The 110,084-nt window shown below is 48.6% G+C and overlaps 1 protein-coding gene across 2 annotated transcripts; it reads left to right on the forward strand.

The window, feature by feature from the left end:
* Positions 1-10,369: 10,369 nt before the first annotated feature.
* Positions 10,370-93,166, forward strand: KIF17 (kinesin family member 17). 2 transcript variants are annotated; one of them, XM_088462077.1, is made up of 15 exons: positions 10,370-10,455; positions 33,489-33,761; positions 43,471-43,617; positions 43,703-43,804; positions 46,622-46,811; positions 46,886-47,338; positions 47,522-47,610; positions 58,802-58,949; positions 60,387-60,448; positions 61,211-61,350; positions 62,854-63,085; positions 68,285-68,543; positions 73,317-73,381; positions 85,698-85,815; positions 92,582-93,166. In XM_088462077.1, exons 2-15 carry the CDS (start codon positions 33,531-33,533, stop codon positions 92,767-92,769), a joined length of 2,424 nt encoding a protein of 807 aa, XP_088318203.1. In that variant the 5' UTR covers positions 10,370-10,455; positions 33,489-33,530; the 3' UTR covers positions 92,770-93,166. The 2 variants fall into 2 exon arrangements, with proteins under 2 accessions (XP_088318203.1, XP_088318202.1); XM_088462076.1 differs by lacking the exon at positions 10,370-10,455 and adding an exon at positions 10,501-10,566.
* Positions 93,167-110,084: the final 16,918 nt, after the last annotated feature.

The raw sequence follows: 110,084 nt of genomic DNA on the forward strand, positions 1-110,084 counted from the left end.
GGTCCCTGGGGGACGGCAGCCTTCTGGGGTAGAACAGGTCCCTGGGGGAAGAGCACTAAAAATAGAACAGTTTGGAGGGTTAATTATAAAGAACTTTCCCAAGTGCAGCAAACAACTTGTCCGAGCACAATGTGATTAATGTTAATGATGCACCTAGTAGTTATATAACACAAAGTCAGGTGACTGCTAAGGGGCCCATTTATTAATGAACGCATTTGCAATGGGTGCGACTACCCGAATGTAACAAAATGCACCCGCAATGTGCTGGGAGTGAAGTGACAGCGTCAGTGGTTTCTTCACTCCTGTTCCGGGACTCCAGCGCATGCGCAGTCTATTGACCACACATTCGCCGCGGTCATTGCCTCTCCCGGGTAGTTATGTGATGTGTAGCCCAAGGGCACTACAATGTGGCATTATAAGATCTAATGGCCCATCGATGTGGCATAAATGAGATCTAAGGGCACTACAATGTTGCATAATAAAATGTAAGGGGCACTACAATGTGGCATAATGTGATCTAAGGGCACTACAATGTTGCATAATAAAATGTAAGGGGCACTACAATGTGGCATAATGTGATCTAAGGTGCACTACAATGTTGCATAATAAAATGTAAGAGGCACTACAATGTGGCATAATAAAATGTAAGGGGCACTACAATATGGCATAAGAAGAACTAAGGGGCCCTACAATGTGGTATAATGTGATCTAAGGGCACTACAATGTTGCATAATAAAATGTAAGAGGCACTACAATGTGGCAAAATAAAATGTAAGGGGCACTACAATATGGCATAAGAAGAACTAAGGGGCCCTACAATGTGGTATAATGTGATCTGAGGGCACTACAATGTGGTATAATAAAATCTAAGTGGCATAATGAAATCTAAGAGGCACATAAATGTGGCATAATGTTATCCAAGGAGCACTACAATGTGGCATAAGATCTAAGGGCACCACAATGTGGCATAATGAGATCTAAGTGCTTTACAATGTGGCATAATGTGATCTTAGGGCACTACAATGTGGCACTACAAATAGGCATAATGTGAAATAAGGAGCACTAAAATGTGGCATAATGTGATCTAAGGGGCACTACAGTGTGGCATAATGTGATCTAAGGGGCACTACAATGTGGCATAATGTGATCTAAGGGGCACTACAATGTGGCACAATGAGATCTAAGGGGCACTACAATGTTGCATGTGATCTAAGGGGCACTACAATGTGGCATAATGAGATCTAAAGGGCACTACAATGTTGCATAATGTGATCTAAGGGGCACTACAATGTGGCATAATATGATCTACAAAGGGGCACTAAAAAGTGGCAAGTGATACTTGCCCCCAGTACTGCCTCAACTGCCATATACCCTTACAGTCCCTGCCCCCAGTACTGCCTGCCCCTAACCCCTTCCTTGCTTCCAGTACTGCCCCAACTCAAATCTACCCTTACTACCTCCCCACCCCCAGCACTGCCAGACCCTAACCCCTTCCTTGCCTCCAGTACTGCCCCAAATGCAATCTCCTTCCCTAACCCAAGCACTGTCCCAGCTGCTATCTACCCTTACTTCATCCCTACCCCAACTGCTGCCTGCCCTTACCCCACTTACTGCCTCAACCCCCAGTTCTACTCCAACTGCTGCCTGCCTTCAGCACTGCCCAAGCTGCCACCTGTCCCCACCCCCGTCCCAACTGTTGCCTGCCCTTACCCCCTCTCTGCCCTCAACACTGAACCTGTTGGCTATGTGAGATCAAGGCATTATCAGTGCTGAAAATATGAGTGTGATTTCCCATAGTGTTACAGTATGTGAAGGACATATGAGAAGCTCAAAAGCATAAATTGTGACGGGACCCAGAAAAAGTGGAGTAGGACCCCAGTTTTCTAAAGTCAGAGGTTCCTTCGACCTACATATTTATTGGCTCAGCGCGATCACTGCTGACATTTACAATTTACCCCTTCATGTTCTCATAGAGTGGAGGCCAGGGTTTGAGGAGTGGTGAGCGTGGTGCCGGAAACTTCAGCCCGGCCCGTCAACGCGTGTTTTGTGCCTCTCCGCGGCAGGGACTGGGCCACGGTGACACAAATCATATCTAGTTCCTGAAATGCTCACTTCGCTGGAGGCTGGCCCACTGTTCTGGATGTCCAAGAGGGAATGGGTATGAAGTCCCAGTGGCTGAATAGCCGTCAATGCCGGCAGCCTGAAGGTAAAAGATCCCGACAAAGTAGGTCTAAGGGCACCCTATCACTCTCCCCCCTCTACCCCTCCCTTAGTGGTGTCTAACCCTAACCTCCCCCCATGGGTGCCTAACCCTTACCACACCCTCAACCTAACCCTCCCGGGTGGTGCCTGGCTCTGACCTACCCCCGGGGGGGTGCCTAATCCCCCTAGGGGTGCCTAACCCTAACCTCCCCCCTCTCATACCTAACCTTAACTCCTCTGCGCTCCCTAAACCTAACCCCCCCCCCACGGCTAATACTAAGGGTGCCCCGGGCTTACCTCGTTCGGGCTGGCGTCCTTCGGCATTCCGGCTTCAGGATTAAGATAGGCGACGGTATTTCGACACATGTCTTAAGTCCCTTGTCAGGATTCTGATGTCAGTATTGAGACCTCATAACTACATCCCGTCTGAGAGAGCTGCTGTAAGTTTGGGAGTCTCCTTGACATTTTGGGGGATAGGCGAGAATGCCGACCTTTCACTGTTAAGGACTCGCACATCATTAGGAACAACAAACGAAAATTGATAAAACATTTTGCACATTTCCAGACTGTCCCAATTTATGGGACACGGTATCTACCACACTTCACTGCTGATCCGCATATCTGAGCTGCCCCATACTGTGCTCCAAACACTGATTCATTGCAGCGCACACCAGAGGCAGGATAGAGCTTGAACCGTACGGGGCAGCCTAAGCATCACCCCATGGATGTAGATACGTATGCCTCCAACATGATAATTATACCCCTTCATGTGAGGCATTGTGACCTACGAGGTTGCAATGTGTCCCCCGGGGGTTGGGTACGGGATCCCGGTGGTCAGAATACTGACAGTGGCATCCCGACAGTCAGAATCCCCACCCAATTAGGTTAAGTGTCCTAACCCTCCTTTCCCACAGCCTAACCCTCCCTCCTGCAGCCTAATCCCATCCCTCGGAACTCAGCAGTGCAGAAATAAAGCTCCTCAGTATTTTCCCTGCATGCAAAAAATATAAATGCATTTGCCCCCTTACACTGCATCATGCTTTATGAATGAGAAAACTGCTGTACATTGTCAAGTATGTTTCACCCCGCCTGGGGTAACTATGTACAGGAAGGTAATGTATGTTACTGTCACAGTGCGCTGGAGCCTGGCTCTTTCTTACCAGACCAGTTTTGCAGGCCCTGCCTGGGCGGCTGCGGTGCTGTGGCTGGCGGGTCTATTTTCTGGCAGCCTCCTGCCTTGGGATGTAGTCAGCATCCCGCCATGCGGGATGCGAAGGGCGAAATACCGGCGCCGAAATCCCAACAGCCAGCATCCCGAAGGTAAGTATCGGGCGTTAGGGGGAGGGTTAGGGTCATACTTGCCGATATTCAGCTCCCTCCTTCCGGGAGGGAGCTGAATGCAAGCATAGAGGGGGAGGCGTGGCCGGCTATGACGACGTTTTGGGGGCGGGGCCAGGGGCGTGTCCGCACGACCGCGTCATCGTGGCCCCGCCTCCTCTTCACGATGCCAAACAATAAAGGCATTGTGAAGCGGGGGGCGGAGCCACGATGAATCGCGTCATCGGGCATCCCCGCTGCGGGGGTTTCAAGTAGTTGTGCGGGGGGCAGGCGGCAGCCGGGAGGCTTGCCTGCCTTTCCGGGGGGTCGGGAGCGGCACCCGATATTCGGGAGGCTCCCGACCAAATCGGGAGGGTAGGCAAGCCTGGGTTAGGGTGTGGGGTTAGTCACTAGGGGGAGGGTTAGATTTAGGGTGTGAGGGTTAGTTTTAGGCACTGGGGAGGGAGTGTTAGGTTTAGGGCGCGGGGAGGTTAGGTTTAGGCACTAGGGGGGAGTGTTAGGTTTAGGGTGCGGGGAAGTTAGGTTTAGGCACTAGGGGGGAGGTTAGGTTTAGGCACTAGGGGGGAGTGTTAGGTTTAGGCACTAGGGGGGAGGTTAGTTTTAGGCACTGGGGAGGGAGTGTTAGGTTTAGGGTGCGGGGAAGTTAGATTTAGGCACTAGGGGGAGGTTAGTTTTAGGCACTGGGGAGGGAGTGTTAGGTTTAGGGTGCGGGGAGGTTAGGTTTAGGCACTAGGGGGGAGTGTTAGGTTTAGGGTGCGGGGAAGTTAGGTTTAGGCACTAGGGGGGAGGTTAGTTTTAGGCACTGGGGAGGGAGTGTTAGGTTTAGGGTGTGGGGAAGTTAGGTTTAGGCACTAGGGGGGGAGGTTAGGGTTAGGCACTGGGGAGGGTTAGACTTACCTTGTTTCCTTATGGGTGTTGGGATTCTGACCAGCGGTATCCCATACCCAACCCTTCTGCCTCTCCGAGGCTTAGCGTCTGTGGGGCTAGCCAGCACTCCCTCTCCCCAGTCCCTGTGGAGGTGTCTCTATCCCCTTCCTCTGGCGGCAGCAGGCGTTCCCATAGGGACATGCCTGCCACTCTGTGTAAAACTTAAAGAGATAGGCGTGCCAAATTCAAATCCCCTCCCTATTTAAGGAAGGCACTATTTAGTGCCAGAGTAATAGTCTCATATCCTGCTATCTGCTAGAATTCCCAGCATACTTACCGATGTTCTGATCTGGTCTGTCTGATGATTCTCCTCACCTGTCTATTGTGACTTCCTGGTTCCAGCTTTGGTTCCTCCTGACCTGATTCTGCCAATCCCCTGGTACTGCATTGCCCGTCTGGTACTGACCCGTTTCTGACACTACGCTCTAGTACGCCTCACGGTGAGCAATCTTACTACCTGCCTTCAATTACTTCAGAGTACACCACGGAGCTGTACACTAAAAACCGAGTCAGAGGGCCGCAACCTGCGTATCAGGTGCAGCAAAGCCCAAACCCCCTTGCGGGGTCCCTGGTGAAGACCACCGATACGTTAGACTCTGCACCTCAGTTCTGGGTCTACACTAATCCAATAAGTGCGGTATGGGGTCACTGTGTAGGGGGCAGGTGATGTATGTATATTACACCCTGTCTGCTGGGTAGGGGTCACTGTGTAGGTGGCAGGTGATGTATGTATATTACACCCTGTCTGCTGGGTAGGGATCACTGTGTAGGGGGCAGGTGATGTATGTATATTACACCCTGTCTGCTGGGTAGGGGTCACTGTGTAGGGGGCAGGTGATGTATGTATATTACACCCTGTCTGCTGGGTAGGGGTCACTGTGTAGGGGGCAGGTGATGTATGTATATTACACCCTGTCTGCTGGGTAGGGGTCACTGTGTAGGGGGCAGGTGATGTATGTATATTACACCCTGTCTGCTGGGTAGGGGTCACTGTGTAGGGGGCAGGTGATGTATGTATATTACACCCTGTCTGCTGGGTAGGGGTCACTGTGTAGGGGGCAGGTGATGTATGTATATTACACCCTGTCTGCTGGGTAGGGGTCACTGTGTAGGGGGCAGGTGATGTATGTATATTACACCCTGTCTGCTGGGTAGGGATCACTGTGTAGGGGGCAGGTGATGTATGTATATTACACCCTGTCTGCTGGGTAGGGGTCACTGTGTAGGGGGCAGGTGATGTATGTATATTACACCCTGTCTGCTGGGTAGGGGTCACTGTGTAGGGGGCAGGTGATGTATGTATATTACACCCTGTCTGCTGGGTAGGGGTCACTGTGTAGGGGGCAGGTGATGTATGTATATTACACCCTGTCTGCTGGGTAGGGGTCACTGTGTAGGGGGCAGGTGATGTATGTATATTACACCCTGTCTGCTGGGTAGGGGTCACTGTGTAGGGGGCAGGTGATGTATGTATATTACACCCTGTCTGCTGGGTAGGGGTCACTGTGTAGGGGGCAGGTGATGTATGTATATTACACCCTGTCTGCTGGGTAGGGGTCACTGTGTAGGGGGCAGGTGATGCATATTACACCCTGTCTGCTGGGTAGGGATCACTGTGTAGGGGGCAGGTGATGTATGTATATTACACCCTGTCTGCTGGGTAGGGGTCACTGTGTAGGGGGCAGGTGATGTATGTAAAATACACCGTCTGCTGGGTAGGGGGCAGGTTATGTATATTACACCCTGTCTGCTGGGTATGGATCACTGTGTAGGGGGCAGGTGAAGTATGTATGTTACACCCTGTCTGCTGGGTAGGGGTCACTGTGTAGGGGGCAGGTGATGTATGTATATTACACCCTGTCTGCTGGGTAGGGGTCACTGTGTAGGGGGCAGGTGATGTATGTAAAATACACCGTTTGCTGGGTAGGGGGCAGGTGATGTATGTATATTACACCCTGTCTGCTGGGTAGGGGTCACTGTGTAGGGGGCAGGTGATGTATGTATATTACACCCTGTCTGCTGGGTAGTGGTCACTGTGTAGGGGGCAGGTGATGTATTTATATTACACCCTGTCTGCTGGGTAGGGGGCAGGTGATGTATGTATATTACACCCTGTCTGCTGGGTATGGGTCACTGTGTAGGGGGCAGGTGATGTATGTTACACCCTGTCTGCTGGGTAGGGGTCACTGTGTAAGCGGCAGGTGATGTATGTATATTACACCCTGTCTGCTGGGTAGGGATCACTGTGTAGGAGGCAGGTGATGTATGTATATTACACCCTGTCTGCTGGGTAGGGATCACTGTGTAGGGGGCAGGTGATGTATGTATATTACACCCTGTCTGCTGGGTAGGGGTCACTGTGTAGGGGGCAGGTGATGTATGTATATTACACCCTGTCTGCTGGGTAGGGATCACTGTGTAGGGGGCAGGTGATGTATGTATATTACACCCTGTCTGCTGGGTAGGGATCACTGTGTAGGGGGCAGGTGATGTATGTATATTACACCCTGTCTGCTGGGTATGGATCACTGTGTAGGGGGCAGGTGATGTATGTATATTACACCCTGTCTGCTGGGTATGGATCACTGTGTAGGGGGCAGGTGATGTATGTATATTACACCCTGTCTGCTGGGTATGGGGTCACTGTGTAGGGGGCAGGTGATGTATGTATATTACACCCTGTCTGCTGGGTATGGGGTCACTGTGTAGGGGGCAGGTGATGTATGTATATTACACCCTGTCTGCTGGGTAGGGGTCACTGTGTAGGGGGCAGGTGATGTATGTAAAATACACCGTTTGCTGGGTAGGGGGCAGGTGATGTATATTACACCCTGTCTGAGGAGAAGGACACTGTGCAGGGGGCAGATGATGTATATGAGACTCTGGGCCTGATTCAGACCCGGACGCTATGCTGCGCACGCTCGCACATATTGAGCGATTTTTCGCAATCTGCGCATGCGTATGAGTCGCAATGCGCGTGCACGAACCAGTCATTGCGATCGGAAAGTGCTCGCCCATAGCCCGCAGTCGGGCCGCTATTTTGAGTGACAGATAGTGCCGTTTGTGGGTGGTAACAGGGGAAGGTGCTTAAAAACGGGGGTGTGGTTGTGCAAACGCAGGCGTGCCCGACCATCAGAATGGCGTTTAATGGGTGTGCATAATTAGCAAAGTAGAGTCATTACACACGTGACTGGGTTGTATTTTAGCCAGAACTGCTCGCAATGTTGTGGTGGGAAAAGGCTACGAGCAGCTCCGATGGCTCTCGAAGTTCCCGATTAATCCTACAACTGCCGGAGATGACGTGTGTTGCGAGTGGCAAAGGGGCGTCTTTATACAGGTGCAAGCGCATAGTGCGGCCGCTCGCTATTACTTAGTGGGCGGCTTTACGCGACGCAGTGCGAGCACATGATTTAAATAGCCGGCCCCTTTTAGCCAGTGAGCGGCCGCAAATAGCGTCCGGGTCTGAATCAGGACCTCTGTCTGGGATACCTGTGTAGGGGGCAGGTGATGTATGTTACACCCTGTCTGCTGGGTAGGGGTCACTGTGTAGGGGGCAGGTGATGTATGTTACACCCTGTCTGCTGGGTAGGGGTCACTGTGTAGGGGGCACGTGATGTATGTTACACCCTGTCTGCTGGGTAGGGGGCAGGTGATGTATATTACCACCTGTCTGAGGGGGAAGGACACTGTGCAGGGGGCAGATGATGTATATGAGACTCTGTCTGGGATCACTGTGTAGGGGGCAGGTGATGTATGTTACACCCTGTCTGCTGGGTAGGGATCACTGTGTAGGGGGCAGGTGATGTATGTTACACCCTGTCTGCTGGGTAGGGGGCAGGTGATGTATATTACACCCTGTCTGCTGGGTATGGATCACTGTGTAGGGGGCAGGTGAAGTATGTATGTTACACCCTGTCTGCTGGGTAGGGATCACTGTGTAGGGGGCAGGTGATGTATGTATATTACACCCTGTCTGCTGGGTAGGGATCACTGTGTAGGGGGCAGGTGATGTATGTATATTACACCCTGTCTGCTGGGTATGGATCACTGTGTAGGGGGCAGGTGATGTATGTATATTACACCCTGTCTGCTGGGTATGGATCACTGTGTAGGGGGCAGGTGATGTATGTATATTACACCCTGTCTGCTGGGTATGGGGTCACTGTGTAGGGGGCAGGTGATGTATGTATATTACACCCTGTCTGCTGGGTATGGGGTCACTGTGTAGGGGGCAGGTGATGTATGTATATTACACCCTGTCTGCTGGGTAGGGGTCACTGTGTAGGGGGCAGGTGATGTATGTAAAATACACCGTTTGCTGGGTAGGGGGCAGGTGATGTATATTACACCCTGTCTGAGGAGAAGGACACTGTGCAGGGGGCAGATGATGTATATGAGACTCTGGGCCTGATTCAGACCCGGACGCTATGCTGCGCACGCTCGCACGCATTGAGCGATTTTTCGCAATCTGCGCATGCGTATGAGTCGCAATGCGCGTGCACGAACCAGTCATTGCGATCGGAAAGGGCTCGCCCATAGCCCGCAGTCGGGCCGCTATTTTGAGTGACAGATAGTGCCGTTTGTGGGTGGTAACAGGGGAAGGTGCTTAAAAACGGGGGTGTGGTTGTGCAAACGCAGGCGTGCCTGACCATCAGAATGGCGTTTAATGGGTGTGCATAATTAGCAAAGTAGAGTCATTACACACGTGACTGGGTTGTATTTTAGCCAGAACTGCTCGCAATGTTGTGGTGGGAAAAGGCTACGAGCAGCTCCGATGGCTCTCGAAGTTCCCGATTAATCCTACAACTGCCGGAGATGACGTGTGTTGCGAGTGGCAAAGGGGCGTCTTTATACAGGTGCAAGCGCATAGTGCGGCCGCTCGCTATTACTTAGTGGGCGGCTTTACGCGACGCAGTGCGAGCACATGATTTAAATAGCCGGCCCCTTTTAGCCAGTGAGCGGCCGCAAATAGCGTCCGGGTCTGAATCAGGACCTCTGTCTGGGATACCTGTGTAGGGGGCAGGTGATGTATGTTACACCCTGTCTGCTGGGTAGGGGTCACTGTGTAGGGGGCACGTGATGTATGTTACACCCTGTCTGCTGGGTAGGGGGCAGGTGATGTATATTACCACCTGTCTGAGGGGGAAGGACACTGTGCAGGGGGCAGATGATGTATATGAGACTCTGTCTGGGATCACTGTGTAGGGGGCAGGTGATGTATGTTACACCATGTCTGCTGGGTAGGGGTCACTGTGTAGGGGGCAGGTGATGTATGTTACACCCTGTCTGCTGGGTAGGGATCACTGTGTAGGGGGCAGGTGATGTATGTTACACCCTGTCTGCTGCGTAGGGGGCAGGTGATGTATGTTACACCCTGTCTGCTGGGTAGGGGGCAGGTGATGTATGTTACACCCTGTCTGCTGGGTAGGGGGCAGGTGATGTATGTTACACCCTGTCTGCTGGGTAGGGGGCAGGTGATGTATGTTACACCCTGTCTGCTGGGTAGGGGGCAGGTGATGTATGTATATTACACCCTGACTGCTGGGTAGGGGGCAGGTGATGTATGTTACACCCTGTCTGCTGGGTAGGGGGCAGGTGATGTATGTTACACCCTGTCTGCTGGGTAGGGGGCAGGTGATGTATGTTACACCCTGTCTGCTGGGTAGGGGGCAGGTGATGTATGTATATTACACCCTGACTGCTGGGTAGGGGGCAGGTGATGTATGTTACACCCTGTCTGCTGGGTATGGATCACTGTGTAGGGGGCAGGTGATGTATGTATGTTACACCCTGTCTGCTGGGTAGGGGGCAGGTGATGCATATAACACCCTGTTTGGGGAGGGGACACTGAGTGCAGCCACCGGGTGGGCATAGCGAGCTGCTGCTGCTGCTGCGCTGAATGTGAAGCAGCACAGACAGGAGGAGGAGGGACGTTGTGATCAGGTGCTGCGGGGGGCGGGTAAGGCCGTTGACGTCGGCCGTTGCTAGGTAATGGGGAACGCTGTGTGTGGGAGGTATATCTGGGGGTGGCTGTGCAGGGACAGGAGCACAGGGGAGACCGGGACACACCGGCAGCAGGAGAGGCTGTTCCTAGGGGAGGTACAGTGATACTGGGGGGCCCACCACACGGACAGATAATGGGGAGTGTAATAATGCATGCTACAGGGACTACTGGCACAGTGTGTTATCACAGGGGACGAGGTATAGTGTGCTACAGGGGGGGGCACGGTGTAATAATGCATGCTACAGGGACTGCTGGCACAGTGTGTTATCACAGGGGACGAGGTATAGTGTGCTACAGGGGGGGCACGGTGTAATAATGCATGCTACAGGGACTACTGGCACAGTGTGTTATCACAGGGGACGAGGTATAGTGTGCTACAGGGGGGGGGCACGGTGTAATAATGCATGCTACAGGGACTACTGGCACAGTGTGTTATCACAGGGGACGAGGTATAGTGTGCTACAGGGGGGGCACGGTGTAATAATGCATGCTACAGGGACTACTGGCACAGTGTGTTATTACAGGGGACGAGGTACAGTGTGCTACAGGGGGGGGGGCACGGTGTAATAATGCATGCTACAGGGACTACTGGCACAGTGTGTTATCACAGGGGACGAGGTATAGTGTGCTACAGGGGGGGCACGGTGTAATAATGCATGCTACAGGGACTACTGGCACAGTGTGTTATTACAGGGGACGAGGTACAGTGTGCTACGGGGGGGGGGGGCACGGTGTAATAATGCATGCTACAGGGACTACTGGCACAGTGTGTTATTACAGGGGACGAGGTATAGTGTGCTACAGGGGGGGGGGGGCACGGTGTAATAATGCATGCTACAGGGACTACTGGCACAGTGTGTTATCACAGGGGACGAGGTATAGTGTGCTACAGGGGGGGCACGGTGTAATAATGCATGCTACAGGGACTACTGGCACAGTGTGTTATCACAGGGGACTAGGTATAGTGTGCTACAGGGGGGGCACGGTGTAATAATGCATGCTACAGGGACTACTGGCACAGTGTGTTATTACAGGGGACGAGGTACAGTGTGCTACAGGGGGGGGGGGCACGGTGTAATAATGCATGCTACAGGGACTACTGGCACAGTGTGTTATTACAGGGGACGAGGTATAGTGTGCTACAGGGGGGGCACGGTGTAATAATGCATGCTACAGGGACTACTGGCACAGTGTGTTATCACAGGGGACGAGGTATAGTGTGCTACAGGGGGGGGGCACGGTGTAATAATGAATGCTACAGGGACTACTGGCACAGTGTGTTATTACAGGGACGAGGTATAGTGTGCTACAGGGGGGGCACGGTGTAATAATGCATGCTACAGGGACTACTGGCACAGTGTGTTATTACAGGGGACGAGGTATAGTGTGCTAGGGGGGCACGGTGTAATAATGCATGCTACAGGGACTACTGGCAACAGTGTGTTATCACAGGGGACGAGGTATAGTGTGCTACAGGGGGGGCATGGTGTAATAATGCATGCTACAGGGACTACTGGCACAGTGTGTTATCACAGGGGACGAGGTTATAGTGTGCTACAGGGGGAGCTATGGGTGTAATAATGCATGCTACATGGACTACTGGCACAGTGTGTTATCACAGGGGACGAGGTATAGTGTGCTAGGGGGGGCACGGTGTAATAATGCATGCTACATGGGACTACTGGCACAGGTGTGGTTATCACAGGGGACGAGGTATGTGTGCTACAGGGGGGGCATGGTGTAATAATGCATGCTACAGGGACTACTGCACAGTGTGTTATCACAGGGGACGAGGTATAGTGTGCTACAGGGGGGGCATGGTGTAATAATGCATGCTACAGGGACTACTGGCACAGTGTGTTATCACAGGGGACGAGGTATAGTGTGCTACAGGGGGGGCACGGTGTAATAATGCATGCTACAGGGACTACTGGCACAGTGTGTTATTACAGGGGACGAGGTATAGTGTGCTAGGGGGGGCACGGTGTAATAATGCATGCTACAGGACTACTGGCACAGTGTGTTATCACGGGTGACGAGGTATAGTGTGCTACAGGGGGGGCACGGTGTAATAATGCATGCTACAGGGACTACTGGCACAGTGTGTTATTACAGGGGACGAGGTATAGTGTGCTACAGGGGGGGCATGGTGTAATAAATGCATGCTACAGGGACTACTGGCACAGTGTGTTATCACAGGGGACGAGGTATAGTGTGCTACAGGGGGGGCACGGTGTAATAATGCATGCTACAGGGACTACTGGCACAGTGTGTTATCACAGGGGACGAGGTATAGTGTGCTACAGGGGGGGGGCACAGTGTTATAATGCATGCTACAGGGACTACTGCACAGTGTGTTAATCACGGACGAGGTATAGTGTGCTAGGGGGGCACGGTGTAATAATGCATGCTACAGGACTACTGGCACAGTGTGTTATCACAGGGGAAGAGGTATAGTGTGCTACAGGGGGGGCACAGTGTTATAATGCATGCTACAGGGACTACTGGCACAGTGTGTTATCACGGGACGAGTATAGTGTGCTAGGGGGGCACGGTGTAATAATGCATGCTACAGGGACTACTGGCACAGTGTGTTATTACAGGGACGAGGTATAGTGTGCTACAGGGGGGGCACAGTGTAATAATGCATGCTACAGGGACTACTGGCACAGTGTGTTATCACAGGGGACGAGCTATAGTGTGCTACAGGGGGGGCACAGTGTAATAATGCATGCTACAGGGACTACTGGCACAGTGTGTTATCACAGGGGACGAGGTATAGTGTGCTACAGGGGGGGGGGGGCACGGTGTAATAATACATGCTACAGGGACTACTGGCACAGTGTGTTATCACAGGGGACGAGGTATAGTGTGCTACAGGGGGGGGGGGGGCACGGTGTAATAATGCATGCTACAGGGACTACTGGCACAGTGTGTTATCACAGGGGACGAGGGTATAGTGTGCTACAGGGGGGGCACAGTGTAATAATACTGCTACAGGGGACTACTGGCACAGTGTGTTATCACAGGGGACGAGGTATAGTGTGCTACAGGGGGGGCACAGTGTAATAATACATGCTACAGGGACTACTGCACAGTGTGTTATCACAGGGGACGAGGTATAGTGTGCTACAGGGGGGGGGGGGCACGGTGTAATAATGCATGCTACAGGGACTACTGGCACAGTGTGTTATCACAGGGGACGAGGTATAGTGTGCTACAGGGGGGGCACAGTGTAATAATACATGCTACAGGGACTACTGGCACAGTGTGTTATCATAGGGGACGAGGTATAGTGTGCTACAGGGGGGGGGGCACGGTGTAATAATGCATGCTACAGGGACTACTGGCACAGTGTGTTATTACAGGGACGAGGTATAGTGTGCTACAGGGGGGGGGCACGGTGTAATAATACATGCTACAGGGACTACTGGCACTGTGTGTTATCATAGGGGACGAGGTATAGTGTGCTACAGGGGGGGGGGGCACGGTGTAATAATGCATGCTACAGGGACTACTGGCACAGTGTTATCACAGGGGACGAGGTATAGTGTGCTACAGGGGGGGGGGCACGGTGTAATAATGCATGCTACAGGGACTACTGGCACAGTGTGTTATCACAGGGGACGAGGTATAGTGTGCTACAGGGGGGGGCACGGTGTAATAATGCATGCTACAGGGACTATGGCACAGTGTGTTATTACAGGGGACGAGGTATAGTGTGCTACAGGGGGGGCACAGTGTTATAATGCATGCTACAGGGACTACTGGCACAGTGTGTTATCACAGGGACGAGGTATAGTGTGCTACAGGGGGGGGGGCACGGTGTAATAATGCATGCTACAGGGACTACTGGCACAGTGTGTTATCACAGGGACGAGGTATAGTGTGCTACAGGGGGGGCACGGTGTAATAATGCATGCTACAGGACTACTGGCACAGTGTGTTATTACAGGGGACGAGGTATAGTGTGCTACAGGGGGGCACAGTGTTATAATGCATGCTACAGGGACTACTGGCACAGTGTGTTATCACAGGGACGAGGTATAGTGTGCTACAGGGGGGGCACAGTGTAATAATGCATGCTACAGGGACTACTGGCACAGTGTGTTATTACAGGGGACGAGGTATAGTGTGCTACAGGGGGGGGGGCACGGTGTAATAATGCATGCTACAGGGACTACTGGCACAGTGTGTTATCACAGGGGACGAGGTATAGTGTGCTACAGGGGGGCACGGTGTAATAATGCATGCTACCGGGACTACTGGCACAGTGTGTTATTACAGGGGACGAGGTATAGTGTGCTACAGGGGGGGCATGGTGTAATAATGCATGCTACAGGGACTACTGGCACAGTGTGTTATCACAGGGGACGAGGTACAGTGTGCTACAGGGGGGGCACGGTGTAATAATGCATGCTACAGGGACTACTGGCACAGTGTGTTATCACAGGGACGAGGTATAGTGTGCTAGGGGGGGCACGGTGTAGTAATGCATGCTACAGGGACTACTGGCACAGTGTGTTATCACAGGGGACGAGGTATAGTGTGCTACAGGGGGGGCACAGTGTAATAATGCATGCTACAGGGGACTACTGGCACAGTGTGTTATCACAGGGGACGAGGTATAGTGTGCTACAGGGGGGGCACAGTGTAATAATGCATGCTACAGGGACTACTGGCACAGTGTGTTATTACAGGGGACGAGGTATAGTGTGCTACAGGGGGGGGGCACGGTGTAATAATGCATGCTACAGGGACTACTGGCACAGTGTGTTATCACAGGGGACGAGGTATAGTGTGCTACAGGGGGGCACAGTGTAATAATGCATGCTACAGGGACTACTGCACAGTGTGTTATTACAGGGGACGAGGTATAGTGTGGCTACAGGGGGGGGACACGGTGTAATAATGCATGCTACAGGGACTACTGGCACAGTGTTATTACAGGGGACGAGGTATAGTGTGCTACAGGGGGGGCATGGTGTAATAATGCATGCTACAGGGACTACTGGCACAGTGTGTTATCACAGGGACGAGGTATAGTGTGCTACAGGGGGGCACGATGTAATAATGCATGCTACAGGGACTACTGGCACAGTGTGTTATCACAGGGGACGAGGTATAGTGTGCTAGGGGGGGCACGGTGTAGTAATGCATGCTACAGCGACTACTGCACAGTGTGTTATCACAGGGGACGAGGTATAGTGTGCTACAGGGGGGGGGGCACGGTGTAATAATTCATGCTACAGGGACTACTGGCACAGTGTGTTATTACAGGGGACGAGTATAGTGTGCTACAGGGGGGGGGGGCACGGTGTAATAATGCATGCTACAGGGACTACTGGCACAGTGTGTTATTACAGGGGACGAGGTATAGTGTGCTACAGGGGGGGCACGGTGTAATAATGCATGCTACAGGGACTACTGGCACAGTGTGTTATCACAGGGACGAGGTATAGTGTGCTACAGGGGGGGCACGGTGTAATAATGCATGCTACAGGGACTACTGGCAGTGTGTTATTACAGGGGACGAGGTATAGTGTGCTACAGGGGGGGCACGGTGTAATAATGCATGCTACAGGGACTACTGGCCACAGTGTGTTATCACAGGGACGAGGTATAGTGTGCTAGGGGGGCACAGTGTAGTAATGCATGCTACAGGGACTACTGGCACAGTGTGTTATTACAGGGGACGAGGTATAGTGTGCTACAGGGGGGGCACGGTGTAATAATGCATGCTACAGGGACTACTGCACAGTGTGTTATTACAGGGGACGAGGTATAGTGTGCTACAGGGGGGGCACGGTATAATAATGCATGCTACAGGGACTACTGGCACAGTGTGTTATTACAGGGGACGAGGTATAGTGTGCTACAGGGGGGGCACGGTGTAATAATGCATGCTACAGGGACTACTGGCACAGTGTGTTATTACAGGGGACGAGGTATAGTGTGCTACAAGGGGGGCACGGTATAATAATGCATGCTACAGGGACTACTGGCACAGTGTGTTATTACAGGGGACGAGGTATAGTGTGCTACAGGGGGGGCACGGTGTAATAATGCATGCTACAGGGACTACTGGCACAGTGTGTTATTACAGGGGACGAGGTATAGTGTGCTACAGGGGGGGCACGGTGTAATAATGCATGCTACAGGGACTACTGGCAGTGTGTTATTACAGGGGACGAGGTATAGTGTGCTACAGGGGGGGCACGGTGTAATAATGCATGCTACAGGGACTACTGGCACAGTGTGTTATCACAGGGGACGAGGTACAGTGTGCTACAGGGGGGCACGGTGTAATAATGCATGCTACAGGGACTACTGGCACAGTGTGTTATTACAGGGGACGAGTTATAGTGTGCTACAGGGGGGGCACGGTGTGTAATAATGCATGCTACAGGGACTACTGGCACAGTGTGTTACAGGGGACTAGGTATAGTGTGCTACAGGGGGGGCACAGTGTAATAATGCATCCTACAGGGACTACTGGCACAGTGTGTTACAGGGGACTAGGTATAGGTGTGCTACAGGGGGGGCACAGTGTAATAATGCATGCTACAGGGACTACTGGCACAGTGTGTTACAGGGACGAGGTATAGTGTGCTACAGGGGGGCACAGTGTTATAATGCATGCTACAGGGACTACTGGCACAGTGTGTTATCACAGGGGACGAGGTATAGTGTGCTACAGGGGGGGCACAGTGTAATAATGCATGCTACAGGGACTACTGGCACAGTGTGTTATCACAGGGACGAGGTACAGTGTGTGCTACAAGGGGGCACGGTGTAATAATGCATGCTACAGGGACTACTGGCACAGTGTGTTATCACAGGGGATGAGGTACAGTGTGCTACAAGGGGGGCACAGTGTAATAATGCATGCTACATGGACTACTGGCACAGTGTGTTATCACAGGGGACGAGGTATAGTGTGCTACAGGGGGGGCACGGTGTAATAATGCATGCTACAAGGACTACTGGCACAGTGTGTTATCACAGGGGACGAGGTACAGTGTGCTACAGGGAGGGCACAGTGTAATAATGCATGCTACAGGGACTACTGGCACAGTGTGTTATCACATGGGACGAGGTATAGTGTGCTACAGGGGGGGCACGGTGTAATAATGCATGCTACAGGGACTACTGGCACAGTGGGTCTGATTCAGAGCCGGACGCTATTTGCGCTCGCTCGTTCAGAAAAAGGGGGTGGCTATTTAAATTAACCGTTCGCTCTTTGCGGTCTGTTGACGCCTCTAGGTCTGAACGAGCGAACAAAACATGCGGACGTTTTTTTGTAAAAAACGCCCCTGGCCGCTCGCATCATACGTCATGTCCGCTATTTATTAGATTAATCGAGTACATCGAACGGCGTCTGAACTGCTCACTATTCTTGTGGCTGGATTTTCCTACCGCAATCATGCGAGCAGTTCTGGCAAAAAACACCCCACTGACGTGGTCGATGACGCTGCTTTGTTAATTATGCACACCCATTAAACGCCCGTTTTGACCGCTTGGCACGCCTGCGTTCGGATCTCCACTCCCCGTTTTTAAGCACCTTCCCGTTACCACCCACAAACGCCTCATTCTGTCACTCAAAATAGCAGGCATTCGCTATATAGCGAACAAACGATTTCTGACCGCACTGACTGGTTCGCGCATGCGTACTGAAACCCATATGCATGCGCAGATGTGCGAACATCGCTCGGAACGAATGAGCAGCTGCTTACGAGCGGCTCTGAGAGACCCAGTGTGTTATCACAGGGGACGAGGTATAGTGTGCTACAGGGGGGGGGCACGGTGTAATAATGCATGCTACAGGGACTACTGGCACAGTGTGTTATTACAGGGGACGAGGTATAGTGTGCTACAGGGGGGGGCACGGTGTGTTACTGGGGTAGAAGTGTTGTGTACTACTGGGGGGAGACTGTTTTGGTAGTGCTGTGGCAAAGTGTGCTATAGGGGGGGAGGGGGCAGGTGGCACAGTATGTTACTGAAACTCGTCCACATCCCCTCATATAACAAAAAGCTATGCTCTGAAAATAGGGACAGCACGGATCGCACGGCGGCGTTCGCACGCAGCTGGCTGTTGTTTGCATTCTGGGCATACGTATGCATCGCAGTGCGTGAAGCGATCGCGGTGAGCACGCAGAGTCCTCACAGAGTGATTGACATGAAGTGACCAATTGGGGGTGGAGAGGGTGGGGTGGGGTCGGCAGAACGCAGGAGTGCCTGTGCGTTTGAACACCGTGCATCATTAAGCCCCCGCGATTGCATACGCTAGCAGAGGTCTAGATGGTGACAGGAAGTTTAGCAGTGTGTAAGGTAGGGTCAGGTCAACCACAACTGTGCGAATGGTTCCGATGTTACCGATGTTTTCGCTGACTTGCGTATGCGTGCCATGGGAAGCGGGCGGCTTTATACAGTGATGGGCGTCTTGGTATAGTGCTGCGGTTGCCGTGCGATTACATTCATTAGCATATTTTCGCAGCTAGCGGGTGTGTGTGAATGCAGCCGTGCGATCCGTGTTGAATCCGGCCAAGTGTCCCCCTCAGCCGTTGACCAGGGCCCTTTCAACAAGCCACATTGTAGTGCCCCCATTTCACATTATGCCACACAGCGCCCACAGTTCTTCTAATGCCACACAAACACTAATTAAGTTTGCTCTGGTCCAGACAAGTGTATTATTGCTTACAGTTCAGTTGCTAATATTCAAAAGCATAGATAATATCTACTGTTCGGGACACTTCTTTAGTAAGTATTAGAACTAGAGATAATGACACTTCCCCCCCCCCCCACCCCCCCTTATATGGGGCTAGTACTATTGTCTCAGACAGTGTATGCGTTACCCGGCTCACCCCACTCCTCCCCTGCAGCCTGCATGGTCAGTGTGTGCTCGGTGAGAGGAGCAGCCTGCATGGTCAGTGTGAGCTCGGTGAGAGGAGCGGCCTGCATGGTCAGTGTGTGCTCGGTGAGAGGAGCGGCCTGCATGGTCAGTGTGTGCTCGGTGAGAGGAGCGGCCTGCATGGTCAGTGTGAGCTCGGTGAGAGGAGCGGCCTGCATGGTCAGTGTGTGCTCGGTGAGAGGAGCGGCCTGCATGGTCAGTGTGAGCTCGGTGAGAGGAGCGGCCTGCATGGTCAGTGTGTGCTCGGTGAGAGGAGCGGCCTGCATGGTCAGTGTGTGCTCGGTGAGAGGAGCGGCCTGCATGGTCAGTGTGTGCTCGGTGAGAGGAGCGGCCTGCATGGTCAGTGTGTGCTCGGTGAGAGGAGCGGCCTGCATGGTCAGTGTGTGCTCGGTGAGAGGAGCGGCCTGCATGGTCAGTGTGAGCTCGGTGAGAGGAGCGGCCTGCATGGTCAGTGTGTGCTCGGTGAGAGGAGCGGCCTGCATGGTCAGTGTGTGCTCGGTGAGAGGAGCGGCCTGCATGGTCAGTGTGTGCTCGGTGAGAGGAGCGGCCTGCATGGTCAGTGTGAGCTCGGTGAGAGGAGCGGCCTGCATGGTCAGTGTGTGCTCGGTGAGAGGAGCGGCCTGCATGGTCAGTGTGTGCTCGGTGAGAGGAGCGGCCTGCATGGTCAGTGTGAGCTCGGTGAGAGGAGCGGCCTGCATGGTCAGTGTGAGCTCGGTGAGAGGAGCGGCCTGCATGGTCAGTGTGTGCTCGGTGAGAGGAGCGGCCTGCATGGTCAGTGTGTGCTCGGTGAGAGGAGCGGCCTGCATGGTCAGTGTGTGCTCGGTGAGAGGAGCGGCCTGCATGGTCAGTGTGTGCTCGGTGAGAGGAGCGGCCTGCATGGTCAGTGTGAGCTCGGTGAGAGGAGCGGCCTGCATGGTCAGTGTGAGCTCGGTGAGAGGAGCGGCCTGCATGGTCAGTGTGTGCTCGGTGAGAGGAGCGGCCTGCATGGTCAGTGTGTGCTCGGTGAGAGGAGCGGCCTGCATGGTCAGTGTGTGCTCGGTGAGAGGAGCGGCCTGCATGGTCAGTGTGTGCTCGGTGAGAGGAGCGGCCTGCATGGTCAGTGTGTGCTCGGTGAGAGGAGCGGCCTGCATGGTCAGTGTGAGCTCGGTGAGAGGAGCGGCCTGCATGGTCAGTGTGTGCTCGGTGAGAGGAGCGGCCTGCATGGTCAGTGTGAGCTCGGTGAGAGGAGCGGCCTGCATGGTCAGTGTGTGCTCGGTGAGAGGAGCGGCCTGCATGGTCAGTGTGAGCTCGGTGAGAGGAGCGGCCTGCATGGTCAGTGTGAGCTCGGTGAGAGGAGCGGCCTGCATGGTCAGTGTGAGCTCGGTGAGAGGAGCGGCCTGCATGGTCAGTGTGAGCTCGGTGAGAGGAGCGGCCTGCATGGTCAGTGTGTGCTCGGTGAGAGGAGCGGCCTGCATGGTCAGTGTGAGCTCGGTGAGAGGAGCGGCCTGCATGGTCAGTGTGTGCTCGGTGAGAGGAGCGGCCTGCATGGTCAGTGTGAGCTCGGTGAGAGGAGCGGCCTGCATGGTCAGTGTGTGCTCGGTGAGAGGAGCGGCCTGCATGGTCAGTGTGTGCTCGGTGAGAGGAGCGGCCTGCATGGTCAGTGTGTGCTCGGTGAGAGGAGCGGCCTGCATGGTCAGTGTGAGCTCGGTGAGAGGAGCGGCCTGCATGGTCAGTGTGAGCTCGGTGAGAGGAGCGGCCTGCATGGTCAGTGTGAGCTCGGTGAGAGGAGCGGCCTGCATGGTCAGTGTGAGCTCGGTGAGAGGAGCGGCCTGCATGGTCAGTGTGAGCTCGGTGAGAGGAGCGGCCTGCATGGTCAGTGTGAGCTCGGTGAGAGGAGCGGCCTGCATGGTCAGTGTGTGCTCGGTGAGAGGAGCGGCCTGCATGGTCAGTGTGTGCTCGGTGAGAGGAGCGGCCTGCATGGTCAGTGTGTGCTCGGTGAGAGGAGCGGCCTGCATGGTCAGTGTGTGCTCGGTGAGAGGAGCGGCCTGCATGGTCAGTGTGTGCTCGGTGAGAGGAGCGGCCTGCATGGTCAGTGTGAGCTCGGTGAGAGGAGCGGCCTGCATGGTCAGTGTGTGCTCGGTGAGAGGAGCGGCCTGCATGGTCAGTGTGAGCTCGGTGAGAGGAGCGGCCTGCATGGTCAGTGTGTGCTCGGTGAGAGGAGCGGCCTGCATGGTCAGTGTGAGCTCGGTGAGAGGAGCGGCCTGCATGGTCAGTGTGAGCTCGGTGAGAGGAGCGGCCTGCATGGTCAGTGTGTGCTCGGTGAGAGGAGCGGCCTGCATGGTCAGTGTGTGCTCGGTGAGAGGAGCGGCCTGCATGGTCAGTGTGAGCTCGGTGAGAGGAGCGGCCTGCATGGTCAGTGTGTGCTCGGTGAGAGGAGCGGCCTGCATGGTCAGTGTGTGCTCGGTGAGAGGAGCGGCCTGCATGGTCAGTGTGAGCTCGGTGAGAGGAGCGGCCTGCATGGTCAGTGTGTGCTCGGTGAGAGGAGCGGCCTGCATGGTCAGTGTGTGCTCGGTGAGAGGAGCGGCCTGCATGGTCAGTGTGAGCTCGGTGAGAGGAGCGGCCTGCATGGTCAGTGTGTGCTCGGTGAGAGGAGCGGCCTGCATGGTCAGTGTGTGCTCGGTGAGAGGAGCGGCCTGCATGGTCAGTGTGTGCTCGGTGAGAGGAGCGGCCTGCATGGTCAGTGTGTGCTCGGTGAGAGGAGCGGCCTGCATGGTCAGTGTGTGCTCGGTGAGAGGAGCGGCCTGCATGGTCAGAGTGAGCTCGGTGAGAGGAGCGGCCTGCATGGTCAGTGTGAGCTCGGTGAGAGGAGCGGCCTGCATGGTCAGTGTGAGCTCGGTGAGAGGAGCGGCCTGCATGGTCAGTGTGAGCTCGGTGAGAGGAGCGGCCTGCATGGTCAGTGTGTGCTCGGTGAGAGGAGCGGCCTGCATGGTCAGTGTGTGCTCGGTGAGAGGAGCGGCCTGCATGGTCAGTGTGTGCTCGGTGAGAGGAGCGGCCTGCATGGTCAGTGTGTGCTCGGTGAGAGGAGCGGCCTGCATGGTCAGTGTGTGCTCGGTGAGAGGAGCGGCCTGCATGGTCAGTGTGTGCTCGGTGAGAGGAGCGGCCTGCATGGTCAGTGTGAGCTCGGTGAGAGGAGCGGCCTGCATGGTCAGTGTGTGCTCGGTGAGAGGAGGGCCTGCATGGTCAGTGTGTGCTCGGTGAGAGGAGCGGCCTGCATGGTCAGTGTGTGCTCGGTGAGAGGAACGGCCTGCATGGTCAGTGTGTGCTCGGTGAGAGGAGCGGCCTGCATGGTCAGTGTGAGCTCGGTGAGAGGAGCGGCCTGCATGGTCAGTGTGTGCTCGGTGAGAGGAGCGGCCTGCATGGTCAGTGTGAGCTCGGTGAGAGGAGCGGCCTGCATGGTCAGTGTGTGCTCGGTGAGAGGAGCGGCCTGCATGGTCAGTGTGAGCTCGGTGAGAGGAGCGGCCTGCATGGTCAGTGTGAGCTCGGTGAGAGGAGCGGCCTGCATGGTCAGTGTGTGCTCGGTGAGAGGAGCGGCCTGCATGGTCAGTGTGTGCTCGGTGAGAGGAGCGGCCTGCATGGTCAGTGTGTGCTCGGTGAGAGGAGCAGCGTGGAGAGTGAGGTCTCCATTAAACAACAATCCTACTTGACGGTGGCATATTTCATTTAGTGTCACAGTGATGCCAACAAATATTTACCATCACTTACCTGTCCGGCAAGCACCCGCGGTGTCCCACTCCTCTGCGGTGTCCTCCGCTGTATTGCTGGCAGCCTACCATTGCTAGCGATGAGCTGCTAAATGATGCGGGACGGCTGCCTGCGCGTTGTGCTTCATCCCGGCGAGGACTCAGAAACCCTTGAAGGATTTTGCAGGGTCCCCTTTGCCGGCATTGGGGTCAGTACTGCCAACGCCATCTAGGTGCTGTACTAAACTGTGATAACTGTGCTGTACTAGCTGCTGTACTAAACTGTGGTAACTGTGCTGTACTAGGTGCTGTACTAAACTGTGGTAACTGTGCTGTACTAAACTGTGGTAACTGTGCTGTACTAAACTGTGGTAACTGTGCTGTACTAGGTGCTGTACTAAACTGTGGTAACTGTGCTGTACTAAACTGTGGTAACTGTGCTGTACTAGGTGCTGTACTAAACTGTGGTAACTGTGCTGTACTAGGTGCTGTACTAAACTGTGGTAACTGTGCTGTACTAGGTGCTGTACTAAACTGTGGTAACTGTGCTGTACTAAACTGTGGTAACTGTGCTGTACTAGGTGCTGTACTAAACTGTGGTAACTGTGCTGTACTAAACTGTGGTAACTGTGCTGTACTATGTGCTGTACTAAACTGTGGTAACTGTGCTGTACTATGTGCTGTACTAAACTGTGGTAACTGTGCTGTACTAAACTGTGGTAACTGTGCTGTACTAAACTGTGGTAACTGTGCTGTACTAGGTGCTGTACTAAACTGTGGTAACTGTGCTGTACTATGTGCTGTACTAAACTGTGGTAACTGTGCTGTACTATGTGCTGTACTAAACTGTGGTAACTGTGCTGTACTATGTGCTGTACTAAACTGTGGTAACTGTGCTGTACTAAACTGTGGTAACTGTGCTGTACTAAACTGGTAACTGTGCTGTACTAGGTGCTGTACTAAACTGTGGTAACTGTGCTGTACTAGGTGCTGTACTAAACTGTGGTAACTGTGCTGTACTAGGTACTGTACTAAATGTGGTAACTGTGCTGTACTAGGTGCTGTACTAAATGTGGTAACTGTGCTGTACTATGTGCTGTACTAAACTGTGGTAACTGTGCTGTACTAAACTGTGGTAACTGTGCTGTACTAAACTGTAGTAACTGTGCTGTACTATGTGCTGTACTAAACTGTGGTAACTGTGCTGTACTAAACTGTGGTAACTGTGCTGTACTAAACTGGTAACTGTGCTGTACTAGGTGCTGTACTAAACTGTGGTAACTGTGCTGTACTAGGTGCTGTACTAAATGTGGTAACTGTGCTGTACTAGGTGCTGTACTAAATGTGGTAACTGTGCTGTACTAGGTGCTGTACTAAATGTGGTAACTGTGCTGTACTAGGTACTGTACTAAATGTGGTAACTGTGCTGTACTAGGTGCTGTACTAAATGTGGTAACTGTGCTGTACTATGTGCTGTACTAAACTGTGGTAACTGTGCTGTACTAGGTGCTGTACTAAACTGTGGTAACTGTGCTGTACTAGGTGCTGTACTAAACTGTGGTAACTGTGCTGTACTATGTGCTGTAGTAAACTGTGGTAACTGTGCTGTACTAGGTGCTGTACTAAACTGTGGTAACTGTGCTGTATTAAACTGTGGTAACTGTGCTGTACTAGGTGCTGTACTAAACTGTGGTAACTGTGCTGTACTAAACTGTGGTAACTGTGCTGTACTAGGTGCTGTACTAAACTGTGGTAACTGTGCTGTACTATGTGCTGTAGTAAACTGTGGTAACTGTGCTGTACTAGGTGCTGTACTAAACTGTGGTAACTGTGCTGTATTAAACTGTGGTAACTGTGCTGTACTAAACTGTGGTAACTGTGCTGTACTAAACTGTGGTAACTGTGCTGTACTAGGTGCTGTACTAAACTGTGGTAACTGTGCTGTACTATGTGCTGTACTAAACTGTGGTAACTGTGCTGTACTAGGTGCTGTACTAAACTGTGGTAACTGTGCTGTACTAGGTGCTGTACTAAACTGTGGTAACTGTGCTGTACTAGGTGCTGTACTAAACTGTGGTAACTGTGCTGTACTAAACTGTGGTAACTGTGCTGTACTAGGTGCTGTACTAAACTGTGGTAACTGTGCTGTACTATGTGCTGTACTAAACTGTGGTAACTGTGCTGTACTAGGTGCTGTACTAAACTGTGGTAACTGTGCTGTACTAGGTGCTGTACTAAACTGTGGTAACTGTGCTGTACTAAACTGTGGTAACTGTGCTGTACTAGGTGCTGTACTAAACTGTGGTAACTGTGCTGTACTATGTGCTGTACTAAACTGTGGTAACTGTGCTGTACTAGGTGCTGTACTAAACTGTGGTAACTGTGCTGTACTAGGTGCTGTACTAAACTGTGGTAACTGTGCTGTACTAAACTGTGGTAACGGTGCTGTACTATGTGCTGTACTAAACTGTGGTAACTGTGCTGTACTAGGTACTGTACTAAATGTGGTAACTGTGCTGTACTAAACTGTGGTAACTGTGCTGTACTAGGTGCTGTACTAAACTGTGCTGTACTATGTGCTGTACTAAACTGTGGTAACTGTGCTGTACTAGGTGCTGTACTAAACTGTGGTAACTGTGCTGTACTATGTGCTGTAGTAAACTGTGGTAACTGTGCTGTACTAGGTGCTGTACTAAACTGTGGTAACTGTGCTGTACTATGTGCTGTACTAAACTGTGGTAACTGTGCTGTACTATGTGCTGTACTAAACTGTGGTAACTGTGCTGTACTAGGTGCTGTACTAAACTGTGGTAACTGTGCTGTACTATGTGCTGTACTAAACTGTGGTAACTGTGCTGTACTAAACTGTGGTAACTGTGCTGTACTAAACTGTGGTAACTGTGCTGTACTAAACTGTGGTAACTGTGCTGTACTAGGTGCTGTACTAAACTGTGGTAACTGTGCTGTACTATGTGCTGTACTAAACTGTGGTAACTGTGCTGTACTAAACTGTGGTAACTGTGCTGTACTAAACTGTAGTAACTGTGCTGTACTAAACTGTGGTAACTGTGCTGTACTAAACTGTGGTAACTGTGCTGTACTAAACTGGTAACTGTGCTGTACTAGGTGCTGTACTAAACTGTGGTAACTGTGCTGTACTAGGTGCTGTACTAAACTGTGGTAACTGTGCTGTACTAAACTGTGGTAACTGTGCTGTACTATGTGCTGTACTAAACTGTGGTAACTGTGCTGTACTAGGTGCTGTACTAAACTGTGGTAACTGTGCTGTACTAGGTGCTGTACTAAACTGTGGTAACTGTGCTGTACTAGGTGCTGTACTAAACTGTGGTAACTGTGCTGTACTAGGTGCTGTACTAAACTGTGGTAACTGTGCTGTACTATGTGCTGTAGTAAACTGTTGTAACTGTGCTGTACTAGGTGCTGTACTAAACTGTGGTAACTGTGCTGTATTAAACTGTGGTAACTGTGCTGTACTAGGTGCTGTACTAAACTGTGGTAACTGTGCTGTACTAAACTGTGGTAACTGTGCTGTACTATGTGCTGTACTAAACTGTGGTAACGGTGCTGTACTAGGTGCTGTACTAAATGTGGTAACTGTGCTGTACTAGGTGCTGTACTAAATGTGGTAACTGTGCTGTACTAGGTGCTGTACTAAATGTGGTAACTGTGCTGTACTATGTGCTGTACTAAATGTGGTAACTGTGCTGTACTATGTGCTGTACTAAACTGTGGTAACTGTGCTGTACTAGGTGCTGTACTAAATGTGGTAACTGTGCTGTACTAGGTGCTGTACTAAATGTGGTAACGGTGCTGTACTAGGTGCTGTACTAAACTGTGGTAACTGCTGTACTATGTGCTGTACTAAATGTGGTAACTGTGCTGTACTAGGTGCTGTACTAAATGTGGTAACTGTGCTGTACTAGGTGCTGTACTAAATGTGGTAACTGTGCTGTACTAAATGTGGTAACGGTGCTGTACTAGGTGCTGTACTAAATGTGGTAACGGTGCTGTACTAGGTGCTGTACTAAATGTGGTAACTGTGCTGTACTAGGTGCTGTACTAAATGTGGTAACTGTGCTGTACTAGGTGCTGTACTAAATGTGGTAACGGTGCTGTACTAAATGTGGTAACGGTGCTGTACTATGTGCTGTACTAAACTGTGGTAACTGTGCTGTACTATGTGCTGTACTAAATGTGGTAACTGTGCTGTACTAGGTGCTGTACTAAATGTGGTAACGGTGCTGTACTAGGTGCTGTACTAAATGTGGTAACGGTGCTGTACTAGGTGCTGTACTAAACTGTGGTAACTGTGCTGTACTATGTGCTGTAGTAAACTGTGGTAACTGTGCTGTACTAGGTGCTGTACTAAACTGTGGTAACTGTGCTGTACTATGTGCTGTACTAAACTGTGGTAACTGTGCTGTACTATGTGCTGTACTAAACTGTGGTAACTGTGCTGTACTAGGTGCTGTACTAAACTGTGGTAACTGTGCTGTACTATGTGCTGTACTAAACTGTGGTAACTGTGCTGTACTAAACTGTGGTAACTGTGCTGTACTAAACTGTGGTAACTGTGCTGTACTAAACTGTGGTAACTGTGCTGTACTAGGTGCTGTACTAAACTGTGGTAACTGTGCTGTACTATGTGCTGTACTAAACTGTGGTAACTGTGCTGTACTAAACTGTGGTAACTGTGCTGTACTAAACTGTAGTAACTGTGCTGTACTAAACTGTGGTAACTGTGCTGTACTAAACTGTGGTAACTGTGCTGTACTAAACTGGTAACTGTGCTGTACTAGGTGCTGTACTAAACTGTGGTAACTGTGCTGTACTAGGTGCTGTACTAAACTGTGGTAACTGTGCTGTACTAAACTGTGGTAACTGTGCTGTACTATGTGCTGTACTAAACTGTGGTAACTGTGCTGTACTAGGTGCTGTACTAAACTGTGGTAACTGTGCTGTACTAGGTGCTGTACTAAACTGTGGTAACTGTGCTGTACTAGGTGCTGTACTAAACTGTGGTAACTGTGCTGTACTAGGTGCTGTACTAAACTGTGGTAACTGTGCTGTACTATGTGCTGTAGTAAACTGTTGTAACTGTGCTGTACTAGGTGCTGTACTAAACTGTGGTAACTGTGCTGTATTAAACTGTGGTAACTGTGCTGTACTAGGTGCTGTACTAAACTGTGGTAACTGTGCTGTACTAAACTGTGGTAACTGTGCTGTACTATGTGCTGTACTAAACTGTGGTAACGGTGCTGTACTAGGTGCTGTACTAAATGTGGTAACTGTGCTGTACTAGGTGCTGTACTAAATGTGGTAACTGTGCTGTACTAGGTGCTGTACTAAATGTGGTAACTGTGCTGTACTATGTGCTGTACTAAATGTGGTAACTGTGCTGTACTATGTGCTGTACTAAACTGTGGTAACTGTGCTGTACTAGGTGCTGTACTAAATGTGGTAACTGTGCTGTACTAGGTGCTGTACTAAATGTGGTAACGGTGCTGTACTAGGTGCTGTACTAAACTGTGGTAACTGCTGTACTATGTGCTGTACTAAATGTGGTAACTGTGCTGTACTAGGTGCTGTACTAAATGTGGTAACTGTGCTGTACTAGGTGCTGTACTAAATGTGGTAACTGTGCTGTACTAGGTGCTGTACTAAATGTGGTAACGGTGCTGTACTAGGTGCTGTACTAAATGTGGTAACGGTGCTGTACTAGGTGCTGTACTAAATGTGGTAACTGTGCTGTACTAGGTGCTGTACTAAATGTGGTAACTGTGCTGTACTAGGTGCTGTACTAAATGTGGTAACGGTGCTGTACTAAATGTGGTAACGGTGCTGTACTATGTGCTGTACTAAACTGTGGTAACTGTGCTGTACTATGTGCTGTACTAAATGTGGTAACTGTGCTGTACTAGGTGCTGTACTAAATGTGGTAACGGTGCTGTACTAGGTGCTGTACTAAATGTGGTAACGGTGCTGTACTAGGTGCTGTAATAAATGTGGTAACTGTGCTGTACTAGGTGCTGTACTAAATGTGGTAACTGTGCTGTACTAAATGTGGTAACTGTGCTGTACTATGTGCTGTACTAAACTGTGGTAACTGTGCTGTACTAAATGTGGTAACTGTGCTGTACTAGGTGCTGTACTAAATGTGGTAACGGTGCTGTACTAGGTGCTGTACTAAATGTGGTAACTGTGCTGTACTAGGTGCTGTACTAAATGTGGTAACTGTGCTGTACTAGGTGCTGTACTAAATGTGGTAACTGTGCTGTACTAGGTGCTGTACTAAATGTGGTAACGGTGCTGTACTAGGTGCTGTACTAAATGTGGTAACTGTGCTGTACTAGGTGCTGTACTAAATGTGGTAACGGTGCTGTACTAAATGTGGTAACTGTGCTGTACTAGGTGCTGTACTAAATGTGGTAACTGTGCTGTACTATGTGCTGTACTAAACTGTGGTAACTGTGCTGTACTAGGTGCTGTACTAAATGTGGTAACTGTGCTGTACTAGGTGCTGTACTAAATGTGGTAACGGTGCTGTACTAGGTGCTGTACTAAATGTGGTAACGGTGCTGTACTAGGTGCTGTACTAAATGTGGTAACGGTGCTGTACTAGGTGCTGTACTAAATGTGGTAACTGTGCTGTACTAGGTGCTGTACTAAATGTGGTAACGGTGCTGTACTAGGTGCTGTACTAAATGTGGTAACTGTGCTGTACTAGGTGCTGTACTAAATGTGGTAACTGTGCTGTACTAGGTGCTGTACTAAATGTGGTAACTGTGCTGTACTATGTGCTGTACTAAATGTGGTAACTGTGCTGTACTATGTGCTGTACTAAACTGTGGTAACTGTGCTGTACTAGGTGCTGTACTAAATGTGGTAACTGTGCTGTACTAGGTGCTGTACTAAATGTGGTAACGGTGCTGTACTAGGTGCTGTACTAAATGTGGTAACGGTGCTGTACTAGGTGCTGTACTATGTGCTGTACTAAATGTGGTAACGGTGCTGTACTATGTGCTGTACTAAATGTGGTAACGGTGCTGTACTAAATGTGGTAACTGTGCTGTACTAGGTGCTGTACTATGTGCTGTACTAAATATGGTAACGGTGCTGTACTAGGTGCTGTACTAAATGTGGTAACTGTGCTGTACTAGGTGCTGTACTAAATGTGGTAACGGTGCTGTACTAGGTGCTGTACTAAATGTGGTAACGGTGCTGTACTAGGTGCTGTACTAAATGTGGTAACGGTGCTGTACTAGGTGCTGTACTAAATGTGGTAACTGTGCTGTACTAGGTGCTGTACTAAATGTGGTAACGGTGCTGTACTAGGTGCTGTACTAAATGTGGTAACTGTGCTGTACTAGGTGCTGTACTAAATGTGGTAACTGTGCTGTACTAGGTGCTGTACTAAATGTGGTAACTGTGCTGTACTATGTGCTGTACTAAATGTGGTAACTGTGCTGTACTATGTGCTGTACTAAACTGTGGTAACTGTGCTGTACTAGGTGCTGTACTAAATGTGGTAACTGTGCTGTACTAGGTGCTGTACTAAATGTGGTAACGGTGCTGTACTAGGTGCTGTACTAAATGTGGTAACGGTGCTGTACTAGGTGCTGTACTATGTGCTGTACTAAATGTGGTAACGGTGCTGTACTATGTGCTGTACTAAATGTGGTAACGGTGCTGTACTAAATGTGGTAACTGTGCTGTACTAGGTGCTGTACTATGTGCTGTACTAAATATGGTAACGGTGCTGTACTAGGTGCTGTACTAAATGTGGTAACTGTGCTGTACTAGGTGCTGTACTAAATGTGGTAACTGTGCTGTACTAAATGTGGTAACTGTGCTGTAATATGTGCTGTACTAAACTGTGGTAACTGTGCTGTTCTAGGTGCTGTACTAAATGTGGTAACGGTGCTGTACTAGGTGCTGTACTAAATGTGGTAACTGTGCTGTACTAGGTGCTGTACTAAATGTGGTAACGGTGCTGTACTAGGTGCTGTACTAAATGTGGTAACTGTGCTGTACTAGGTGCTGTACTAAATGTGGTAACGGTGCTGTACTATGTGCTGTACTAAATGTGGTAACGGTGCTGTACTAGGTGCTGTACTAAATGTGGTAACGGTGCTGTACTAGGTGCTGTACTATGTGCTGTACTAAATGTGGTAACGGTGCTGTACTAAATGTGGTAACGGTGCTGTACTATGTGCTGTACTAGGTGCTGTACTAAATGTGGTAACGGTGCTGTACTAGGTGCTGTACTAAATGTGGTAACTGTGCTGTACTAGGTGCTGTACTAAATGTGGTAACTGTGCTGTACTATGTGCTGTACTAAATGTGGTAACTGTGCTGTACTAGGTGCTGTACTAAATGTGGTAACTGTGCTGTACTAAATGTGGTAACTGTGCTGTACTATGTGCTGTACTAAACTGTGGTAACTGTGCTGTACTAGGTGCTGTACTAAATGTGGTAACGGTGCTGTACTAGGTGCTGTACTAGGTGCTGTACTAAATGTGGTAACGGTGCTGTACTAGGTGCTGTACTAAATGTGGTAACTGTGCTGTACTAGGTGCTGTACTAAATGTGGTAACGGTGGTGTACTAGGTGCTGTACTAAATGTGGTAACTGTGCTGTACTAGGTGCTGTACTAAATGTGGTAACGGTGCTGTACTATGTGCTGTACTAAATGTGGTAACGGTGCTGTACTAGGTGCTGTACTAAATGTGGTAACGGTGCTGTACTAGGTGCTGTACTATGTGCTGTACTAAATGTGGTAACGGTGCTGTACTAGGTGCTGTACTAAATGTGGTAACGGTGCTGTACTATGTGCTGTACTAGGTGCTGTACTAAATGTGGTAACGGTGCTGTACTAGGTGCTGTACTAAATGTGGTAACTGTGCTGTACTAGGTGCTGTACTAAATGTGGTAACTGTGCTGTACTAGGTGCTGTACTAAATGTGGTAACTGTGCTGTACTAGGTGCTGTACTAAATGTGGTAACTGTGCTGTACTAAATGTGGTAACTGTGCTGTACTAGGTGCTGTACTAAACTGTGGTAACTGTGCTGTACTAGGTGCTGTACTAAATGTGGTAACTGTGCTGTACTAGGTGCTGTACTAAATGTGGTAACGGTGCTGTACTAGGTGCTGTACTAAATGTGGTAACGGTGCTGTACTAGGTGCTGTACTAAATGTGGTAACGGTGCTGTACTAGGTGCTGTACTATGTGCTGTACTATGTGCTGTACTAAATGTGGTAACGGTGCTGTACTAGGTGCTGTACTAAATGTGGTAACGGTGCTGTACTAGGTGCTGTACTATGTGCTGTACTAGGTGCTGTACTAAATGTGGTAACGGTGCTGTACTAGGTGCTGTACTAAATGTGGGAACTGTGCTGTACTAGGTGCTGTACTAAATGTGGTAAGCTAAGCTTGTCGCTGTTTGTTAATTACTGAAAGGATTTAATATTCCCTTTAGTGAGTGCTAAAGGGGTAATGGCTCATTCTTAAATGGATCCCGAGTGGTATAAAAGCGGCTGCTGTGGATCTAGAGTTGGTGAGGGTGGCATTCTGTGAGGGGGCCAGTGGCACATGTTCCTTCCCCTTTTTCTGGCTTTACGCAGAAGCTGGGCCCAAAGGCGGTTTGGGCACCATAGCTACAGCATACCCAGCACCTATGGTAACTATGCCCCTGAACCAAACGTGGTGCCGTCACATAGGTATGTCTAAGTCAGCGTGTTGGCTGATATCCGTATTTAGTACGCACAAGGCGAGTGCAATTACAGCTGATTTAGGAGTAACTATAAGTGGTACTTCCGTATCTTTGCGGCCCCCTGCTGGCTACGCTACTTGCGTATGAAGATACGTCATATGTGGGGGCGAGTGTCTTCGGCTGGTCATATGCGGCGAGTGTTCGGCGGCTAAAGAAATGCGGCGAACGCGGGGGGGTGATGAAATTGGGACAGAACAGTGGGGAACAAAACAGATATATCGGGCGTCGAAATAGATTAGCAAGAGTCAGTAGTGTAAGGAGTACAGTACCTTACATAGTGTCTAAGTAAGTTACGTAGCTGGGGCCGCAAAGATACAGAAGTCCCCTATAAATCAGCCCTGAGTGGTACAGAGCTTGGTAGTGGCAACCCCACACCCAGGAAGACCTTGGGGGAGGCACAGTCTGGATACCATGATGACGTAGATACTGGTTATTAGAAGCAATGTAATGGTTGGGGAAGGATGCCCATATCCTGGGATATGGGGCCACTGAGCATGGCCCCTTCCATATATAAAGCATGCCAGCCAGTAACCAGGCAGCAGTGCCCAGGGCAGAGTGAACAGATTATTAATCCTTTTACATCCCTTTGCAGGCAGCTAACTGACCTCACCACACCCACCTATACACCTGGAAAATGGCCTCTGAGTGCGTGAAAGTGGTCGTACGGTGCCGGCCAATGAACGACCGGGAGAGAGATCTGAGCTGCCAGACGGTGGTGACCATTGACAGCAGCCGGGGACAGTGCTTCATCCGGAAGCCTGAAGGAGGGGAGGAGACCCCAAAACAGTTCACCTTTGATGGGGCGTACTACGTGGACCACTGCACTGAGCAGATCTATAATGAAATAGCATTCCTTCTGGTTGAGGTAAGGGAGATGTAACAGAAGCATCCTGTCCCTATGCTGTTACCTAATGTGCGGGAACCCTGAGCTGCTTGGTGCCATCCTCTGACTGTGACAGGAATGCTGGGGCATGGGTCCTGCAGGACACCTGTGCGGGTGCCGGTCATAGGTCAGAGCAATACAAATGTGTATGATAGCACTATGAGTCTGTACAGGATGTGACTGGTCTGCATGCAGGAATCACATTTGGGAAGTTATTAGACAGGCCTGTATCTATGGGAGGGTGTAAGAGGTTCCTTTGCAGCAGCTCCACTGATAAGGCAAGTGATAAAACCAACATGGGTACTTCCGTAACAACGTGGGGCCTAGAATGGACAGTTCATATCCAGTAAACGTCCCAGTACCATACGACCTCAGCTAGGGTTAGAGCAAATGCACCTGGGCAAACATGCTGTAATAACGGTGGTGCAAATGCAATGTGTTTTCATGCGGGGAGTATACTGGCAGCTTCTGCGTATAGATCGCAGATATTGGGAAGATTTATTTTTACAGTGTGAATTAAAGATGGGCTAGAATGTGACCCCCTTCTCAACAGAATCCGCACTTTTAACTTTTACCCTTGGCAGCTCAATGTGGTTTTGCCAAGGTACCAGCTTGCTTATTGTCTCCGGATTTATACCTGACTGAGGCTCATAGTGAGTAAGGGTCTGATTCTGAGGTGGGAATAAAGCAAGAAAGGTCAAGTGACTGTGCACCTGGGTAAAACTATTCTGTACCACAGGTGGGGATGGGGGGGGGGGGGCGGGATGTAAAATGTGCAGAGATTAGATGTGAGAGGGGTTTGTCCTAACCTCAGTGTAAGACTAAAGCAGTCCAGCATTTGTAGGCTACATGCAATAGCGCCAGTATGTACCCTGCATGCGAAAAAAAATTGGATGTATTTGCCCCCCTTGCATTGCTAGATGGTTTGTCCAGGTGCACAGATACTTGCTCTTTCGTGCTTTGGGCCCGATTCAGACCCGCTCGCTAGGCTGCGTTCGCATGCAGCCAGACGATTTTGGCAATCTGCACATGCGTACGCGAACTAGTCCATGCGATCGGAAAGCGTTCGCTCGCTGCGCATAGACAGCTCTCTAGCTAGAGTGACAGGACGAGCCGTTTGTGGGTGGTGACAGGGGATGGTCCATGAAAACGGGGGAGTGGTGGTGTGAACGCAGGCGTGCCTGAGCGTCTCAACGCCGTTTCAGAGGCGTGCATAATTAAGACTCGGCGTTATAGTACACGTCACATGGTTAAAAATCGCACTGAATCACTCACAGTGCTTGCTGCAGGGTATAGTCAGCCACAAGTGCTGCGATCGCTTCCGATGTTACCGATAGTTGCATACACTTCCTGGACATGACGTGGGGAAGTGGGCGTCTTAAGACAGGCTGGTGGGCGTCTGCATACACAATGCGATTTCACGCTAAGACATAGTGGGCGTGCTATTGCCTTGCCGTGCGATTGCAGATTTGCATACTTTCGCTGCGTGTGCGAACGCATCTAGTGAGCGGGTCTGAATCAGGCCCTTTATTCCCAACTCAGAATCAGGCCCTTAGTCCTTAGTTTTCCAGTCCTGTACTTATTTCATGTGCGAGTGGCAGGAGGTTATTCACCGGAGAGAAGATAAGGAAAGATGTAGCTCATAGCCGGGCAGATCTTTCCCCTGGGTGAGGGGATCAGATGTAATAATTGAGGGGGGAGTGGGACTTATGGGGCATACACTTTAGACGATAAAAGCGAATGATAATGATATCGTTCATGTTGTTTAGTATGTATGGTCCGAATGACCAACGATGCGTGCTCCCGCGGGTCGTTAACGATATCCCTAGTCGGCTGTACATGCAGCCCAATCTGGGGATATCATGAGCAATGCCATGCTACTGAATGCAGCATGGCCCCGCTGACCAGCCGTCGTTCGTCGTCGATCGGTATCGGCACATGTGTATACACTTGCAGATGCCGGTACCTCCTCCACGTCCGTTGCTGACGATGACGCTGCATACACACATCGTCTAGTGTGTAATCTGCTTTAGAATATATTTGTAAGGTAAAGAGGAACTGACAGACCGATTTGCCACAAATGTTTACTTGCCAGCAATGGAGTAGGTGCGGCTACGCTACTAGTTATGCAGAGCAGCGCAGCGCAGTAACAAGGCTTCCTTGGGCGGAGCAGGATTACTGACATGGGATAACGTGGTGTCACATTTGTATGGATGCTCCTCACTCTGTGAACGAGTGCACAGCCTTTTGTACTCCACACAAGGACACGAACATGGGGTGTTTTCTGTATGGCCATCTGCCCAGCCTCCCCCCCCATCATGCACAAGGACATATCTAGATGCACTTTGCTCAGTGTTTGCGGTAAAGACCATTTGGCAGATGAAACGCAACTTAAGCAATACAACATCGGACCAAACACTGCATGCTTTACATGGACTCAAATACAAATGACGGATTTACTAAGAATTGTGTTGTCAAACGACGGAAATTGCTGAGCATCACCACCCAGTATCATAAATACGCCGATTAGTACATTCATGATTTTGCGCTCAAAACGATCCGGTGATCTCCAGCAATTTTGTTTGTAAGCCAAACACGATTCTTAGTAAATTTACCCCTAGGTGTGCTCCATTATGTGCGCTGGGCGCCAGGGTGTCCTGCCCCAAGTGTCACAAAAGAGGCCCAATGTGTGTACCCTAATGGGAGCTGTCACTCTGTAACTACATCCTAGGTGCAGTCTGATCACTGCAACAAAAACCACCACTGCTTGCACAGCCTGTGCTGACTCTCTGCACTCTCGCTGCTGATTGGATGGCAGTGCTGGTATTCGGAAGGTAGCAGGGGGTGAATGTCTTCCTCTTGGGGGGGTTACCTATAGGCTCTGCTTTCTATGGATAGGCCTACAGAAATATAGGGGTATATTTACTAAATTGTGGGGTTTTAGAAGTGGAGATGTTGCCCATAGCAACCCATGAGATTCTAAGTATTCTAGCTATTAGCTTCTAGAAGGTGTTAGATAAATCATAAGTAGAATCTGATTGGTTGCTATGGGCAACATCTCCACTTCTAAAAGCCTGTACTCTAGTAAATAGACCCCCCAGGGTCTATTTTAACATTTGACAATTTTAATTGGAAGTCACATGACTACCTAACCAACACCACCGTTATCATGATCCCCAAGCTGACCACAACAGCGTACTAAACCGGACCAAATGAAACATTTCCAGTCACCTCTCTGTGGGGCCCATTTATTAAGGATCGCATTTTGCAATGCAATCAGGGCATGCAGTACCGCCCATGATCACATTGCAAAATGCGATCATACCGGCCGAATGTATGACCCGGCACATGCAGGGAGACGGGCTCCGAAAAGAGCCCGTCCCTGCGATGTGGCCGGAGCGCACTCCAGGCTGCTGCGCATGCGCAGTCCCGCGGACTGCACATGAGCGGCGCCCATTGCCGGCGGAGGGATCTGGAAGATCCCTCCGCCGGCTGAAATGCGGTCAGTACCCATAGGACACAGCGGCTAACGCTATCTTCAGATGGCGTTAGCTGCTGGGGTCAATATCGGGAATGCTTCGCATTCCCAATATCGGTACATTTGGCAGCATCGCATCCCCCATAGAAACCTATGGGGGAGGCGGCTGCCGGCGGCAATGGAGGGATCGCAGCAGGTATCGGAGATATGCGGTCCCTCCTTCATACATTCGGGGGATACTGAGTATTTGAGGTAAACCCCCGAAAACAGGTGTTTTCGGGGAATTTACCTCGAATGCACTTTGATAAATGGGTCCCTCTATGTGAAAAGGTGAGACAGCGCTACTGTACTAGTTACATTTACAAAGGCTGATCCTGAATTGGGAGCAAAGCAATAAAATAAAAAGCAGTAACTTTACACCTCAACAAACCATGCTGCACTGGAAAGGGGGCAAATACACTTGTTTATTATTTGCATGCAGGGTAAATACTGGCTGCTTTAGCATGTAGCCCACAAATGCTGGACCGTTTTGTTCTTATGCTGGCCACACACATAGCGATATTTTACCCGATCTGGCCGATGCCGACACATTGGAACGACAGATCGTGTAAAATATGGCCAAATTGAGAGTAAGTCCCCACTCACGATCACGATGCGATGCGCGTCCCCGCTGGTCGCACATCGCATCGTCAGATCTGCCGTGCAGTAGGGCAGATCTGACAATCTAGGAGGCGATGCACTGAGACAGTCTGGATGCAGGAGAGATCGTATGAAGATTGGACACCAAATTGTGTGCAGATGGTGTGCTGAGCTGCCGGGGAGCGCTTCACGGGAAATCGTACACACCGGCTGATCGTATGCAGATCGCCATGTGTGTGGCCAGCTGTTGACTGCCCCTCTCAAATCTACATCTCACTGCACATTTTGCACCTGTCCCCCCCCTGCAGTACAACAAGGTGTTACAAAGTTACTTGCCTGTCATTTTATTTTGCCAAGAGCCGTGGATGCCTACATGGATGAAGAGGACCTTATTCCTGTATTTTGTGAGAATTAAATTGGTGAACTAGGGATGTGTATGTGTGTCTTGTCTTTATTTTAACGTTCTCTTTACAGGCGCAAGCAAACACTTAATGTCCAGGCATGCTGGGACTTGAAGGCCACCTTTAAAGATCTATATTATTAAATGATTTATTTATCCCCAGTAACAATAATAATTTTATTTATATAGCGCTTTTCTCCTAAAGGACTCAAAGTGCTTTACATTTGCCTTTACAGTACAAAATACACTTAAACAAGGGACATTAGTGAAATGCTTGGGTGAATAGGGGAGTCTTGATTCTATTTTTGAAGGATTCTAGAGTGGAGGCCTCTCGAACTGTACAGGGAAGTGAGTTCCATAAAGTTGGAGCCACAAAACTGAAAGCTCGATCCCCAGACGAATTCCGGGAGATTCTAGGTACTGTTAATATTCCTTCGTCAACGGATCGCAGTAATCTAGAGAGACGGTAAGGAATCAGAAGCTGCTTTAGGTACCTTGGGCCATGGTCATGTAGGGCTTTGTAAGTTAGTAGGCCAATCTTGAAAACAATTCGCCATCTGACAGGCAGCCAGTGAAGGGAGTAGAGAATGGGTGTTATGTGGTTGGAACGGGGCTGATTGGTTAATAGCCTGGCAGCTGCGTTTTGTACCATCTACAAGCGGTGCAATTCTTTTGCTGGGAGACCGAGGTAGAGGGCATTGCAGTAGTCTAGGCGTGATGATATAAATGCATGTATGACTTTAGGCAGATCTTAAGTGTCAAGCCACTATCCAGGACAACACCAAAATTCTGCACATGTTCAGTGTTTTGTAACCCAAAAGCCGAGGGGATGCTGGGCAGAGCCCTGGGCTGACAGTTGTTCCATGGGAGTGGGGGAAAAGTCCCAACTTTCCGAGAGGATTTAGTCCTGGGCTGACCAGTTTGGGGCTGGTTAGCATTATGGCAGGGGTACCCCAGGCTGTGTGTCCTCCTGCTATGGAATCGGTATGATTTACCGCCGGACGCATGGCGACAGCAGCATTGAAAATCCCGATCGTCCTAAGGTAAGTATTTGATAATCTATTCTACCCCCTAACCCTCCCTTAGGGGTGCCTAACCCTAACCTACCCCCCCCCCAGTGCCTAACCCTAATCCCCCCTCTAAGTGCCTAAACCTATCCCACCCTTCCCTGCTGCCTAAACCTAAGTCCCCTGTGGGGGGTGCCTTACCCTAACCTCCTCCCGGGGCTGCCTAACGCTAATCCCCCCCCTTCCCCTAGCCTAAACCTAACTCGGCGCCCGGCGTCCCTTCCATCGGGATGCCGGGCGTAAGGCGTATGCCTAATGACAGGTGTCGGGATTTCGACGCCTGTCTTTAGACCCTTGCCGAGATTACAAAAAGTAGTTCTGAGCAGTGAGCAACCGACCTATTCTTTGTTTCGGGAGCTGCTGTATACAAAAGGGTGTTCTCACCTTTCACTAGGATGCAATGTACAAAGAAATGAGTAACAGCGCTATCCCTTTTGAACTCTTATACAATCTGCTGGGTTAAGGCCAATGCCTAATTCACGTCTCTTGATACTGTAATTGGCTATACACAGTGGAATTAACAGTGCGGCATATTCAAAATAAATCCTGTTATTTATTGGGTAAAATAACGTGAAATAATACATATATAATCACAATCGTCTGCAATGCAAAGAAACTGCTGTGTGGTTGATTCTTAAATGTTATTAGGTGGCGATTGTGTACACTGTCTGTGAACACTTGATAGGAATTTGGGGGATGATATAGTCCTTGGGGTGGATGTGTATAGGGCTAGCGGCGTCCCGCTTTGTCACCCATAAAAGTCCAGATATAATAGTCCAAATGATGTGTTCCAATAGATGGTGGCCCGGGCTTTCTTCTTTGCAGAAGAGAGGAGAACCACCTGGGTGGCAGTGCAGGATCTCCGGACCTGGGTCATGCAGGGTACAGTGAAGTGAGTGATACGTCTAATTAAAGACTGTATCCTGCACTTCAACTGAGTAACCTGTCACTCCCGTCTGGGGAGGGGAATCGTCAGACGTGATCACTCCTGACCTGATCCGGCTTCCCCCTCCTGTATCAGAGACTTACCTGTCTGTCTGTCCTCCCGTGTGGCCGGATCCCTCCTCCTTCTGCTCGGGTGTCCTGTCTTCCGTTCGGCGATGGCGGAGGCGGGCACCCGTCTGCGTCGTCCTGGTCCGTCCTTCTTTCTCCGCTTCTGTTACTTCCTGGTCACGTGTGATTTGCCGATCACGTGACCCGGCCGTGAGTGGATGGGAGTAGCAGTATTCTTTGCACGTGTAGTTCTGCTTTGGCATGCAGGAGATTTGTGATGGTTGGTTTGTCTGATATGTCTCCAACGCGTTTCAACCATTAAGGTCTTCCTCTGGGAGTAGTGAAAGGTGATTGATAAGGAGGTGGTTAAGTGTCCTTATGTTGCCCGCCTTCAAATCTGATTGGTCCTTGTTAACATATGCGGATTGGTGGGCTGTTCAGTCACTCAAAGGATGTCTGCCTGTTGTCTATCTCAGATCGTGGGTTTCTATTTGATCCTGGATACAGTTTGTTCCATATAATATTCCTGCTGATCGATATACATTCTATAGGTGTCTGTGTGAACCTGAATACAGTTCGTTCCATATAAAATTCCACTAATTGATAGATAGTCCACAATATATACATCATTCACATTATGCATGATAGGTTGCCAGACCTCTTTATTCCAAACATGGTAAGTATAAAATAAATTTTATGGGATATCTGTCCCACCTGTACGCGCTCATGCTGTAATGGACTATACATTAATCGGCTAAGCTTGCTACAACTTGTGCTAACTAACGGGATTACACTTTAGCTAGCCAGTGTTGTATACATTGGAGATCTGACGGATCACTTTGACTCATGGTGTAGCATGCATCACTATTCTTTTGCGCTACATAAAGAGGCTGATCTACATGTCACCCACAAATGATAGATCTCACCTCATTGTCTATATTTAGACCTTTGGGTGCAAGTGTACCCATGGTGATGATGGCCCTCAGTTCTTCCGTATTAATGTGCCTATTATAGTCCCCTCCCCTCCAGTTTGGTGTCACTGATCGTATTGCTGCAAATTCTAGTCCCCTAGGATCAGACCCATGGAATGTTTTAAAATGGACAGAAATTGGATGCTCTTCACAACCCGAAATAATGTTGCGTACATGTTCTGCTAACCTCTTTTTGAGGGGGCGGATGGTGCGACCTATGTAATGCCTGCTACAAGGACATGTTAGTATGTAAATGACCCCTTTGCTGTTACAGGTCATATTGTCCCTGATCCTCCATATAAATTGATTGGATGTGGATGTAATTGTGTGTACTGGTTTTGTGTTCATTTTGTTCGTTTTCTTACAGGCTACACATGTTCCGCAAAAGTAGAATCCTCCTTTATTGCTGTCCCTTGTATTGTTCCATGATTCGGTTATTGTTGTTTGTCTAGTTGTTCTGGGGGCTATATGGTTTTTGACTAGTTTAGTTTTGATGTCCAGTGCTTTACTTTGCCGAGATTAGACAGTTGGGAAGCCGGCGGTCGGGATTAGGTCCGCCGGCTTCCCGACTGCATACACCTGCTATGGCATCATATTCCTGGCTGGTTCAGCCTGGTCTAGTTATTGGAAAATAAGGGGAACCGCAAGCCGTGCCCCCTGCCCCTATTTTCCAATACCAGCACAAGCTGAGAGGACTGTTGCTGGTTATGGATTTGGGGACTGGTTATGGATTTGGGGGCACACACATTATGAGTTGTGTATATTTTAAATGTCAACATTTTGACTGTTTACATTTTAGCTTTCGACATTTCAAACTGTCTATATATTAATTGTCTACAATATGTCCCTGTCAACATTTTGACTGTCTACATATTGACTCGATATATAGTCCATGTTCTATTGTCTACATCAGGGGTGGGGAACCTTTTTTCTGCCAAGGGCCATTTTCATATATATATATAACATTATTCGCGGGCCTGGTGTAGGCCACGCCCCCTCCATGTGATGTCACACAGGGGCGGGGCCACAATCACCGGTGATTACAGCAATGCCCGGATCATCCTCAAGATGCTCCAGGGAGCTGTAAGGGCAGCGGCGTGACCATCTGAAGCATCCTAAGGACGCTCCAGGTGGCACTGCTGCATTGATTCTGGCTGCAGGGTGCCATTCTAGGCACTCTGCTAGCCATATGAGGCTAGCAGAAAAATGCTCAGAGGGCCAGACCAATGATTCCGCGGGCCTTATATGGCTCCCGGGCCTGAGGTTCCCCATCCCTGGTCTACATATTGTACCTGTTGACATTATGGTGTCAACATTTTGAATGTCTGCATACACACGGAACAACTTGAACAACCATAGATATCGTTGATAGTTTTCCCTCCAACGTTTTGTAGTGCAGGTCAAACGATATTGGCTGTACACACTGATAGCTATTTCAGTGAAGCTATCATAGATATCTATCATAGATATCTATCTTTTTACAGTCAAATCTTTACAAAATCGTCCAAGTTGGCTTGCATGCATGAAAGACCATAGATATCGTTATCGTGCATTCGGGAACGCGCATCGTTGGTCGTTGTCAGGTTGGTGACTACAAAAAAGTGAACGATAATTATATGAACGATATCGTTCAAATCGCTCATAAAAGTCGTACTGTGTACCCGGGCAGTGGAGCTGAGGACAGACTGAAGAGGGACAAGGCTGGAGTAGGGTAGGCCAGAGAGAAGAAAGTTACAGTAATCAAGGTGGGAAATGATAAGGATGGTAGTTTTAGTGGCTTCCGATGTGAGAAAGGGCTTGATCCTGGTTACGGAGGTGGAAGAGGCAGGATTGAGAGAGGGAATGAATGTGTGGAGGGGGGAGGGTAGAGTCCAGGATGACACTCAGATAGCTGACTTGAGGGGGAGATGTTGCCAATGAAGATGGTGGGAGGAAGGGAGAAAGACAGTAGGGATGATTCAAGGTCGGGCACAAAGTGGCTGAAGTTGCGGCAGCCGCACAAGCCTGATTACTACTTTATGTTCATGCCAGATTCTATTCAACCAATGTGGGGGTTCATGCATCGGCAAGTGGAAACCCGTGCAGCCCATCGCTTTTATGTCCTTATATTCATATTCAGTCACCTCGCATCTCCGCATTACAGGGCGTGACAGAGGGCTACAATGGAACCATCTTTGCATATGGCCAGACTGGCAGTGGGAAATCATTCAGCATGCAGGGCATACCAGACCCACCCGCGCAGAGAGGCATTATCCCCCGGGCGTTTGAACATATCTTTGAAAACATTCAGGTGAAGACAGAGGAGCTAGCACTCGCCACAGAGACAGCTCTATAGTAAAAGCTCCTGATCCTGTATTTCTCTCCTGTTGTCGCAGTGCGCGGAGAACACCAAGTTCTTGGTCCGAGCGTCCTATCTAGAGATCTACAATGAGGAGATCCGGGATCTACTGGGAGAGGACACCAAGCACAAGCTTGAGGTAACGAGACATTTTAGAACATGGGGAAATGCACTGTAAATGCTATAACTGCTTGTGTAATGTGACGCCCTATTTGTACAGCTCCTTCAGACAGGGGCGATGCAAGGATTCTCAGCACCCTACTGACCTTGCCCCTCCCCTCCCCCCACACAGACCAACTCTACTTCCCAATTCCTCAGGGAAGCAGAGTCTTATAAGTTCCACATATGCCACCTGCACTAAGTACAACTGTGACTCAGTGGCACCTCCCCCCCCCCCCCCCCCCCCCCAGATCTCCGCATCCTAGGCAGCTCCCTCATGGTAGAGTCATCCCTGCCTCCAGGTGACAGCCTTTGCCCGCTGTTCCCACGCTCAAAATTCAGATCTTGTGCACCATCCAGGTGCAGTGTATATGGCTGAAGACGGTCCCTTTGCTTTTCAGATGTTAGACATTATTGAGGTTCCAACAATTAGTGTTTTAGGAGTAAGAAGGTCAAGTTCTAATTAAATTATGGGATGGTTCTAAGAGATATTAGGTGGTCACTACGAATGTACCGCCCCCTGCGGAGCAATGCGGCAATATGCAGATGGGGCGGTGCCAGTAGCGTCACAAGGGGGGTGCGGGCTGCACACGGGTGTCACCCGCCGAAGGGGTGACACCAAGGTGCAGATTCCCCCCCCAGTGACAGGAGCCGGGTGCTGCACTGTATAATTAAGTGCAGCACTCAGCTCCTCACACTGAACTGCACGTACCTCCGGGCACCCCTCCCCCCCTTGCCTCCAGGCTCCCAGCGGTAACGGAACCACAGGGGTTCGTCCGTGTGAGGCCACATCCCTTCCTGCTAGGCCGTGCCCATTCCACTCAAGGCCACAACCCCTTTTGGCGCCGCGCAACACAACGTCCCTCCCCGCAGCGGGTGACACAGTGGGGAGGGACGCCACTGGGCGGTGCAGTAGTGATACCATTCGCTGAGAATCACATCATCATGCCTATTTACTAGGAAGTGGGCAGGAAGTGCGAGGTTGACCTGCTGTCCTGGGAACACCCAAATATGTGTGAGAAGAGCAGCCAAGAATGTGATACACTTCCCTAACCCGCTCGCTCCCCACCCCACCATCCATTCCATGGCCTACTACCGAAAGGGCCTCTATCACCTGACCGTTATATAGTAAGGTAACTGTATAAAAGGCTCGTACACATCATACACTAGGGCTACATCTGTATCATGTGAAATAGGTACAAGGAGCGGCAGAGGACAAAATAAGTCCAGCAAGTGTGTGGATTTTACATTTACTTTAGAAAGGATGAGGTGGAAGTGTCTCCTGGATCAGGTCCTCCCCTCCTGGCAGGAGAAAGGACGAGCGTTCCGCAGGTCCAGGAATTGCTTTATTCTCAGCGGCCTGTGTTTCCACAACAACCGCTGGCTCGGTCCCTGCTCCCAAGGCTGAATAAATTCACGATGGTTCCTATAGCAACAGGAACTGGAGTCTGCTGCTACCACTGCCAGCAGCCAGGAATTCCGTCCCTGTCGCCAGCAGCAGGGGGACTACAAGCCCCAGCATGCACTGTCAGCCAGAGTCTGACACACAGACATTAAATATTGTATTAGATGCAGTCTGTTATATCACTGGCCACGCTGTGCTATAGTGAAGCACAGAAATTGTAGATAATATTTAGGGGCATGTTTTCCACAATCCACATTTAAAATACAGTTGCGATGTGAAAATAACGGTCCTAATTGCAGTGCGGTAATGTAAATTACCATTTGCATTTACTATACTGGAGGTGCTGGGACAGAGCTTCCGGGAAAGCAAAGTGATGGTGGTACGGACCCGCAAGCCTAACGCGCTGTCAGGCTACACTTGCATTAGGACAAGCCAGCAGGGAGGTATCCAATATATAACGCGATAAAGTAGCCCATAGGTTACGATGGGATATCGCCATCTGAGGATGGCATTGGCTACCGAGTTTCGTAAATTTCATATTTTAGCAGCACCTATAAAACCCGATGGGGACTGCTATCGCGAACGAGGAGGGATCGCGGCAGATATCGATGCCCCGTGTTCTCCTTTTGGCATCGTACTTTCTCCTGGGCGCAGAGCCAGGGCACTTGATCACCATGTTTGCAGATAAGTAAGTCCATGAAACAACCCTGTATTTGTGGTATCTTTACTAAAGTGCAGGTTTTTAGAATTTTAGTTGTTGCCCATAGCAACCAATCAGATTATTCTAGCACATTTTAGAAGATAATAGCTAGAATCTGATTGGTTGCTATGGGCAACCACTTACAGTGCCGGCTCTAGGGGTGTTCGACCTGAGCGGTCACACAGAGGCACCACCCATAGAGGGCACACCCCTCCCCATTACTGTCCCGCTGTTCCACCCATGGGCCGAAGTGGCCTGTGGGTGGTTAAATCGGGAGGTTGGGGACCTCACCCTGCCAGGCCCCTGGGACCGTGAATAGATGCTGAGCGCATGCGCGCGGCATCCATTCAGTGACGGGAGAGGGCTGGGGGAAGCCCAGCTAGTGAGGCTCCCCCCAGCCTGACTTTATTTGAAGGCGGACACGCCTCCTAATAATGTCATGCAGGGGGCGTGGTCTATGGTAATTAGACCACACCCCATTTTCAGTCACGCGCTGGCACAGGGTGCTCCGACCCCTGGAGCCGGCCCTGACCACTTATAAAAACCCGCACTTTAGTAAATATACCCCTTTGTGTGATGACTGCTCGCCATCACCTTGTACTTACAGCCTTCTAGGCTGCGGTTCCCCCCTCCTTGCAGACTTGTGTGATGGAAGATATTTTATTATAGGCTAATTCATTCTCTCTTCTCAGCTGAAGGAGCATCCGGATAAGGGCGTGTATGTGAAGGCTCTGTCATTACACACCGTGCACAGTGTGACCGAGTGTGAGAAGATCATGGACACCGGCTGGAGAAACCGCTCCGTGGGTTACACACTGATGAACAAAGACTCCTCTCGTTCACACTCCATATTTATAATCCACATAGAAATCTGTACGACAGGTATGTGCGCCATGTATGTGATAGAGAGAGGAGTTACCACAACTTTACCTTACACACCACTTGTCTCCCGGCAGATGAGAATGGGGAGGATCATCTCCGAGCTGGGAAGCTCAATCTGGTAGATCTCGCCGGCAGCGAGAGACAGTCCAAAACTGGCGCCACGGGAGAACGGCTTAAAGAAGCCACCAAAATAAACTTGTCCCTCTCTGCCTTGGGCAACGTTATCTCTGCGCTAGTGGACGGGAAGTCCAAACATATTCCTTACAGGGACTCCAAGCTGACCCGCCTGCTCCAGGACTCACTGGGAGGCAACACGAAGACCCTGATGGTGGCGTGTTTATCGCCCGCTGACAACAACTACGACGAGACCCTCAGCACCCTGCGCTATGCTAACAGAGCCAAAAACATCAAGAACAAGCCACGTATCAATGAGGACCCCAAGGACGCACTGTTGAGGGAGTACCAGGAGGAGATCCGGAAATTAAAAGGCATGCTCACTGAGCAGTCCGACATCAAAGAGCTTCCAGGTATGCTGTCACGTGCCGCGTTCTCTGTTCGCTGACTAAGCTGTCGACTGCCTGTACTCTCGTGCTGTTGGGTCAGATTGTATCTGCAGTTTTATAGTGTCCAAAGATGGAGAATAGTAATAAACGTCACTGAAAATGTGCAACAGATGAACTAATAATCATGACGTCTCGCTCTTGTTCCAGCATTTGAGAAGTTGTTGGTGACGCCATCACAACCAGACCAGAATGGACATGACGTTGACGTGGAGGCTGAGAAACAGCTGATCAGACAGGTAAAGGTGACCTGACTCGGGATCCTCAACAGTCCATGATTAATTATCAATTTACCTCATTGGGGGTTATGTAATAGGTCCCGAGATTAGGGAACCAGCGTGATTTTGACGAGTTCCTCGTCCAATCTGAAGCAGCGATCCATTATAAGATTGGTTTTGCATTATAACCGATTCCCGCTTTAAATTTAACGGCAAGCTCGCAGAAAACACTCTGGTTCTATCACCTCGGAACCTATTACATAAGCCACATTGACTGGTACAGGAAATAGCTACATTTTCAAACAGGGTAATGCTGAAAGCATGGCCTGTTAGATTGCATACTTAGGGAGCAGCTTGTGTAACGCCATAATTACCCAACAGCCCTGTCCTATCTTCTAGGTGTATTTATTATCCAGGATTTATTGGGTATAAAGGGAAGCGCTCAGTTTTCTCTGTAAAATGCACAGCAAATTTATGATTAATACACAATAAAATTATTACTCAACATTTAAAATAATGATACACAAAAAAATATCTACAGTTAAAGTCTAAACCTCTCTAGCAGTATGAAAAAAAGGGGGATTAAACAGTGCTCTCGAGCTTTCGTTTGTGAAGACCCTAGCAGCTCCACTAAAAAGAGGTATCCCACCTCTACACAAACACAGCTAATAATCACATTAGTGGTGCGCTCTGGGTTTCTAAATGCAACTAATTTGTGGTGATAATCTCTAAATAGTGCGCTCTATAATTGATTTCAATGTCTCTAAAAATACTCCTATCCCTGAACGGGAAATGTCTTCTAACGTATCCACAATGTCCAAAAAAACTCTCGTGGGGCTTGAAATATAAGTGTCTTAAGGAAAATGTCTTATGTAAATCTGTGGGATGGATGTTCTTTATATGATGCTTTCCTTAATTCTGTAGGATGGGTGTTCGGTATTGCACGTAACCTCTCTAGCAGTATATTTATGGATCTATTCAAAACCTGTTAAGCCCTATTCACATCAATAATAAAAAAGTAGACCTATATTTCCAGTCTCCTGGACTATTATATAGAGCAGAGAGGTGTATGTCTAATGGAGCGTACACACGGTCAGATTTGTCAGACTTGTCAGATGAACGACTGAACGACTGAACGATTTTACCAAAGTTTTGAACGATTTGAACGATTGAACGATTTTTGACTGCATTAAAATGAATGGAATCGTCCAAGTCTGACTGCAAACACATCAGATGTCAGAAATCGTTATCTGACCATCGGGAACGCGCATCGTTGATCGTCCATCGTTCAGGCATGTCAGATATGAACGATTTTCCTTCAGATATGAACGACTGAACGATTTTTAAATCGTTATCGTTCATATCTGAAGGAAAAATCTGATCGTCGTGTTCGTTATTGCTCACATTTGTAAATAACAGGGAAGTAAGTACCCCTATTGTTACTTAAAGTTCTTTTATGTAACTGTGTTGAAAGAAGGTTGGGGAGGCAACAATGTTGCACATATATTGTTGTTTTGACAAAAGTATCCAATTTAGTACAGTCACTTATGCTGGCCATACACGCTACAATTATCGGGGCGATCCGCCTGATATCGGCGGATCGCCCCGATAATTGTAGCGTGTGGGGGTGGGGCGACCGAGGGTTAAATATTGCTCGGTCGGGCATGCCGGATTGTCCAGCATACCCATCCGATGCGATATTTACCGGTAAACTGTCGGCCGCATCGGGCAGTGTATGCCCAGCCGCGTCCGACAGACAGATATTTCCTGTGTTCCTTCCTACGGAAGGAACAGGGAAATGTCTCCTCCCCCGGGGGCGGAGCGCAGATGTCAGGGGGAAGGAACAGGGAAATGTCTCCTCCCCCGGGGGCGGAGCGCGGATGTCAGGGGGAAGGAACAGGGAAATGTCTCCTCCCCCGGGGGCGGAGCGCGGATGTCAGGGGGAAGGAACAGGGAAATGTCTCCTCCCCCGGGGGCGGAGCGCGGATGTCAGGGGGAAGGAACAGGGAAATGTCTCCTCCCCCGGGGGCGGAGCACAGATGTCAGGGGGAAGGAACAGGGAAATGTCTCCTCCCCCGGGGGCGGAGCGCGGATGTCAGGGGGAAGGAACAGGGAAATGTCTCCTCCCCCGGGGGCGGAGCGCAGATGTCAGGGGGAAGGAACAGGGAAATGTCTCCTCCCCCGGGGGCGGAGCGTGGATGTCGGGCTGATACACTGTGAGAGAAATCTGCGGCTGGCAGGCTGCCAGATAAAATGTCTGTCGGTCTGACAGGCATTTTATCTGGCCGTGTATGCCCAGCATTAGTTATTGCAATGATTGAGGAACAGTTCTAGTTGCAATAACATACATATCCAAAGTGCACCGTAGGGAAATGTAAAAATCAGTAGCATGTAAAAAAAAATGTTTGGTCTCACCGGATTTGTAGACACAAAAAGGCCGGGTCTGTTTCCGTCTATAGGAATTCTATCCCTCTTGTTGAGGCGATGTGCAAAGAGACAGGTCCCACAATTGCCAGCCACAGCCGTGCAGCCGCTTGTCGCCACGATTTATGAAGCATTAACATTTTTGGCAGTGCATACAGTATATTTTACATACAAGTAGAAACCAAAAGAAGCCTCTGATTGTGAGAGACCTTATTGTACAGTATGTACAGGGCCGGTGCAATGTGGTAAGTGGGCTCTGCAATGCAGGGAGGCGCCGGGCTGGAGAGGCGCCGCAGCCCCCTTCTCCATTTGCCGGGAGCCTGCTGAGAGTTTATTTACCATCGGACGCCCGGCGGCTCCTTCTCTGCAGCCAGGGGATGGAGCTCACTCCTGATCTCCGCCTTCCGGCTCCTGCAGTGTGTAGGGAGAGGCGTCATGACAACTTAATAGAATAAAGCACCTGGACCAGATGTTCCATCCACCTGTCCTCTGAGCCCTCGCGCTCTCTCTGCGTTGGATATGGACCAGGGAGCTAGGGTTACACAGAACTTTGATAATCAACCTATGGTAGCGCAGAATGGCCATTGGAACTTAGACGCCGGAGCGCAGTACGCAGGTGCAGGCTGAAACACATCCCGAAAATGGTTGTGGCATGCTTGCATTTACCCCTTAGGGTGGTATTCAATTAGTTTCGTACCCGCGATAAAGTTCCGCCTGTTGGACTTTTCGCCTACATCGCGTCTTTTGGCCGCGGAAACTTATCGCGCGCATCCCCGCTATTCGCCGTATTCATTTCCAAATGACGCGACACGCGAAGTCAGAACAGGCGGAAAGTTGTGTCAGAATTGGGGAAATCAGCTTGAACCCCCCAAAAAGATGCAGAAACATTGGGGATCAATGTAGTAGTGCCCGATTAGCCCTAATAAAACTGGGGTACTTACAGTAAGTTGGTACAATTGCCTCTAATTAGCGTCTTTGCACAAGTGGTGTAGAATGGCATAAAGCTGTATTTTTTGGAGAATATAAGTATTCCTGGCACATTTGGGGTACCTGAAAATGGGTGCAAGTATCTTTTACTGTCGCTAAAGTGAAGATTTAATAAAAGTGAAATACCTCCCTCATAAAAGCACCTGCAATCCCAAAAACACTTGGCCCCTTCTTAGAGCACCCCCAGAACCTTATTTTGTTAGTTTTTGAAATTGTCCCCCCACTTTGTGCTTTTTTGCCCCCAAAATGAAAGTACTTTTCTGGGGTGTTCTTAGGTTTTTTACAGGATTTTTTTTTTTACGCAGTTGTCCTTTAGGGGGGGGCTGTCCCGAGGGTTCTGAGTAGTTTCCCCACCTTACCACCCCAAAATAGATAAAATGCACCTCTTCTTTTCTCCTGCTGTTCAGAGGGTGGAATTGAATACGGAGATAAGTTTCCGAAGTCAAAAAAGACGCAATCAGCGATACTTTTTCGCAGATCTCGGCGTTTCGCTTCTAATTGAATAGTGTGGATAAATGTAATGTTATGCATCTAGGGCAGAGCCTCTCAAACTCCGTCCTCTAGGTGCTAACAGTTAGGGTTGTAAGTCAATGATGGGTAAATCAAAATGACTGAGGTACTAATTAAGTCACCTGTGCTTCAACATGGATATCCTGAAAACCAGGACTGTTAGTGTGGCTTTTAAGGGTTGAGTTTGAGAAACCCTGGTTTAGGAGATAGGAATAAGCATGCAGCTTACAATGTAGAAGGGGACACGATTGGCTCTAGGTACAATTATAGATCATAGTAATAGCATGTAATGCACTTTTCTGCATTTGAGCCAGCAAAATATTGTTATTATTATTATTTATTTATATGACGCCACAAGTGTTCCGTAGCACCTTACAAAGTACATGAATAAATAGGTTGGCCAGTGACTTACAGTACAATACATACAGGACATGGATAATATACATTGCCACATTCGCGACCATAACACCCAGATAAGCAACAGAGCAAAGCAGCCAGGTGTTAGGTGCCCAAGTGGGGAGTAAGACGTAGGTGAAAGTAGAGAACGGAGAAGAGGGTAGAGGGCCCTGCTCGTAAGAGCTTATATTTATGTATGGAAGGGACATATATAGGAGAGAGATAAATTGGATAGTGATAAAGTACCAACCAATTAGCTCCTAACTGCCATGTTACAGGCTGTGTTTGAAAAATGACAATTAGGAGCTGATTGGTTGGTCCTTTATCTCTCTCCAAGGCTCAGTGCACCTGCCTCATAGACATGACTAATATAAGGATCCACTAACCCTTTTTATAAGGCTGTAATGAGGGGATCATTCAGAAGAAGGATGCCTGGGTACTGGAGAGGGTGCAGAGAGGGGCAGTAAATGGACAAGGTGAATGAAAGGTCTCCCTTACACGGAATCAGGGTGCAGGGTGCAAGGAGATTAATGGGGAGAACAATCACTGTTTATATATATATACTAATGGCCATACAGAATGTTCTACGACAACATCTTCAGTGTACGGTCCCCACAGTAGGCAGAGGGCCGCTCACTGTGGCTGGAAGAGATTTAGGGCTGGATTCAATTAGGCGCGAGCTTTTCGCACATAAGTGGGTATGGCGCTATCCAAGTCCCGAAGTGTTCACATGTGCGAAAGCTCCATAGGCAGAAACTGGCGAAAAGTTTTCACCATCTCAGGGCAGGTGAAAAAATGTGCAAAATCTCTATTTTTGGCTAAAAATGTGGGGACTCTGGGCCTGATTCAGATCCGCTCATGAGCGCTATGCGCTCGCTAGCGGGTCGATGGTGGCCCAGTGCGCATGACGGAGCCGGATCCGTCGTGCGCATGTGCGAGACCCGGATAGCGATGGGCAATCCGTCGCTCCGGGTCTCGGACCAAAGGGGGCGTGCTGACGAAGTTGAGTGACAGCACGTCCCCTTTGGTGGGCGGGCCGGGGGCATGGCTGCCCAGACGGAGGCGTTCCCATGAGAACGCCTACCATCTGGGGCCGGCTCCACTGACATCACATGTGATGTCAGTGAGAGAGATTTCGGCTCTGTTAGAACCGAAGTCTCTCTGGGGCTTGCGGCCACAGGACCCTACCACAAGGGTCTCGTCACAAGCCCGATGGCCGCGATGGTCTTGACCATCGCGACCATCATCATGGCCACTCGCTATAGCTGTGGGTGTTCACCCACAGCTATGCGAGCGACAAGGAGGCCGTTCTGAAAAAAACAAAGCCCGGCCCTGATTCAGAGCGAGCTCTCTGTCAGAGCGTCCGGCTCTGAATCAGGGCCTCTGTTCAGAACCCTTTGGACAAACCCCCACCATCCCTAATGACTAATTAGGCAAAAATATATTTTTATTTGACTTAATTCCCCCTAATAATGACATGTGGTGAAAATGTAAAAAGTGCTGGAAAATGGGGTTAAAGTACTGAGTGAGGTCATTGGGGGGCAGGGGGCTGCAGCAGGTGTATTCTTTACTTTTTTTTTTTTAAACCGCACTTTATAGACACAGAAATATACTAGCGCCCATTGTAATGTACCCCCAATTTAACTGAAGAAATTATTTTCTCCTTAAGAATATTGCTTTTAATCAATTTCCACACTAATGTAAATAAGCATATAACAGCCGTTTCATACAATGTAAAAACCCAAATTACTTTTATTAGGGCTAGTCATACACTCCACATATGCGTTTTCACGTATTTTGTAATTGGATAGGGCGAAAAACGGGAGCGCGCCTTGCCAGCAGAATTTAAAACGACCATTTTATTAAAGGTAAAACCCGGCGTGTTGGGTATATCATCCAATTCAACAGTTTTCACCTTTAATTAAATTGGCATATGAAAACCTGCCAGCAGAACCGCCGATAATCTCTGGTTTAGCAAAACTGACCCTTGATAAATGAGGCCGGAAGGGTTTGCTTTCTCTCTCTGTATCCACTAGGGCAGGGATGGGGAACCTCCTGCCCAGAGGCCCTATAAGGCCCTCGGAATCATTCGGTCTGGCCCTCTGAGTTTTTTTCTGCTAGCCTCATCTGGCTAGCAGGGTGCCTAGAATGGCACATTGTAGCCAGAATCTATGCAGCAGTGCCGCCTGGAGCATCCTTGGGGCACTTCAGACGGTCACAGCGCTGCCCTAACAGCTCCCCGGATCATCCAGGGATGCTCTGGGCATTGCTGTAATCACTAGCGATTGTGACCCCGCCCCGTGTGACGTCACACGGAGGGGGCGTGGCCTGCACCAAGCTTGCGAATAATGTTATATATATATATATATATATATTGTGATAGGATCACTGGTAAAGTGGTCTGTGACAGGGACATTTATCCCAGATTCCTGTCTTATGTGTTTTAAACCTCCAGGAGAAAGTCTGCAGTGTAGCAGGCTTGAGTCTCGGCTTTTTGAAAAGCCGGTTTGGGACCTGGGGGTTGTGGGTGAGAGGAGAGGGAGGGCTCCACCCACGGCCACTCCAGGTTTTGGTTCTCGCAGCCTGGTAACAGGTTGTTAGGGTTTCCACCTGAGAGTGGCCAATATAAGCCTAGTGTGTTGAGGGCTGATTGTCTCACCTGGGAGAGCAGACAGGGAGTTTGCTCAGAGACACTTGAAAACCTAACTGTGAGTATTGTGCTGTGCCTTTGTTGCTGGCGAGGGCATTAGGCCCTGCCAGGTTCTGGTAGTGAGGGAACTACCTGTGAAGTTAGTGCCCCGACAGGGCTAGGATTTATGTTTATGTTTTCTTTGTTATTTCTGAGATTGTACAATAAAGACTGGCGCCGACCAGCTTGTACTTGCATCCAGACTGGTGTGCTGCTTCCCTGCTGCTGTGTGTGTGTGTAAGGAAGGAGTCCTCTACCCAGGAGAGGGACCCCCTAACCTAACTGTGTCACAATATGGTGGAGAATGCGGGCACCCACACACACTGAAGTTGCAGCAAGAGGAAAACTTTCCGTTTAAAAATTAAAGGGACAGACACCCAATTTGTAAGTGTGGAAATAACGCTGTGTCCTTGGAGTCCCATAGAGGAGGCGTCAGCCAATGCTCAGAGAGGCAAGGTTCAGCTTCCAACCTACAAACCAGGACAAAATGGAGGACATTATTAAGGCCTTGCTTCAAGCTACAGCAGCTCAGCAGGAATCTACCAGGGCTCAGCAGGAAGCTACAGGAGCTCAGCAGGAGACTAACAAACTTCAGCAGGAATCTACCAGGGCTCAGCAGGAAGCCACCAGGGTGCAACTGTTGGCCTTGGAGACAGCCCAGAGGCAACAACAGGTCGCCATCGCGGAAAACAGCCAGGCCATAAAAGAGGTGGTACAGCACCTGGTCGCCCGGCCCAGAGATGTTAATACTGGTCCTCCCACCACCACTCACTCCGTACGAGCCAGTCACTTCCTCCAAAAGATGACTTCGGGCGATGATGTGGAGGCCTATCTCGCCGCATTTGAAAGAACGGCCGAAAGGAAGAGTTGGCCCAAGGAGCAGTGGGCAAGTCTGGTGGCACCTTTTTTGTCTGGGGAGCCACAAAAGGCCTATTTCGACTTATGCCTGGCTGATGCCAAGGACTATAAAAAACTAAAACAGGAGATCCTAACTCGCTTGGGAGTCACCACCTTTGTTCGTGCCCAATGGGTCCACCGCTGGGAGTTCCATATGGACAAGCCTCCACGTTCACAGATGCATGACCTCGTCCATCTGTCCTCAAAATGGCTACAGCCCGAGACGCTGACGGGACCACAGATCGTGGAAAGGGTCGTGATGGACCGGTACCTGCGATCATTACCTGTGACTCTGCGCAAGTGGGTGAGCCATGCAGACCCTAAGTCCGCGGACCAGTTGGTCGAGCTGGTGGAGAGGTACGTGGTGGCTGAGGAGCTGATGAGTATGCCCCACCGAGCCCCGATGGCGCACCGGCGAACTCCCACAGACACTGGTAAGACTGTTCCAGTGGAGAAGGGTGCTGGGCGGTGGGATGTACCTAAGACTGAGGGTGTAGAACCTGGAGACAGGCCTGCCAGGCCAGGAAGGTTCTTGCCCCGTAAACGACCAGACATTAATATGATTCAGTGTTTCCGGTGTGGTGACTTCGGCCATATTTCCGCTAATTGTTCACTTACAACTGAACCTATGCAATGCGATACTGCTCATGTCTACCGCAGGGGGTCTTTCTTTGCACAGATAGCCTGTACGGCTGACCGGCAGGCTGAGACTGATAAGCACATGTGTGTACTCACTGTAGATGGCAACCGAGTAGAGGCACTGTTAGACTCTGGTAGCTTGGTGACACTTATAAAAGCTGAGCTGGTGAACCCCTTGAGGCATAAGGGGAAAACTGTTGGTGTGACCTGCATACATGGGGATACTCGATATTATGTTACTGCCGAGGTGAACATCGAGACACCATGTGGTTCAGCTATAGTTTCTGTGGGTTTGGTGCATGGTCTGATGTACGATGCAATATTGGGGAGAGACTTTGCTCACTTCTGGAAGTTGTGGGAAAGCCGTTTTGCTCCAGAAGTGAACAACCCCGATCCATTTGAGAAAGTTGTCGATGTAGTGGAGGAGGGAGTTTCTTCTGAGTCAGAGTTATTCCCTTTTTCTACTATGATTGGCGAACTAGAGAATGCGGAGCGTGACGGTGGTCCGCCAACTGATGTGCCTCCCATTGAGGTGGGAAGTGTTGTTGGGCCAGTGGATCGTCTGCCTGATTTAGAGGTCAGAAGAGAGGTCTTTGCCGTGGAGCAGTTGAATGACCCTACTTTGGTAAAAGCCAGGGAGAATGTAAAAGTACTTGATGGTAAACCCGTAGACCCTGATAGTCCTTTGTCCTATCCCCACATGGCAATGTGTCAGGATTTGTTATATCAGGTGACTAAGAAGGGGGAAGATGTTGTGGAACAACTAATAGTTCCATTGCCTATTATAGAGGTGCCGATAGTGAGAGAGCACCTGAAACAGGCTCAACAGGCACAGCAGAGGGTATACAACTGCAATGCTCGGTTATGCAGCTTTGCTCCTGGGGACAGAGTGTTAGTGTTGGTTCCCACTGTGGAAAATAAACTTTTGGCTAAATGGCAAGGGCCCTTTGAAATCTTAGAAAGAGTGGGACAGGTCAATTACAAAGTTTACCAGCCGGGGAAAAGAAAGCCGGAACAGATATACCATATAAATTTGTTAAAGCCCTGGAAAGATATAACGGTACTGTCGGCCGTCCGAGTCCCTCCAGTAAATCCAGGGCCCTTAGTTCCCGAAGTGACAGTGGCAATAACCCTGTCGGCAAATCAACAACGAGAGGTCAAGGAGTTTCTGGTCAGAAATAGGGTGCTGTTCTCTGACGTACCTGGGAAAACCTCGGTCGTTAAACATGACATCATCACTGACCCAGGGGTTAAAGTTAATCTAAAGCCCTATAGGTTACCAGAAGCACCAAGAGCATCGGTGTCGAAAGAAATTAAAAATATGCTAGAGTTAGGGGTTATTGAAGTATCACATAGTGAATGGTCAAGTCCCATTGTGTTGATTCCAAAGCCCGACGGGAGTGTGCGTTTCTGCAATGACTTCCGAAAGTTGAACAGGGTTTCAAAATTTGATGCCTAGCCGATGCCACAGTGGAGAAGGAGGCGTTGGTCATAAAGTGGACGTTAGAGGCTCTCAGGTACTACTTGGTTGGTAGAAAGTTCAAATTGATCACTGACCATGCCCCTTTGAAGTGGATGTCCGAAAATAAGGACAGTAATGCGAGAATTACGAGATGGTTCTTGGCGTTACAAACTTTTAAATTTTCAGTGGAACACAGACCAGGGGGCCTGTTGTCTAAAGCAGACGCGTTGTCACGTGTTCATTGTTTGGGGGCTTCAGTTGTTCCGCCCCATAGGTCGAAACAAAGGGGGGGGGATATGTGATAGGATCACTGGTAAAGTGGTCTGTGACAGGGACATTTATCCCAGATTCCTGTCTTATGTGTTTTAAACCTCCAGGAGAAAGTCTGCAGTGTAGCAGGCTTGAGTCTCGGCTTTTTGAAAAGCCGGTTTGGGACCTGGGGGTTATGGGTGAGAGGAGAGGGAGGGCTCCACCCACGGCCACTCCAGGTTTTGGTTCTCGCAGCCTGGTAACAGGTTGTTAGGGTTTCCACCTGAGAGTGGCCAATATAAGCCTAGTGTGTTTAGGGCTGAGTGTCTCACCTGGGAGAGCAGACAGGGAGTTTGCTCAGAGACACTTGAAAACCTAACTGTGAGTGTTGTGCTGTGCCTTTGTTGCTGGTGAGGGCATTAGGCCCTGCCAGGTTCTGGTAGTGAGGGAACTACCTGTGAAGTTAGTGCCCCGACAGGGCTAGGATTTATGTTTGTTTTCTTTGTTATTTCTGACATTGTACAATAAAGACTGGCGCCGACCAGCTTGTACTTGCATCCAGACTGGTGTGCTGCTTCCCTGCTGCTGTGTGTGTGTGTGTAAGGAAGGAGTCTTCTACCCAGGAGAGGGACCCCCTAACCTGTGTCACAATATATATATATATATCTCTCTCTCAGAATGTCCCTTGGCAGAAAGAAGGTTCCCCACCCCTGCCCTAGGGATTTGGAAGGTGAAACATGAATGGACAAATGTTTTCCTAAAAAACACAGTTATAGTGGAGACATTTAAAATATTATTTCACACCAAGCACATGGAAACTGAGAAAGGGAACTGCCCCATCTCCATCTCCTCGTATCATCCTATTGTGCGGCTGGTACATGGTTCGGATTGATGTACATTTGTATGTAAGATCTATTTATTAAGCAGTAGAATCATCACTGACCTGTGCTGGCCCACAGGAGTACGAGGAAAGGTTTGCTCGGCTCAAGGCGGAATACGAAGCGGAGCAAAAGTCCCGAGCGCGCCTGGAGGATGACATCAGCAATCTGCGCAACTCATATGACCAACAACTGGCCAACATGGAGGAGGACCTGAAAAAGAGATCAGGTGACACCTGTGGATTCCAATTATGTCTCTGTATGGTGAGGTCTGTTACATAGAGGTTTGTTCATTCGTTCTTGCTCATTCCACAATTGTAAGGTAACATACTGTGAGTGTTGGTGCTGTAGCCATAGGGAGCTGTGAGTGTTGGTGCTGTAGCCATAGGGACCTGTGAGTGTTGGTGCTGTAGCCATAGGGTCCTGTGAGTGTTGGTGCTGTAGCCATAGGGACCTGTGAGTGTTGGTGCTGTAGCCATAGGGAGCTGTGAGCGTTGGTGCTGTAGCCATAGGGACCTGTGATCTAGGTGCAGGTTACTATGAATGCATGTATCTGCACTACAAAGACAATGCACTTGGATAAATATGATCGCCCTTACAACAAATTATTATTATTATCATTTATTTATATGGCACCACAAATGTTCCACAGTGCCTTACAAAGTACATAAACAAGTTGTAGACAAGCGACTTACAGAACAATACAATACAATACAGGACCAGGACATGGATAATATATATTGCTACATTAGTGACCATAACACCCAGATAAGCAACAGAACATAAGCAGCCAAGTATTAGGTGCCCTAATGGGGAGTAAGAAGTAGATGAAACTAAAGTAGCACAAGAGGGTAGAGGGCCCTGCTCGTAAGAGCTTACATTCTAAAAGGGAGGGGAAGACAAACAGGGGTGACACAGATGGGGTAGATGGGGAGGAAGGAGCATGTAGTAGCAAGTTAGGATGGGAGCTGGAAGGTTATGATGAAGTAGTGGGTCTTGAGAGCCCGTTTGAAGGATTGCAAAGAGGAGGAGAGTCTGATGGGGAGTGGGAGAGAGTTCCAGAGGTGGGGAGCAGTGCGGGCAAAGTCTTGGAGGCGGGAGTGGGAGGAAGTAATCAGTTGGCATGAGAGGCGGCGTGCATTAGTTGAACGAAGAGAGCGGAGAGGAGCGTGAAGGGAGATGAGATCAGAGATGTAAATGTGAGAGTAATGGGTGAGGGCTTTGTAAGCGAGCGTGAGAACCTTAAATTGGGTTCTAAAAGGGAAGAGGAGCCAGTGGAGAGCTTGTAGGAGAGGGGAGGCAGATGTAGAGCGTTTGTAGAGGAAGATGAGCCGTGCAGCTGCATTAAGGATGGATTGGGGAGGCCAGATAGGAGGAGGTTACAGTAGTCCAATCTGGAGATGACCAATGAGTGTATGAGGGTTTTTGTAGCATCCTGGGTGAAATGGATGAGTCCATTAAACCTAAGCTGGGAGATAGTGATCTCCAATGTTAGATATTTAGTTATTTACTACAGAGCTGGACATAGTCTGGAATTGACACGGCATTATCTGGAATAATAATGGATGACATATTGTATATAAAATTAGAGCCATGTTACATTACACATTACGATACTATCAGTAAGATGTTCATGGGACATTACCATTATCTGCTTTGGTCACAGGGGTCATTATGAATGGTATAAGAACAAGGCCGGGGAGCTCGGCAGAGGCGCCAGGAATCCAGGTATGGGAAATACATCACAGTTACTGTATATCTGTGTTATGCTGTCTCCTGTCTGTACATAGGGCCTAATTCAGAGATCTACGTAAATTCCATATATACGGAAATCACCGGTTTGCAGATCTGCGGATGCTCAGGAATCGCACTGCGCATACGCAGTTGTTTCTGCGATGTCAGTCGCAGTGCCCCAAAGACGCAGCATGGTTTGGGGGTGGGGACAGACAGCGGCAAACAACTAGCGGCCGTGCAATGGCGTCTATCTATGAATTGGGCCCATAGCCTGTGGGCAATAATGATAATACACAGGCTACCCAACAAACGCATTGTCTCCTATATAGTCATATCCACTTGGCTCCGAACACTGTTCGGGCGCTAACTGATCCCCGCGATCGGCGAAAAACGGGGATTTTTCACCGATATTTTTTTCAGCCCTATCCTAAAAATTCAGGCGAATTAATAGGATAGATCGCCCGTTAACACATAGGAGCCGCGATAAGCTTGCGGCCCTATGTGTTCTCGCCTTTTTCTGGGCGAAAAAACGGCACTTATCGTGGATTATTTTTCATGACACATCAGGTCCCGAGAAAACCCCGATAAGTGTCATCGTCATGCCGACTAAGGGGCTAATTGGATAGCCCCGAGCGAGCTAATTAGCCACGGTAAATTACCGCGGTTAATTGGATATGGCCCATAGTCTTCCATCCCGTGTGTGACATCACGAGTCTATTCTCTTTGAATAAAATGATACGCCGTTCTCCTTACCAGACAGAAGCAGCGCAATCACAGGTGGCCATGCATCTCGGCAGTGTGAGGAGAGACCACCATGGGCTGGATACCACCTCGGCCACACTGATCCCACCAGATGAGGCCACGGTGTCAGTCAACCCCCAGCAAGTACTTGCCAGGTCAGTGACAGCTCTTTCTGCTACTTATCACCAACGCAGACTCAGAACTTAGGGTACAGAAACACACACACCTGGGAGTTGGTTAATACCCACATAACATTTCTAATAACGCTCTCATCCGCACTATAAATACTTTCCCACCTAACAATTCACAAACTGCTCCAGTCTGTGTTTTAATGCTCCAAGGTGATTGATTAAAAAGGATGCTGAATATGTTTCATTATCTCACTAATGGTGGGTACACACCTAAAGCGATATATCTGCAGATCGAGTGGACATTGAACAACCATCATCTGCATGCTGCATCGGGTCCCAACGGCCGGGGGACGTGTCCCGGCGGGCGTGGGAAGTGTCCCGCCCCCCTCCACGCGGCTGCTGCTCTGTCCATCGGATGTGCAGCGCAGCCAATGCGATATGTCTGTCAACGACGCCGTTCACAGACACATATCGCTGGTACACACTGGCCGACGTGCCGCAGATATATTGTCTGATCAATGGATCGGCCAATATATCTGTCAGTGTATACCCAGCTTTAGGGGGAAGGGGACAAGTGGAGATATTACCCAAAGCCACCAATTAGCTTCTACTTATCATTCAGTGGCTGAACTACTGGCGGTGCAGTTGGTGCACCGAAGCATGGCCCGCGGTGTTGACGGGGCCCGCAGCCAGGTGGCTTTGGCTGGTCTGCTGACAGCGAGTGTTTATTGCTGGCGATTATAGAGGGACCCTCCTCTGCTTTGTTGGGTCATAAACTTCATTGTTATGGGGCGATTCTCTTGCGGCTAAGCACCTGGGAGCTATCCAATTAATTCCAACGACCAGCTCCGAGGCTGCACTTATCGTGCATTTCTGCTTGCACCTTCCTGGGGCGCGAGCAGAAAGTTGAGTAGGGCTTCTGGGCTGGTCGTGAGTGCCTGGAGCACAGTAACTGCTCCACGCCCAGCACTTGGCACGGGATACACTGCTTAACATGGCTAATCCCGTGCATTCTTGGGTGAAATGGAGATGTTAGGAATTAATTGAATAGCTCTCAATGTACTGGATAAATGATAGCTAGAAGCTGAGTTGCCAACGGTAACAGCTTCTCTACTTGGCCTCTTTAGAAGGTTTAATATCTGCCCCTAAACGTGTTTGGCAGGATATGAATGGCTGTAACAGGTGGGGTATACACCGCACTGGCGGTGTTGGCCATCTGGGGCTGGGTGTCTTGACACAAACCAGTGATGGGTAACAGATGGGCCTCCAAGTCTTCACTTGCAGCCCCAATTTCTATCTCTCTTGTTGCCATATTTATTTGCTTACAGCTTAGAACGCCTGTGTAAAATGCCCGCTGGTATGTTATGTACAGCAAAGTGTCTATTTCACTTATTAATTGTTTGGATTTCATTTACTATGGAGATTAAGAGTAATGTGTGGCCCTTCTGACAATGCGGCCCCCGAGGTTTATCAGGTTGCCCGTCGCTGGCATAAACCATCCTAATAGCAAGATCGCTGTTGTTTCAGGCTGCAGATTCTGGAGCAGCAGGTGGTTGGGGGTGAACAGGCCAAAAACAAGGACCTGAAGGAGAAGCAGAAGCGCAGGAAGAGGTACGCGGACGAGAGGAAGAATGACCTGATCGCCGCACTGAAAAACATAGATGAGGAGAGCGGTGACCGCATCCTGCTGAATGTCTACGAGTCCATTCAGGAGGAGCTTCAGGCCAAGAGCAAGCACCTAGAGAAGATGCAGAAAAAGGTAATTCACCCACCATTCATACCACATTATTATTATTATTATCCTTTATTTATATGGCGCCACAAGTGTTCCGCAGCGCCTTACACAGTACAGAAACAAATAATTTGACAAGCGACTTACAGTACAGTACAGGACAAGGACATGGATAATATACATTGCTACATTAGTGACCATAACACCTAGATATGCAACAGAGCGTAAGCAACCAAGGGCCTGATTCAGAGCCGCTCGTTCGCTCCGAGCGATGTTCGCACATCTGCGCATGGGTTGTAATGCGCATGCGCCAACCAGTCAGTGCGGACGGAAATCGTGTGTTCGCAAAATAGCGAGTGCCTACTAATTTGAGTGACAGGATGAGGCGTTTGTGGGTGGTAACAGGGGAAGGTGCTGGAAAACGGGGGGTGGAGATCCGAACGCAGGCGTGCCAAACGGTCAAAACGGGCGTTTTATGGGTGTGCATAATTAACAAAGCAGCGTCATCGACCACGTCACTTGGTTGTCCTTTAGCCAGAACTGCTCGCATGATTGCGGTAGGAAAATGCTACCACAAGAATAGCGAGCAGTTCATACGCCTTTCGATGTACTCAATTAATCAAATAAATAGCGGAGATGACGTATGATGCGAGCGGCCAAGGGGCGTCTTTACAAAATAGCGAGCGCATGTTTCGAACGCTCGCTCAGACATAGAGGCGTCAACAGACCGCAAAGAGCGAGCGCTTAATTTAAATAGCCAACCCCTTTTTCTGAACGAGCGTCCGCAAATAGCGTCCGGCTCTGAATCAGGCCCCAAGTGTTAGGTGCCCTGGTGGGGGGGTAAGAAGTAGATGAAAGTAAAGTAAGGAGAAGCACAAGAGGGTAGAGGGCCCTGCTCGTAAGAGCTTACATTCTAAAGGGGAGGGGCAGACAAACCGGTGTGACACAGGTGGGTATACCGGGAGGAAGGAGCATGGAGCAGCTAGTTAGAATGGGAGCTGGAAGGCTTTGATGTGCCACATACAAACATGAACCCAAGGGAATTGTGCAAATAGGCTATAATTTCACTTTATTCCCTATATATATTCAGTGAAAGGTGAGGGCACTGGCTGTTACTATAACCAACTACAACAAAAATCTCATTAGTAATAAGGAAATAGTGGATGCCATATAATGACAGGTGTTAGACATATGACCTGTACATTATTATCCTTTATATAGAAGTGTTTTATATAACCTCATTGTGCCAGCAGGAAGTATACACCTTTATGTTATAGTGATGTTAATTAGACGTCTGGAACAAGAGAAGTGGTACCATGTAATTGCACATACATAGAGGATAAGGACTAAACATACATAAAGGGGGGGAGGCAGTAAGAAGGGATTTAGAAGGGTTGAGGTGGAAAATGGGGCAGGGACTGAAGGGGAGATGGGTATTAGGTATACAGTAGTAGGATATAGGGGAGGGGATCGAGTGAGCCAGGCGACTGACAGCCACAGAATCAGGGGCAAGCCAGGGTTTGGCTGGGTATGTGGATCCTGAGAGGGTAACATTGTATATTTTGAACCATGGGTCTCAGACGGCATGAAATGTGGCCACTGTGTAATAGAAGACTGAAGACAGGTAATATACTCCATTTAGAGATGAACCAAATATGGGTCAGGCTCTCATGATGTGTTCGCAGAGCAGGTGTTTTCCAGCTGTGCACTATCTGGTATTCCGCAGCACAAGCGATGTGTATTAGCCTGTCTGCTAATGTGATGCACTGGAGCTCAAAGCAGCAGGTTAGTTGGGGACATCACAGTGGGTAGGTCTAGCAGAAGAGATGATGGAGATGATGTTTGTCCATTAAGGAGAGTGTTTCGGGCATGTCCATCATATGTTCTAAATGGAACCAAGTTGGCCAGAGTGTCTCTAGCATAAAACATAGGTGTTAGGGCTCATATGGTGCAATGTTTGTGGTACTAAATACCACCTAGTGTGCACTGTAGAAGAATTTTCCTTGTTTGAGACACTAATGGAGCACTAGATGCGGCTCAGCTTTGTATACTCTGCACTAGATGCGGCTCAGCTTTGTATACTCTGCACTAGATGCGGCTCAGCTTTGTATACTCTGCACTAGATTTGGCTCAGCTTTGTATACTCTGTACTAGATGCGGCTCAGCTTTGTATACTCTGCACTAGATGCGGCTCAGCTTTGTATACTCTGCACTAGATTTGGCTCAGCTTTGTATACTCTGTACTAGATGTGGCTCAGCTTTGTATACTCTGTACTAGATGCGGCTCAGCTTTGTATACTCTGCACTAGATGCGGCTCAGCTTTGTATACTCTGCACTAGATGCGGCTCAGCTTTGTATACTCTGTACTAGATGTGGCTCAGCTTTGTATACTCTGTACTAGATGCGGCTCAGCTTTGTATACTCTGTACTAGATGCGGCTCAGCTTTGTATACTCTGTACTAGATGCGGCTCAGCTTTGTATACTCTGCACTAGATGCGGCTCAGCTTTGTATACTCTGCACTAGATGCGGCTCAGCTTTGTATACTCTGCACTAGATGCGGCTCAGCTTTGTATACTCTGCACTAGATGCGGCTCAGCTTTGTATACTCTGCACTAGATGCGGCTCAGCTTTGTATACTCTGCACTAGATGCGGCTCAGCTTTGTATGCTCTGCACTAGATGCGGCTCAGCTTTGTATGCTCTGCACTAGATGCGGCTCAGCTTTGTATGCTCTGTACTAGATGCGGCTCAGCTTTGTATACTCTGCACTAGATGCGGCTCAGCTTTGTATACTCTGCACTAGATGCGGCTCAGCTTTGTATGCTCTGCACTAGATGCGGCTCAGCTTTGTATACTCTGTACTAGATGCGGCTCAGCTTTGTATACTCTGCACTAGATGCGGCTCAGCTTTGTATACTCTGTACTAGATGCGGCTCAGCTTTGTATACTCTGTACTAGATGCGGCTCAGCTTTGTATACTCTGTACTAGATGCGGCTCAGCTTTGTATACTCTGCACTAGATGCGGCTCAGCTTTGTATACTCTGCACTAGATGCGGCTCAGCTTTGTATGCTCTGCACTAGATGCGGCTCAGCTTTGTATGCTCTGCACTAGATGCGGCTCAGCTTTGTATGCTCTGCACTAGATGCGGCTCAGCTTTGTATGCTCTGCACTAGATGCGGCTCAGCTTTGTATGCTCTGCACTAGATGCGGCTCAGCTTTGTATGCTCTGCACTAGATGCGGCTCAGCTTTGTATGCTCTGCACTAGATGCGGCTCAGCTTTGTATGCTCTGCACTAGATGCGGCTCAGCTTTGTATGCTCTGCACTAGATGCGGCTCAGCTTTGTATGCTCTGCACTAGATGCGGCTCAGCTTTGTATACTCTGCACTAGATGCGGCTCAGCTTTGTATACTCTGCACTAGATGCGGCTCAGCTTTGTATACTCTGCACTAGATGCGGCTCAGCTTTGTATACTCTGCACTAGATGCGGCTCAGCTTTGTATGCTCGGCACTAGATGCGGCTCAGCTTTGTATGCTCGGCACTAGATGCGGCTCAGCTTTGTATGCTCTGCACTAGATGCGGCTCAGCTTTGTATGCTCTGCACTAGATGCGGCTCAGCTTTGTATGCTCAACTAGATGCGGCTCAGCTTTGTATGCTCTGCACTAGATGCGGCTCAGCATTGTATGCTCTGCACTAGATGCGGCTCAGCTTTGTATGCTCTGCACTAGATGCGGCTCAGCATTGTATGCTCTGCACTAGATGCGGCTCAGCTTTGTTTGCTCGGCACTAGATGCGGCTCAGCTTTGTATGCTCTGCACTAGATGCGGCTCAGCATTGTATGCTCTGCACTAGATGCGGCTCAGCTTTGTTTGCTCGGCACTAGATGCGGCTCAGCTTTGTATGCTCGGCACTAGATGCGGCTCAGCTTTGTATGCTCGGCACTAGATGCGGCTCAGCATTGTATGCTCTGCACTAGATGCGGCTCAGCTTTGTATGCTCTCCACTAGATGCGGCTCAGCATTGTATGCTCTGCACTAGATTTGGCTCAGCATTGTATGCTCTGCACTAGATTTGGCTCAGCATTGTATGCTCTGCACTAGATGCGGCTCAGCTTTGTATGCTCTGCACTAGATGCGGCTCAGCTTTGTATGCTCTGCACTAGATGCGGCTCAGCATTGTATGCTCTGCACTAGATGCGGCTCAGCTTTGTTTACTCGGCACTAGATGCGGCTCAGCTTTGTATGCTCGGCACTAGATGCGGCTCAGCATTGTATGCTCTGCACTAGATGCGGCTCAGCTTTGTATGCTCTCCACTAGATGCGGCTCAGCATTGTATGCTCTGCACTAGATGCGGCTCAGCTTTGTATGCTCTGCACTAGATGCGGCTCAGCTTTGTATGCTCTCCACTAGATGCGGCTCAGCTTTGTATGCTCTGCACTAGATGCGGCTCAGCTTTGTATGCTCGGCACTAGATGCGGCTCAGCTTTGTATGCTCGGCACTAGATGCGGCTCAGCATTGTATGCTCGGCACTAGATGCGGCTCAGCTTTGTATTCTCTGCACTAGATGCGGCTCAGCTTTGTATGCTCGGCACTAGATGCGGCTCAGCATTGTATGCTCTGCACTAGATGCGGCTCAGCTTTGTATGCTCTCCACTAGATGCGGCTCAGCATTGTATGCTCTGCACTAGATGCGGCTCAGCTTTGTATGCTCGGCACTAGATGCGGCTCAGCTTTGTATGCTCGGCACTAGATGCGGCTCAGCATTGTATGCTCTGCACTAGATGCGGCTCAGCTTTGTATTCTCTGCACTAGATGCGGCTCAGCTTTGTATGCTCGGCACTAGATGCGGCTCAGCTTTGTATGCTCGGCACTAGATGCGGCTCAGCATTGTATGCTCTGCACTAGATGCGGCTCAGCTTTGTATGCTCGGCACTAGATGCGGCTCAGCATTGTATACTCTGCACTAGATGCAGCTCAGCTTTGTATACTCTGTACTAGATGCGGCTCAGCATTTTATACTCTGCACATATGGCTCAGCATTGTATATTCTGCAATAGATATGACTTGGCTTTGAGTTATCTTAGCATAATGTAATTTGGGAGAATTGCAACCATTTTCTTTTGCACCAGTTTCATATATTTCCCAATGTGGTTTGTATTCCATCTGTATTTTATATTGTTTTATATCCATTTCATCTGACCTATACGTTCTGTGTCACAGCTGAAAGCCGCAGAGATTGAAATTGAAGATCTACATTCGGAATTTGAACGAGATAGAGATGACTACTTGGTCACCATCCGCCGGCAGGAAAGAGATCTCCTCCTCTTCCAGCAGATACTTGATCAGGTCCAGCCTCTCATCCGCAGGGACTGTAATTACAGCAACCTTGACAGAATCAGGAAAGAGGCGTTATGGGATGAGGAGAGCGGCAGCTGGAAGATCCCAGAGCTTGTCATGCAGAGGACCAGTCTTCCCACAGGTAACATCAGTGTCGGTATATAGTAAATACTGATAGTTCATGCAGTATAATCAGTACAATCTACCAGATTGTAGTAAATACGCCATAGTTCTGGGAAGGCAGTATAATGTAACATATGTATAAATTATGTATTAATATATGTATCTGTTTAAATAATATGTATATATATTATTTATAAATATGTACATTATAAAATTATTTGTACATATTTTATACATGTTACTTTTATGCTGCATTCCCAGAGCTATGGTGTATTACCTATAATCTTTATAAATAATATATACAGATCATTTACACTGGCACTATCATGTGCTTTATCTATGTATAAATAAAGCATATGACAGTGATCCTGTCTTTATATACCACATTAAGGCACTCTATATATGATAGGGGGTACATTTTATTTTCACACAAAGAAAACATTAGATCTGTTAACCCAACCGCTAACTTTGATTGGAAGGAGGGAGAATCTTGGTGTAGTTTCCATAGAAACATAACAATAATAATAATTATCCATGGTCCTGCTCCAGTAGGTGATCTAGAAGAGGCAATAGGGACCACCTGGGATTTCCCCTGTACCAGCGTGAACCAGTCTGACCTAGGGGGCAGTTTCTGGGACTGATGGCATTCATCTTCTGATAGTATTTCTTCTTCATTGGCCATAGGCTCTATAGGGAGAACTTGGCGTATAGCTTGGATATGGATCACGGGCACCACGCAGTTAAAAGCTTTGCTTGCAGGATGCACTGGGACCATCCTCTATACCCCATCCCCGAACCACAGGCACCTCACTCTTTGTGGTTACGCTCCTGGAGGGCAGATGCTAATTCCAAAAAGGGCCTGGAGGCCTTGCCCTTCAATGGGGAGATATTGTTTGGCCCAGACCTGGACAAAATTGTAGACACTCTGGCGAAATCTAAGTCAGCTTTTCTGCCATCTGCGCCTTGAAAGGCTAGAACCTCTTCCTTTCGGTCCTTTCGTTCTCAAGGAAAGCCCAAAGGACAGTCTTTCCCTAGACAATCAGCGGCCAAGTCTACCTCTAAACCTAAGAATCAGGCCTGGAGCATCAGACGCCCTGCTTCCAAGTCAGAGGATAAACCCTCAGCCTGACGGGACGGGCCTCCCTCTGGGGGATCCCAGGGTGGGAGGCCGACTTCTTCTGTTCGCCCAGTACTGGTGTCACACCACCAAGGATGCTTGGGTAAAAGAAGTGGTTTCTCAGGGGTACGCCCTCTCTTTCCATCAAAGACCTCCTCACCAGTTTTTCTGCACGAGCCCCCCTCTGGAAGAGAACAAGGCCTTGCAGATTCAGGAAGCCACAGAGCCCTTACTAAAAGCAGGGGTAATTGTTCCAGTTCCACTATCTCTGCGCAGGACTGGTTACTACTCTACTGTTTCTGGTTCAAAAACCAAATGGGTCTCATTAGCCTATCCTCAACCTAAAATCTCTGAACAGGTTCCTCAAGGTGCCCAGGTTCAGGATGGAAACTTTGCAATCCAATATACTGGCTATGGAACCTGGGGATTACATGGTATCACTGGACATTCAAGATGCATACCTGTCCCCATAGCGCCTTCCCACCAGTGTTATCTGCGGTTTGCTATACTGCAACATCACTTCCAGTTTCGGGCGCTGCCCTTTGGCCTCTCCACGGCTCCAAGGGTATTTACCATATGGCTGTCATAGCAGCCCACCTACGGAGTCAGGGTATACGACTCCTCCCGTACCTCGATTACCTCCTCTTGTTGGCGGCCTCTCCGGAAGTACTTCAACAGCATCTACACCTGAGGATCGCTTGTCTGCAGGCGCACGGGTGGCTGATCAATTGGAAAAAGTCCTCCCTAATTCACTCACAGAGGATGGTTCATTTGGGAGCCCTTCTGGATTCTCATCAGCAGAGGATTTTTCTAACTCCAGAAGATCTCCTCTCTACAACTGCGGGTGCGCAGTTGCCTGCGAAGTCGCCGGGTGTCGGTTCACTCGGCGATGCAGGTTCTAGATGCAAGTTCTAGGACCCATGGTGTCCACATTCGACATGTTGGAATATGCCCAGTTCCATTCCAGGCCCCTGCAGGGGCTGATACTATCCAAGTGGAACGGGTTACCTCACCGGATCAGGATGCTGGAGTTTTCACCGGAAGTGCGTCTGTCTCTGCCTTGGTGGCTACAACTCATCTCACCAAGGGTCGCCCCTTTTGGATCCCGGACTGGGTTCTTTTGACAACGGACGCCAGTCTCCGGGGTTGGGGCGCTGTGCCTGGCCCACATTAATTTCAGGGCCGTTGGACAGCGGACAAAGCAATCCTTCCAATCAACAAATTGAAACTTTGGGCCGTGTACAGGGTCCTCTTGATGTCAAGACACGTTCTTCACGGAAAAGCCATGCAGGTTCAGTCTGACAACGCCACCACGTTGGCGTACATCAACCATCAGGGAGGCACTCGAAGTCGGGCAGCCATGACCGAAGTGTCACGCATCCTGACTTGGGCAGAATGTTACCTCCCGACCATCTCGGCAGTGTTCATTCCGGGTGTCCTCAATTGGGAAGCGGACTTCCTCAGCCGTCACGACGTGCATCCAGGGGATTGGTCTCTTCACCGAGAGGTGTTTCCCCTCCTAGTGGACAAATGGGGCCTTCCAGAGGTGGACCTCATGGCATCCCATCACAAGTTACCAGTGTACGGGTCCAGGACAAGAGATGCCGAAGCAAGCTTAGTGGACGCTCTGTCGGTGCAGTGGACCTTCCAGTTTGCTTACCTATTTACTCCGATATCCCTGCTTCCTCGGGTTCTTCGTAAGTTCAAACTGGATGGAGGCACGGTCCTGCTGGTGGCTCCAGCTTGGCCCAGACGTCATTGGTACTCAGATCTTTGGAGTCTCTCCATCGACACTCTGTTCCTACTGCCTCAACGTTTGGACCTGTTGTCTCAAGGTCCTTGCCTTTACCCAGACCTGGGTCGTCTTTCTTTGATGGTGTGGCTCTTGAGACATCCATCTTAAGGTCCAAGGGTTTCTCTAGCTCGGTCATCAGCACAATTCTTCGAGCATGTAAGCCTGCCTCAGCCAGGATCTACCACAGAGTGTGGCATACATATTTTCAGTGGTGTCGCACTAGGGATTATGACCCTCAGGTGTTTCGTATTTCCTGAATATTAGCATTCCTTCAATCTGGTTTTGACCTCGGCCTCCGCCTGGCCTTGTTGAAAGTACATGTCTCTGCACTGTCTGTGTGGTTCCAACGAAGGATAGCTCTGCTCCCAGTTATCCGCACCTTTTTCCAGGATGTTCTCCAGATTCAACCTCCCTTTGTCCCTCCGGTGGCTCCTTGGGATTTGGTGGTAGTTCTTCGGGCCCTCCATTTGAACCACTAGATTCAGTGGAAATTAAGTGGTTAACGGCTAAGACTCTATTTCTTTTGGCAATTGCATCTGCCAGGAGGGTGTCAGAATTGGGGGCGCTCTTCTGTCGTCCTCCCTTTCTAATATTTCACCAGGACAGGGCTGTGCTTTGCACTCGCCCTGAGTTTCTGCCTAAAGTGGTTTCTAATTTCCACATTAATCACGAAATTATTGTTCCGGCCTTTCAGTCTACTGACCTCTTGGCGGGTGAGGCCTCCTTGGATGTGGTCCGTGCTCTTAGGATTTATGTGGACCGGACCAGTTCCCTTCGGAAATCGGACTCCTTATTTGTGCTCTTTGGTTTTCACAAGAGGGGATGGCCAGCCAACAAACAAACTTTGGCTAGATGGTTTCGTATAACTATCTCAGAGGCTTACACACAGGCAGGCCTGCCTGTTCTGGCTTCTGTTAAAGCTCATTCTACTCAGTCTGTGGGCCCCTCGTGGGCAGCTCGCCATGGCGCCTCGGCTGTTCAGCTCTGTAAGGCGGCCATGTGGTATTCCATCCAGACCTTTCTGAGGTTCTATGCATTTGACACCTTCGCCTCTCAGGATGCATCCTTTGGGCGCCAGATTCTCCTCTCAGCGTAGGAGTGTCCCCACCCTTAGAAGGACTGCTTTCGGACATCCCCAAAGTCTCCCTGTGGAGCCTATGGACCCTGAAGAAGAAAATGAGAGATATGGTAAGAACTTACCTTTGTTATCTCCCTTTCTTTGAAGTCCATAGGGTCCACAGGGCACCCGCTCTGACGCACCTAGCTTCATGTGGGCTCTAGTACTGGTCACCGGTTTCCCGTCTGCCTTACTGTATGATTCCCGAGTGTTCCAGTCTTCCTTCTCTCTTTTTCCTCCTCCCTCCTTGGCTACTTACCAACTGAGGTGCCTGTGGCTAGGGGGCGGGGTATAGAGGATGGTCCCAGTGCATCCTGGGAGCAAAGCTTTTAACTGCGTGGTGCCCGTGATCCAGATATACCCCGAGGTCTTCCTGTGGACCCTATGGACTTTGAAGAAAGAGAGATAATAAAGGTAAGTTCTTACCATATCTCTCATTTTTACCTATATGCCTGAAATCATCCCATTCCGGATAGTCATTGTCAGGCATCAGGCTTCTCTCTTGGCCCCATGGCAATATGACACCAACTGCCTGCAGTCACTGCAACGCGTGGCCAGCATTCGATCCGATTATAACTACATCCCATTACAGTTACTTATATAGAGCGTGGAAAGTGAACATCAGGAGTGGAGAGTTTCTCATACACTAACCACGTCTGGAATCCTTCCTCATGCTGAATGGATGGATGATACAAGTGATGTAGTTTCTGCTTAGCACTTTATTGTCTCCAGAACATAACTGTTTTTCGTCTCAACATCGTAGCTCCAGGTCTTCCATCAGCCAATGCAAAGAAGGTGCCATCAGCAGAAAATGGAGAGCACCAGTTGGTATGTGACCTATATGGTTGATTCTGTTATCGGTCATGGGTTCTGTTATTTTTATCCCTTATTTATGTGGCACCACAAGGGTTTCGCAGCACCTTTCAAAGTACAGGAACATAAAAACAGTGTTTTACAGTACAGTACAAAACAATGCAAGACAAGGACATGGTTTATAAACACTGCGGCTGAAGCGATCTTTACATTCAAATTAGCAGCAGGGCATCAGCAACCAAGTATTAGGTGCCCTTATGGGGAGTTAGGAGTAGACAATAGTATGAGTAAGGGAAGGAGAAGCACATAAGGGAAGAGGGCCCTGCTCGTGAAAGCTAACATTCTAAAGAAGAGGGGCAGACAGACAGGGGTGACACAGATGGGGTAGACAGTGAGGAAGGAGCATGGAGCGGCGGTTTAGGATGAGAGCTGGAAGGCTTTGATGAAGTAGTGGGTCTTGAATTCCTGTATGAAGATTTGTAGAGAGGTGGAGTCTGATAGTAAGAGGGGGAGAGAGTTCCAGAGGTAGGGAGCAGCACTGGCAAAATCTTGGAGGCAGGAGTGGGAGAAAGTAATCAGTTGGCAGGAGAGGCGGCGTGCAGTTGTTAAGCGAAGTGGGTGGGCAGATGTGTGAAGGGAGATGAGATCAGAGATGTAAATGGGAGAGGATTGGGGGGTGAGAGCTTTGTGAGTGTAAGAACTTTGAATATGGCTCTGAAGGGGAAAGGGGGCCAGTGTAGGGCTTGTAGGAGAGGGGAGGGCAGATGTAGAACCTTTTGGAGAGGAAGATGAGCCGAGTAGGAGCACTGAGGACAGATTGAAGTGGAGATTGGTGAGAGTGAGGGATGCAAGATAGGAGGAGGTTACAGTAGTCTAATCTGGAAATGAACAATGAGTAGATGAGGTTAGTAGCATCCAGGGTGAGAAAGGGTCTAATCCTGGTGTACTGTAATGATCTGTAGTGGTATGTATGATGGGCAGTATGTGATCTATAGTGATCTGTGCTGGGCTGTATGCAATCTATAGAGATCTGTGGTGAGCTGTATGTGATCTGTATGCAATCTATAGTGATCTGTGGGGGCTGTATGCAATCTGTAGTGATCTGTGGGGGTTGTATTCAATCTGTAGTGATTTGCAGGGTGGGCTGTAATGACTTGTAGTAGTATGCATGGTGTGCATGTTAACTATAGTGATCTGTAGGGGGCTGTATGTGATCTATAGTGAGCTGTATGCAAGCTATAATGGCCGGTGGGGGGGGGCTATATGCAATCTGTAGTGATCTTTATGTGATCTATCATTATTTGTGATGGGCTGTATGCAATCTATAGTGATCTGCAATATATAGTGATCTGCATGGTGGGGCCTATGTAGTCTACACATTATACTGAGTTCAACATGTATAAGTGTAAATAATGTGTCTCATCCTGTGTGTCAGAAAGCCATGGCATTTAGGATGGATCCCCTTAATTCTCTGTTTGCAAACATACTGGGGGCATTTTCTAAAATCTGCTGCAAAGCAAAAGGGTGACCCTGCCCATAACAACAGTTTTATTAGTGCACTGTAACAAATCAAAGTACGTTATGTGCACCAGTATTCACTAACGCTGCCCAATCTGTCCTATCAAAAAGCTATTTATTAATTATCTCTGTCAGTCCTCCATGCAAAAAGTTACATGGGAGAGAAGAATCCAAAGAAACAAAAAAGAGTTATGGTAAGAACTTACCTTTGTTAACTCTCTTTCTTCGAAATCCATAGGGTCCACAGGGAGACCTTGGGTGTAGGTTGGATCTGGGTCCCGGGCACCACGCAGTTAAAGCTTTATCTCCCAGGATGCACTGGACCATCCTCCCTATACCCCTCCCCCGAGGCACCTCAGTTAGTACGTAGCCAAAGGCCGAAGGAGGAAAAGAGAGAGAAGGAAGACTGGAACACTCAAGACCCATACTCACATAGGAGGAGACAGGAAATCTGGTGACCAGCTATATCGCCCATATGAAGCCAGGTGCGTCAGGGCGGATGCCCTGTGGACTCTATGGACTTCAAAGAAATAGAGTCAACAAAGGTAAGTTCTTACCATACTCTCATTTTCTTCTTCACGGTCCATAGGCTCCACAGGGAGACCTTGGGGATGTCCCAAAGCAGTCCATTTAAGGGTGGGAACGCTCCTGCGCTGAGAGGAAAATCTGGCGCCCAAAGGAAGCATCCTGAGAGGCAAAGGTATCCAATACATAGAACTTTAGAAAGGTCTGGACAGAAGACCACGTGGCCACCTTACAAAGCTGAACAGCTGAGGCGCCACGGCGAGCCGCCCACAAGGGGCTCACAGGCAAAGAAGAATGAGCATTAACAGAAGTCGGAAGAGGCATGCCTGCCTGTGTGTAAGCCTCTGAAATAGTCATACAAAGCCATCTAGCCTGTGTTTGCTTATTGGCTGGCCATCCCCTCTTGTGAAATCCATAGAGCACAAACAAGGAGTCTGGTTTCCGAAGGGAACTGGTACGGTCCACATAAATCTTGAGTGCGCGTACCATATCCAATGAGACCTCACCTGCCGAGAGGTCTGGTGACTGAAAGGCCGAAACAATAAATTCCAGATTAATATGGAATCTAGAAACCACTTTAGGCAGTAACTCAGGGCGAGCGCGACGCACAGCCCTGTCCTGGTGAAATATCCAGAAGGGGGAGCAACAGGAGATCACCCCCAATTCTGACACTCTCCTGGCAGATGCAAACGCCTTAAGAAAGAGAGTCAAAGCTGTAAACCACTTAAGATCTATTGAATCTAGTGGTTCAAATGGAGGGCCCGAAGAACTACTGCCAAAACCGCAGGAGCCCCTATGGGGACAAAGGGAGGTTGAATCCAGGTAACACCCTGAACGAGGTCTGGATATCCGGAAGTGGAGTAATTCTACGTTGGAACCATACTGACAGTGCAGAGACCGGCACTATCAGCAAGGCCAGGCGGCTAGACCCAATCCACCTGGAAGGAATGCCAGGACTGTGGAAATCCTAAACACTTAAGGATCATAGCTTCTGGTACGACACCATTGGAAATATGTATGCCACACTCTGTGGTAGATCCCAGCAGAGGCTGGTGTACGCACTCTAAGCATCTTGTTGATGACAGAGCCAAAAAATCCTTTGGACCTCAGGAGGGATGTCTCAAGAGCTACGCTGTCAAAGACAGACGATCCAGGTCTGGTTAAAGGCAAGGACCCTGAGACAACAGGTCTGGACATTGAGGCAGCAGGACCGGAGTGTCGATGGAGAGCCTCCGAAGATCCGAGTACCTGTGATGTCTAGGTCAAGCTGGAGCCACCTGCAGGACAGTGCACAAAAAAAGAGACCGCACTAGCCAATCCAGCAAGAGTGATACTTAGTCACAATGGTTAAGTATTAATATATATTATCTACAAACAATATCACTGCGGTCGTTCAGTAATCAGTGGTTAACTGATGAGGTGAAGGTATCTGTATGTATTTGAGGAACAGCGCAAAGATATTGTGAGTATAAATGCTACTGCACGAAATAGATCAAGAATAAAACAAAATTTCTTAAAATATTTATAATTTATAATTAATAAGCATACTGATGGGTATATAAATATGTAAAAATAGGCGTATTGGATAAAAAAAAGTCTCGTATGAAAAGTATTTAAGTCTCTGGTTCAAAGAGGTAAGACCTGACCTGCAGGTAGGAAATAAGGTTGTTACCGTGTCCAAATATGAGCGTCCACACCATAGAGTGAGAATCTTCCTGAGGGATAATTCCTGCAGCTCCGTGCAGTCCCGCTGTAGGCGAAGAGGTTGGGGTGAAGATGATTATGAAATTCCTGCAGCTTGGTGCCATCCTGCTTGGAGTGTAACCGGTACTCCTGAGATGGTTCCGGGATGCACGTCGTGACGGCTGAGGAAGTCTGCTTCCCAAGTGAGAACTCCTGGAATGAACACTGCAGAGATGGCCGGGAGGTGTGTGACACTTCTGTCATTGCTGCCAGACTTCGAGTGCCTCCTTGATGAATGATGTAAGCCACTGTTGTGGCATTGTCGGACTGAACCTGTACAGGTTTTCCATGAAGTATGTGCTGGGCCAAAGGGCCCTGTAGACAGCTCGAAGTTCCAATATGTTGATTGGCAGGGTTGATTCGACCGATGTCCAATGGCCCAGAAATGAATGTAGGCCGGTCAATGCCCCAGCCCCGGAGACTGGCGTCCGATGTTAAATTACCCAGTCCGGGATCCAAAAGGGGCGACCCCTGGTTAGATGAGACGTCTGAAGCCACTAAGATAGAGACAGACGCACCTCCGGAGAAAGCACCATCGTCTGACCTTGATCCGATGGGGTAACACGTTCCGCCTTGGAGAGGATCAGCCTTTGCAAAGGACTGGAATGGAACTGAGCACATTCCACCATGTCGAAGTTTGACACTATGGGACCCAGAACCTGCAGTGCTCAGTGGATCGACACGCGGCGACTGTGGAGACATCTGCACACTCGTAGTTGAAGTGTGATCTTGTCTGAGGTCAGAAAAATTCTCTGATCCTGAGAATCCAGCAGGGCTCCCAGATGAATCATTCTCTGTGAGGGATTCAGGGAGAACTTTTTCCAGTTGATTAACCATTCGTGCTTGTGAAGGAAAGCAATGGTTAGCTGTAGATGGCTTTGAAGCACCTCTGGGGATCCTGCTAAGAGCAGGAGGTCGTCCAGATACGGTAGCAGTCGGATACCCTGACCACGCAGGTGGGCCGCCATGACAGCCATAATTTTGGTAAACACCCATGGAGCTGTGGAAAGTCCAAAGGGCAGAGCCTAAAACTGGAAGTGTTGCGTCCTGAATATCCAGCGATACCATAAAGTCCCCAGGTTCCATAGCTAGGATGATGGAGCGTAGGGTTTCCATCCTGAACCATGGCACCCGCCTTACCTGTCCCCGTGCGTCCGGCTGCAGTCTGGGATGTCCCACGGAGCCTGGCTAGCAAAGACCCCGGGGTCCCGCCGAGATCCCTAGATCGGTACAGGCGTCGCAGCGCCGGCGGGGTGATGGAGCAGCAGCGCAGACGTCCTATGGACAGTCTGCTGCTGCATACCCATTTGTATTTGGTGTATTCTGTCGCATAATAGCGTTTGCATACCCATTTGTATTTGGTGTATTCTGTCGCTTATTGGTGTATACTCTGCGGCTATGTCTAACAAAGGCAAAAGTAGCAAGCGACTGCACCTACATTGCTCTCATGCAAATCCTGTGCAGCAAGCTTGGATGAGGAGGATATTGTCCAGGACAGACTAACTACAAAGTGTTATATTACACCAGGTTTGTCTTCTGCCCTTGCCCAGGAGCCTCCTTTGGCGTCCCTGACTCAGGTGCTAGCTACTATTGCAGACTGCCTGACAGTCCCGGCAGTAATTCCCCCTATGGGGTTGCCTCAACAGGTACAGGCAGTACCGGTACCTCCATGGGTAGATAGACTCTGTACCGAAGTAGAGAGGACATCAGCTTCTTCTACAGACTTTCAAAATATTTTGCAAGGTGAGAAGCCCCTACCAAGTAAACCTAGCAAGCGTACTGTGGGCCTGATTCAGAGCCGGACGCTATTTGCGCTCGCTCTGAAAAAGGGCTGGCTATTTAAATTGAGCGCTCGCTCTTTGCGGTCTGTTGACGCCTCTATGTCTGAGCGAGCGTCCGAAACATGCGCTCGCTATTTTGTAAAGACGCCCCTTGGCCGCTCGCATCACACGTCATCTCCGCTATTTATTAGATTAATCGAGTACATCGAAAGGCGTATGAACTGCTCGCTATTCTTGTGGTAGCATTTTCCTACCGCAATCATGCGAGCAGTTCAGGCTAAAAGACAACCAAGTGACGTGGTCGATGACGCTGCTTTGTTAATTATGCACACCCTTAAAACGCCCGTTTTGACCGTTTGACACGCCTGCGTTCGGATCTCCACTCCCCGTTTTCAAGCACCTTCCCCTGTTACCACCCACAAACGACTCATCTTGTCACTCAAATTATCAAGCATTCGCTATTTTGCGAGCACACGATTTCCGACCGCACTGACTGGTTGGCGCATGCACATTACAACCCATACGCATGCGCAGATGTGCGAACATCGCTCGGAGCGAACGAGCGGCTGCATACGAGCGGCTCTGAATCAGGCCCAGTGTTGTCTTCACAGTCTACCCAACTTTCAGAATCTGAGATATCATCTTAGGCAGAAAACGCTGACGTTCTCTCTGATACTGAATCTCTCTCAGGGGAAGGAGAGCATCAGTCTAAAATTAATATATCTGCTTTGGTGCAAGCTGTCAGATCTATCTTCCAAATAGAAGATGATGAGCCCGCCCCCAAATCAAAGCACCCACTATTTAAACAAAAAGTGGCTTCAACAGAGTTTCCTCTCTCCGATCAGCTAGCCGAACACATGGCAGCAGTTTGGCAGATGCCCGGTAAGAGGTTTCAGCTCCAAAAAAACACCTGACCTATTTGTTAGCCTTTTCCTGCAGCTCATTGCACAAAATGGAAGGCTCCCCCTGCAGTAGATTCCCATGTTACGCGATTGATTAATCCACATTACCTATCCCTACAGCTTCCTCATTAAAGGACCCTATGGACAGAAAGATTGAAACTGGCCTTAAATCTGTGTATTCCCTTTCAGGAGCCATTGCGCGCCCAACCATGGCTATTGCCTGGGTGGCGAAAGCAATTGAGAGCTGGGCAGATGCCCTAGAAGAGTCTTTCTCCCTAGAGGCCTCTAGGGATCAGATGTCTTATATAGCTCACATAAAAGATGCAGCTTCCTATATCGGAGAAGCGACCTTGGATGCTCGTCTCCTGTCCTCTAGAGCATCGGCTACATCAGTGTGTGCCCGCCACACTCTTTGGCTACGGTCATGGAAGCCGGATTCAGAATCTTAGAAGGCCTCAGAATCATTACCTTACACTGTTGAGATCCTGTTTGGCCCAGATCTAGACAAGATTGTAGCCACTTTGGCAGCATCAAAAACTGCTTTTCTGCCCTCAGCAACTACTGCAAAGCCTCGGACAATGACCTTCAGGTCCTTTAGTCTCCAGGGAAAGCCTAAGGGCCAGTCCTTTCCTTGGCAATCGGCTTCCACAAGGGCCACCAAGCCCAAGCAGACCTGGGCCCCCCAATGTCCTGCTTCCAAATCTGAGGACAAACCTTCAGCCTGATTGGGGAGGGCCTCCCCCTGGGGACCCCAGAGTAGGAGGCCGAGTTCTTCAATTTGCCCAGTGCTGGCGTCAAACCACCACAGACTCTTGGGTACAAGAAGTGGTCTCTCATGGGTGTGCCCTCTCATTCCTAAGACAGCAACCCCACCAGTTTTTCTACACAGGCCATGCATTAGACCCGAGCAGGGCCCTGCTTATCCAGAAAGCCATTCAGTCCTTGCTGCAAGCGGGGGTAATAGTTCCAGTTCCGCTATCGCAGTAAGGGAACGGTTATTATTCTACCCTGTTTCTGGTGCAGAAACCAAATCCCTGAACAAATTCATCAGGGTGCCCAGATTTCGGATGGAAACCCTGCGCACTATTGTACTAGCTATGGACCCGGGGGACTTTATGGTATCTCTGGATATTCAGGTCCCTTACCTACATATACCTATAATGCCCTCTCATCAGTGTTATCTCCGGTTTGCTGTACTGCAGCAACATTTCCAATTTCAGGCTCTGCTCTTTGGACTTTCTACAGCTCCACGGGTCGTTACCAAAAGTATGGCAGTCATTGCAGCCAACCCGCGTTGTCGGGGAGTCAGCCTATTACCATACCTGGATAACCTCTTGATCTCCCCAGAGGTTCTTCAATGCCATCTTCAGATAACCACTGCCTTTCTACAGAGGCGTGGCTGGTTAATCAACTTAAAAAAGTCCTCCCTGAACCCTTCACAAAGGATGGTCCATCTGGGGGCTCTTTTGGATTCTTGAGCTCAGAGAATCTTCCTGACAACGGACAAGATCTCCACACTTGAAAAACGAGTGCACAGATTACTCCGCAGTCGCAGAGTCTCAGTTCACTCAGCAATGCAGATTCTGGGATGCATGGTATCCACCTTCCACATGGTGGAGTACGCTCAGTTCCATTCCAGGCCTCTGCAACACCTAATCCTCTCCAGATGGAATGGGTTGCCTCATCGGATCAGATCCCAGACAATGATTCTCTCTCCAGAGGTTCGTCTGTCCCTCTCCTGGTAGTTACAGATTTCCAACCTAACCAAGGGTCGCCCCTTTTGGATCCTGGAGTGGGTACTCCTTACTTCAAACACTAGCCTCCGGGGTCAGAGCACAGTGACTGGTCAACACTCCTTCCAGGGCTGTTGGACATCAGTCGAGTCAACCCTGACAATCAAAGTATTGGAACTCCGAGCCATCTACAGAGCGCTCACTCTGGCTCAGGACATTCTTCAGGGCAAGCCTTTACAAGGGCAATCCGACAATGCCACAGCAGTGGCCTACATCCAATCACCAAGGAGGCATTTAAAGTCTGTCAGCAATGGCAGAAGTGTCACACATTCTCGCATGGGCCGAAGGTCACCTCCCAGCCATCTCCGCGGTGTTCATTCTGGGAGTTCTCAACTGGGAAGCGGACTTCCTTAGCCATCACGACGTGCATGCTGGGGAATGGTCTCTCCACCCAGAGGTCTTTCAACTCCTAGTGGACAAGTGGGGCCTGCCAGAGGTGGACCTCATGGCCTCCCGACACAATCGCAAGCTGCCAGTGTACGGATCCAGAACAAGGGACACAAAGCAGCAGTTGTAGACACCTTATCGGTGAAGTGGACCTTCATTCTAGCATACCTATTCCCTCCAGTCTCCCTTCTTTCTCGTGTCCTTCGGAAGTTCAAGCAAGACGGGGGCCCAGACGACATTGGTACGCCGATCTTCACAACCTCTCCATAGACGATCCTCTCCTACTTCCTCAATGTCCAAACCTGTTGTCTCAAGGTCCATGTCTATATCCGGACCTGGCTCATCTTTGACAGCGTGGCTTTTGAGACATCCCTCCAAAGGTCCAAAGGTTTTTCTAGCTCAGTGGTCCAGACTATGCTCAGAGCGAGTAAGCCGACCTTTGCCCGGATCTATCACAGAGAGTAGCACACATACTTCCAGTGGTGTGCTACCAGAAGTTTTGACCCTCAAGTTTTTAGGGTCTCTATAGTCCTGGCCCTCCTTCAAGCAGGATTGGACCTTGGACTCCACCTGGCCTCCCTGAAAGTGCATGTCTCTGCTCTGTCCATCTGGTTCCAGTGCAGAATTGCTCCAATGCCGGATGTTCACACCTTCCTTCAGGGTGTCCTCCATATTCAACCTCCATTCGTTCCTCCAGTGGTGCCGTGGGATTTGTCAGTGGTTCTCCAGGCCCTTTGTTGAACACCTGGAATCTGTGGAACTCAAGTGGCTTACAGCGAAGACTTTCTTCTGGCTCTTGCATCTGCCCATAGAGTGTCAGATTTAGGGGCCCTTTCCTGTCGCTCCCCATTTCTGATCTTTCATCAGGACAGGGATGTTCTTCTAACTCAGTGGTCAGGGAACAGGGGTAAATTACCCCACATGGGGTAACCTGGGGGTAATGGACGGACATTATAGAATGATTCATATGCATGCCCGGCTGTGCCGCAGGGAGGCTCTAAGCCGGGCCACATGGGGTAACCTGGGGGTAATGGACGGACAGCCGGGCATGCATATGAGTCATTCTATAATATAGAATGATTCATATGCATGCCCGGCTGTGCTGCAGGGAGGCTCTAAGCTGCACGCCCGCTGAGATGTAATTACCAGCGGGCGCCCAGTTCCTACCCTGCAGCGCCGCGTTAGCCGGAGGCTGGAGTTCTCTTCTGAACTAAAGCTTCTGCCTCTCTCCATGCGCACTATGGGAGAGAAGTCATGACGTCTCTCCCATAGTTCCGAGGAGCAGCCGGGCGGACAGGACGGCGGCGGATGCAGGAGCGGGGATTAAGGTGGGGTTTTTTTGTACTAGCGGCACTACAGAGGCATTATATGGGGGCACTACTACAGGGGCATTATATGGGGGCACTACTATATGATTTCCTTCCTTTCAAATCAAAGGGGTAACGTCGGCGTATCTAAATATATTTTGGGGTAAAAGGTTAAAAAGTTCCCTGACCCCTGTTCTAACTCGTCTTGACTTCCTTCCCAAGGTTTTTTCTCATTTCCATATTAATGAGGAAATCGTAGTCCCGGCCTTAAAATCACCAGAACTCTCGGCAGGTGAGGCCTCCTTGGATGTGGTCCGTGCTTTCAGGATCTACGTGGCCCATACAAGTTCTCTTCGGAAAACAGATTCCCTATTTGTCCTCGATGGATTCCAGCTGGCCAGCTAACAGACTCTGGCCAGATGGCTTCGCATGACTATCTCACAGGCTTACACACAGACGGGCCTTCCTGTGCCGGCTACCATCTCTGATCATTCCACTTGCTTTGTGGGACCCTAATGGTCAGCTCGCCATGGGCGCCTCAGCTGAACAGCTTTGTAAGGTGGCCTAGTGGTCTTCTGTCCACACTTTTCTTAGGTTTGATGCCTTCGATACCTTTGCCTCTCAGGATGCTTCATTTGGACGCAGGGTATTCCACTCAGCTTGTGAGCGTCCCCACCCTTGAATACTGCTATGGGACATCCCTATGGTATCCCTGTGGACCCTGAAGAAGAAAATGAGAGTTATGGTAAAACTTACTTTTGTTAAATCTCTTTCTTCAAAGTCCATAGGGTCCACAGGACGCCCGCTCTGACGCCCCTGGCTTCTCTGGGTTGGGTTTCCTGGTCACCGGTTTCCTGTCTCTTTGTGTGAGAGTGTGATTCTTCTCTGTACCAGTCTTCCTTCTCTCCTCTCCTCCTCCTGCCTTGGGCTTGTTTGCCTCAGGGGCGGGATTTAGGGGGGAGGGACTGTTGCATCCTGGCAGTTGAAAGCTTAACTGTTTGGCGTCCGGTCCTTATCCACCACCTACACCCCATGGTATCCTTGTTGACCCTATGGACTTTGAAGAAAGGGAGTCAACAAAGGTAAGTTTCACCATAACAATGCCATTTACTGCTAATGTCAGGGCAGTCCACTATATAAAACGGCATTTACTACTAATGTCAGGGCAGTCCCCTATATAAAACGGCATTTACTACTAATGTCAGGGCAGTCCACTATAAATAACGGCATTTACTACTAATGTCAGGGCAGTCCCCTATATAAAATGGCATTTACTACTAATGTCAGGGCAGTCCCCTATATAAAACGGCATTTACTACTAATGTCAGGGCAGTCCCCTATATAAAACGGCATTTACTACTAATGTCAGGGCAGTCCACTATAAATAACGGCATTTACTACTAATGTCAGGGCAGTCCCCTATATAAAATGGCATTTACTACTAATGTCAGGGCAGTCCACTATATAAAACGGCATTTACTATTAATGTCAGGGCAGTCCACTATATAAAACGGCATTTACTATTAATGTCAGGGTAGTCCACTATATAAAACGGCATTTACTACTAATGTCAGGGCAGTCCACTATATAAAACGGCATTTACTATTAATGTCAGGGCAGTCCACTATATAAAACGGCATTTACTATTAATGTCAGGGTAGTCCACTATATAAAACGGCATTTACTACTAATGTCAGGGCAGTCCACTATATATAACGGCATTTACTACTAATGTCAGGGCAGTCCACTATATAAAACGGCATTTACTATTAATGTCAGGGCAGTCCACTATATAAAACGGCATTTACTATTAATGTCAGGGTAGTCCACTATATAAAACGGCATTTACTACTAATGTCAGGGTAGTCCACTATATAAAACGGCATTTACTATTAATGTCAGGGTAGTCCACTATATAAAACGGCATTTACTACTAATGTCAGGGCAGTCCACTATATAAAACGGCATTTACTACTAATGTCAGGGCAGTCCCCTATATAAAATGGCATTTACTATTAATGTCAGGGCAGTCCACTATATAAAACGGCATTTACTATTAATGTCAGGGCAGTCCACTATATTAAACGGCATTTACTGCTAATGTCAGGGCAGTCCCCTATAGATAACGGCATTTACTGCTGATGTCAGAATTTGTCCTGCAGTAAAACTGCCTCCATGACTTTCAGTGATACTACAATGTACTGTCTACCACATCCTTTAGTTCACACAAGGCTCATAAGTAACGGATTGTATCACTGCATCTACTATGGGTCCAACACGTGTGTAGCCAATGTATAATGACCAGAAAGCCATCACCTGACACGTTATACATGTAATAACACAGATGCACTGATGTATTTCTCTGCTGCTGTCAGGGAGAAGATCGATACAAGGTCATGCTCACCAAAAGCGACAGTGAAAATTTTGCAAGTAATTACTTCAAGTCCAAGCGAGCCAGCCAAATTCTCAGTGCGGATCCAATGAAGAGCCTCGGTGAGTGTGCACTGTCCCACTCGTGTCTGTATAATCTAAATCACCATTAAGCTTAGTGTGACACTCCAGCTGCTGTGGAACTACACGTGCCAGCATGCCCTGCCACAGTTTTAGCATACACTAAGTATAAATGTGGCAGAGCATGCTGGGATTTGTAGTTTCCACAGCAGCTGGAGCGCCGTAAGTTACCTGTCTCTAATCTAGATGATTATAATATATACACTAGACTGGTGTGATGCTTGTACAGCGCTATAACCGTTGTCAGTGTGACATTGACAAATTCTGACTTTCCGCATAATGTAGCCGGTTCTGTTCTAAAACTTTTGCTGACATCAGTAATATATGTATAATAAGATTCGCACCCCACAAGCCATAGATCCTATGGAATCTAAAACTAGTAGATATCTTCCTACACTCCATACTAACTAGTAATCATCTTTCTACGCTCCATACTAACTAGTAACCATCTTCCTATGCTCCATACTAACTAGTAACCATCTTTCTATGCTCCATACTAACTAGTAATCATCTTTCTACGCTCCATACTAACTAGTAACCATCTTCCTATACTCCATACTAACTAGTAACCATCTTCCTATACTCCATACTAACTAGTAACCATCTTCCTATACTCCATACCAACTAGTGACCATCTTCCTATACTCCATACTGACTAGTAACCATCTTCCTATACTCCATACTGACTAGTAACCATCTTCCTATACTCCATACTGACTAGTAACCATCTTCCTACACTCCATACTGACTAGAAACCATCTTCCTACGCTCCATACTAACTAGTAACCATCTTCCTACACTCCATACTAACTAGTAACCATCTTTCTACGCTCCATACTAACTAGTAACCATCTTTCTACGCTCCATACTAACTAGTAACCATCTTCCTATGCTCCATACTAACTAGTAACCATCTTTCTATGCTCCATACTAACTAGTAACCATCTTCCTACGCTCCATACTGACTAGTAACCATCTTCCTACGCTCCATACTAGCTAGTAACCATCTTCCTACGCTCCATACTGACTAGAAACCATCTTCCTACACTCCATACTGACTAGTAACCATCTTCCTACACTCCATACTAACTAGTAACCATCTTCCTACACTCCATACTAACTAGTAACCATCTTCCTACGCTCCATACTAACTAGTAATCATCTTTCTACGCTCCATACTAACTAGTAACCATCTTCCTATGCTCCATACTAACTAGTAACCATCTTTCTATGCTCCATACTAACTAGTAACCATCTTCCTACGCTCCATACTGACTAGTAACCATCTTCCTACGCTCCATACTAGCTAGTAACCATCTTCCTACGCTCCATACTGACTAGAAACCATCTTCCTACGCTCCATACTAACTAGTAACCATCTTCCTACGCTCCATACTAGCTAGTAACCATCTTCCTACGCTCCATACTAGCTAGTAACCATCTTCCTATGCTCCATACTAACTAGTAACCATCTTTCTATGCTCCATACTAACTAGTAACCATCTTACTATGCTCCATACTAACTAGTAACCATCTTCCTATACTCCATACTAGCTAGTAACCATCTTCCTATACTCCATACTGACTAGTAACCATCTTCCTATACTCCATACTGACTAGTAACCATCTTCCTATACTCCATACTGACTAGTAACCATCTTCCTACGCTCCATACTAGCTAGTAACCATCTTCCTACGCTCCATACTAGCTAGTAACCATCTTACTACGCTCCATACGACTAGTAACCATCTTCCTACACTCCATACTGACTAGTAACCATCTTCCTACGCTCCATACTGACTAGTAACCATCTTCCTACGCTCCATACTGACTAGTAACCATCTTCCTATACTCCATACTGACTAGTAACCATCTTCCTATGCTCCATACTGACTAGTAACCATCTTCCTATACTCCATACTGACTAGTAACCATCTTCCTACGCTCCATACTGACTAGTAACCATCTTCCTATACTCCATACTGACTAGTAACCATCTTCCTATGCTCCATACTGACTAGTAACCATCTTCCTGTGCTCCATACTAACTAGTAACCATCTTCCTACGCTCCATACTGACTAGTAACCATCTTCCTGTGCTCCATACTAACTAGTAACCATCTTCCTATACTCCATACTGACTAGTAACCATCTTCCTATACTCCATACTGACTAGTAACCATCTTCCTATACTCCATACTGACTAGTAACCATCTTCCTACGCTCCATACTGACTAGTAACCATCTTCCTACGCTCCATACTGACTAGTAACCATCTTCCTATACTCCATACTGACTAGTAACCATCTTCCTATACTCCATACTGACTAGTAACCATCTTCCTATGCTCCATACTGACTAGTAACCATCTTCCTGTGCTCCATACTAACTAGTAACCATCTTCCTACGCTCCATACTGACTAGTAACCATCTTCCTACGCTCCATACTGACTAGTAACCATCTTCCTACGCTCCATACTGACTAGTAACCATCTTCCTGTGCTCCATACTAACTAGTAACCATCTTCCTATACTCCATACTGACTAGTAACCATCTTCCTATACTCCATACTGACTAGTAACCATCTTCCTATGCTCCATACTGACTAGTAACCATCTTCCTACGCTCCATACTGACTAGTAACCATCTTCCTATACTCCATACTGACTAGTAACCATCTTCCTACACTCCATACTGACTAGTAACCATCTTCCTATGCTCCATACTGACTAGTAACCATCTTCCTGTGCTCCATACTGACTAGTAACCATCTTCCTACGCTCCATACTAGCTAGTAACCATCTTCCTATACTCCATACTGACTAGTAACCATCTTCCTACACTCCATACTGACTAGTAACCATCTTCCTATGCTCCATACTAACTAGTAACCATCTTCCTACACTCCATACTGACTAGTAACCATCTTCCTACGCTCCATACTAACTAGTAACCATCTTCCTGTGCTCCATACTAACTAGTAACCATCTTCCTGTGCTCCATACTGACTAGTAACCATCTTCCTATGCTCCATACTGACTAGTAACCATCTTCCTGTGCTCCATACTAACTAGTAACCATCTTCCTGTGCTCCATACTAACTAGTAACCATCTTCCTGTGCTGTGTGTAATTACACCTGCTACGTAAGCTGACGATGCGTCTTAATTATGCACGTCCATGAAATGTCGTTCAGAAGCAGACACGCCTGCGATCATCCAACCCCCCCCCCCCCCCCCTACACAAACGGCACTTCCTGTCAGTCATGCTTGTGGGGAGTCTGAGTACAGACTGCGATCGCTTCACGATCGCAGTGACTGGTTAGTGCACGTGCATTTTGTCTTATGCGCATGCACAGAACAAAAACAGCGGCGGCTAGCGAGCGAACGGACCCTTGCGACCAGGTCTGAATCGAGTCATAAGTTCACTGTCATGGCAAAGAGGGACTTTGCAATGAATTGCAATTCATCTGATCACTCTTCATGACATTCTGTAGTATATGCAAATTGCCATCATAAACACGGATGCAGCAGACTTTGTGATAACCAATACTTGTGTCATTCTCAAAACTTCTGGCCACGGCTGTACAAATCAAGTAACTGTACTGTGGTAAGATGTCCCGAGGCCTCCCATGAAACCACGCCCCCATAAACTCAGTCTCCACCCCTTGAAGCTCCTATAAATATCTGTTCCGCAACATAAATTCTTGTTCCTCAGGTGGTCAAAATGCAGCTTTCCTACCACCAGCCCACATTCAGCAGGGAATGCTCTAATCTGTCCTGCGTCACAGAAAAATACAGTTTTACCCCATAGATGACTCCTTCTCCATAAACCAGCACTTGCCAATAGCAAAGGACGCAAGCCTGCTAATATAAGTGTGACATCACAACTGTGCACAGCGGGCTGCCTTTCTGCCCGTCTGTGACTCTGCTTATACAGCAGTGGTGTCCTTTATAATGGAGCAGAATATTTCTAAAGGAGATTCCAATAGTGGGGGCAGATTTAAGTAACATTTAATTCCTTACTCAGCAGACGGTTCCTCGGCCTAATATCAAAGAAACTTTAAATAGGGACTGGTTGCTTGTTCATCCTGTCAGTGGTATAATTGCTTGTCCTTGCTAATCAGTAACGCTCAGGCATGGGATTACCTGTGTTTTTATTTAATGACAAAGGGCCTGATTCAGACCCACTCGCGAGCGGCTGTCCGCTCGCAAGTGGGTCGATGTTATGGACTGAGCATGCGCACGACGGAGGGAGCTCCGTCGTGCGCATGCGCCAGACGCGACGAGCGAAGGAAAGTCCTTCGCTCGTTGTGTCCGATCAAAGGGGGCGTGCTGTCAATGTTGATTGACAGCACGCCCCCTTTGGTGGGCGTGCCGGGGGCGTGCCTCCCTGACAGGGGCGTTCCCACGGGAACGCCTCCCGTCACAAGCCGGCCCACTGACATCACTAGTGATGTCAGTGGGAGTGATTTTGGCTCTGATAGAGCCAAAATCACTCCAGGGCTTGCGGTTGAAAACCTCAACCGCAGGCTCCGGCTCGCAAATTCGATGGTCGCGACCATCGCGACCATCACAATGCACGCTCGTATAGCCTGTGGGTGGTGACCCACAGCTATACGAGCGTCCAGGAGGACGCTCCATGAAAATGGAGCCCGGCCCTCATTCAGAGCGTGCGCTCTGCTCAGAGCGTACGGCTCTGAATGAGGGCCAAAATCTTTTAACATAAGTCTGAGTCCATGATCTCTTTGCATTGGTTGTACGATGAATTAGGCATTGAGAACTGCCCTTGGAAGGATTATAAGCACCGTATGGGTGGCTGCATTGGTTTATAGGCTTCCAGTCACAGAACAGTCTTATATTCTTCAGCAAATTTTTATTGACAGATTGACAAAACAATACAATACATAAATATTGCAATGTCAGGTAGATCATACATACAAGATATAACAGAAAACATATTTTAAAACCGTGATACACTAACAAAAAGGTATCTATACTTATATCTTTCAAATGCAGAACCAAACATATAGTACCCAATTAAAACTATTAAATCTATTAAAATGTCACACCAGTTTACAGTACTTCCCGATTATACCAGGTTGTTAAACCGAAACATTTTCTTAATGCATCCCTTATAACATCAGAAAGTGTGAGGACATATGGGAGCCAAACAACAAAAAACCTTTATGTCATTTTCTCTTTATGTAAGGAAGTTTCGGTCCAGTCCATAAAAAATATAAAGGAAAATTTGGTGTGAAATAAGTGTATGGGGATAGGTTCCGACGAGATCCAGTGTGACAGGATAGCTGCCAATTTGATCAATATAACACGATTGCCTTTTGTTAATCTACATTCCATAGAGGTTGGATATATGCCCCAAAAGACTCATTCTTTAGTTATTGCAAACTCTGGACCTCATGCAGAGCCGGACGCTATTTGCGCTCGCTCGTTCAGAAAAAGGGGCTGGCTATTTAAATTGAGCGCTCGCTCTTTGCGATCTGTTGACGCCTCTATGTCTGAGCGAGCGTCCGAAACATGCGCTCGCTATTTTGTAAAGAAGCCCCTTGGCCGCTCGCATCATACGTCATCTCCGCTATTTATTTGATTAATCGAGTACATCGAAAGGCGTATGAACTGCTCGCTATTCTTGTGGTAGCATTTTCCTACCGCAATCATGCGAGCAGTTCAGGCTAAAAGACAACCAAGTGACATGGTCGATGACGCTGATTTGTTAATTATGCACACCCTTAAAACGCCCGTTTTGACCGTTTGGCACGCCTGCGTTCTGATCTCCACTCCCCGTTTTCAAGCACCTTCCCCTGTTATCACCCACATACGCCTCCTTCTGTCACTCAAATTACAAGCCCCTCACTATTTTGCGAGCACACGATTTCCGACCACACTGACTGGTTGGCGCATGCGCATTACGACCCATACGCATGCGCAGATGTGCGAACATCGCTCAGAGCGAGCGAGCGGCCGCTTACGAGCGGCTCTGAATCAGGCCCTCTATTTTCAATATAGTATTGATATAAGTTTGGAGAGATTTCCAAAATGATTGGACTTGAGAACAAGACCACAAACAATGCATAATATCTGCATCAGGGGTTTTACATTTGTAGCAGTTTGAATCCTGCGCTTCCCCTATAACAAATTTTAGTTTTGGGGTGAAGTATGCCCTGTGCAATATCTTTATATGCATTTCCATATACGACGTTGAAACTAAAAGTTTATTGAGTCTCACATAGGCTATCAGCATGTTTGCCATAGTAAGATCAGGGAATACCTCCCTCCACTTCAACAAACCTACTGCGCCGGTTTCCAAATCAAGTTCAGGTCGGGAATACTTATATATGGTGGAAGTGGTGAGGGGATCTTTAGGTTTGTAATACAATATCCTATCGAGAGAGCATAGCTGATCTAACTTAAAATTATGATTTCCTAAGGAAGATTGCGCATAGCTGACAGCTTGTAAATACGGAAATAATGTAATTGTGATCTAGTAATTGGAGTTAAATCTTCAATATTCAAAAGTTGATAGATATAACATAATCCCGCACAGTCTTCTATTCTATGGTGGAATCCGTTGCAGTCATTACAGAGGGCTGTGTAATTGGTTCTGTGGGCTAGACACAATTACTGATACTTTTCACCAATTTCATGTATAGATTCATGATTTTAGATTTCTCCATTTTGCCATATTAAGAACGGGAAATCCATCTAATTTGTCTCTCTCCTCTCTGCAGCTCTGCACAGCACTTCCCCAGCGTACACGGCTCCGCTCAGCAACACTACTTCCATCCTGAGTGCGAGCGTGAACTCCGTGTCCCCACTGCAATCCCTGGAGGGGCCCTTACCTCGGCCATTTAGACTGGAGTCCCTGGAGATCCCCGTCCCATCTGCCAAAACCAGACGGAAGAAAAGCAAACATTGAGCCAAGCTGAGCCTTTGTTAAAGCCGAATATAAAATGGTTCCCAACGTCCAAGTCTCTGGACACTGGGTCACCCGCTAGACAATGAATAGTTAGGAAACCGTGGAGCCAGCGGACAGAGGGAGAACCGTGCGTAGTGACGTCACTGCCTGGAAACGTTCCGTGTGGTGCTTGGTGTGCATGCTGACACTCCGGATAATCACTTCCAATAAGTGAAAGTATTAGTTTAACTGCACAAACGATGCATGGGTTACATGTCTCTGCTACTAACAGGACAAAGCTGCCCCTATATGTCCACCCGTGAGCATGCAGGACTTGTAACGACCATGAATGAAACCAGTATATGAGAATTATATGTCCGTACACCATCGGAACAATAAATCACCATGTGGGTAAATAGCTAAGAGTCTTGTGCTATGAGGGCAGAGATCCCGTATGGCCATAAATGAGGCAGTAAGTCGCAGAAAAGCAAAGTAATAGCAAGTTATAAAGCAGACACAAGCAGTAACCTGTTGTCATTCTCCTACTGCATGGTACCTTCGTATACGACATCTATTTCCACATACAGGCCCTGATTCAGTGCCGGATGCTCTGACAGAGCACTCACTCTGAATCAGGGCGGGCGCTTTTTTTTTTTTTTTAGAACGGCCTCCTGGCCGCTCGCATAGCTGTGGGTGACCACCCACAGCTTTAGCGAGCGGCCAGGAAGGTGGTCGTGATGGTCAAGACCATCGCGACCATCGGGCTTGCGACGAGACCCTTGTGGTAGGGTCTCGTTGCCGCAAGCCCCAGAGAGATTTCGGCTCTAACAGTTCACATGGGAACGCCTCCGTTTGGGCAGCCACCCCCCCTGGCCCGCCCACCGAAGGGGGCGTGCTGTCACTCAACATAGACAGCATGCCCCCTTTGGTACGAGACCCGGAGCGACGGTTTGCCCGCCGCTATCTGGGTCTCGCGCATGCGCTCTGGGCCACCATCGACCCGGTTGCGACCACTCAGCGCTTGCGACCGGGTCTGAATCAGGCCCACAGTCTGTTGCTGCCCACACTGTGCCAATTGCCATGGTGCAGTGCGCAGGCCAATAACAATCCTGATACTGATCAGTCACATCATTATGGGGTATTCTTACTGTTACTGGTTACTTGTAGGGAAAACAAAGACATAGGATAGGCACAAATAATGCACACAAGAGAACAAAGGGCAGGGTGGGACCTGCTTACAATATAGTGGTAACAAAGCAGTGCTGAGACAAGTGGAGAGTGGTTTACAGACGAAGGCTTGTAATGAAAGAGATGACTATTATTATCATCCTTTATTTATATGGCGCCACAAGTGTTCCGCAGCGCCTTACACAGTACATGAACAAATAATATGACAACTGACTTACAGTACAAAATAGGACAAGGCCATGGATAATATACATTGCTACATTAGTGACCATAACACCTAGATATGCAACAGAGCGTAAGCAATCAAGTGTTAGGTGCCCTGGTGGGGCGTAAGAAGTAGGTGAAAGTTAGGAGAAGCACATGAGGGTAGAGGGCCCTGCTCGTTAGAGCTTACATTCTAAAGGGGAGGGGCAGACAAACAGGTGTGACACAGATGGGGTAGGCAGGGAGGAAGGAGCATGTTGCAGCAAGTTAGGATGGGAGCTGGAAGGCTTTGATGAAGTAGTGGGTCTTGAGAGCCCGTATGAAGGATTGAAGAGAGGTGGAGAGTCTGATGGGGAGAGGGAGAGAGTTCCAAAGGTCGGGAGCAGCACGAGCAAAATCTTGGAGGCGGGAATGGGAGGAAGTAATCAGTTGGCATGAGAGGCGGCGTGTATTAGTTGAGCAAAGGGGGCAGACAGGAGAGTGGAGGGAGATGAGGTCAGAGATGTAAATGGGAGAGGAATGGGTGAGGGGTTTTTGGCTATCAGAGGCGATCCACAGGTCAGAGGTCAGGTTTGAGATGTAAGAAGGGGCTGGTGTTGAGGGCGTTATGGGTGAAGGTACTTTGAATTGGATTCTGGAAGATATGAGGACACAGCATAGGAATTTTCAAAGTAATGGAGCATTGAGAGAGGAAGATCAGATTTACTGCAGCATACAGATGGGTCCACATACATCTAGCCTCCTTGCACGTTATACAGCCCTTCCAGTCGCACCATGCCGTGGCGTATCTCGGTAGCGCAGAGCGTCTTTTCGTGTGTCTTTTTACCTTCAAATGCCTCTTATGCACACAGCAATGCGAATGGATAGCACGAGCAGCTTCTTCGCATTGCTGTGTGAATAAGACGCATTTGAAGGTAAAAAGATGCGCGTAAAGACACTCGGCGCTACCGGGTCACACGGAGCTCCCGCGTTATGTGTAGCGCACGGATAGATTTGAACACATCTGTATATGTCAGACTGGAGCTGATAGACACTGGTGATGGTGTTGTAAGGTAGGAGGAGGTTGCAGTCTCTGAGATGGGTTACACTGGGTAAGAATAGGGCCTATTTCTAGCATTATTTTGAAGTTGGAGGAGAGAGAGTGAGGGTGGAGAATAGACCGCTAGAAGAGTGAAAATGGAGGAGAGACAGCCAGGAGAGAGAGTGAGGGTGGAGGAGAGACAGCCAGGAGAGGGTGGAGGAGAGACAGCTCGGAGAGAGAGTGAGGGTGGAGGAGAGACAGCCCAGAGAGAGAGTGAGGGTGGAGAGACTGCCGGAGAGTTAGTGAGGGTGGAGGAGAGACAGCCCGGAGAGTTAGGGTAGAGGAGAGACAGCCCGGAGAGTGAATGAGGGTGGAGGAGAGACAGCCCGGAGAGTGAGTGAGGGTGGAGGAGAGACAGCCCGGAGTGAGGGTGGAGGAGAGACAGCCCGGAGTGAGTGTGGGTGGAGGAGAAACAGCCCAGAGAGTGAGTGAGGGTGGAGGAGAGACAGCCCGGAGAGTGAGTGAGGGTGGAGGAGAGACAGCCCGGAGAGCGACAGGGTGGAGGAGAGACAGCCCGGAGAGGGTGTTGGAGAGACAGCCTGGAGAGTGAGGGTGGAGGAGAGACAGACAGAAGAGTGAGGGTGGAGGAAAGAGACAGGAGAGTGAGGGTGGAGGAGAGACAGACAGGAGAGAGGACCTCATTCAGAGTCGGTCGTAAGCGGCAGCTCGGTCGTACCCAGCGATGTTCGCTAAACTGCGCATGCGTAAGATTCGCAATGCACGTGCGCAAACTAGCTTTTGCGATCGGAAATGTCTCTCTCCTTGAACACAGCCAGGTCGTTAGATTGAGTGACAGGATGAGGCATTTGTGGGTGGTAACAGGGGAAGGTGCTTGTGAACGGGGGAGTGGAGACCCGGACGCAGGCGTGTCTGACTATGCAAACGGCGTTTTATGGGAGTGCATAATTAACTAAGTAGCGTCATGGCACATGTGACTTGGGAGGTTTGTACACTGACTTGATCGTAGTGCTTGAGAGAGGGTATGGTCAGCCTTAAGCTCTGCGGGCAGCTCCGATGGGTCCCGATGGTCTCGATTAATCCTTATATGCCCGGAGATGACGTGTATTGTGAACGAGAAGGGGGCTTGTTTTTAGTCTTACGACCGCTTTTTACCCTCGCTTGTCCAGCTAACGATCCCATCTTTGCGACGCAACTTGCGAGCGCTTCATTTGCATATCCGGCCCCTTTTACCTTACGAGAGAACGGACCTAACGACCGACTCTGAATGAGGTCCAGAGTGAGGGTGGAGGAGAGACAGAGAGGAGGGAGAGTGAGGGTGGAGGAGAGAGACAGGAGGGAGAGTGAGGGTGGAGGAGAGAGACAGGAGGGAGAGTGAGGGTGGAGGAGAGAGACAGGAGGGAGAGTGAGGGTGGAGGACAGACAGACAGGAGAGAGAGTGAGGGTGGAGGATAGACAGACAGGAGAGAGAGTGAGGGTGGAGGATAGACAGACAGGAGAGAGAGTGAGGGTGGAGGATAGACAGACAGGAGAGAGAGTGAGGGTGGAGGATAGACAGACAGGAGAGAGAGTGAGGGTGGAGGATAGACAGACAGGAGAGAGAGTGCGGGTAGAGGAGAGACAGACAGGAGAGAGAGTGAGGGTGGAGGAGAGGCAGCCTGGAGAGAGAGTGAAGGTGGAGGAGAGACAACCCAGAAAGTGAGGGTAGAGGAGAGACAGACAGGAGAGAGAGTGAAGGTGGAGGAGAGACAACCCAGAAAGTGAGGGTAGAGGTGAGACAGACAGGAGAGAGATTGAGGGTGGAGGAGAGACAACCCAGAAAGTGAGGGTGGAGGAGAGACAGACAGGAGAGAGTGAAGGTGAGGAATAGGGCCAGGAATGGAGTGATGGGGACATGAAGGCAGCAGGTTGGAATACAGAGGAAATTGTGGGGTAATGGAGCGTACACACGGTCAGATTTGTCAGACTTGTCAGATTTGTCAGATGAACGACTGAACGATTAAACGATTTGAAAGATTTGAACGATTTTACCAAAGTTTTGAACGATTTGAACGATTTTTGACTGCATTAAAATGAATGGAATCGTCCAAGTCTGACTGCAAACCCATCAGATGTCAGATATCGTTATCTGACAAACGGGAACGCGCATCGTTGATCGTCCGTCGTTCAGGCATGTCAGATATGAACGATTTTCCTTCAGATATGAACGACTGAACATATTTTTAAATCGTTATCGTTCATATCTGAAGGAAAAATCTGATCGTGTGTATGCACCATAACTGACAGTGAAGTAGATGCGCGGGAAGGTGGTAACTATGGGCCTGATTCAGAGGAGGATGCAGAAGTGCCCGCAGCTGCGGGAATTTGGCGCTTGACCGTCTGCGACTTTATGCCACTACAAAGTCCTTCCCGTGTGTACATCTGTGCGGCTAAATATGTAAGGACTGAGACGCCCACTGTCAGCATGGGTGCCGATTGGTGCCTCCTTATACGCCACCATCAGAATTTGTACCAGCCCTATGGCACTAGCCCAACACTCCATTAACATGCCCATAAGATGGACTATCCACAGATGTGTCCACGTACATCTTACCTCCGCGCCCACGTACATCTTACCTCCGCGCCCACGTACATCTTACCTCCGCGCCCACGTACATCTTACCTCCGCGTCCACCTACATCTTACCTCCGCGTCCACGTACATCATACCTCCGCTTCCACGTACATCTTACCTCCGCGTCCACGTACATCTTACCAAGTCGCTTTAAACACAACGCATGAGCACCGTGCAACTCGATAATGCAGAGCATCTTTTCGTTAGAATTTTTACCTTCAAATGTGTCGCAATAGGACACGCAACTGCGGGTGTATCTGCATGCGAAATGCAACGTTATACAGTGTCAGCGGCTGTGACATTGTAACGTAGCATTTTGCATGCAGATACTGTACACCCGCAGACGCACATAGAATACAGGCATGCCGCACATCATTGTAATCAGCAGAAGCTGCCTGTGCGTCCTATTCCCATCACTTTGTGAGTACGACACATTTCAAGGTTAAAAGTTGCATGAAAACACACTCGGCGCTGCTGAGTCACGCCACGGCATGGAGAGACTAGAAGGGCTGTTTAACGAGCACGGAAGATGTGGACACATGTGTACGTGTGTGAGCTAGGACACCTCACTGTCACCACCCAGGACCGCTCACATTTTTCTGTACACTTATCTATGTGTGCCTCTAAATTCGCAACTGCAACTCTATACGGACACAGGGCCTGATTCAGCAAGGATCGCTATTCTGCTAATACGCACGCTACGCAGTTGCTAATATCAGCGGTGATATGCAAATGTTTGCAATCACATTGCGATCACAGCCTAACATAAGGACGCCCACTTCCCCTTACAACATAGCGAATTAATCGGTAACATCGAGTAACATCGGACCCATACGCACAGATAAGGCAGGTCAGACCTCACTCAGGAATTGCTAACTTCAGTGCACGCTATGAGACCTCAGGCTGCGACTGGTGACGCAGTGGCTGATTTATGCACGCCCCCCTTCAACGGCGTTAAGACGCACTGGCACGCCTGCATTTGCCCGACCTCCCCCCCCCCCGTCACCATCCACAAACAGCACTTCCTGTCAATCAATCTGCTCTGGGTCTGCGTAGCCTCTGCAGACGCAGTTCCCATCTCAATTGCTAGTTCAAGCGTTCGCAGTGCAAAATAATCGACTGCATGCAAATTCCTTGCTGAATCGGGCCCACAGTCTGGATGCATTCACAGTAGCAAAAAATCGCTCCACTACCTCCGATATCGGCCATGTATCCATCTCTGAATCAGACCCTGTGGGAGGAGGGAATATCTTTGGGTATTGTTGGGACATCCACTGTGGAAACAGCAGAAACGGTGGCTCACTCGTAGCAGTAGTGCCGATGTATATATCGGTGTCGTCATCTTCCAAGCACACTGACACGTCCCAGTCATACCAGAAGTGATCCAATTCAGCTGCCACGTGCGTGACAGAACTGTACATCGGTCCTGTTCTTTCTGCTGTACAGTACGTTTAGCCCATTTTTCTCCAGTTCACTGAGGACAGGTTCTTCAGACCAATGCGAATATGATCAATCTACGGAGTTGTGTCATTTTGTATCAGAGGGCCTTATTCAGCAAGGAAGGCACGCTAGCAGACGCACGCACCCGTCCACTGCTAATCAATGTATACGCACGGAGACCCCGGCACAAGCTGCAGAAGCCCAGCCCCCATACTAAGCCGCCCATCTCCCTTTACTCACAGCCTGATCAGCACGCAAGATAGCGTAAACATCGGTAACATCGAGAACCATCGGACTCGTACGCACAATAATGGTTGACCTGACCTGCCGCAGGATTTTGGCCGCTCCCTGTGTACAGCTTACGGTATGGCTGCGTATGCCGCCACACTGCCTTAATTATGCACGCCCCTATAATGGTGTTATAACGCCTGCGTTCGCCCATGATCACCACCCACAAACAGCACTTCATGTCTATCAATATAGGAAGGGTCTGCATGCACATTGTGTGCAGTCTGCGTACCATAACCCGATCGCATTGGCTAGTTCACGCACGCCCAGATCAAAAACTTCGGCCAAGTGCGTGCGTTCTCTCCTTTGCTTTTCTTGTTGAAAGTTATGAGAATGACACAAGTATTGGTTGTCACAAAGTTTGCTGCCTCAGTGTTATTAGACCTTTGTGTCAGATGTTACTATGGGATACTGAGGTAAAATTGGGTGTGGTATAAGAGATAGACAGTAATTAGATAGACAATGTCTAGGAAGACACCAGATGTTAGACAGACAATAGGTCGAGAGGGTCAAAAGGTTGACACACTAGAGGTCGACATATACAAATGGTCGATGGTCAAAAGGCCGACATAAAAAATGGTCGACACATGATTTTTTGTTCATTTTTATCCCTAATCTTCACCCTAACACTCCCCTTGGTGCCTAACCCTCCCTCTTGCTGCCTAATTCTAACCCTCCGGTAAGTGCCTAAACCTAACGCTCTCTTCTGGTACCTAACCCTAACCGTCTGGGTAAGTGCCTAACGCTAACCGTGGGGGTAAGTGTCTAACCCTCCCTCCTGGTGCCTAACCCTAACCCTCCGGTAAGTGCCTAAACCTAACGCTCTCTCCTGGTACCTAACCCTAACCGTCTGGGTAAGTGCCTAACTCTAACCGTGGGGGTAAGTGTCTAACCCTCCCTCCTGGTGCCTAACCCTCCGGTAAGTGCCTAAACCTAACGCTCTCTCCTGGTACCTAACCCTAACCGTCTGGGTAAGTGCCTAACCCTCCCTCCTGGTGCCTAACCCTAACCCTCCGGTAAGTGCCTAAACCTAACGCTCTCTACTGGTACCCAATGGGTAAGTGCCTAACCCTAACAAAATAAAAAAATTATGTATCTCATTTGCGTGTCGAACATTTTCATGTCGACTTTTTGACCCTGTTGACCATTTGCACCTGTCAACCTTCTTACATGTTGACCTTTAATGTGTTGACCTTTTGGCCCTGTCGACCTATTGCCTGTCTAACATCTGGTGTCTATCTAATTACTGTCTATCTACAGTCCGGAACCCAATAAAAGTACAATCATTTCATAAGTGTCAAAGGCTTTTATTGACAATTACATTAAGTTTATGCAGAGAGTGAATATTTGCAGTGCTGACCCATCTTTTCCAAGACCTCTGCAATTGGCCCTGGCATGCTGTCACTCACCTTCTGGGCCACATACTGACTGATGGCCGCCCATTCTTACCTAATCAATGCTTGGAGTTTGCCAGAATTTGTGGGTTTGTTTGTACACCCGCCTCTTGAGGATTGACCACAAGTTCTCAATGGGATTAAGGTCTGGGAAGTTTCCTGGCCATGGACCCAAAACTTCGATGTTTTGTTTCCCGAGCCACTTAGTTATCACTTTTGTCTTATGGCGAGGTGCTCCATCATGCTGGAAAAGGCATTGTTCATCACCAAACTGTTCTTGGATGGTTGGGAGAAGTTGCTCTTGGAGGATGTTATGGTTCCATTCTTTATTCATGGCTGTGTTTTTAGGCAAAATTGTGAGCGAGCCCACTCCCTTGACTGAGTCGCAACTCCACACATGAATGGTCTCAGGATTCTTTACTGTTGGCATGACACAGGACGAAGGCTTTTGGAGGATAGCATGGTGTTGAGAAGGGCAGCAAAGAAGCCACTTCTCTCTGGGAAAAACATCAGGGACAGACTGATATTCTGCAAAAGGTACAGGGATTGGACTGTTGGGGACTGGGGTAAAGTTATTTTCTCTGAGGAATCCCATTTCAGATTGTTTGGGGCATCTGGAAAAATGCTTGTCCGGAGAAGGAAAGGTGAGAGCTACCATGAGTCCGGTGTCATGCCAACAGTAAAGCATCCTGAGACCATTCATGTGTGGTGTTGCTTCTCAGCCAAGGGAGTAGGCTCGCTCACAATGTTGCCTAAGAACACAGCTATGAATAAAGAATGGTACCAAAACATCCTCCAAGAGCAACTTCTCCCAACCCTCCAAGAACAGTTTGGTGAGGAACAATGCCTTCTCCAGCATGATGGAGCACCTCGCCATAAGGCAAAAGTGATAACTAAGTGGCTCGGGGAAAAAACATCGAAGTTTTGGGTCCAAGGCCAGGAAACTCCCCAGATCTTAATCCCTTTGGGAACTTGTGGTCAATCCTCAAGAAGCGGGAGCACAGACTAAAACCCACAAACTCTGATAAGCTCCAAGCATTGATTAGGCAAGAATGGGCGGCCAGTCAGTCAGTATGTGGCCCAGAAGGTGAGTGACAGCATGCCAGGGCGTATTGCAGAGATCATGAAAAAGAAGGGTCAACACTGCAAATATTGACTTTTTGCATAAACGTAATGTAATTGTCAATAAAAGCCTGTGACACTTATGTAATGCTGTAATGTTACTTCAGTATATCATAGTAACGTCTGCTGCTTCAGTGTTTTTAGACCTGTGTGTCAAACTTTGTGACAACCAATACTTGTGTCATTGTAAAAACTTCTTGCCACGGTTGTATGGTAGTTGCAGAATAATGACTGGGTGGTTTGGATCATTATGATTGGCACGTGCTCTTTTGTATCGCCAGTAGTGTGGTGCGTGATATCAAAATCATCCAATGGAAAGATTGTTGGTAAAAGACCTTAGAATTAGATTAGAAGTCACAGAGTGCCTGCATGTGGGTACCTGTAACCCGTCCACAAATATTACCACCTTCTCCGAGGACCTTAGTTACATCTTCTCCAGGGCAGCAATGCACGCTGTCACAGAAGTAAAACTCATAACGTAGTCGCAAAACCAATTGCATCCAATCTGTGTACTGTTCCCCAAAATACAGACCTTTGGGCATTTTCCTTCTGTATACTTTCACTGTATAATGTACTTCAGCAAAGTCCCCAGTATTCAGGGACCATATCGGGTATTATAGATATGGCCCTGCAATACCCCTGCTCAGTAATATTCAGTTTCTGTCTGTTCCCTGCATTTCTTACCAACTTTTCTTCATGTTTTAGAAGTTGATACTCATAAGGAGTGAAGTGCTCTCCTCCCTCAAAAACAAACTTGCATTACACTACACATAAGAGGCATTGGCCTCTAATACCAGCATTACCTGCTTATGGGTAGATCATCCATTACACAATCTAAGCCCTGCATGGAAGTCTGCCACCAATGCACTGCAAATATTTGTTCCTTTGCTTCATCTCGCTCCTGCCTTCTCCTAATTTCCCCGGGTCCCCAGCTCTTCCTTCCTGACTCGCTGTGCGCCCCCCGCGGCTGGCAGGACAGGGGATGTATGATAACAGGTATATAATAATAGTACATATAATATCTGTCACCTCATGGTTCCTGTGCCCCATCTACATTACACATGATATATCAGTGACTCGCTGTGCGCTCCCAGCGGCTGGCAGGACGGGATGTATGATAACGGGTATATAATAATAGTACATATAATATCTGTCACCTCATTGTTCCTGTGTCCCATCTACATTACACAGTGATATATCAGTGACTCCCTGTGCGCTCTCAGCGGCTGGCAGGACAGGGGATGTATGATAACGGGTATATAATAATAGTACATATAATATCTGTCACCTCATTGTTCCTGTGCCCCATCTACATTACACAGTGATATATCAGTGACTCGCTGTGCGCTCCCAGTGGCTGGCAGGACAGGGGATGTATGATAACAGGTATATAATAATAGTACATATAATATCTCTGTCACCTCATGGTTCCTGTGCCCCATCTACATTACACAGTGATATATCAGTGACTCGCTGTGCGCTCCCAGCGGCTGGCAGGACAGGGGATGTATGATAACAGGTATATAATAATAGTACATATAATATCTCTGTCACCTCATGCTTCCTGTGCCCCATCTACATTACACAGTGATATATCAGTGACTCGCTGTGCGCTCCCAGTGGCTGGCAGGACAAGGGATGTATGATAACAGGTATATAATAATAGTACATATAATATCTCTGTCACCTCATGGTTCCTGTGCCCCATCTACATTACACAGTGATATATCAGTGACTCGCTGTGCGCTCCCAGCGGCTGGCAGGACAGGGGATGTATGATAACAGGTATATAATAATAGTACATATAATATCTGTCACCTCATGGTTCCTGTGCCCCATCTACATTACACAGTGATATATCAGTGACTCCCTGTGCGCTCCCAGCGGCTGGCAGGACAGAGGATGTATGATAACAGGTATATAATAATAGTACATATAATATCTGTCACCTCATTGTTCCTGTGCCCCATCTACATTACACAGTGATATATCAGTGACTCGCTGTGCGCTCCCAGTGGCTGGCAGGACAGAGGATGTATGATAACAGGTATATAATAATAGTACATATAATATCTGTCACCTCATGGTTCCTGTGCCCCATCTACATTACACAGTGATATATCAGTGACTCCCTGTGCGCTCCCAGCGGCTGGCAGGACAGGGGATGTATGATAACAGGTATATAATAATAGTACATATAATATCTATGTCACCTCATGGTTCCTGTGCCCCATCTACATTACACAGTGATATATCAGTGACTCGCTGTGCGCTCCCAGCGGCTGGCAGGACAGAGGATGTATGATAACAGGTATATAATAATAGTACATATAATATCTCTGTCACCTCATGGTTCCTGTGCCCCATCTACATTACACAGTGATATATCAGTGACTCGCTGTGCGCTCCCAGCGGCTGGCAGGACAGGGGATGTATGATAACAGGTATATAATAATAGTACATATAATATCTCTGTAACCTCATGGTTCCTGTGCCCCATCTACATTACACAGTGATATATCAGTGACTCGCTGTGCGCTCCCAGCGGCTGGCAGGACAGGGGATGTATGATAACAGGTATATAATAATAGTACATATAATATCTCTGTCACCTCATGGTTCCTGTGCCCCATCTACATTACACAGTGATATATCAGTGACTCGCTGTACGCTCCCAGTGGCTGGCAGGACAGAGGATGTATGATAACAGGTATATAATAATAGTACATATAATATCTGTCACCTCATGGTTCCTGTGCCCCATCTACATTACACAGTGATATATCAGTGACTCGCTGTGCGCTCCCAGCGGCTGGCAGGACAGGGGATGTATGATAACAGGTATATAATAATAGTACATATAATATCTGTCACCTCATGGTTCCTGTGCCCCATCTACATTACACAGTGATATATCAGTGACTCCCTGTGCGCTCCCAGCGGCTGGCAGGACAGAGGATGTATGATAACAGGTATATAATAATAGTACATATAATATCTGTCACCTCATTGTTCCTGTGCCCCATCTACATTACACAGTGATATATCAGTGACTCGCTGTGCGCTCCCAGTGGCTGGCAGGACAGGGGATGTATGATAACAGGTATATAATAATAGTACATATAATATCTGTCACCTCATGGTTCCTGTGCCCCATCTACATTACACAGTGATATATCAGTGACTCCCTGTGCGCTCCCAGCGGCTGGCAGGACAGGGGATGTATGATAACAGGTATATAATAATAGTACATATAATATCTATGTCACCTCATGGTTCCTGTGCCCCATCTACATTACACAGTGATATATCAGTGACTCCCTGTGCGCTCCCAGCGGCTGGCAGGACAGGGGATGTATGATAACAGGTATATAATAATAGTACATATAATATCTCTGTCACCTCATGGTTCCTGTGCCCCATCTACATTACACAGTGATATATCAGTGACTCGCTGTGCGCTCTCAGCGGCTGGCAGGACAGGGGATGTATGATAACAGGTATATAATAATAGTACATATAATATCTCTGTCACCTCATAGTTCCTGTGCCCCATCTACATTACACAGTGATATATCAGTGACTCGCTGTGCGCTCCCAGTGGCTGGCAGGACAGGGGATGTATGATAACAGGTATATAATAATAGTACATATAATATCTGTCACCTCATGGTTCCTGTGCCCCATCTACATTACACAGTGATATATCAGTGACTCCCTGTGCGCTCCCAGCGGCTGGCAGGACAGGGGATGTATGATAACAGGTATATAATAATAGTACATATAATATCTCTGTCACCTCATGGTTCCTGTGCCCCATCTACATTACACAGTGATATATCAGTGACTCCCTGTGCGCTCCCAGCGGCTGGCAGGACAGGGGATGTATGATAACAGGTATATAATAATAGTACATATAATATCTATGTCACCTCATGGTTCCTGTGCCCCATCTACATTACACAGTGATATATCAGTGACTCGCTGTGCGCTCCCAGCGGCTGGCAGGACAGAGGATGTATGATAACAGGTATATAATAATAGTACATATAATATCTCTGTCACCTCATGGTTCCTGTGCCCCATCTACATTACACAGTGATATATCAGTGACTCGCTGTGCGCTCCCAGCGGCTGGCAGGACAGGGGATGTATGATAACAGGTATATAATAATAGTACATATAATATCTATGTCACCTCATGGTTCCTGTGCCCCATCTACATTACACAGTGATATATCAGTGACTCGCTGTGCGCTCCCAGCGGCTGGCAGGACAGGGGATGTATGATAACAGGTATATAATAATAGTACATATAATATCTCTGTCACCTCATGGTTCCTGTGCCCCATCTACATTACACAGTGATATATCAGTGACTCGCTGTACGCTCCCAGTGGCTGGCAGGACAGAGGATGTATGATAACAGGTATATAATAATAGTACATATAATATCTGTCACCTCATGGTTCCTGTGCCCCATCTACATTACACAGTGATATATCAGTGACTCGCTGTGCGCTCCCAGCGGCTGGCAGGACAGGGGATGTATGATAACAGGTATATAATAATAGTACATATAATATCTGTCACCTCATGGTTCCTGTGCCCCATCTACATTACACAGTGATATATCAGTGACTCCCTGTGCGCTCCCAGCGGCTGGCAGGACAGAGGATGTATGATAACAGGTATATAATAATAGTACATATAATATCTGTCACCTCATTGTTCCTGTGCCCCATCTACATTACACAGTGATATATCAGTGACTCGCTGTGCGCTCCCAGTGGCTGGCAGGACAGGGGATGTATGATAACAGGTATATAATAATAGTACATATAATATCTGTCACCTCATGGTTCCTGTGCCCCATCTACATTACACAGTGATATATCAGTGACTCCCTGTGCGCTCCCAGCGGCTGGCAGGACAGGGGATGTATGATAACAGGTATATAATAATAGTACATATAATATCTATGTCACCTCATGGTTCCTGTGCCCCATCTACATTACACAGTGATATATCAGTGACTCCCTGTGCGCTCCCAGCGGCTGGCAGGACAGGGGATGTATGATAACAGGTATATAATAATAGTACATATAATATCTCTGTCACCTCATGGTTCCTGTGCCCCATCTACATTACACAGTGATATATCAGTGACTCGCTGTGCGCTCTCAGCGGCTGGCAGGACAGGGGATGTATGATAACAGGTATATAATAATAGTACATATAATATCTCTGTCACCTCATAGTTCCTGTGCCCCATCTACATTACACAGTGATATATCAGTGACTCGCTGTGCGCTCCCAGTGGCTGGCAGGACAGGGGATGTATGATAACAGGTATATAATAATAGTACATATAATATCTGTCACCTCATGGTTCCTGTGCCCCATCTACATTACACAGTGATATATCAGTGACTCCCTGTGCGCTCCCAGCGGCTGGCAGGACAGGGGATGTATGATAACAGGTATATAATAATAGTACATATAATATCTCTGTCACCTCATGGTTCCTGTGCCCCATCTACATTACACAGTGATATATCAGTGACTCCCTGTGCGCTCCCAGCGGCTGGCAGGACAGAGGATGTATGATAACAGGTATATAATAATAGTACATATAATATCTGTCACCTCATTGTTCCTGTGCCCCATCTACATTACACAGTGATATATCAGTGACTCGCTGTGCGCTCCCAGTGGCTGGCAGGACAGAGGATGTATGATAACAGGTATATAATAATAGTACATATAATATCTGTCACCTCATGGTTCCTGTGCCCCATCTACATTACACAGTGATATATCAGTGACTCCCTGTGCGCTCCCAGCGGCTGGCAGGACAGGGGATGTATGATAACAGGTATATAATAATAGTACATATAATATCTATGTCACCTCATGGTTCCTGTGCCCCATCTACATTACACAGTGATATATCAGTGACTCGCTGTGCGCTCCCAGCGGCTGGCAGGACAGAGGATGTATGATAACAGGTATATAATAATAGTACATATAATATCTCTGTCACCTCATGGTTCCTGTGCCCCATCTACATTACACAGTGATATATCAGTGACTCGCTGTGCGCTCCCAGCGGCTGGCAGGACAGGGGATGTATGATAACAGGTATATAATAATAGTACATATAATATCTCTGTAACCTCATGGTTCCTGTGCCCCATCTACATTACACAGTGATATATCAGTGACTCGCTGTGCGCTCCCAGCGGCTGGCAGGACAGGGGATGTATGATAACAGGTATATAATAATAGTACATATAATATCTCTGTCACCTCATGGTTCCTGTGCCCCATCTACATTACACAGTGATATATCAGTGACTCGCTGTACGCTCCCAGTGGCTGGCAGGACAGAGGATGTATGATAACAGGTATATAATAATAGTACATATAATATCTGTCACCTCATGGTTCCTGTGCCCCATCTACATTACACAGTGATATATCAGTGACTCGCTGTGCGCTCCCAGCGGCTGGCAGGACAGGGGATGTATGATAACAGGTATATAATAATAGTACATATAATATCTGTCACCTCATGGTTCCTGTGCCCCATCTACATTACACAGTGATATATCAGTGACTCCCTGTGCGCTCCCAGCGGCTGGCAGGACAGAGGATGTATGATAACAGGTATATAATAATAGTACATATAATATCTGTCACCTCATTGTTCCTGTGCCCCATCTACATTACACAGTGATATATCAGTGACTCGCTGTGCGCTCCCAGTGGCTGGCAGGACAGGGGATGTATGATAACAGGTATATAATAATAGTACATATAATATCTGTCACCTCATGGTTCCTGTGCCCCATCTACATTACACAGTGATATATCAGTGACTCCCTGTGCGCTCCCAGCGGCTGGCAGGACAGGGGATGTATGATAACAGGTATATAATAATAGTACATATAATATCTATGTCACCTCATGGTTCCTGTGCCCCATCTACATTACACAGTGATATATCAGTGACTCCCTGTGCGCTCCCAGCGGCTGGCAGGACAGGGGATGTATGATAACAGGTATATAATAATAGTACATATAATATCTCTGTCACCTCATGGTTCCTGTGCCCCATCTACATTACACAGTGATATATCAGTGACTCGCTGTGCGCTCTCAGCGGCTGGCAGGACAGGGGATGTATGATAACAGGTATATAATAATAGTACATATAATATCTCTGTCACCTCATGGTTCCTGTGCCCCATCTACATTACACAGTGATATATCAGTGACTCGCTGTTCGCTCCCAGCGGCTGGCAGGACAGGGGATGTATGATAACAGGTATATAATAATAGTACATATAATATCTCTGTAACCTCATGGTTCCTGTGCCCCATCTACATTACACAGTGATATATCAGTGACTCGCTGTGCGCTCCCAGCGGCTGGCAGGACAGGGGATGTATGATAACAGGTATATAATAATAGTACATATAATATCTCTGTCACCTCATGGTTCCTGTGCCCCATCTACATTACACAGTGATATATCAGTGACTCGCTGTACGCTCCCAGTGGCTGGCAGGACAGAGGATGTATGATAACAGGTATATAATAATAGTACATATAATATCTGTCACCTCATGGTTCCTGTGCCCCATCTACATTACACAGTGATATATCAGTGACTCGCTGTGCGCTCCCAGCGGCTGGCAGGACAGGGGATGTATGATAACAGGTATATAATAATAGTACATATAATATCTGTCACCTCATGGTTCCTGTGCCCCATCTACATTACACAGTGATATATCAGTGACTCCCTGTGCGCTCCCAGCGGCTGGCAGGACAGAGGATGTATGATAACAGGTATATAATAATAGTACATATAATATCTGTCACCTCATTGTTCCTGTGCCCCATCTACATTACACAGTGATATATCAGTGACTCGCTGTGCGCTCCCAGTGGCTGGCAGGACAGGGGATGTATGATAACAGGTATATAATAATAGTACATATAATATCTGTCACCTCATGGTTCCTGTGCCCCATCT

The sequence above is a fragment of the Taudactylus pleione genome, unplaced genomic scaffold, assembly GCF_031769625.1.
Source record: "Taudactylus pleione unplaced genomic scaffold, aTauple2 ptg001146l, whole genome shotgun sequence".
Taxonomy (NCBI): domain Eukaryota; kingdom Metazoa; phylum Chordata; class Amphibia; order Anura; family Myobatrachidae; genus Taudactylus; species Taudactylus pleione.

Excerpts from the sequence above, each read along its gene's own strand:
- KIF17 (XM_088462077.1), top strand. The coding sequence starts at position 33,531 with ATGGCCTCTGAGTGCGTGAAAGTGGTCGTACGGTGCCGGCCAATGAAC. Across the intron at positions 33,762-43,470 it reads TAGCATTCCTTCTGGTTGAG|GGCGTGACAGAGGGCTACAA; the intron begins GTAAGGGAGATG and ends TCCGCATTACAG. Across the intron at positions 43,618-43,702 it reads ATATCTTTGAAAACATTCAG|TGCGCGGAGAACACCAAGTT; the intron begins GTGAAGACAGAG and ends CTGTTGTCGCAG.